This window comes from Homo sapiens, chromosome 6 (genome assembly GCF_000001405.40).
Source record: "Homo sapiens chromosome 6, GRCh38.p14 Primary Assembly".
NCBI classification, from domain to species: domain Eukaryota; kingdom Metazoa; phylum Chordata; class Mammalia; order Primates; family Hominidae; genus Homo; species Homo sapiens.
In genome coordinates, this window is record NC_000006.12 from 127,253,285 (window position 1) to 127,387,452 (window position 134,168).

The window sequence follows — 134,168 nt, forward strand, 5'->3', positions numbered from 1 at the left end:
ATGGCGGCACAGGCCTGTAGTCCCGGCTACTCTGGAGGCAAAGTCAGGAGAATCGCTTGAAACCGGGAGGCGGAGGTTGCCGTGAGCTGAGATTGTGCCACTGCACCCCAGCCTGGCAACAGAGCAAGACTCCGTCAAAAAAAAAAAAATTCCTAGATCCTTGGGCATGGGCCTCTGAAGTTAAATAGAGAAGAAAGTCATTACAGTTGTGAATTTTAAGGAGCTTCGTATTTAGAATACTATAGATATTAAAAATTGCAGGGTGATCATAACTAAAACAGACCAGGACAGAAACTAGAGAGTACCAATACTACTTAAAAGCTTTTTTTTTTTTTCCTTGTTAAGGATCTGATTCTGTTGAGCAAGATGAAATCTACCTATTACTGGCCAGCCATGGTGGCTCACGCCTGTAATCCCAGAACTTTGGGAGGCTGAGTGGGGTGGATCACCTGAGGTCAGGAGTTCAAGACCAGCCTGGCCAATATGGTAAAATCCCATCACTACTAAAAATACAAAAATTAGCCAGGTGTGGTGGCAGACGCCTGTAATCCCAGCTACTCAGGAGGCTGAGGCAGAAGAATCGCTTGAACCCAGGAGGTGGAGGCTGCTGTGAGCCGAGATCACACCATTGCACTCCAACCTGGGTGACAGAGCGAGACTCCATCTCAAAAAAAATAAAAACAACAACAACAAAAGAAAAATCTACCTATTACTTCAAGAAAACTGATAATATTCAGTCTGCAGTAATTTGGAATAAAGCTTGACTCATCCAAAAATTTGAGCATTTTAAAAAATAAGAAGATAGCAAAAGTTGCAGGTTACCCATATTTGTTATTTAATAATACATTATTCCCTTCCCTGGTACAGGGATGTGTGCAGTCCTATAATTGCATCAGGTCCAACATTTACTTGAGCCATGCATTTCAAAAAGATAATTTCCGAGGGGTGGGGGAAGGAAATATTGCCCTAGAATAGCAATAGCACAAGTTAAATCTGAAAATCTCTAGCATGAGCCAAGATTACAACATCAAAGGTGATTATTTCCTTAATTCTGTCACAATAGCTAATATTGTCTAAAGAATAATAATGACAAAGTTTAAGGGTGGATTACCATGACAATTCTGTTTATAAGCATTCCATATTATGCAAAATAAAGTTTATTTTTAGGTTTTCCTGACTGCAGAGAGACATTAGTTACTCCTAAAGAATCTTCCCCAAACTGGAATTAGCAGAATTAAAATTGAAACTTTCTATATTGAAGATGCATCCTAAACAATGTAATTACTAAGGTTTAAATCTTATTTATGAAATCTTATTTATGAAACTAAAATGTATAACCTATATTACTGAAAATGTCAAGAAATTAGATAATGGATTTTACTCAAAAAAAAAGAAGAAGAGAAAAAAAGAAAGAAAAGAAAAAGGCCGGGCACGGTGGCTCATGCCTGTAATCCCAGCACTTTGGGAGGCTGAGTCAGGTGGATCACCTGAGGCCAGGAGAGTGAGACTAGCCTGGCCAACATGGCAAAACACCGTCTCTAGTAAAAATACAAAAATTAGCCAGGTGTGGTGGTGGGCACCTGTAATCCCAGCTACACAGGAGGCTGAGGAAGGAGAACCACTTGAACTCGGGAGGCAGAGGTTGCAGTGAACCAAGATTATGCCATTGCACTCCAGCCTAGACAACACGGCAAGACTGTCTCAAAAAAAAAAAGATACAGATTTTAAATTTATATTTCTTGGGAAATTATATTTCAGTTTAGAAAATAATTTATTGGTCCATTCCAAGATGGCTGAATAGAAACAGCACTGGTCCGCAGCTCCCACCATGATCAACACAGAAGACGGGTGATTTCTGCATTTTTAACTAAGGTACCTGGTTCATCTCACTGGGACAGGTTGGACAGTGGGTGCAGCCCATGGAGGGTGAGCCGAAGCAAGGCAGGGCATCACCTTACCCGGCAAGTGCAAGGGGTTGGGGGATTTCCCTTTCCTAGCCAAGGGAAGCCGTGACAGACTGTATGTGGAAAAATGGACACTCCCACCCAAATACTGCACTTTTCCAACTGTCTTAGAAATGGCACACAAGGAGATTATATCCCATGCCTGGCTCAGCGGGTCCCACACCCACAGAGCCTTGTTCACTGCTAGCTCAGTGGTCTGAGATTGACCTGCAAGGCAGCAGCCTGGCAGGAGGAGGGGCGTCCGCCATTGCTGAGGCTTGAGTAGGTAAACAAAGTGGCCAGGGAAGCTCGAACTGGGCAGAACTCACCGCAGCTCAGCAAGGCCTGCTGCTTCTGTAGACTCCAACTCTGGGGGCAGGGCATAGCTGAACAAAAGGCAGCAAAAACTTCTGTAGACTTAAAAGTCCCTGTCTGACAGCTCTGAAGAGAGCAGTGGTTCTTCCAGCACAGTGTTTGAGCTCTGAGAATGGACACACTGCCTCCTCAAGTGGGTCCTTGACCTTTGTGTAGACTAACTGGGAGACATCTCCCAGTAGAGGCTGACTGACACCTCACACAGGCAGGTGCCCCTCTGGGACAGAGCTTCCAGAGGAAGGATCAGACAGCAATATTTGCTGTTCTGCAGCTTCCAGTGGTGATACCCAGGCAAACAGGGTCCGAAGTGGACCTCCAGCAAACTCCATGAGACCTGCAGCTGAGAGAACTGACTGTTAGAAGGAAAACTAACAGAAAGGAATAGCATCAACATCAACAAAAAGAACATCCACACCAAAACCCCATCTGTAGGTCACCATCATCAAAGACCAAAGGTAGATAAAACCACAAAGATGGGGAGAAACCAGAGCAGAAAAGCTGAAAATTCTAAAAACCAGAGCTCCTCTTCTCCTCCAAAAAAATCACAGCTCCTCGCCAGCAATGGAACAAAGCTGGACTGAGAATGACTTTGATGAATTGACACAAGTAGGCTTCAGAAGGTCAGTAATAACAAACTTCTCCAAGCTAAAGGAGGATGTTCGAACCCAAAGCAAGGAAGCTAAAAACGTTGAAAAAAGATAAGACAAATGGCTAACTAGAATAAACAGTATAGAGAAGACCTTAAATGACCTGATGGAGCTGAAAAGCATGGCACGAGAACTATGTGATGCATGCACAAGCTTCAATAGCCGATTCGATCACGTGGAAGAAAGGGTATCAGCGATTGAAGATCAAATGAATGAAATGAAGAGAGAAGAGAAGTTTAGAGAAATGAACAAAGCCTCCAAGAAATATGGGACTATGTGAAAAGACCAAATCTACGTCTGATTGGTGTACCTGAAAGTGACGGGGAGAATGGAACCAAGCTGGAAAACAATCATCAGGATATTATCCAGGAAAACTTCCCCAACCTAGCAAGACAGGCCAACATTCAAATTCAGGAAATACAGAGAACACCACAAAGACACTCCTCGAGAAGAGCACCCGAAGACACATAATTGTCAGATTCACCAAGGTTAGAAATAAAGGAAAAAATGTTAAGGGCAGCCAGAGAGAAAGGACGGGTTACCCGCAAAGGGAAGCCCATCAGACTAACAGCAGATCTCTCAGCAGAAATTCTACAAGCCAGAAGAGAGTGGGAGCCAATATTCAACATTCTTAAAGAAAAGAATTTTCAACCCAGAATTTCGTATCCAGCCAAACTAAGCTTCATAAGTGAAGGAGAAATAAAATCCTTTACAGACAAACAAATGCTGAGAGATTCTGTCACCACCAGGCCTGCCTTACAAGAGCTCCTGAAGGAAGCCCTAAACGTGGAAAGGAACAACTGGTACCAGCCACTGCAAAAAACATGCCAAATTGTAAAGACCATCGAGGCTAGGAAGAAACTGCATCAACTAACGGGCAAAATAATCAGCTAACATCATAATGACAGGATCAAATTCACACATAACAATATTAACCTTAAATGTAAAAGGGCTAAATGCCCCAATTAAAAGACACAGACAGGCAAGTTGGATAAAGAGTCAAGACTCATTGGTCTGCTGTATTCAGGAGACCCATCTCACATGCAAAGACACACACAGGCCCAAAATAAAGGGATGGAGGAAGATCTACCAAGCAAATGGAAAGCAAAAAAAAAAAGCAGGGGTTGCAATCCTACTCTCTGATAAAACAGACTCTAAACCAACAAAGATCAAAACAGACACAGAAGGCCATTACATAATGGTAAAGGGATCAATTCAACAAGAAGAGCTAACTATCTTAAATATATATGCATCCAATACAGGAGCACCCAGATTCATAAAGCAAGTCCTTAGAGACAGACAAAGAGACTTAGACTCCCAAACAATAATAATGGGAGACTTTAACACCCCACTGTCAATATTAGACAGATCAGCGAGACCCAGGACTTGAACTCAGCTCTGCACTAAGTGGACCTAATAGACATCTACAGAATTCTCCACCCCATATCAACAGAATACACCTTCTTCTCAGCACCACATTGCACTTATTCCAAAATTGACCAAATAGTTGGAAGTAAAGCACTCCTCAGCAAATGTAAAAGAACAGAAATCACAACAAACTGTCTCTCAGATCACAGTGCAATCAAATTAGAACTCAGGATGAAGAAACTCACTCAAAACTGCACAACTATATGGAAACTGAACAATCTGCTCCTGAATGACTACTGGGTAAATAATGAAATGAAGGCAGAAATAAAGATGTTCTTTGAAACCAATGAGAACAAAGACACAACATACCAGAATCTCTGGGCCACATTTAAAGCAGTGTGTAGAGGGAAATTTAAAGCAGTAAATGCTCACAAGAGAAAGCAGGAAAGATCTAAAATCGATACCCTAACATCACAATTAAAAGAACTAGAGAAGCAAGAGCAAACAAATTCAAAAGCTAGCAGAAGGTAAGAAATAACTAAGATCAGAGCACAACTGAAGGAGATAGAGACACAAAAAAACCCTTCAAAAAATCAATGAATCCAGGAGCTGGTTTTTTGGAAAGATCAACAAAATGGATAGACCGCTAGCAAGACTAATGAAGAAAAGAGAGAAGAATCAAATAGACACAATAAAAAATGATAAAGGGGATATCACCACCAATCCCACAAAAATACAAACTACCATCAGAGAATATTATAAACACCTCTACACAAATAAACCAGAAAATCTAGAAGAAATCGATAAATTCCTGGACACATACACCCTCCCAAGAGTAAACCAGGAAGATGTTGAATCTCTGAATAGACCAATAACAGGCTCTGAAATTGAGGAAATAATTAATAGCCTACCAACTAAAAAAAGATCAGGACCAGACGGATTCACAGCCGAATTCTACCAGAACTACAAAAAGGAGCTGGTGCCATTCCTTCTGAAACTATTCCAATCAATAGAAAAAGAGGGACTCCTCCCTAACTCATTTTATGAGGCCAGCATCATCCTGATACCAAAGCCTGGTGGAGACACAACAAAAGAGCACTTTAGACCAATAACCCTGATGAACATCGATGCAAAATCCCCAATAAAATACTGGCAAACCGAATCCAGCAGCACATCAAAAAGCTTATCCACCACGATCAAGTGGGCTTCATCCCTGGGATGCAAGGCTGGTTCAACATACCCAGATCAATAAATGTAATGCCATCACATAAACAGAACCAATGATAAAAACCAGATGATTATCTCAATAGATGCAGAAAAGGCCTTTGACAAAATTCAACAGCCCTTCATGCTAAAAACTCTCAATAAACTAGGTATTGATAGAACAGATCTCAAAATAATAGGAGCTATTTATGACAAACCCACAGCCAATATCATACAGAATGGGCAAAAACTGGAAGCATTCCCTTTGAAAACTGGCACAAGGCAGGGATGCCCTCTCTCACCAGTCCTATTCAACACAGTGTTGGAAGTTCTGGCCAGGGCAATCAGGAAGGAGAAAGAAATAAAGGGTATTCAATTAGGAAAAGAGGAAGTCAAATTGTCCCTGTCTGCAGATGGCATGATTGTATATTTAGAATACTCCATCGTCTCAGACCAAAATCTCCTTAAGCTGATAAGCAACTTCAGCAAAGTCTCAGGATACAAAATCAATGTGCAAAAATCACAAGCATTCCTATACATCAATAACAGACAGAAAGCCAAATCATGAGTGAACTTCCATTCACAATTGCTACAAAGAGAGTAAAATACCTAGGAATCCAACTTACAAGGGAAATGAAGGACCTCTTCAAGGAGAACTACAGATCACTGCTCAATGAAATAAAAGAGGACACAAACAAACGGAAGAACATTCCATGCTCATGGATAGGAAGAATCAATATCATGAAAATGGCCATACTGCCCAAGGTAATTTATAGATTCAATGCCATCTCCCTGAAGCTACCAATGACTTTCTTCACAGAATTGGAAAAAACTACTTTAAAATTCACATGGAACCAAAAAAGAGCTGGCATTGCCAAGACAATCCTAAGCAAAAAGAACAAAGCTGGAGGCATCACATACCTGACTTCAAACTATAGTACAAGGCTACAGTATATACAGTCGACAGAGATATAGACCATTGGAACAGAAAAGAGCCCTCAGAAATAACACCACACATCTACAACCATCTGATCTTTGACAAACCTGACAAAAACAAGAAATGGGGAAAAGATTCCCTATTTAATAAACGGTGTTGGGAAAACTGGCTAGACATATATAGAAAGCTAAAACTGGATTCCTTCCTTACACCTTATACAAAAAATTAATTCAAGATGGATTAAAGACTTAACTGTTAGGCCTAAAACCATAGAAACCGTAGAAGAAACCTAGGCAATACCATTCAGGACACAGGCATGGACAAGGACTTCATGACTAAAACACCAAAAGCAATGGCAACAAAAGCCAAAATAGACAAATGGGATCTAATTAAAGAGCTTCTGCACAGCAAAAGAAACTACCATCAGAGTGAACAGGCAACCTACAGAATGGGAGAAAATTTTTGCAATCTACTCATCTGACAAAGGGCTAATATCCAGAATCTATAAGGCACTTAAACAAATTTACAAGAAACAAATAAACAACCCCATCAAAAAGTGGGCAAAGGATATGAACAGACACTTCTCAAAAGAAGGGATTTATTCAGCCAACAGACACATGAAAAAATGCTCGTCATTGCTTGTCATCAGAGAAATGCATATCAAAACCACAATGAGATACCATCTCACACCAGTTAGAATGGTGATCATTAAAAATTTAGGAAACAATAGATGCTGGAGAAGATGTGGAGAAATAGGAATGCTTTTACACTGTCAGTGGGGTGTAAACTAGTTCAACCATTGTGGAAGAGAGTGTGGCGATTCCTCAAGGATCTAGAACTAGAAATACCATTTGACCCAGCGATCCCATTACTGGGTGTATACCCAAAGGATGATAAATCATGCTACTATAAAGACATGCACACGTATGTTCACTGCAGCACTGTTCACAATAGCAAAGACTTGGAACCAACCCAAATGTCCATCAATGATAGTCTGCATTAAGTAAATGTGGCACATATACACCATGGAATACTGTGCAGCCCTAAAAAAGGATGAGTTCATGTCCTTTGCAGGGCCATGGATGAAGCTGGAAACCATCATTCTGAGCAAACTAGCACAAGGACAGAAAACCAAACACCGCATGTTCTCACTCATAGGTGGGAATTGAACAATGAGAACACTTGGACACAGGGTAGGGAACATCACACACTGGGCCCTGTTGTAGGGTGGTGGTTGGGGGAGGGATAGCATTAGGAGAAATACCTAATGTAAATGACGAGTTAATGGGTGCAACAAACCAACATGGCACATGTATACCTATATAACAAACCTGCACGTTGTGCACATGCACCCTAGAACTTAAAGTATAAAAATATATATATATAGACTCTATAAAACAGAAAAAGAAAATAATTTATCAGTTTTTGCCAAAAGACAATAGAAGTTATGAAATTATAGGTATTTATTCTTATGCTTTCTAGTAGACTGAATGAGAGGCTCTGGCGGAACTAGCTCAGAATTTGAGACAGGTCAAATAATGTAATTGTAATAGCTAAGGTTTTTCAACCTTGGCCAAGTACTTTATCTTAAATTTCATTATCAAATCTCTGAATAGAGGTGATAATTTACCCGTTTTATGGCTACATATAAAAAAATTGACATTTGGATACAGTAAGTAGCATGCCCGAATTAGTTTATGGCGCTCCTGATCCTAGGACTCATCGTGTCTTTACTGAACCTTTACTGATGCATGTCCATATTCCCCTCAGCTGGTCTCTCTCTCTTCACCGTGGTTCTACTCTGGGCTACCTGTGAACACTGGTAACCTCAATGAGTTGCAGTTGTCTCATAGAACAATGATGAAAAGATATTCGTGGACCTGGATCATTATGGTGAAAAAAATGGTTTGTTAAGAGCTTAGAAAATAATAGGCAATCAATTATTCTAGTTCTTTCCATATTTCAGAATATATATCACCTTGAGCAATATAATAAATCATTTTTCAAACTTTTTGAACCACATATTTGATGCCCAGTCTCACAATGGCATTTCTATGTTCTGCTTTATATCTAATGGAGCTGGAAAAAGTTGTTTTTGAGAATCCTTTGACAGATGGTTTCTTGTTTAGTTTTGTCAATTGAAGGCAATCACATGGAAAAAGTAAGTGGAAAGGAGAAGGTGATTTCTTTCCTATTCGTTTCTGGTTCTGACATTGGAGTGGTAGGTGACTGCTTATGGCTGTGAGTTCCTGGACTTCTGCAGGCTCAGTGTGCATATGGGACCCTGACTTCCTATTATAGCAGTTCATAAAAAGTGCTCTAGCAGCCTCCAGGAGCTCCCAGAACACCCTTTGCTCCTCCAAACTTAGATGAGCCAGTGACTTTCTGCAGTTACTGATTTCAAGGTATCTTCATCTTTCTTTTTTGGTTCCTCCAGTTTTCTAACACTTTCACCACCATTTCACTACATTAGAGTCTCTGTCTGAAATACTTAAGGTGGTTTTTGTTTTCCAAAGAGAATCTTGCTTGACAAACTTCTGTGAAAATACTTCAAACTTTTAGGTTATAATTATATTAAACTGATACAGGAAAATGTGACATTGCAAAACATAGTTGCTGCCTTGATGACCTTAAGCAATTTCCTTTATGTGATGGAGTACATTGTTTAAGGGACTATTTTGTTAAAATAATAAGCTAGCTTAAAAAACCTCCACTGTTAAAATACAGCATTTATTCTTATCTTTTAATACTATGGTCAATGAAAGGTTATGTCATTTAATGAAACAAGCATGGACTTTGGAGACATCAGAGCTACTACTGTCAATATAAGACATCTAAAAATTAATAAATACATATTATATACATACAACCAGGTTAGGAAATAAATGCATCGTTGACTTTATAGTCAAACTATAAAGTTTAACTCAGTGACTCTTGGGGCTATTTTCTAGCCATACATTATCCTAATTCAGTTGTAATGTCTGTGGGCAACGCAGGAACATTAAGAACCATTAGAAGAGAAAGCATTGATAATCACAGTAGGTAAAAGAAAAACACAAGCTAAACTGGCTAGTGTACTATTATTTGCAAAGGAGTTCTACTAGAAAATAATATACTGTTTGATTACTGTAAGTAGAACATCAAATGATAGGACAGAAACCAACCTATGTATCAGCTCTGGAAACAAAGTTTTTAATTAAAATAAACAAAGTTTGCTTTCCAAAGCTTCCTCTTGGTTTGATTTCCATTCATCTGCTAGCTATAATGACTGGTACATTCCTGAATCTGGTTTGTTCTGTTTCCAGGCATATGAGAAAGTTGTGTCCACAGCTATCAGATGGTTGCCGGCATGTGAAAAGGGAAGAAATTTAACTTAGAGTTGGTAAGCAAAATAGCCCCAGACAAGCATTCTTATTTGGTCTCAGGACCCTTTGACAGTGCTAATTTATAGAAGACCCCAAAAAACTTTTATGAGCTAATCAATATTTACCAAATTAAAAGTTGAAATTGAGAATGGTTTACAATATATACTAATTCATTTAAAAATGACTCATTGTATTAACATACTTTATTAAAAAAAAAAACACTACATTTTCCAAAACAAAGCTAACTGAATGAAAGAAGAGTGCAGTTTTACTTTTTTTTTTTTTTTACATCGTTTTAATGACTGGTTTAATAGATATAGTCAAATTCTCATATCTGCTTCTATAATCAATCTATTGCTACATCACATACCATGTAGCTTCTGGAAAACTCCACTGTACATTTGAGAGTGCAAGTAAACAAAGCAACTAGAGTCTTAGTATTATTATAAGAACAATTTTCCCTCAGACACTCTGCAAGAGTCAAAGGACCCCTATGGGTCACTAGATAACACTTGGAACACCGCCGCCCTAAACTAGCCACGAGTGGTTTCAACGTACATTCTATTGTAACACATCATTTTCTCATGCATTTTCATGGATGTCTTCAGATATTAAGTAAACAAAAAAAAATGCTTTGATCCTTAAGTAAAACAAATAACATTGGACAATTTTTGAGTGTTGGAAGGATAAATGGAGAAGAGTAGGTGCCTGGAGATGTGTGGTATTCAGCAAAGTATTTTGTAAGTTGTGGGAAATAGACAATAAGCTATAAGCAAACAGGCAACTGGGTAATTCCTAGCAGTCAGCTGCAACTTCTTTACCTTTGATTCAATGAAGCAAAATGGAATCCCAGTGACAGTAACATTATTACAGAAATACATTGAAACTGTTAGGCTCTGATTTATTTAAGCAAATAATTTGAAGTTTTGGTACTTAAAATTACTGGAAACCAGTTACTCTTAATTACTGGAAACCAGCACTCTGACAATGTTGAGAGGTGCTGTCCTGTGTTATTCAAAGATATAAACTTCTATCTTTCTTTCAAGTGGCTGATGGAGGTAGGGTGTATAGTATTCCATGCATTCAATTCTGCTTTTCATATGCAACTACTGAAAAATGAGAAGTTCACTTTTATTCATATATATATACAAATGGGGATATATTCATATATATATATAAATGGAGATATATATATATTCATATATATATATAAATGGGGATATATATACACACTCACATACACAAATGTGGTTTTTGGGGTTTTTTTGAGACGGAGTCTTGCTCTGTTGCAGTGCAGGCTGGAGTGCAGTGACACGATCTCGGGCAACTTCCGCCTCCCAGGTTCAAGCGATTCTCCTGCCTCAGCCTCCCGAGTAGCTGGGATTACAGGCGCGTGCCACCATGCCCAGCTAATTTTTTTGTGTTTTTAGTAGAGACAGGGTTTCACTGTGTTAGCCACGGTGGTCTTGATCTACTGACCTCGTGATCCGCCCACTTCGGCCTCCTAAAGTCCTGGGATTACAGGCGTGAGCTACTGCCCGGCCATGTGTGTATTCATTCATTCATTCATTCATTTACTCATTCATGTAACACATATTTACAGAGAACCTCTTTAAGTGTGTCAGGCACTATTCCTGGCAGTTGAGATACAAAACAGAACACACATTCCTGGCCTCCTGTGTCTTGCGTCCTAATGTGATGAGAAATATGATGAAGATTAGTAAGTAAAATAAATTATCCATTACACTGTGATAAGTATTAAAAAGTAAAGGAGGAAATATGAAATATTGGGAATGGAAACATCATGACTTAAAATATGCTGACAAGTAGAGGGACTGACTGAAGAGTTGGACATCTGAGCACATATGGAGGGAGCATGATGGGGAAGAGTGTTCTAAGCAGAGGAAACCACAACTGCAAAGACTATGAGGTTGGCAGCTTGTGGAGAGCTTTCTGGGAATACAAAGCTGGGTAAACAGTCTGTGGGGTCAAAGAGGTAATGAGGGGAGGATTTTAAAGCCATCGTTAGGACTTTGGTTTTTACTTGTGTTGGGAAGCCACAGGAGACTTTGAGCAAAGGAGTGGTACGATCTCACTTCTTTTTAAGTAGATTTATTTAGGATTCTGTATTAAGGATAGAGTCAAAAGACTAGTTCCTGGTCTACCGTAACACTATAATCCAAACAAGAGATGATGCAGATTGTAGCGGAGGTGGTAAGTAGTTGGATATACTTTGAAGGAAGAGCCAACAGGTTATATGCCAAATGCATATAAGACATAAAAGAGAGGAGTTAAAGGTGGGTTTGAACAAGGAAAGATGCAACCATTTACTGAAATACAAAGACCTTGGGTATGAGTGAGAAGGGGTTGAACTAGCTGACATCTTACAGTCTGTGCCTGGATTCAAATCTCAGCTGTGTGTGTCTCTCTCTCTGTAAAATGGGAATAATAATAGTGCCTACCTCATAGTTTATTATGAGAATTAAGTGGGTATATATGAATAAAGCACTTAGAGCAACACCTGGCACATTGTTAGTTAATATTAGCATTACCTCTTCAAGCTGGAATCTTCGAGTACATATCAAATTTTAGCTATTCTCTGTTCATGGGCTGTGTAGGATAGAGGGACAAAACTGAGTGGCTAATAAGAAGATAAAGATAGAAAACTAAGCTTAAAGTTAAAGGATATACACTTCAATATTTCTACATGTATGGAACAGTATTGCATACACGCGCAAGCATCACTGAACTAGATGCACCCTTCAAGAGATTGGGTTACATATTGATATATATGAATGAGAACCCTGAAATAAACTGATTTCAGAGGAATAACAGAAAACATATACATTTCTATACCTATAAGGACACTGAAAACTTCCAATCCTGAATCAAACAGTTAATGAAATCCCAAAATGCAACACTAATGCAAATGAGAAGACGCTGTCATAGAATGTTGAAATACATACTCTTCTAAAGATAAAAGGTCTGCTCTTCCACCCTCTTCATTTTCCTACAAATTAGGAAAATTTAATCAGTTCTGAAAAAGGAAATGTACATGCTAAAATGGTGAATTACTGCTAGAGTTCTGATGTTTAAAACCACAGGCTTGCGATCAAAATAACCTCTTTAATTTTAGATTATCATGCAGATTAATTTCTTCAGTTTCTCAGGCACTATTCTGTTTTTTTTAAAAAAAGGGTGGGGTTTCAAAAGAAAACTAATACTCATTTTTTCCCCGATTAAATTGCTCAACCATTAAAAAGGAGAACAAATTGGAAAGTCCTACAGTACTCTCTCCCCTCCGTCCCCCCCCTCCCCATTTTTTTTCTTGAAAGGGAACAAGCAGTACTTTTGCTAAGGGATCTTTAAGCCGAAACTCAGCTAGGCGCCCCAGAGCTTCCTCAGGATAGCAAAGCTGGATTTTTGAGCAGCACCACCTGCTGGTCCTACACACGTTTTACTTCCTCCACCCCAAATCTCTTTCTGTTGGAACTGCACTCTTTCAGAGCCTCTGGGCCCTAATACAAAGCAAGCACACTCTAAAGAAGCCAGAAGAATGCAAGCAGCGAAGTCGCCGCTCCCCACAGGCAAGAGAGTACCGGCAGACAGCGGCGCGAGACAGGGGCAGAACGATGAGGCGCCGGAGTTAGCTCGCCGGTGCGGGTGCGGGTGCGCGGCGCGTCGCGGCCCCTCCTCCGCGACGCGCCGGGTGGTCACGTGACGGCCGCGCGCGTTCCCGGCAGCTGCGGGCTCCGAGGCCAGAGAGAAAAGACTGCGAGGTGGCCGCAGCTGTGGCCGGAGAGGTGGGAGTCGGAGCGAGGCCCTCTCGGGGGAGCAGGGTGAACGCCGGCCACTCTAGGATCCTCACTCGGGGAGAGGAGGCATAGCTCGCGGTGTCACCTCCAGCCGCAACGTACTCCGGGTCGGCCTTGCGCTCGGGGCCTGAGAGGGGCGGCGGCGGGGTCAGGGGCCGGTACGTAGATGGACGCCCTTGGGCTGGCGCGGCCCCGGCTGTCCGCGCAGAGGCGGGATGGGACAGTTCAGCCCTTTCCGCCACCCCCGCCTTGGCTGCTGGGGCAGGCAAGACGACCGTGACAGCCCCTGCGCTGCCCGAGGGCGCCGCAGCCCCTGCCCTGGGTGACGGCCGGAGCTGGTCTCGGTCCGGGTGCGAGGGGCGGAGCAGCGGCCATTACTGCGCAGCCTCTTCCGCCTGAGCCCGCTTCGCTGCCTCGGGTGGCAGGCGGGTCCCTCTCCTCCCCTCTGGGCCGTGGTTTTAGGCCTTTACCCGGGGACCTTCTGGCCTCGAGGTGTAGGGGCGGCGATGGTTTTTCGGCGGTAGCCTGCTCCATGTTTTCCCGTGTGGGGTCAGACAGTTTGGGCCTTGGGTCAGATCGAAGCCAGGGCGTACAGTCTGCATTTTTGCCTTTTCCCGGAGTGTCTCTGGCTGCTGCTTTCTCTTCTCTCGCTCTTCCTCCTTTTTTTTCTCCTGCTCAGTGTCTCGGTCTTGCCTAAAACGAAGAGAGCAATCCCTGCACCTTGTCCTAGTGAAGCCCAGCGCTGCATATTCTTAGTTGTTTTTGACGGCTGTTGAAGCATCGGAACAATTAAGAGATCTCAGAATATCCCTTGAGCCTCCAAACCCTCTGCATCTTAAAAGCTGAGGCTGTTGCTTTGTTCTGATTGTTGGGTGGGGAGTTCTCTTCCTACCCTCCATCCCGTCTGAAGGAGTGTGGGTCTTCCATTGTTGTCGCTATTTATTTTGCTAAGGCTTCTAAAGAATGTAAAATTGTTTTAAGAGTGGAGACGGAACCGTCCTCTCCACAGGTAAAACCTACAGGACTGTAAGTTTACACACACATCCTGGCAACTAGAATCTTTTCTCGTTAATCATATTGGTATATGTTTTAATTTATTTTCTCTAAGTGCCATTTTAGTGAGCACTTATTTCTCAAGTTTTGAACATTTTGTTTAATATTTTTGTAATATCGAAACAGTGTAGAACTGAGGAGAGAAGAAAGCCCAAAGATGATAGGGTACGCTTTGTTCTTTGTATGATTGGCATTTCAGGTAGTGGGCACATCCCCCCCACCTCGTGTGTGTACTTTTCAAATGGGATGTGAACGTATAATATTGGCATTCAATCCAGTATATAATTATAGAATTTGGAAGACTTAGGACATTTTAGTCAGTGAATCTATATTTAGACTTTTCAAAGACATGGCACGTAAGGACACGTGGAGAAAATGTCCCACACAGATAACAGGATTTGTGATTTTGGCTTTGCTGTTTTATGATTAGCAAATATTGTTTGTATAGAGTGTCTGGGTGCCCTAAAAACACATGAAAATAGGTCAACTAAATCTCGTTTTAAAGAGAAAACCGGAAGAGTGAACACCACTCTAAAAATAGATTTTGGATGTGTTTGTTTTGGTGCCTTGTATATCTTAAAGTGGAGGATGTTGTTCAGCCCAATCTTTCATTTAGAATTTATGTCTCAAATGAGCCAGTGTATCATGTGGGCAGACTGGAAATACATTTAAATATTTTTTTTCTTCGCTGGTTGTTCAGAACTTGGTAGAATTATAATTATCAGGAAAACTCTCTCCAAATAGCTGGTCTTTTAGACAAGAGAAGAAAAAAGAAATAACTTCTTTTAAAAGGAGATGTCAACTTACAAAGTGTTTTGTTTCAGTCTCCACCAACCTAACTTGTCAGAGGAAAGGAACAGACTTTTTTTTTTAAAGGATCCAAAACGATATTTTGAGTCAAAAGAAGAAAAGGATATTAAATCTTTTGTTTTCACAATATCGATCTTTTTAAAGAATATTATTTTATATGTTAACCATATACTACCAGGAAACATCTAACAGCACTGACAGTTGGGAATTCGAATGCGTATTTTTCTCCCGTGTTAGTAATAGAAGGTACTGAGCCTTTTCCATTCTCTTGGTTGCCTTGTGCCTGAGGAATCTGAATTTGTGAAACAACATCTTTGTGGATATAGAAACTAATTTATGTAACACTTGGCTACAACCACCTGTGCTTACTTACGGACTATCTTTAGTTTTCATGGCGTGTTACCTTTTGGGTTAATTCAAATCCAAAATGTTGTTAACGGACTGCTAATTAAAGCATTTAGAACTTAGAATTACAGAATTATAGAGTAGGATGAGATAACAAAAGACTGGGGGTTATGACTTGACCAAGGTCACACAGATAATTTGCCAAAGAGCTTTCTTATTTATGAAATGGTTGCTGGCTAAGAAACATCTGTGTGTGATATGATTAAAAGACAATATTCGTTCACTTTTACATCTCATGTTTTGAAATAAAATGCAAAGCTCACTTTTTTGTTGTTTTGAGAAAAATTAAAGGGTTTAATGGGCTAGTATAAAGATTGTGAAGGCAGTAAGTAGACTGCCACATAGTAACGTCTTAAAGGGAAATAATTCTTTAAAGTATCAGACCCCATTTAGTTGAAATGAGTTTTGTCTGAAGTTTCCAAGTATGACCTATGCTTTTTCTTAGCTAATTTTTAGCAGGAGATGATGAGGGCTAAAAATTGAGACATTAGGGCATTTAGTTACATCTCTCAATTTGTGACTGGTTTATAAAAAATACTAAGATGTGTCTGCTAACTCACACCTGATTTATCTACTCCTTTTATGTATATATAATTTTTTTTGAGTTGTGTACCAAAAGTTGGAACATTTCAAGTATTTTTTCTTTCTGTCACTGAGTGATTTCATGTAGAACATTTACTGTTTTGTGTATTTTGAATAAATGGCAAAAATCTTATTAAACATTAGCTGTTAATAATTAGAAAAATACAGTAAGTCTTCAAATATTTATAATTGATATTTGTCTTTGTTTTTATATGTATTTATATTGATGTTATATGCTCATCTTTTTCTTTGATTAAAGATAATCGCTTGCTTGAATCTATTACCTGAAAAAAACTCTTGACTTTGATCTTGTGACTGACTTGAAAAGTGGGAGTATGAGTATTTTGAGTTGTTACAAATTATAAATGGTACAATATTACTTCATTTTTAGTTGTATTTATTTTTCACTTATTTGAATGGGTCAAGATTTAAATTCATTGATAATCCCTAAACCCCTTTGTGTATTTTTAAGTTTTACCTGTCACTGTTTTTTTCCTCCAGAATTGTTAGGGGCAAAGTATCTAATTTGGTTTTAGACTTTTTCTTTTTTTTATGTTACCTTCTTCATACATCATCATATTAAGTTTGGTGTAAAATTTACAGGTCATTCATTCCAGTAGGAATTATGTATGTTTGAGTTATTTATGTTTGGCAAATTAATTCTGGCCTGTAGTTGAAATCATACTGTTCTGTTTTACATCCCCCTATTGGTTAAAATAAAAGCATCCCTTCTCCTCCAACTTTAAAAAAACTTTGGTTTCAAATAATGTGGGAGTTTTCTGAGGGCTTCTTCACATGATTGTTATAAGTATTACATGTATGCCCTATTTTGTGCCCAGTTGAAATTATAGTTGACCATTGAACAAAGGTTTGAACCGTGTAGTTCCACTTATACAATACTTTTTTTTTCTGCCCCTGCCACCCCTGAGAGAGCAAAACCAATGTTTCTTTCTCGTCCTCCTGAAAAAGATGAAGGCCTTTATGATGATCCATTTCTACTTAATGAATGTAAACATATTTTTCTTCCTTATGATTTTTTTTTTTTTTGAGATGGAGTCTTGCTCTGTCATTAGGCTGGAGTGCAGTGGTGCGATCTTGGCTCACTGCAACCTCCACCTCCCAGATTCAAGAGATTCTCCTGCCTCAGCCTCCCAATTAGCTGGGACTACAGGTGTGCGCCACCATGCCCAGCTAATTTTTGTATTTTTAGTAGAGACGGGGTTTCACCATGTTGGCCAGGATGGTATTGATCTCTTGACCTCATGATCTTCCTGCCTCAGCTTCCCAAAGTGCTAAGATTACAGGCGTGAGCCACCGCACCTGGCCTCCTTACGATTTTTTAAATAATGTTTTCTTTTTTTTAGTTTATTGCAAGAAAACAATATATAATACAACATACAAAACATATATTAATCCACTGTTTATGTTATCAGTAAAGCTTCCAGGCAATAGTAGACTATTAGTAGTTAAGTTTTTGGAAACTCAAAAGTTTACATGGAATTTTGACTGCGCAGGGTGTAGACATTCTTAACTCCTCACATTGTTCAAGGGTCAACTGTATAAATTCTGAGAGTTAATAGGTGATGGGTCAGTTTGGCAGAATTGGGGCTACCTAAACCCATTAACTTTGATTATAACAGAATATGCAGTTTTCTTTTTTAATGTGTCTTCGGCAAAAGTCTAGGTAAATTAACATTGAATTCATTGTCTCTATTAAACAATTCCTGTAGTGACTTGTCAGTTTTGTATTTAACAAGATTAATATGCAAGACATTCTAGACCAGCATTGCCCAGTAAAGTAGCCACTAGCCACATGGAGTTATTGAGCACTTGACATGTATCCAGTCTGAATTAAGTTGTGCTGTAAGTGTAAAATACACACTGGATTTCAAAGAAGTATGCATACGCTTACCCAAGAACATAAAATATTACATTAACAATTTATATTGAAACATACTGAAGCAGTAATGTAGAAACGTTGGATTAAATAAAATATATTATTGAAATTAATTTTACCTGTTTCTTTCTATTATTATTTTTGTAGAAATGGGGGTCTCACCATCTTGCCCAGGCTGGTCTATAACTCCTAGGCTCAAGCCATCCTCCTGTGTCACTACCCACAAAGTGCTAGGATTACAGATGTGAGGCACCATGCCCTGCCTCTTTTTATTATTAATGTGGCTAATAGAAAATTTGAAATTGCATACGTGGCTTGCATCATATTTCTATTAGATAATACGTGACCTTTTCTGTGAGAGACAATACATTGTAGAAAGACATTTTTAAAGGTAAATTTGAATTTGAATCGCATCTCCCAATATTGATGGCTTTGACTTTGGGTAAGTCATTTAACTTCCTGAGCTTAGGCTTCCTCATTTGTGAAATAGGTATAGTCATATTTCACAGGGTTGTTTTGAGGATTCAGTGACATATGGATTTGGTAGTGTTTCACTAACTAATATATGTGAATCACTTGGAGATCTGGTTCTGTAGGTCTAGGGTGGCACTTAGGATTTTCATTTGTGAAGAGCTCCCAGGTAGTGCTGATAGTACTAGTTGGGAATCCCAGTTTGTTTGTATAGCTAGGATCTAGAGCATTATGTTAGTTTTAATTCATTTTCCTTCCCCAGCATTTATCCAGTTAGTCTGCACTTTGAAAAAATTATTCATGAGGATATAGAAATTGAAAAAGTCACCAAAGCATGCAAGATTTACTAAAATTATATGAACTGTGGACTCTTAGGGCTGCTGTAGGATTCCTGTTTACATCTGTTAAGTTTTTTGTCTGCTTTTATCTGGAGTCACTTTTATTGGTTGCATAAGATGGCTAAATCTCAGCCAAGAAGAACCTGGTTGTGTTGTTCTACGCAAATGTATTTTTGAAAGATAATGCATAATGAGAGGTGAAATAAAAGAATGCTCAAAGACAATAAGAGGGCAGTACAATTGACCCTTGAGCAACATGGGGTTAAGGGTGCCAACCCCTTGCACAATTGAAAATCTGAGTATAAGTTTTGACTTCCCCAAAATTTAACTACTAATAGCCTACTGTAAAGTCAGTTAACACGTTGTTTGTTATATGCATTACATACTATATTCTTACAATAAGCTAAAGGAAAATAAATTCCTAAGGAAGAAAAAATACATTTACAGTACTGCATTTACCGATACTGTGTTTATGTTACCTGTTTATAAGGTGTCTGTCTGAAATGATGGGTAACTGCAGCTGCAGACCCATCTAGGGTGTGTACCAGGTAATTTAACTTCTTGTAATGGCATGACTTCTTGGCTTCTTGGGAGCACTTCTAGCATCACTAGTGGCACTTCACATGGGTCCCATGGTGTTATTCAAGGTTTATGGTATTGTACTAAACATGATGAAAAATACACAAGAACAAGAGATTACATTTTACTCCAATACATGCAGAGATGATTAGTGTCCACAGCATTTTAAGTGGAAATTCATAATAGCAACAGGAAATTATTACAGTATGTACTACAATTAATTTTATACAGCTATGATTCATACTGCATCTTTACATTTGTTTAAATTTCTTGTACCACCTCAAGTGGCACCATATGTGTCTGTGTTTACTAAGTTTTGATACACTTTAACTTCTTATAATTTCTCTATATTTTATAATACTAAATGATAAAATAGACTATATATGTTTTATGCATTCATAATATACCTAATTTTTTCTTTTCCTTTTTTTGATGTTTCAAGACTACATGATTCATCTGCAAGTTTTTTCAAATTGTCACAAATCTCCAAAAAAATTTCCAACATATTTATTGAAAAAACTGTATGTATATAAGTCAACTTGTTCATTTCCAACCTGTGTTGTTGAAAGGTCAGCTGTATGAGGTTATCGTCAAAGATCTTTAAAGAAAGAAATGACATCATCAATATTTTGAAAATTAGAGAAAGCCATTTCTAAAGGAATCCTAGAAATGACTTCAGGCCAGAATTAGAAAAAAAAAAATTGAAGAAATAGGCTAAATAAATATGTCTTTGGCTGTGTTCTTTTGAAAATGGCATTAATGTATAGAAAGATACTCGAATGTGAGTTATGGTCACTGATACATTCTTTTGTTTACTGCTGAACATAACTGGACTAGAGGAGTGTAATGAGGGCAAGGATGTTCTTTCTGTTGAAGGAGAAAGTTTATATTGATGGAAAGTCATTATTCATAGATACTTTGCTGTTATTTCAGTACTATTAAGTAAATAGTTCTCTGCTCCTGGGTTTGTGTGTGTGTGTGTTTTCTTTATAAGGGGCTTTTTCAAATAATTTTGCTATTGATAAGTTACTTGAATTTAATCATTAGTCTTCAAATAAGGAAAGCAGAATGAGAGAATGCATCTCCTTGAATTAACCAGATTTTTTTTTAGTACCTTTGTTCTAGTGGATATGTAGCAAAGCTTTTACTTTAATATTTGTGGCTATAGCTTTATTTCAGCTATGTGAAATAGTTTTATAGGAAAGATCACAGCTTATTTGGGTGTTCAAATATGGGTTCTTTAGAGGATTTTTTTGTACTTATTTTGAAGCTGCTTTGTTTCAGTTAACTTAGATTCCTTTAAGAATCAACTTTTGTTTCAGAGATAAAATATTTATGGATAAGACCTAAGTAAAGTAAGTGAATAGAGAGGAATAAATTAGATTGGTTACAGATAATGTGTAAATGCATTCAGGAGATAAGGAGAATTAGAAACAAGGACATTTTTTGTGTATTTCTTAGGAATAAAATGGTACCTTCTACACATCTCAATTATTAAAGTACAAATAGTGATTGAACGAAATTTTTAGAAGAAATGTTTTAATTGAATCTTCACACTAGAGGTTTTACCATTCAATCAATTAGGTTCTGAGAAGGATGGATTGGTACATCTTAAAAGACTTGTAAGATAGCGAAGGATAGGCAGTGCTAATGACCAACAGCAACACTCAGCAGGACTTTGTGGACCAAAAAACTTCAAGTTAGAATTGTGGGTAAAGGCTGGGCATGGTGGCCCTCACCTGTAATCCCAACACTTTGGGAGCCTGTGGTAGGAGCATCACATGAGGCCAGGAGTTTGAGGTTTAAGTTACCTGCAGTCATACCACTGGACTCCTGCCTGGTTAACAGACGCTGTCTCTTAAAACAAAACAAAACAAAAGAATTGTGGGTAAAGTAAGAGCAAATTGACTTTTGAGTGATGGTCCGAAAACCTTTGTGATGGGTAAAGGGTAGAATGTCTGTATAATTTTTCTGAACTGGAACACTTGTTGGGAGACCAAGGGCAAACTGGATAGATGCTGGGCTGACCTATGTGGTCATCCTAGTGAAGAATCATAAGCTTTATTGGGGAAAGAGCTTTGTGAAGCTGTTTTGGCTGTTCAGAAACCCATCTTGGTTTATGCTTAGATTTTTATCTCCATTTTGGAGAATTCATTGACAATGAACAATAGCTGGGTAAATGATTTGCTTGCCAAAAGATACAAAGATGGGTTGAATTTTATATTTGTAAATGTAGGAACTCCTTTAGATTTTAAGTTATATAAAGCAAGGATTAGAACTTAGATATTTTTATGTATCTTACAGATTCCAGCTTGAGTTCACAATTAGAACTCAAGTGTTGTGTTATTTGAATAAATCTAATCCTTTGATATTCTGTTCCTCACAATAGTTACTTTTAGGAGTTGATTTTTCATTCATCCAAAAAATATCAGTTCAACAAAAATTGATTGACAATTTACTAGCTATTTAAAGATATAAAAATCTCCCTATCTTCAGGGGATTCATGATTTCACAGAAGAGTCAGACTTCACAAATGAATTGAAATTAGTGCATGTGATAAATTCCGTAATAGAAAAACATACAAAACATAGAGGAGAGAACAGTTAACTTTCTGGAGGTAGTCAGAGAAAATGGTAGAGATAACCATTTCTGTGTAATATATTAAAGAACAAATAGGCATTCATAAGCTGTAAAAGGGAATAGATCGTACCAGGCAGGAGGAAATACAGAGCTACAAAGGGAGGTTTGCAGGACTATGAGTAATTTTATACAACTAGATTATTAATCTATGGGTGGTTGTTGAAGATAAAAAAGACTAGAGACTAATTATTTACAGTTTAGATCTTTAAAACCTTTTAATGTTGTCCTAAGGAGCTTTGTCTTTATTGTGTAGGCTGAGGACCCAATATTGTGCTTCACATATGGAAGAAACCTGGTCCATTTTGCCTTTTAAATATATCAGTCAGTCCTAGCTACTTGGGAGGCTGAGATGGGAGGATCGCTTGAGCCAAGCAGTTTGAGGTTTTAGTGAGCTATGATCATGCCACAGCATTCTAGCCTGGGAAACAGACTGTAGAGTGAGTGTATGTGTGTGTGTGTGAGAGAGTGAGAGAGAGAGAATCTCACTCAAAGGCTTAATAAATGAGGGTGATACTGACACAAGATAATCAGGCTGAACAATAGTCCAGGTGAGAGTTATGTAGGTTTAAACTAGGGCACTAGCAATGGGTAGAGAGTACAGGATAGATTCCAAAGGGATTAGGAATAAAAGTTGACAGAATTTATGGTGTGGTTGGTTGGGGTGGGGGAGCAGGGGGCTGTGTGGTGAGAGAAAGGACTTTCTCTTTTTCTCCATGAACACAAAGTAGTTAAGACATGAAACCTGAGATGTCATATTGTAAGAATTATGCAGAAATGGGGGTTTGTAAAATGTGTGTATATGAGATAAAGATATGAGGGGGCCAAGGGTTCTGTTAAGAAGTAAAAAAGATTGGGTTCCAGAATGGGCAGGAAAGGAAATGAGATCAGGAACTGGATAAAGGAAAGGAGATGGTCAAGAGATGGTAGGTCCCCATGAAATTGAAGAGCAGGTGTGGGAATGAGTAGGCTGGAAGAACCAGAGCTTGTGATCTGAGAGTCGGATTAAGATTTCAGAGAGGCAGCAGTTTAGGTGACAACTAGCTTTAAATGTGATTATAATATTTGGTTGCTGGAGAGTAGATTAATTTCTTCAAATTTAGGATTTAAGGAACTGAAAATTGAGGATGGTGTTTCTCAGATTGTATTTGAAGGACTAAAGCATGAGTACCACCTGGGGTGAGATTCCTAGGTTTAAACCTATGTCTACTGGCCTAGAATTTCTAAGGAAAGGGGCTGAGAATATGTATTTCTAACAAGCAATTTCAGTGATTCTGATGAATAGAAGTTGGGACAAGTTTAAGAACCTGTGCAATAGGTGTTGGATGGTTCATTTTCAAGGCTATTTAAATAGGCTGATAGTCATGTCAGGAGTTAGGATGAAGAGGATGATCAGTAGTGAAAAGATGACATTAATCCCTTACAGGTGGTGAGAGAGCAGTTTTAGGGGATTATGGGGTATGTTAAAGTCAGTGTGATAGAGACTTGAAAGAAAAAGTAATGATGTTGGAGCAGTAAATTGTCTCCTCCTGTCCTATATATAGGGAGTGTATGAAAATGTGCAGTTTTCTGTTTGGCGTAGGCTGCAGCAAGGAAATGAACATAGCCTTCTTTGATGCCATTGAAGTTGTAGGCTCCTTGAAGTTGGTGAAAGGGTTGAGAGGAAAGTCAAAATAGTGGAGTCCATTTCATCTAAAGTCAGAGTAAAACAAAAAGGTTACTTAGAAACCTTGTTTAGTCAGTATATTAGGCAGTGTTCTCTAGGGGGACAGAACTAATAGAATATATATATGAGTTTATTAAGTATTAGCTTACACGATCACAAAGTCCCACAACAGGCTGTCTGCAAGGAGCAAGGAGAGCTAGTCCGAGTCCCAAAACTGAAGAACTTGGAGTCTGATGTTCGAGGGCAGGAAGCATCCAGTACAGGAGAAAGATGTAGGCTGGGAGGCTAGGCCCATCTTTCTTTTTCACATTTTTCTGCCCGCTTTATATTCACTGGCAGCTGATTAGATTGTGCCCACCAGATTAAGGGTGAGTCTGCCTTGCCCAGCCCACTGACTCAAATGTTAATCTCTTGGCAACACCCTCACAGACACACCCAGGATCAATACTTTGTATCCTTCACTCCAATCAAGTTGACACTCGGTATTAACCATCACAGTCAGTTACTTTTGAAAGTTCTCTGATTTTAAAACAAATTGTTTGTTCTGTTAAACATTTGGTAGGATAAGTCAGCTTGTATTTAGGGGCCACATAATGGCATTAAGAATATGTTTCTTTAAACACTAGAATCTTAAGATACCGTAGGGAGATAGATGCCCATAGTATGAGAGCCACATGGAAATAAAAGAAGATTGAAGTCTCCTCTATCTTGTGTTTACTGTGAGATCTATCATTTCTTTAGTTATCATGTGTTCTTGATTATTCTGTGTAATATGATGTGCGTCCTGTAGTGGACATGGTGAGGTGGAGATGGAAATACTAAATGAGAAGAAAGAAGATTAATGACTGAGATGGTACAGGTTTTTAAGAGTACAATTCCATGTAGTTAATTTCATTTACAATGTTATGCAACTATCACCATTATAGATTTTCCACAACTTTTTTTTAGCATTACAAACAGAAACTCTGTACCCATTAGGCAATAACTCTCCACTTTCCTTCCTTCACTCTCTGGTAACTTCTGATACCTTCTGCTTCTATGAATTTGCCTATTCTTGATATTTCATGTAAGTGGAATCATACTTTTCTGTATGTGGCTTATTAGTATGTTTTCAAGGTTCATCTATATTGTAGCACATATTTCTTTTTATTACTGAATAATGTACTGTTGTATTTATAGACCACATTTTGTTTATCCATTCATCTGTTGGTAGATACTTGAATTGTGTCCACCTTTTGCCTAATATTTCCGCAGTGAATATTGGCATACAAGTGTCTGAGAACCTCTTCAATTCTATTGCTATATCCCTGGGAGTGGCATTGCTGTGTTAGCTTTTTGAGGAAGCAACAAATTATTATTCACAGCAGCTACACCCTTTTACCTTCCTACCAGCAGTTTTCAAAGGTCCTATTTTTCTACATCCTCACCAACACTTATTATTTTTCCCTTTAAAAAAGTTGTAGCCTCCTTATAGATGTATCATTGTGATTTTGATTTACATTTCCCTAATTACTAATAATGTTAAGGATCTTTTTGTGTGTTTATTGGCCATTTGTGTATCTTCTTTAAGTTCTTTACTCATTTTTTGCTCACTTTTTAATTGGTTTGTCTTTGTTGTTGAGCTGCAGTTCTTTACATATTCTGGATATTAAACCTTTATCAGATACATGATTTGCCAAGATACTCTCCCATTCTGCAGTTTGTCTTTTTATTTTCTTAACAGTGTCTTTTGATGCACAAAAATTTTAAACTTATATAAAGCCCAATTTATTTCCTATGTTTCTCATGCTTTTGATGTCATATCTAGGAATCCATTGCAAATCTAAGGCCATGAAGATTTGCTCCTGTGTTTTCTATTAAGAGTTTTATGGTTTTATTTCTTATATTTAGGTTATTGATTCATTCTGAGTTAACTTTTATATATAGTATACGGTAGAGGTCCAGCTTAATTATTTTGCATGTGGAAATCCAGTTGTCCCAACAACATTAGTTAGAGGTGCCTGTTTTCCCCCATTGAGTAGACTTGACACCCTTTTGGAAAATCAGTTGGCTATTGATGTATGAGTTTATTTCTGGACTCTCAATTCTATATCATTGGTGTATTTATCTGTCCTATGCCAGCACCAAACTGTCTTGTTACCTTAGCTTTGTAGTAAGTTTTGACATTGGATTTTTCAAGATTGTTTGGGTTACTTAGGGTCCTTTGCAATTCCATATGAATTTGAGGATTGCTTTTCCATTTCTGCAAAAAAGGTTGTTGGAATTGTGATAGGAATTATGTTGAATCTGTAGATCACTTTGGGTAGTATTGTCATTTTAATATGTTAAGTCTTCCAATCCATACATCACTTGTCTATTTACTTAGCTCTTCTTTAATTTCTTTCAGTAATGCTTTATAGTTTTCTGTGTACAAGTCCTTCACCTCCTGGGTTAAGTTGATTCCTGGCTATTTTATTCCCTTAGTTACTTTATGAATGAACTGTTTTCTTGATTTCTTTTTTGGATTGTTGTCTCCTGGTGTATCAGAACACAACTGATTTTTTTGTGTGTCAAACTTGTAACCTGCAACTTTGCTGAATTTGTTTATTAGCTTTCTTGGGGATTCTATGAGATCTTCTATCTAGAGAGAATAGACATAGTTTTACTTCCTCCTTACCCGTCTGTATGCCTTTATCTCTTTTCCCTAATTTGCTCTGCTAGAACTTACAGTCATGTTGAATAGCAGTGGTAAAAGCATGCATCTTGTCTTTAATTTTTCCCACTTTTAAGATAAAGTTTTCCACTGAATTTTTTGAAAGGATTATACATAATTAACTGATTCTCTTGATCTTAATTACTCTTTTTTTCTTTTGCAGCACAAAGAATGAACCAGCAGTGGAAGAGAAAATACTGTAAGCTGGCTGACTGCTGGTGAAGAAAATGCTTTATTTTTGTGGCAGGCATCTGTGGGATCTGTAATAGAAATGTAAGTGTAGCATCATGGTTTTTTTCAGTGCTGCAGTAAATTAAATGGATTGGTTTAACGTGTGGTAAATTGAGTATCTGTCATATGTAGTTTTAATTATATTAAATGAGCATTTTCTTTTGACTTATAGGTGCTTTATTAACAATTTATTTACATTAAGTTATCGTTAATGTAGATTTCCAAGTCTCCTCAAAAGGAAAAGTCTCTATAAGAAAAACTGAAGACACAGGAGTTTGCTCAAAGAATGCTGAAATAGATCTCCAGGTCCTCTGGGTTCTACCTTCTTTTTACATAATAATTTTCTTAAATAACTAAGCTAGGCAAGTAGTACTAGCTTTTGTAAATAAGACAGACTACTAGGTTATAAAAACTCTAGTTACTAAAAACTTGTTTCACTAAATTAAAGGAATTTCTACATAATTGATTTTTTTAATGTAATAATACATCACTGCATTTTATTCATATCACTTCACTCTGATCCCCAGTTTTACTAGTTGTGCTTTCATCATTTATCTTTGCATGATATGCTTTAAAGTGTTACACACTACCTTGGATTTGTCCATATTTAACTTCACCGTATTGATGAAACATTTTTCACTATGAATATATTTCTGTTTTCTAAATTCATATAAGCCCTATGCAACTTGATGTCATTCATGAAAAATGTAGTGAATATTTTATTGACTTTTAATTACAGTGTTTTTCTTATTAGAGCAAGAGTGACCTTGGTAGATGCTATTTCACATTTTCCCAGTTTGACATAAAACTCTTGCTTTCTACTCTTCCAGTATGATACTGGTTACATGTAATGATATGTATTAACAATAATTAATTTATTATTAAAAGTATGACCATATTATTTTTATTCAGTATTGAAAATTTGATAATTGAAAAATGATACTAATAAGCATTTGTCTTTAAAAATATATATTTTATTTAATCCTGTCCATTTATCTATCTGTATACATTTTTTAAAATCTTAATAGGTCAGATAGTCTAGGTGCTGGTCATCAAGGAACTTACTGTGATCCAGTAAATGAGACATGTATGTAATTAACAAACAGTGGAATAGATGCCATATTAAGGTAACAATCAGATGCTATTGAAACTGAACAGAGGAAGAGATTAATTTCATCTGAAGGGTTCAGAATGAACAGAATAAGTTTCACCTTGCCTTCAAAGAATGAGTAGAATTTTAACAGTCAAAGAAAATTAGGAAATATTTTTCAAGCCAAGGGAATGAGGAGGGAAACAGCTGCCTAATCATCAACACATTTTAGAGGAGTCAGGGAACAGTAATATGTGGGAAGGCAGGGTAGGAGAAAGAGACTTCAAAATAAGTGCAGGGAGTGAACATTTATTTAGTACTTACTATATTACCAGATTTTACATTTATTTAACATACAATCAATCTTAATTGATTTTGATACTTAGGGACAGAGTATATTGATCAGTCTTGGAGGAGTTAGGGGACAGTACTTACTAGATGTTGAGGGGTTAGCTTTGTAAACAAGTAGCAGTACCCCATATTGAGCCAGGAGGAATAATGATAAGACAGTAAAGGTAAAGATAGATTTTCAGGATTTATTTTTGACTTACCTAATTTCTCAGTGATACAGGTGTTAGTATATCGATAAACTAGGAGGGAGAAGTTTTATGATAGTCTCTGGGGAATAGGGAAAGAAAGATGTCTTGGCCGAGTAAAAGTTTACTGGGATTGATGGTGTTTAGGAAATCAAAATAGCTATTAAGTGTGTGGGGTTCACAACTTTTGCACCACACAAAAGTGAATTGTATGGTGAAATTTTTGTCACTTAGAGTAACTTGCTTGATTATTCTTTTTTGCGAATGTCTCCCTTGTTGGCTTTTGTGGTGGTGGTCTATCTTTATTTCCTGTTCTTCTCTGACCATTCCTTACACCCCTTCCTGGCTATTTTACCTCACAGATATTGGAGTAATTCAAGATTCTGTGGTTGGCCCTTTTGACTGCTCTCTCTACAGGTTTAATTTGGGCATTTACTCATTTTCATGGCTCCAAGGACCATGTATGTGTTGGTGAGTCACCAGACTTTTTTCAGCTCAGATTTATTCTTGGAGTATCAAACTAGTAAATTCAGCTGTCATCTACCTATCTCCACCTGGAGACCTTAATAAAGTCATTATGTCTGAGACAGAACTCTCCTCAAATTCTGAATTTTGGTGAATGTGTCACCATCCATCAGTAATCAAATGCTTTCATTTCTTTTTCCTTAGCATTCTTCTATTCTATTGTTGGAAACTTACATCAGCAACCTCCCTCTAATTATCTTATACTTGCATTACTACCTGGATATTCTAGTTTCCCTTTCGCCATACCTCCTCCTGCATTACCAAACTTTCCTCCAACCTGCTGTTCAAATGGTCTGGAAGCTACTAAACTGGCTGTTATTTCCTGACGTAAAACCTTTCAGTGAACTCCTCTTGTCTCATTAGTGGTTCATATGTGGACCAGCTTCATAGAAATCCTTAAGCCCCTTGAAATTATATGTAGGATTGTTCCCTTTTTGTGTGTCTGTAATTGGATTCTAAATTCAGACTTTAAAAATCTGATTTTTAATATTTGGAGTTTTTATTGCAAGCTAAAAATTTCTTGAATACTACACATACTAAAGATCTTTTTTGCTTATAATAATTTTGCCTTTCATTTGACTAGTTGTCCAAGAAGTTTCAAGGAAATCTGAGTTCTTGGAGATTTCCACTAACTCTGCCCATACCCCTCTATATTTTGTCTTCTTGAGAAGAAGACTTAGTATTAATAGACTCTTATTAGTCTGGCAGAAATATTTCACATGGTTTATCTATTGGAAGAAGGGGATTTATACTTAAAAGTTGGAATATCACATGAAGAATTCAGTAAAAACGTCTTTGAAAGTAAATGATGTATTATACTTATTAATAGAATTGGACTAACGTCACTCCAAATTTCTGTGTATTAAATTCTTAGTTTAGTAAACTGGAAATAAATTCCCTTTTTCAAAATTAGAATTTTCTGAGACATTTATGAGATAGGGAATACCTCTTTTGATTAGCATTAATACTTGCTCTACACAAAGGGAGGGGAAAAGCTTTCTTATTTACATATTGGTATGATCATCTGCATACATTTAGTCTCCCACCTATTTTAAGATCATTGGAACTGCAAAACAGAGACTGTGTAGGGTAGATTAAAATGGTTTTTTAAAAAGCCTTGAAGTATGTCTTATAGGTAGACTAGCAGTTTGGGGTTACTTTGTGTCTATCTTGTTACACATTTTATCTCTATCTTACTTATTGCATGTGCCTCATTCAGAATTAAATAAGAAATATCACTAAGTTTTTCTGCCCATTTGTTAGTTGGTGATAGACTAACAGTATACTTGATGGGCTAAACAGAATCAGAATTTATAAATTGCTATGGCAAATTGATAGTTAAGAGTGCTTCAGATGAAATAATGACCATTTAGCTGTCTGGTGTCCATTGTTTGCAGATTAACTTTGTCCAACTTCACTTCATTCTGATGATGGAACCAAAATACCTGCACAAACAGGATTGTTTTGCCTTTCCAATTATGTTATTATAATTCATGCCTTCTCCTGGGATGATTGTAATTGCTTTCTTAGTTTTGAAATTATGTGTTTTGGTTTATTCATAAATGCAAGAGTAAGAGTCATGCAAAATATTAATCATATTAAGTAGGGTGGAGGATAATGTTTTTAGGTTGGAAACTTTTTTTTCTGTAGATAAACGAGCTGTATGTGATGGAAAACTGACTTCTTGGGCCCATTTTACTTAAAGCAAATACAATAGGTTTGGAATTATGTATTTAAAAGCATGGCATTGGTCCACGTGACATGTTGGGTGTCTTGTTTTCATTTTACCAGACTCTGTTTTTATTTATGTTTTCAGTTTATGATCCTGTCCTTTGTTCATAAGGTACTTAGATGGTTTAAGATGTAGACTTCTTATATGAAGATGTTGCTGTTGTTTTTCCAAAGTAATGGTGGTCATCAGCCCATTTTTCTATTTAGTCTCATGAATAGAATCATGAGTAGAATCTTTCTTAAATTATTACTTGTAAATGGATCACTTTCTTGTTTTCTTTTTCTTAATTGGAGCTTTAAATAAATATGGAACTTGGAACAAAAAGATTTTCAGGAATTTTATGGAAACTAACTTTTTTGACCTAAATCGAAAGGGATGAAAGTTTCTGAAAACCTAACAAAATGTGTGCACAGCCAATTCTTTTAGGGGAGGAAATAGGCAGGGAATGTGTAATTGGCTATTTTAAAAACATATGCCTTCTTTTGTAACTTATTGTTGTTTCAAGTTACAAGATCTTTGAAGGCAAGTGTTTATCTCAAAATATTTGAAAGCTTTTATAGTGCTTAACATACTAAGACGTCCTATTAGGGTTTACTTAGAACAAGCTTATCCAACTTGTGGGCCACATGTGGCCCAGGATGGCTTTGAAAGCGGCCTAACACAAATTCATAAGCTTTCTTAAAACATTATGTGATTTTTTTTTTTAGCTTATCAGCTATCATTAGTGTTAATGCATTTTATGTGTGGCCCAAGACAATTCTTTTTCTTCCAGTGTGGCCCAGGGAAACCAAAAGATTAGACACCCCTGACTTAGAACTTTCCATAGGTTAGGAGAAAGTTGTACTTTCTTGATGTCTATAACCTAGAATTTCTGGTAAAGGAATTGATTGGAAATGTTATTAAAAGTTGAAAATAATTTGGAAATTAAACATTTTAGTGATCAGTTCTTCCATTGAGACTGTGTTGGTTCCTTTACTAGATATGTGCCATCTTTTTAAAAACTTACTGTGTTGCTTCCTTTACTAGAAAATTGCCATCTTTTTGAGCCTTGTCTATTGAGGAACCAAGAACACAGAAAAGGCAGTAAAAAGAAAAAAAAGGATTGTTTGAAGATTGAATGTGCTGTGATGATAGCCTAGGATTATTGTTTTTCAATTTTTGATGAGCGTAAGCATTCTTGTTGACTATATCTTTTGTAACTACTGACCCATTTAGAATGGCAGAATTAGCTGGCAGAGAGATTGTCATTCATTTTAAGCTTTCAATCTCTGACATCTTCATCTTTATTTCTCAGTCTTTTTTACTTATCAGTGGTTTACTCCATTATTTTCTCCCCTTTTAAAATGTCTTTTTTTTTTTTTTTTTACCATGGGGAAAAAAATTAGATGTTTCCTTGGCAGGGCACAATAACACAATAAGGCTTTCATGACTTAACTTTTGATTACCTTTACACCTTCATCTCCTGCTCTTCCATTGCTTGTATGACTATTTGACTCAGTGTCTTGCATGTGCTTCTGCCTGGAATCTGCTCCACTGCCCAGCCCCTCTGAATGAACACTAAACTTTCTAACCTATGTCCATCCTCTCATCTCTCTCTTACTGTTATTTTAGTAAGTATGTTAACACATTTTGATTACGCAGGAATCAGGCCATATTGTAATTATCTGCATGTATGTTTCCTTATTTAACAGAGTAGTTGTGTGTCTTATTTATCTTTAGACCCATCAGTACTTAGTATTGTATCTGGAACATGGCAGGTGTTTAGTAAATGTTTATCTGAATCAATAAGGCAGAAATTATAAATTTTATGTCAGTGTTTAAGCTAGATACATCCAATTTGACAAATCTTTTTTCTTCTTCCTCTTCAGGGGATCTTCAATATTCATGTTATTTTCTCCTTTGGTCTTATATGATTGTTACCTTTATGAAGCTTTAGTGATTACAAAGCACTTTTTTTGTCCATTTTTACCTGAGCTTTGTAAACTCTGATTTGCAGGTAAGGAAATTTAGACTAATGGTTTAACTGAGTGCCTAAGAGCACATAATTAATAAAGGACTCTAAAACTCAGATTTTTAGATTTCTTGTCTAGCATTCATTTCACTGTATAATAGCTGCCATGATTCAAGGTATCCTTTTCCCCTCACTGGATGCAGCTTTTCATTATATAGTTCTTCAGTGTGTTTCTCCAGGGCTGATCTGTTAAGTGCACTGATGGAATTTTTATACATTCCCAAGGTATGTACAAGTAGATGCTTACAAAAAATTTTCATCGGTTGGAGAGTTTTTCCTCTACTTTCATCTTCATATCCCCATTGTCTAGTATGTGGCTTGCATATAATGCACATCATAGGTGGTTAGTGTTTTCATAATTGTTAAATTAAGATATTGCAAGAATTAAAACATGACTTTAATATTATATGTATTTTTTCTTAGGATGGCTGGCTGTGGTGAAATTGATCATTCAATAAACATGCTTCCTACAAACAGGAAAGCGAACGAGTCCTGTTCTAATACTGCACCTTCTTTAACCGTCCCTGAATGTGCCATTTGTCTGCAAACATGTGTTCATCCAGTCAGTCTGCCCTGTAAGCACGTTTTCTGCTATCTATGTGTAAAAGGAGCTTCATGGCTTGGAAAGCGGTGTGCTCTTTGTCGACAAGAAATTCCCGAGGATTTCCTTGACAAGCCAACCTTGTTGTCACCAGAAGAACTCAAGGCAGCAAGTAGAGGAAATGGTGAATATGCATGGTATTATGAAGGAAGAAATGGGTGGTGGCAGTACGATGAGCGCACTAGTAGAGAGCTGGAAGATGCTTTTTCCAAAGGTAAAAAGAACACTGAAATGTTAATTGCTGGCTTTCTGTATGTCGCTGATCTTGAAAACATGGTTCAATATAGGAGAAATGAACATGGACGTCGCAGGAAGATTAAGCGAGATATAATAGATATACCAAAGAAGGGAGTAGCTGGACTTAGGCTAGACTGTGATGCTAATACCGTAAACCTAGCAAGAGAGAGCTCTGCTGACGGAGCGGACAGTGTATCAGCACAGAGTGGAGCTTCTGTTCAGCCCCTAGTGTCTTCTGTAAGGCCCCTAACATCAGTAGATGGTCAGTTAACAAGCCCTGCAACACCATCCCCTGATGCAAGCACTTCTCTGGAAGACTCTTTTGCTCATTTACAACTCAGTGGAGACAACACAGCTGAAAGGAGTCATAGGGGAGAAGGAGAAGAAGATCATGAATCACCATCTTCAGGCAGGGTACCAGCACCAGACACCTCCATTGAAGAAACTGAATCAGATGCCAGTAGTGATAGTGAGGATGTATCTGCAGTTGTTGCACAGCACTCCTTGACCCAACAGAGACTTTTGGTTTCTAATGCAAACCAGACAGTACCCGATCGATCAGATCGATCGGGAACTGATCGATCAGTAGCAGGGGGTGGAACAGTGAGTGTCAGTGTCAGATCTAGAAGGCCTGATGGACAGTGCACAGTAACTGAAGTTTAAATAAAAATGTCTTCAGCTCCATGCTCAAGGTTGAAAGGGTTACCTGTAAATTTCTGCCCACATAACATTATACTCATCCCTAGTAGTGCATTTTGGGAGTTGGGGTGGGAAGGGGTATGGGAAGGATAGACTCATAATTAAAATGTCTAACATGTCTCTGTTGAGAAATTTATTTAATGTAAGGAACTTGGGTGTTAATAGTTGAGAGCTGTTTAGTAATAACCCAGTTTTCTTGAGGTCTGTTTACTTTATACTTTTTAAAAACTTCTGTAGTTCTTTTGGCCAGTGTGTTTGTATTATCTGTGCATTAATGGTCCTCATCTGACTCCTGCATTGTGTCTTATTTTTCTGCATGGATTGGCATAAGACCATTACTAAAATTTGGCACCTGTGAGATGTTTGATATTATGAACAGGAAACATAATTTAATGTATGAATAGATGTGAATTTGGGATTTCAAAATAGATGAATAACAACTATTTTATAGTAAAGTTATTGAAATGGAAATGAAAACAGCCAGTAACTTATGTTTCAGAATGTTTGTAACACACTTCATGGTGTTCCCATAGGCTTTGCTGTCTAGTCTTATAGTTTGAGGTTTTTTTGGTCTGCATTTTTCTTTTTGATTACAAAATTTATAATTTAATAAATACTAGAGTTTATCAAAAACAGTTTGTCTCTTGTTTGAGGGTGGAAAGGGTGTGGAAACATTTTGACATTTGTGACCAAAGGTCACTTAAAAAGTGGTGGTTTTAATTGGTTGTTTTCAGCTTAATCACCTGCTCAGAAAAGTTTGATTTTTTTCTTAGAGATTATTTAAACAGAATCTATAGGCAGTGTGTATATAATAAACATGTATGGAAATAAAACTAAAGCCTGTGAGACTTAAAATTCCTCAAATAGCATATACCGTTAATATTTTATATTTTCCTTACCATATTCATTAGTAGTCTAACACTCTGGATTAAATGGCAGACTTAACGGTGTTAGCAGACATGAATTCACTTTACACAAAATGTTGTAGACCACAAAATCCACTTTTATTTGGTAGTTTTTACATCTATGGCCAAATAGTATTGGGTTGACACAGTAATCTAGAGTTTACCTCTGAAAAAAAGTAATGTGAGTCTGTCTAACCATATTTTCCTAACTCAACAGTAGGATCATGATGGTAAGGCAAATGCAAGTTATTTTTACCATGATTCTCAAATGTGAATTGAATGTTACAGTAGCAAATACTTTTGACCTCTTGTGATGAGTCAGAACTAGAACTTAATTCTTTGACTTTCACATTTTTTAAAAAGTGTATTGCTGGGATCATAAACATTTTATGTTGTGCATTTTTATTACATTTACTTTTGAAAGATAGTTGTTAGAAGGTTAGTTGTTTTTCAGGAAAAAAAAGAAATCTGATGTAAAAATGCAAATTTATGTTGCAGGATGCTTCATGAGTCCCTTCAAGTGGTTTAAAACTACATCAACAGTAGTTGTTTATTACTAGTTGGAAATTCCAGGGCACACAAATGAATGTCCAATTGTAGAATCAGTTGACTTTCCATGTCATGGCTACCACTGTTTAGTAGGTAATTTACAATAGAAAACTAATTATTGAAAAGAACAAAGTTCCAAATTTGTAGTGGGTAGTGAGGTACATCTTTTTTTAAATGAAGGGCCATTTCCCATGAATTTTACTCCAGCTGTTTGGAGCAGAAGAAAATGATTGATCATACCCTTTCTTGTTTTCTTGTTCCCTGATACCTCCCCACTTTTGTTCTTTAGCAGCAACACTCAGTTATTTTGGTAAATTATTTCCAGGTAAAACAGAACAAAAATTGTATGAAAAGTAACGCCAGGAATAGGTTTTGTATAGAAGCTCTCCTTTTAAACACTGCTCTTTGGTTATAAGCTAAGAATTATTATTGGAATTGACAGCAATAATTTTTAAGCCAAAAGTGTATATTTTAGCTAAATGTTCCAGATTACGCAGTAAATACCCAAGTGAGTAATTGGCAAGAAATGAGGTAAATGAGTTCAGATATTCAAATGATTAAAAGTAAGTCTGCATATTAATAGTAGCCTTCAAAGTAATTCTGATGTTCATATTTAATATCATTTAACATTTATACATATTAGTCACTGGAGCTTTACTTGGAGTACATCCACACGAAAAACCAATTATTTATTAAATTTTCCTTTCTTAGCAATAGCCTCTAAATTTGCAGGCCCACCCCAAACTGTTCCTAAAAGATCTCTTTCGTTCTGTAATGCTTCCTCCAAATATAGCTCTCTGCCTGAACAAACAGATTTTTTCAAAGCTCTAATTACTTCCGGTGGCCCTTGGATGAATTGCTTTAGCCATTCTTGTGCCTCTTCTAGAGATTTAGTTTCATCTGAAGACTGCAAGACCTCTTCAACCATTCCTATGTTTAGAGCATTTTTTGAATCCAGTTTAAGGGCCCCACTCAACACTTTGAGAGCTTGTCTACTTCCGATTATTTCAACTAGCCGGGTGGTGCCACCCCAGCTTGGTATTATGCCCATCTCTTTGTGGACGAATCTGATCTTACTCTCTGGAGTCATTAACCTGTAAAAGAAAAAAGAAAAGCTTAATTGTAACTCTCTCTGTATGCTCTAATCATAAAGTACTATCCATTCATGATCTGATGTGAATTCTCCATAGATCTTTATAGGTAGGTATATTAAAAACAATGTTTGAAAAATATGGCTGTTTCATCTAGAATTTAATTTACTAATAGTATTTAAAACTTCCCTTTGAAAACAGTATCATTTTTTGTTGTGCTTGTTTACCCTTTGCAAACAAGAACCTTCTAAAAGCCCAAAGTTGATCTTTCTTAAGTGAGTGGTGACCTAATGAGAGGATGTGGATCAAGTGAAAGTATGGGAGTAGGAAATGTTAGGTGCATACTAAGAAAAACAAACCGAAAAGCATAGTAAGTTAAGGTTCTCAAAAGTCCTTAGTGGGGAAAAATGCTTTTTAAATACAGCATCTATTCAGCAAGTATTTACAAAGAACTACCAGTGCCAGGTGGTGGTTTAGGTGCTGAGACTACAGGAATGACCAAAACAAAACCCTTGTGCTCAGGAGCTGTTTTCAGTTTGGAGAGAAAGGCATTAAACCATATAAAGTCAGTGGCAATGAGTGCTTTATAGCAAAAAGAGAAAAAGAAAATGAGGCAGGAGACAAATGAATTGAGGATATGTGTGCTGGGGGTGTGCTATTTTCGATGAAGAAGGACACTGAATATTTGAGCAGCCACCTGAGGAAATGAGCAATGCAAAAATCTGGGAAAAGATGTTCCAGGAAGAAGGAATTGCAAGTGCAAAAGTCTTGAAGTAGAGAACTGCTTAGTATCTCTGGGGACGAGTACAGTGTAACTGGAACATGGGGGATAAAATGAGAAGCATACTTAACAGGCCTTAGTAAGGAGTTCGGATTTTATTTTTTAAGTGTAAAGTTATTTAGAGGAGGTCAACCAAAGCATTAACATCTGACATTTTACAAGGGCTGCTCTAGTTGCCATGTGCATGAAGAGCTTATTTAGCATTTCAAAGCTCTTATACCTTTTTTTTTTTTTTTTTTTAAGGAACTGGCAATACAGCTATTGCAGAGCTAGGATTTAAACCCAGGCAGGTTGGCTTCAGTTATCTTCATGGTACACATAATAGCTAGACGAGGTGGAAGCAGGGATACCAGTAAGAAAGTTATTGATAGTGGCTTGGATTAGACTGATAGCAGTGAGTTTCCCTAACGGGTTCATTTTCCCCAGTCATGGGATTTTTATGAATAGGATGATTAATAAGAAAGTATAACAATAAAGGGGAGTTAACATTTGCCAGTTCAACAGACTGAGTAAAGCTACACGATTTAGCTTTACTAAATAAACGCCCATGCGTTTTATTTTGACTGCATGCTTCAAGAAGCTTTCACTTTCAAATTACTCATTACAAAAAAGAAGACCTTAAGTTGGGTTGGCTTTCCAACGTGTTAAATACTCAAATGCAGGTGATTTGGTTCTATTAGCACTAAGAACAAAAAACTCAGTCTTTGACCCGAGAGAATTCTGACAAATGCCAACTTATTAACTCACTGGGAAACTTTCTCTTCACAGCTGTGAATTTCTACAAAGGAAAATATGCCTCCATTATGAACAATTGCTTCTAGAGGCAAATAGCTATGAAAAATAATAGTTTTCAAGAAATAATTTTAAAATTGGGAGGAAAAAAGAACAAGTCTTATAAAAATCTGAATTTATCACAATATTGTAAGAGGAGTACTGCCTTGTTAAAACAATATCAAAAGGAATAGAAATTACAGAAATAATGTCTAATATTCTTAGAAATAGGAATATTGTCAATATTGAACCCAATCCTATAAAGCTTTTTACATAATACACTAAATATGTAACTGTTCTGAATTGAATCCTAGAATTGGTTCAGAGCTGTGCCTATAATGGAGTAAAGGACTATGCCAGGAATAGATTCATTTAGAATCAGCTGAACATAAAAACTGGTTAAAGTCCTAGATGTTGGAATAATGTAGATGAGCTTATGACAACAAAAGTTATTACCTATGTAAGCACATTCATATTTGGAATTATTTGCTTCTAAAGAAAAATCATCATCTCTATGGTGATTTTTTTCCATTTGCCTTATTTTATAAGGTAAAGTGTGTCTTTTGGAATCATATTTTACAACTCCAACAAATCTTGAGGTTATCTTTGTAAAAATACCTTTTGTGATCAAAATCTAACATCCATTCTTTGCAAATTGTATACCTCGGGTGTGCTTATGTACTGATATACATTAAATATATATTAAATAAATATGACCAAAAAATTCATTGGTGATAAAAGAACACAAGTAGTTTCCTCTAATAAACAGAGCATTCAGATGGTAACCTTTACAGGACTCTTTTAACCTAAAAATGAAAGTTTAAATATAAAATTTAAAATGCTGAAAAACCTAATTTAAGAAGGACATTATTATATTAACAACAAGATATATCCCAAAATAGTTTCCTGATAGACCCTACAGGATTATACACTAATTCTTTCTAGAGTTTAGATGCAGTTACCTAGTAATATAATTATTGCAAGGGATAATCTACGTAGAGTAATGGAAGACTTAGCTCTTATAATTTTGAAGACTAATGACAGACTCAATTTATAAAACCATATTAAACTTGCTTATTTTGACAAGTAAAAGAATGATAAGTGTCTTCTAACTGTTTAATAGCATAATCATTGGCAATGTTTAAAATTTCCTCTGACATCCTGGGGCAAAGGAGATGAGATTAATCAAATGTGGATATATTTCTTGTTACTACTGTCTGGATGAAACAATGTTATAAGAAAGACTACTCATAACTGGGGAAAGAGTTACACCTTTGACAGGTGATACAAAGTCAAGTGTTGATGATACCAGGAAGGACTGTTCAGTGAGTTACTACTTCTTGATGAGTTAACTCTTAAGTTTCAGGTCTTGAACAAATGTATTCAAGAACATTCTAAAAAGAAATTACCAAATTTTACTAAAATAGGAAGTTTTTAGTGGAAAAGTTGCAAAAAAACAGCCTTTTTGTAATGTTGATTATTAAAGCAAGGTACTTCTAGTAAATTCTGTGATGAAGGATGGAAATATAAATAATTGAATTGGAAGAGTGTACAGCTTTGATGTGAAGTGCATACACTCAGAAGCCAGACTGCTGGGCTTGAAATCCTAGGATGGCCACTAGACTGGCTACATATCCACACATTGTAAAATACAGCAAAGGCAAAAGAAACATGGTACAAAGAGGAGAGGAAGATTCATCTCTAGATCTTAGGAAGTTACTTAACATCTCTGTGTCTCTTGATAGATACTTTGAACATATGTACTCCACAATTCTTTTATAGATAGAGTGTGTCTGTATGTTTTAAAAAATTGTGTGAAATTGCCTCAAACACATCTACAAGAGAATACAGTATTACCTACTTTTATTTGGAAATATAAAAGTTGTATATATTTTGTAGTCTGATACATAATAAACTCTGTATACTAGCTTTTAATACTATTAAGTTGGTGGTATTGATAGGTCCGTAAAAATAACAGTAGTGTTTCTGCTAGTGAAGTAGTATAAAGTTGTCCCCTGGACTAAAATCCCATAATCTCTAAAATATTCAGAGTAAAAGAGCTATACTCAACACTGTATAACCAGCAAATACTCTTCTTCTTCGATGTTGGTTTTATAAATGGAGAGCACAAGAAATATTCAATTTTTATATTGCCAAATAAAGTTAGAAATAATACTGTATTCTAATACAGATATGGTTGAAGCAGAAGATTGCAAGCTGATCTTTTTTAAAAAACAGGTAAGACAGTTATCCCTCTAAGATTTCTTAGAACTGTCCAATACAAGTAACAAGATAAATATCTTGAAATTTTAAAGAAAACCATTGATGTTACAAAATTAACATGATGTTATACATTTAAAGTTTGGAATCACTGATTTAAATATAAATAAGCTTTAGTGTAGGGCCAGAAACGGCTAGTCCTTTTACACTGATTGCATAAAGGGCCAAAGACAACAAAGTAAACTTGCTCGCATGGGGAAATATAGCATAGAAAATTATAGAATTCGCAACAGCATCTCTGACCACAAACAATACTTTAAAATTATGCCTCGAACATAAACTTACTTGTTCACACGTATATTTTCCTGGCACTTTCTCCCTTTTGTTTTCTACCATCTATAACATCACAAAACAATGGAAAAGAGAAAGAACCCAAAAATTCTCCCTATAATCTCACCTTTCTGATTTCCAAGTCTCAGATGATTGGCTTCATGAGTTTCCATTCATTATATGCAAACAGACTGCTTGAGTAAGAAGGTATATAGTCGAATGTGTGAAAACTTTTATTTGTTGTGTGGTTGTGAGGGGGGGAGCAGATATAAAAATGTTTTGTGATACTGAAGTCTGATTTTAACATTTAGTAATCCTGGCATGATCAGAGGTAAATTTTCTTGATGTCACAGCTCTAAAGTAAGAACTTCCAAGTAATGTGATAACTACAAAACAAAGCATCATGGGCAGTGTGACTACTTCCTGAGGTGGACATCTCCTATTCAGAGTAAAGTTACTTCCAAATCAAAAATGGGATTTGTTATTTTTGAATTGGGGTGGGGGCGGGATTGTGTGTGTGCATGCATTTATTTGTGTGTGCAAGTGTGTGTAATATTGTACTTTATGAAGCCAGTATTTTTTTTTTTTTTGAGACAGAGTCTCACTCTGTTGCCCAGGCTGGAGTGTAGTGGTACAATCTTGGCTCACTGCAACCTCTGCCTCCTGGGTTCAAGTGATTCTCCTGCCTCAGCCTCCCAAGTAGCTGGGATTACAGGTGCCCGCCACCAAGCCCAGCTAATTTTTGTATTTTTAGTATAGACGAGGTTTCACCATGTTGGCCAGGCTGGTCTTGAACTCCTTACATCAGGTGATCCACCCACTTCGGCCTCCCAAAGTGCAAAAGGCTACCTTGTAAGTTCCCTTGGGATAAGAACGTTTACAGCTCCCTTTCTTTATAATATACTTTGAACTAATGGCTAGCAGCTGGAAATGCTAATACCTTGGCTGAGGGTTATTTATATTGATGAAAACAGCATTAGAGGTTGAAAACAGATAGGCAGGCTCTAAATTGGATAGTTGAGAATTTTATTTCACTAGGGAGGAATAAAAATGTGCTTTTCATTTGGTGTATAAACAGCTCAATATCCCAAAGGAGAAATGGGAAAAGAAAATGCAGAGAATTCATACACATATAAATCAACCAACATATGAAAATTTATGCATCACCAAAAATCTCTAAAAAGGCAAATTTAATTTTTGATTATCAAAATTATAAAAGATATCTTAAAAGATTATACTCATTGTAAGAAAGGATGCTCTCAAATAGACACTTATTTTCTGCTGGTGGTAATATAAATTAGTAGAATCTTTCCTAGAAGATAACGTGGCTATTACCAAAAGCCTTGAACACTGCATATCCTTTCATTAAGTATTTGTGCTACTTACATGATTTTTTCAGGAAATAATCTGAAATGTGGATAAAGCCTTTTGCATAAGGTAATTATCACAGCATTAATCATTTTAGAGAAAAATTGGAAACAACAGACCTAACTGCAAGTGGAAATCTAGTACACGATCAGGTGTTACCTCAAATCACTGGAACACAGAAGGCAGAAGGCTTTCTAAAACAAATAGTGTTGGGACAAATTGCCATTTGGAAAAAAGATGAAATAAGATCCATTACTCACAGCATACATGAAAATAAGCTCAAAATGGATTAGATATATAAATGTAAAACACAAAACCATTCAAGTACTAGAAGAAACACGCATGAACTTTTCTATAACCTTGATATATGGAAAGGCTTTTAAACTACCACTTGAAATCCAGATGCAACTTTTAAAAAGATTGATAGATATGACTACTTTTGTGTGTGTGTGTCTGTTTTTTTTTAGACAGGGTCTTATTACTCCATTGCCCAGGCTGGAGTGCAGTGGCACGATCTTGGCTCATTGCAACCTCCGCCTCCCAGGTTCAAGTGACTCTCCTGCCTCAGCCTCCAGAGTAGCTGCAACTACACGTGCGCCATCACACCCGGCTAAATTTTTATACATTTTTAGTAGAGACAGGGTTTCACCATACTGGCCAGGCTGGTCTCAAACTCCTGATCTTGTGATCCGCCTGCCTCGGCCTCCCACAGTGGACCATGTTTTTTTAAAAAGGCTTGTGTGGCAAAAAAGAATAAAAACAAAAAACAAGCAAAGTCAAAAAACAAGCTGAGCAAATATATGCAAAACACTTCACAGATAATGACATTATCCCTAATACTTGAAGAACTTTAAAAAATTGAAGGAAAAAAACAAATATCCTGTTGAGAAATAAGCAAAATATGAATAAATAATTCACCAAAAAAAATTTTTTAATGGTCCTTAAGACATATGAAACTATAATCAACTTCACTTTAATATAAATGGGCTGTGCGCAGTGGCTCATGCCTGCAATCCCAGCACTTTGGGAGGCTGTGGATCACTTGAGCTCACAAGTTTGAGACCAGCCTGGGCAACATGACAAAACCCCGTCTCTACAAAAAATACACAAATTAGCCAAGTGTGGTGGTGCACTCCTGTAGTCCCAGTTACTCCGGAGGCTGAGGTGGGAGGATGACTTGAGTCCTAGAGGCGGAAGTTGCAGTGAGCAGTGATCGTACCACTATACACCCCAGCCTGGGTGAGACAGAGCAAGACCTTGCCTCAAAAAGAAAAAAAAAGAGAAAAAAAAGAAATGCATATTAAAACTATGCTGAAATATTGTTCCTTACCCATGAAATTGGCAAATTCCAAAGCTTAATAGTAGGCTCTGTTGACAAGGCTAAGTGAAACAGACTAGAGGGAATGCAAGACTTGTCTATCTCTTATGGAAGAAAATTAGGCAATAATTAATAAATATTCATTAACTCATTAATATTTATTTAACTTTTGATTTAGCAATCCTATTTCTAGTGTTTATCCTTAAGATATGCCATTAGTATTACTAAAAAGTATAGATAAAGTTATTCACTACAACATTCTAACATATTCAAGACATAAAATAAGGCTGGAAACAAGGGAAAAAATTTAAACTGAATGCAAAAACTAAATCAAGGTATTTTCAAATGAAATCACATTGAGGGATAAGAAAAGGAAAAATCAGGCAGACAGCTAAGGCTAGTCCTTGGAGAAATAGCCTGAAAAATCACAGCTACAGGCACAAACAGAACAACCTGGGGAAAAACTAAACTGCAACTACACTAATAAGAAAGCAAGGCCCAACAGAGAAGCCTTTTTTCCTTTGTGTGATTAGCGGGCTTCCAGGAAAAAGGTTCCTCCCCTTTTCAGGCATATACATGGTAGGCTCTGTGGGAACCTGCAAAGGAATGGGGGTGGGCTTACCTGAAACAGACCTGCAGTTAAACAAACAAGAGAAGCTTCACTTTGTGCTTACCCAAGACATACCCACAGCTGCAGAGATAAGGAGAGTTACACAAATAGCTACAGAGATGAGGGGAGTTTCTTATAAAAGCTTTTGGATTCAACTGTAAAAACAGCAACCCACTCAGGCCCCCTCTCCACTACAAAGAGCTTTCTTCTTTCACTTATTAAACTTTGACTCCAACCTCCCCCTTGCGTCCATGCTCCTTAGTTTTCTTGATTGTGAGACAAGGAGCTCGGATAACACCTCAGACAACGAGACCATTCACCCCAGACCATTTCAACATCAAAGAAGGAGAAACAACAAAAACAACAGTGAACTAATGTAAGTAACTTTTGGACACAGTACAATACTTTATTTACCCTTAGTCTGGGTGAAAAAAATATATGATACACAAAGATAAAACACAATAGCAAAATGTTAAAAATTGTTGGACCTGAATGAATGGCACAGGGAAATTATTTGTATTACTGTCACGCCTTTCCTGCAAGTTTGTAATTATTTCAAAATTAAAAATTAAAAAATACAATTCCAGTTTCTCTCTCACACCAAATTCAATAGTAAAATATTAAATATTAGACATATAAAAATGTGTACATGCTTTTTTTTGCCAAAAGTTGATGCTAAAAGCCAAGCAGTCTGAGTTTGTCATTTTCTATTTTCTAAGGTAGTTTTGAGAGATTTTTCTCTATTTTCCCATGTTTTTAGAATAACTGGAATTAGAAAGTAGAATCAAGGAATGAGTGTTTTAAGTACTTCCTGAAGCACATTCTGGAATCTTGATCTTGAAACCAAGCTAACCATCCATACTACAGGTATAATTATGTTTAAAATAATGTCTATATCAGAGAATCCTTTATAAATAAGGTATACAGTCATGCACTGAATAACAACATTTTAGTCAGCAATGGACTGTATGACAATGATCCCATAAGATTATAATGGGGCTGAAAAATTTCTATAGCCTGGTGACATCATCGCCATTGTAATGTCATAGAACAATGCTTTACTCACATTTTTGTGGTGATGCTGTTAAAAACAAACTTACTGCACTGCTACCTGTACAGAAGTATAGCACATACAATTATGTATGTTACATAATACTTGATAATAATAAATGACCATGTTAATGGTTCGGGTATTTACTGTACTATATTTTTTTTTTTTTTGAGAAAGGGTCTCACTCTGTCCCGCAGGCTGGAGTGCAGTGGTGCCATAATGGCTCAATGCAGCCTTGACCTCCTGGCCTCAAGCGATCCTCCTGCCTCATCCTCCCTCAGGAATGGGACTACAGGCGTGTGCCACCATGCCTGGCTATTTTTTTTATTTTTTGTGTCTCACTATGTTGCCCAGGCTGGTCTCCAACTCCTGAGCTCAAGCAATCCTCCTGCCTTGGCCTTCCAAAATGCTGGGATTGCAGGCATAAGCCACCACAGCTGACCTATACTTTTTATGTTATTTTAGAGTGTTATTTTACTTTTATATGTAGAAAATTAAATGTAAAATAGCCTCAGGCAGGTCCTTCAGGAGGAATTCCAGAAGACAGCATTATTATCATAGGAGATCACAGCTCCATGCATGTTACTGCCCCTGAAGATGTTCCAGTGGGGTAAGATGTGGAGGGGTAGGACAATGATATATGTGGAGGGGTAGGACAATGATATGGATGATCCTGACTCTATGTAGGCCTAGGCTAATGTGTGTGTTTGTCTTAGCTTTTAATAAAAAAAAAAAAAAACTTTTAAAAAAGATGAATAAAATAAAAATAGAAAAAGCTTATAGAATAAGGATATAAAAAAAGAAAATACTTTCGTTCAGCTGTAAAATGTGTTTGTGTTTTACATGAAGTGCTATTACAAAAGAATAAAAAAGTTTTTTAAAATTAAAAAGCTTATATAGTACAAAAGTTACAGTTAATACTGTCTTCTGGAATTTCTTCTGAAGGACCTGCCTGAGGCTGTTTACATTTAATTTTTTATGTGTAAAAGTAAAAGGAGTACATTCTAAGTGTACAGTAATGTCCTAGGCCTTCACATTCACTTGCCACTCACTCACTCACTTACCCAGAGAGACTTTCAGTCCTGCAAGCTCGATTCACCATAAATACCCTATATGAGCATTCAATTTTTTATCTTTTATACAGTATTTTTACTGTACCTTTTCATTTAGATACACAAATACTTACCATTGTGTTACAACTGCCTATAGTATTCAATACAGTAACAGGCTTTACAGGTTTGTAGCCTAGGAGCAATAAGCTATACCATATAGCCGAGGTATGTAGTAAGCTGCACCCTAGATGGTATCATTAGGTTTGTTTAGCTACATACTATGATGTCTGCACAACAACAAAATCACGTAATGACACATTTGTCATAATGTGTTCCTATCATTAAGCAATACATGACTGTATGTGGGTACTATTACTGTTTTCTAAAAAGCATCTAAGCAAGCATTTAAAAAAATAAAAATACAGTTTACAAAATTAACTTAGAGTAACAAAGTTAGCACTTTTCACTGGCAATCAAACAGAAATATAAAAGTTAGCAACAAATCTGACAATTAAATTCCCTATGCCAAGCCCATACGTGGTAGGTAGATTGGCCCCGAAGAGATGACCTAATCTCTGGCAACTGTGCATGTGTTACCATACATGGCAAAAGAGACTGCAGATGTAACTAAAGTTAAATCCTTAAAATAGGAAAATTATCCTGGATTAACTGAGTGGACCCAATCTAATCATGAGAACACTTAAAAGCAGAGAAATGTTTCCAGCTGTAGTCAGAGAAATGCAGCATAAGGATAAATAAGAGAGATTCAAAGTATGAGAGGAACTTGACTCACCACTGCTGGAGGAGCCACATGGAAAGCATGAGAAAGAATTCAGAAAGCATCTAGGAGCAAAGACTCATCCCCCATCTGGCAGCAAGGAAACAGGGACTTCAGTCCTTCAAGTGCATGTAACCAAATTCTACCAGTTGGAACCTGGGTGAGCCTGGGAATGAATCCTCCCCTAGAGTCTTCAGAGCCCACTGCAACTGACACTTAGATTTTGGTCTCATGAGACAAGGTTTAGAAAAACCAGCTGAGCCCAGCTAGACTTCAGACCTATACATCTGTGAGATAATAACGTGTTGTTTTAAGCCACAGAATTTGTGGTAGTTTGTTATAGCAGCAATAGAAAACTACATGTATTAGCATTTTCTTAATTTATATTTCATTCTAAATATCTTTAATTTGTCAAGGTGGATTAAAAAATGAGAGGCTATATTACCACATTTCTAGCTTTTCATTTCCTCACATTAATTTTGTCACTAAAATGGAAACATAATGCTTGACTAGATTCTGACCATTGAAAAATACCAATTTTTAATTCATGTTAGTCTTTTACTTTTAAAAATGTTTTTTAAAAGCCATTTTCTCTTGGAATATTTTACATGAAAAGTATGACTCAAGTGAGGGTCTATCTATGCAAAGTAGAACTGAGTGTTTCCGACATACGTATACATTACATCTATTACCAGCTGGTGCTCACAGGGTTTTGCGGGAAGGGGACAGTGTTAGAATGCTACATGAGTTCATTTCTTTTATATATTCATATTAAGTGTATCTCCATCTGCTGAAGTACTTCCATTGGCATGGATGAAAATGTCAGTTGAGTGAATTCCAGGCAATTCTCCAAGGTAAGAAAGTTAAACAAGCGAAAAGGGCCAACACATATAAAGAAGGAACTTATCTTTTTAGCAAACGCTATGAAAGCTTTCGGTGTTTTTTTAGAACAAGCAGACATTCTTAGGAAATAATTAAAATAATCTGTCATAGAAAGTAACTGATGAGGTACTGATAAAATTAAGTGGAAAAAATCAGCTAGAGGAACTTGTACTGATTTATCACTTCCTGGAAACTGGGGCTAGTAATGTAGTTCATTCAGTATGCAATCCTCTCTATTAGCCTCTAACATTTAAGAACTATAGTTGCTTTTGGTATGCGGGTTTTAAAAGGGCTGAGTAGCCTAGGACAGTGCTTGTCAAATTTCTCTGGTCAAGGATCAATTTCTTCTTCATTTTTAAAGAAACTTTCTAATCGATTGCAGACCAATAATTTTGTAAAATATAACAAAAACATATTACTAGAAAAATGAAACAAAAAACCAAGACACAAGGTTTGTGAATGGCTGTGCCTAGCACATGTGGGTGCTGAAATATGTTTAATAAACAGACACCACTTTCAGAAAAGCTGGTTCAAAAATGGATAGGTTTTCATCAGAAGCTTCTCAACAAAAGCACCTGGTATATCCAGATACTGAGAGTAGGCAGTACCCTCAGACATCTTGTAACAAATAAAATTAAATATTTAATGAAGCTCTAGGATGCATTACATTTTCTTCAATTAGAGAATGACAGCTAGGCAATTTAGCAGTATTAAAGGATTAAATAATCTCTGATTATTTTTCCTGCTATTGTGCTTTTTTGTCCTAAACCCTAACTACACTTAAACATAGATGAGAAATCAATATGAAGAATAGTACAAAAGTCTAATAAAGGTGAACACCGGAATCTATGTTAGAGGGTTTTCACTTGTTCCAAATAACATCTAAAAAGTCTTAATTTTCATTTCCTTTTACACAGAGGATTTTTCAGTGTAATAATGCACACTTGCATGTAGCTTAAGATTCTTTTTTTTTTTCTTTTTGAGACAGAGTCTCGCTCTTGTTGCCCAGGTTGGAGTGCAGTGCCGCCATCTCAGCTCACTGCAACCTCTGCCTCCCGGGTTCAAGTGATTCTCCTGCCTCAGTCTCCTGAGTAGCTGGAATTACAGGCGCCTGCCACCATGCCCGGCTAATTTTTGTATTTTTAGTAGAGACGGGTTTTCACCAAGTTGGCCAGGCTGGTCTCGAACTCCTGACCTCAGGTGATCCACCCACCTCGATCTCCCAAAGTGCTGGAATTACAGGCCTGACCCACTGTGCCCAGCCTTAAAATTCTTTTAATTATATACTTAGATGTACGTTTTATATTTATATATGTATTGAAATTATATATTTCATAACTACCTGTATTCAGTGTAAAGTGAGGAATGCATTTAATACTTTCACACATACAGCATTTCCTGTTTAGTCTCATATCAAGCATAAAGCCAATGACTGCTTCCTCTTCGCAGAATAAAATGTAATAATAGCAGCATTCTAATGCAATCTGCACTGATGACAGCAGAGGGCACTGTCATATAAAATAACTTTTTTTTATTGTGCATAAGAATTTTGTGCATTATTGAACACTAGTTTTCAAGAGGCTAGGATTTCTGTAAACGGTCTTATATACCAAAAAAACTAGAAAATCTCTATTTGTGTGAGCATGAAGTGACATATTTTAACTGATGAATTGAAACCTGAGTCATAAATTATAAAAAGAAAAATTAATATAAAATTTACTGTTTTTCATAAGTTAGCATACTGAAACTTTTCTCATTCTATTTCTACTACTATATGATGCCATTTATATGAAGTCAAAAAAATAAAAAATATATTTATTATAGAATATTTAGCTTATAAAACTATAAAGGAAAGCAAGAAAGTAATTACCATAAAATTCAGGGTAAAAGCCAAGTTGTGAATACAACAGGAAAGTTCTTGAAGGAAATTCAAAGTGCTAATCCAGTGAACACATGAATAATAAGGAAGCGAAACAGTCTTATTGCCGATGTGAAGAAAGTTTTAGTGGTCTGGATAGAAGACCAAACCAGCCACAGCATTTCCTTAAGCCAAAGGCTAATCCAGAACAAGGCTCTAACTCTCTTCAACACTACAAAGGCTGAGAGTGGTAAGGAAGCTGCAGAAGAAAAATCTGACGCCAGCAGAGGTTGGTTTATGAGGTTTAAGGAAAGAAGTCATCTCCATAATATAAAGGTGCAAACTGAAGCAGTAAGGGGTAACACAGAAGCTGCAGCAAGTGATCCTGAAGATCTAGCTAGGGTTATTGATGAAGGTGGCTACACTAGCTAACAGATTTTTACTGTAATATTAATGATCATTTGGCAGTATTCCCTGTGAGCCAGTGGTGACAGTGGCCATGGGGCGACACTCCTCCACCTTTGGAAAGGGGAGAAAAGACTGGAAAGGTCTATGTCTTGTGGTCTGAGTTACAGCTCAGACAAGTCAGAACACCAGCTAGACTTCTAAAGTTTTTGACTCTAGTGTCAGGCTCCCAGACAGCACCTCTGGACTTTTCCAGAGTCTAGTGGAAATCACCACCCTGCAGGGAAGAACACAGGCCTGGATGGCTTTGCCACTTGCTGATTGTAGAGTCCTAGTCCCTCAAGTGAACATAGGCAGTATCCAGGGGGTGGTTATGGAAGGCCTTGGGCAAGACCCAGTGCTGTGTTAGCTTCAGATGTGACCCAGCACAGTCCTAGTGGCGGTGGCCATAGGGTTACTTAGTTCACTTCACCCTCAGCTCCACGGGGCTCAGCAGAGAGAGAGAGAGATGTCATTTGTTTGGGAGAAAGTGAGGGAAGAGAACAAGAGTCTCTGCCTGGTAATCCAGAGAATTCTTCCGGATCTTCTCCAAGACCATCAAGGCAGTATCTCCAGAAGTCTGCAAGAACCAGAGCATTACGGGGCTTCGGGTGCCCTCTAAAGCAGATACAGCTTAGATCACAACACCTACGTCCTTCTGAATATCTAGAAAGCCTTTCCAAGAAGGACCACTACGAACAAGCTCAGACTGTGAAGATTATAATAAATACCTAATTCTTCAATGCCCAGATACCAAAGAACATCTACAAGTACCAAGGCCGCCTAGGAAAACATGTACCCACCAAATGAACTAAACAAGGCACCACAGACCAATACTGGAAAAAGAGATACGTGACTTTTCAGACAGAGAATTCAAAGTAGCTGTTTTGACAAAACTCAAAGAAATTCAAGATAACACAGAGGAGGAATTCAGAATCCTATCAGATAAATTTAAGAACAAGATTGAAATAAAAAGAACCAAGCAGAAATTCTAGAGCTGAAAAATGCAACTGGCATACTATTGAAGAATGCATCAGAACTTTTTATGGCATAACTTTTTATGGCAGAAATGATCTAGCAGAAGAAAGAATTAGTGAGCTTGAAGACAGGCTATTTGAAAATATAGTCAGAGAAGACAAAAGAAAAAAGATAAAAAAGCATCCCTACAGGATATAGAAAATAGTCTCAAAAGGGCAAATCTAAGAGTTATTGGCCTTAAAGAAGAGGTAGAGCAAGAGACAGGGTTAGAAAGTTTATTCAAAGGAATAATAACAAAGAGCTTCCAACACCTAGAGATAGATATCAATATCCAAGTACAAGAAGGTTATAGAGCAGCAAAGCAGATTGAACCCAAACAAAAGTACCTCAAAGCATTTAATAAACTTCCAAAGGTCAAGGATAAAAACATGGTCTGTAATAAAGAAAGGATCCTAAAAGCAGCAAGAGAAAAGAAACAACACACAATTAAGCTCCAATATGTCTGGGAGAAGACTTTTCAGTGAAAACCTTACAGGCCAGGAGAGAATGGTACGACATACTGCAAGTGCTGAGGGAAAAATCCTTTCATGCTAGAATAGTATATTCTGCAAAAATACCTTCAAACATGAAAGAGAAATAAAGACTTCCAGACAAACAAAAGCTGAGGGATTTCATCAACACCAGACCTGTCCTACAAGAAATATTAAAGGGAGCACTCTAATCAGAAAGAAAACGATGTCAATGAGCCATAAGAAATCATCTGAAGGTAAAAAACTCACTGATAATAGTAAGCATACAGAAAAACACAGAATATTAAAACACTGTAACTGTGTCTTATCTTAAGTAGAAAGACCAAATGATGAACCAATCAAAAATAATAACTACAACTTTTCATGACATAGACAGTATACAACAAAAAATTAAAAAGCCAGAGGATAAAGTTAAGGCATAAAGTTTTTATTATTTTCTTTTTGCATGTTTGCTTGTTTATCCAAACAATGTTCAGTTGTTATCAGCTTAAAATAATGGGTGATAAGATAGTATTTGCAAGCCTAATAAGATGCAGTATTTGCAAGCCAAAAAACATAAAAGATACACAAAACAATTAAAAGCAAGAAGCTAAATCAAATCACTGAGAACATCATCATCACAAAAAGGAAGAAGAAAAGAAAGAGAAGACCACAAAACAACCCAAAAAACAAATAAAATGGCAGGAGTAAGTCCTTACCTACCAATAATAATATTGAATGTACATGGACTAAACTCTCCAATCAAAAGACACAGACTGGTTGATAGATTAAAAAAAAAAAAAAAAGACCAAATGATCTGTTGTGTACCAGAAACACATTTCACCTATAAAGACACACGAAGACTGAAAATAAAGAAATGGAAAAAGATATTCCATGACAATGAAAACAAAAAGAAAACATGAGTATCTATATTTATTTCAGACAAAATAGATTTCAAGACAAAAATTGTTAAGAAGAGATGAAGAAAGTCACTATATAATGATAAATGGGTCAATTAAGCAAGAGGATATGACAATTTTTATGCCACCCATCACTGGAGCACCCAGATATATACAGGAAACATTATTAGAGCTAAAGTGAGAGATAGGCCCCAATACAATAATAGCTAGAGACTTCAACACCCCACGTTCAGCATTTGATACGGTTTGGATTTGGGTCCTCACCCAAATCTCATGTAGAATTGTAATCCCTAATGTTGTAGGAGGAGGTGATTGGATCATGGGGGCAGCCTTCCCCCTTGGTGTTCTTGTGATAGTGAATGAGTTCTCATGAGATTTTGTTTAAAAGTGTGTAGTACCCTTCCCCTTTTCTCTCTTTCTCCTGCTCCAGCCATGTAGGACGTGCCTGCTTCCCCTTCATCTTCTGCCATGAGTGTACATTTCCTGAGGATTCCCCAGCCATGCTTCCTGTACAGCCTGTGGGACTATGAGCCAATTAAACCTCTCTTCTTTATAAATTACCCAGTCTCAGGTAGTTCTTTATAGCAATGCAAGAATGGACTAATACAGCACTGGACAGATCTTAGAGACAAAAAATCAACAAAGAAACATCAGACTTAATCTGCACTATAGAAACAAATGTACCTAATAGATATTCATGCAATATTTCCTCCAAGAGCTGGAGAATACACATTCTTTTCCTCAGCACATGGATCATTCTTAAAAGTAGACCATATGTTTGGTCAAAAGACAAATCTTAAAATATTCAAAAAATTAAAATAATAAACATCTTCTGTGATCACAATGGAAACTACAAATCAATAACAAGAGGAATTTTGGAAACTACACAAATACATGGAAATTAGACAATATGCTCCTGAATGGCCAATGGGTCAATTAAAAAATTAAGAAGGAAACTGAAAATTCTCTTAGAACAAATGATAATGAAGTACAACATACCAAAACCTATGGGATACAGCAAAAGCAGTACTAACAGGGAGTTTATAGCTATAAGTGCCTACATCAAAAAACAAGAAAAATTTCAAATAACCTAATAATGCATCTTAAAGAACTAGAAAAGCAAGAGCAAGCCAAACTCAAAATTAGTAGAAGAAATACTAAAGATCAGAGCAGAAATAAATGAAATCTAAATTAAAAAAATATTGACTGGGCATGGTGGCTCACGCCTGTAATCCCAACACTTTGGGAGACCAAGGCGGGCAGATCACGAGGTCAGGAGTTTGAGACCAGCCTGACCAACATGGTGAAAGCCCATCTCTACTAAAAATACAAAAATTAGCTGGGCATGGTGGCATGCACCTGTAATCCCAGCTACTCAGGAGGCTGAGGCAGGAGAATCACTTGAACCTAGGAGGTGGAGGAGGTTGCAGTGAGCTGAGATTACACCACTGCACTCCAGCCTACTGCACTCCAGCCTGGGTGACAGAGTGATACTCTGTCTCAGAAAAAAAAAAAAAAGACAGAAAGAAAATAATACAAAAGAGCAATGAAACAAAAAGTTGTTTTTTTTGAAAAGTTAAACAAAATTGAAAAATCTCTAGCCAGACTAACAAAGAAAAAAAAAAAGAGAAATTCCAAATAAATAAAACCAGACATGAAAAAGGAGACATTATAACTGATACTGCAGAAATTCAAGGATTATTAGTGGCTACAATGAGCAACTACATGTCAATAAATTGGGAAATCTAGAAGAAATGGACAAATTCCTAGACACATAAAACCTACCAAGATTGAGTAGGAAGAAATTCAAAACCTGAACAGACCAATAACTAGTAAGGAGATTGAAGATGTAATAAAAAGTCTCCCAGTAAAGAAAAGCCCAGGATGCAATGGCTTCATTGCTAAATTCTGCCAAACATTTAAAGAAGAACTAATGGCAATCCTACTCAAACTATTCCGATATTCTGAAAAATAGAGGAGGGGATACTTCCGAACTCATTCTGTGAGGCAAGTATTACCCTGATACCAAACCAGATAAAGACACATCAAAAAAAGAAAACTATAGGCCAATATCTCCAATGAATATTGGTGCAAAAATCATCAACAAAATACTAGCAAACTGAATTCAACAATATATTAAAAAGATCATTCAACATGACCAAGTGAAATTTATCTCTGGGATGCAAGGATGGTTCAACATACACAAATCAGTCAATGTGAAACATCATACCAACAGAATGAAGGACAAAAGCTATATAATAATTTGGACTCATGCTGAAAAAGCATTTGATAAAATTCAATATCCCTTCATGATAAAAAACTACCAAGAAACTAGGTATAGAAGGAACATACATCAACATAATAAAGGCCATATACATATATGACAGACCTTCAGTTAGTATCATACTGAATGGGGAAAAGGTAAAAGCCTTCTCTCTAAGATCTACAACACAACAAGGATGCCTACGTTCACAACTGTTATTCAACATAGTACTGGAAGTCCTAGCTAGAGTAATCAGACAAGAAAAAGATATAAAGGACATCCAAATTGGAAAGGAAGAAATCAAATTATCCTTGTTTGTAGATTATACAATCTATGTCTGGAAAAAGCCTAAAGTTGCAAAATAAAAAATCAACATACAAAAATCAGTAGCTTTTCTATATGTAAACAGTGAACAATTTGAAAAAGAAATCAAAACAGTAATCCCATTTACAATAGCCACACATAAAATTAAATACCTAGGAATTAACCAAGGAAGTGAAACATGTCTATAATGAAAACTATAAAACACCAATGAAAGAAATTGAAGTGGACATTAAAAATGAAAAGATATCCCATGTTCGTGGATTGGAAGAATCAACATTGTTAAAATGTCCATTCTACCCAAAGCAATCTAGATATTCAGTGTAATTCCCATCAAAATACCAATGACATTCTTCACATAAATCGAAAAAAAGATCCTAAAATTTATATGGAACCACAAAAAACACAGAATAGCCAAAACTATGCTCAGCACAAAGAACAGCCCTGGAGGAATCACATTACCTGACTTCAAATTATACCACAGAGCTACAAAAACCAAAATAGCATAAAAACAGACAACCAGTGAAACAGAATAGAGAACCCAGAAACAAATCTACACATATACAGGCAACTCATTTTCAACAAAGGTACCAAGAACATACACTGGAGAAAACACAGTCTCTTCAATAAATGATGCTGGGAAAACTGGATATTTATATGCAGAAGAATGAAATTAGACCCCTATCTATCACCACAGACAAAAATCAAATCAAAATAAAGAAAAAGAAAAAACCCAGAAAACAAACAACAAAACACACACACACACACACACACACACACACACACACACACACACACACACACACACAGGAAAAAATAGATTAAAGACAAATTTAAGACCTCAAACTCTGGAACCACTACCAGAAAACACTGGCGAAAATCTTAGGGTCACTGTACTTGGCAAAAATTTCTTGAGCAATATTCCACAAGCCCTTTCTCACACTGCTATTAAGAACTACTTGATACTGGGTAATTTATGAAGAAAAGAGGTTTAATTGACTCATAGTTCCACAGATTGTATGGGAAGCATGGCTGGGGAGGCCTCCAGAAATTTACAATCATGGCAGAAGGCGAAGCGGAAGCAGGCATATCTTCACATGACAGAGCAGGAGAGAAAGAGCGAAAGGAGAAGTGCTACACACTTTTAAACCACCAGTTCTTGTGAGAACTTACGCACTTATCATGAGAAGAGCAAGGGGGAAGTCTGCCCCCATGATTCAATCACCTCCCACCAGACCCTTCCTCCAAAATTGAGGATTACAATTCAACATGAGATTTGGGTGGTGACACAGAGCCAAACCATATCAACAACTGAATTCATGGAGATAGAGAGTAAAAAGATAATTACCAGAGTCTGGGAAAGGTAGTGTGGAGTTGGCAGGGGGATGGGGATAGTTAATGGGTACAAAAAAATAGAAAGAATGAATAAGGTCTATTGTACAGAACAGGGTGACTATAGTTAATAATATAATAATAACCTAATTATACATTTAAAAACAACTAAAAGAGTATAATTGGATTTTTTGTAACACAAAGGGTAAATGCTTGAGGGGATGGAAACCCCATTTTCCATAATGTGATTATTACATATTGCATGCCTGTAGCAAAACATCTCATGTACCCCATAAATATATACATCTACTATGTACTCATGAAAGTTAAAAATTAAAAAAAAAAAGTTGTTTTCAATCCTCATGGTTGGCTTTCAACCCTCAGGAAGATTTAAGGAGTTCAAGACTTCAATGGAGGAAGTAACTGCAGATGTGATGGAAGTAGCAAGACAATTGGAATTAGAAGTAGAACCTGAAGATGTAACCAAATTGCTACAATCTCATGATAAAACCTGACTAGATGAGGAATGGCTTCTTATGGATGAACAAAATATGTGGTTTCTTAAGATGGAATTTAATTTTGGTGAAGATGCTGTGAACACTGTTGAAATGACAACAAAGGATTTAGAATATTACATAAATTTATATTTGATAAATCAACGGCAGAAAGAAGTTCTACTATGGGTAAAATGCTATCAAACAGCACTGCATGCTACACAGAAATCTTTTGTGAAACAGTCAATCGGTTAACAAACTTTTGTTGTCTTAGTTTAAGAAGTTGTCACATCCACCTCAATCATCAGGAAGCACCACTCTGATCAGTTAGCTGCCATCAAAATTGAGGCAAGATTCCCCACCAGATTACATCTCGGTGAAGGCTCAGATGATTGGTAGCATTTCTCAGCAATAAATTACCTTTTAATTAAGATAGATGCATTGTTTTTTCAAACATAATGCTATTACATACTTAACAGACTATAGTACAGTGTACACATAACTTATATACGCACTGGGAAACCAAACAGTTCGTGTGACTCACTTTATTGTGATATTAACTTTAGAGGGGTGGTCTGGAGGAAACCAAACCTGTGATATCTATGAATTATGCCTGTACCAAGATGGCAGATTTAAACCCAATTATATCCATGCAACACTGACTATGTATATGGAACAAACACTCCAATTAAAAGGCAGAAATTGTCATTCTGAATAAAAAAGCAAAACCGTAGTATATGTTGTCTACTAGAATCTACTTTGAACAAGGCAGCCAAGTTAAAAATGAAAGGACAGAAAAAGATACACCACAGAAATGTTAACCATAAGAAAACTGGGGGCCAGGCGTGGTGGCTCACGCCTGTAATCCCAGCACTTTGGGAGGCAGAGGCAGGCCCTGGATCACGAGGTCAGGAGTTCGAGACCAACCTGGCCAACATGGTGAAACCCCATCTCTACTAAAAGTACAAAAATTAACCAGGCGTGGTGGCAGGCGCCTGTAATCGCAGCTACTAGGAGGCTGAGGCAGGAGAATTGCTTGAACCTGGGAGGTGGAGGTTGCAGTGAGCTGAGATCGTGCCATTGCACTCCAGCCTGGGTGACAGAGGCTCTGTCTCAAAAAAAAAAAAAAAAAAAAAAAAAAAAAGAAAAGAAAAAAGAAAGAAAGAAAGAAAGAAAACTGGGATGGCTATATTTATATCAGAAAAAAAACAGATCTTGACTGAATCCTGGACCAGAAAAAAAAAAAAACATTAGTATGATAAATGAAAAAAACTGAATGAGGTCTGTAGATTAATTACAAGTATTGTATCAATGTTAATTTCCCAGTTGTATAATTGCACTGTGGCTCTATAGGATACTAACATTTGGGGAAACTGATTGAAAGGTATATGGGAGTTATATGTATGATTTCGTCAAGTTTTTCATAAGTGTATAGTTAGTGCAAATGAGAAGTTGAAAACATTTTAAAAATTCAAATTTCTGCTCTTCCAAAGATACTACTGATAAAAAAAAAACTCACAGGCTGGGAGAAAGTATTCTTTCTCCTAAGGCTGTGAATAATAGTATTTAGTATTAAAGTAGAGATAGACATAGACACACGAGCATACTTCACCTCTGCTACTATAATTATTGCTATCCCAAGGAATTTTATACAGAATATATAAAAAACTCCTACAGTTTAATAATAATAAGACAAATCAATTTCTTTAAAGAGTCAAAGGATTTGAAACAACAAAGAAAAAGAAGATATGGCCAATAAACACAAGGTCCTCAACACCAGTCACTGTGGAAATTCAAATCTGAAATCACAATGAGCTCTCACAATGGTTCCCACCCGTCAAATGGCTAAATCTAAACAGCTTGACAGTACCACATGTTGGTATTCATGTGGTGCAGCTGGAACTTTCTTCCATTGCTCATGAGAATAAAAATTATACAACCCACCTAGAAAATTTAAGAAACCAATATATTTGCTGCTTAAGTTAAACATACACTTACCATATCACCCCAGCAATTCCACTCTTAGATTTTCACCCAAAAGATATGACAACATATGCCCACACAAATACTTATACATGAATGTTCACAACAGCTTTATTTATAATAGGCCAAAACAAGAAATAGCTCATGTGCCCATTAATGTATAACACTTACTGTGCTATATAGGCATAGAAAGCAATACTACTAAGCAATAAGATGAACAAACCACTGGAAAATGCAAAAACACAGATAAATCTCAGAAACAAACTTGAATATCCATGCAATAAAATACTTTTCAACATTAAAAAGGAACAAAGTATTGACACATGGTACAACATGGATGACTCTCAAAATAATTACACTGAATTAAAGAAGGCAGACATTAAAAAGTACATACTCTATATATTTATGTAAAAATGTATTTATGTAAAATTCTTTTTTAAAAATCTACTTTAAAGTGAGAAAGTGATCAGTGTTTACCTTGAAATAGAGATATGAACTGACTGGGAAGAGGCATATGAAAACATATAGATAGGGGTGATAAAAATGTTCTCAATCTTGATTGTGGAGGTGGTTACATGGGTGTATATATTCATCAAAATCCATTTACAGCATACAATTAAAATGGATTCATTTTATTGTATATAATTTGTAGCTCAACAAATTTATTTATTTATTTATTTATTTGAGACAGAGTCTCACTCTGTTGCCCAGGCTGGAGTGCAATGGTGTGATCTTGGCTCACTGTAACCTCCACCTCCCAGGTTCAAGCAATCCTTCCACCTCAGACTCCCAAGTTGTAGGACTACAGGCATGTGCCACCACACCTGGCTAATTTTTGTATTTTGAGTAGAGATAGGGTTTCACCATGTTGGCCAGGCTGGTCTCAAACTCCTGACCTCAGGTGATCTGCCTATTTCAGCCCCCCAAAATGCTGGGATAACAGGCATGAGCCACCACGCCAGGCTTAAAAGTTTTTAAATGTACAACATGATGTTTTGAAATATGTAGAGCACTACATGCCAGCGCAGAATCACTTTCTCTTCAGTGTCTGAAACTGAGACAAAAAGTTTACTAGAAGTCTTCTCTTAATGTATATCCAGTATTTTTCTTAGCTAGGGTCAAGTGTATAATGAATTTTTAAAAAAATGGCAAGGCCAGGGTTAGCCCAGAGACTGAAAAACATCCCAAATGAAAAGACAATGAGTTTCAAAGTATGCCACAATGTTATCATATTGGCACTGGTAAGAGACAGTTGTATAAGATAATCTTAAAACTCTAAGCCACAATATTATGTGAATATTGATGTAAACTTTAGGTTAAACATTATGCTAAAACCTATATTTTCACTATCTTATTTAAATCTATTTATAAATATTTAAGGGAGATACTTCCATTTTATAGATAAAGAAACTGAGATGAAGAGAGGTAAAATACTTGCTCAAAGTCAAGTAGATAAAAGTGTCAAACTGGGATTCAGCCTAGGTCTACTAGACGTCAGTGCTCAGGCTCTTTACTGTTTTGCCATTTTACCTCTGATTGTGCTATATTTACTACCTTTTGCATTATAAAGAGGCTCCAGTATGTGAACCTGTACAGATAACTCACAGAGCATTGTATTGGTCTCCTTATAGCTAGCTGTGTTAGTAGGCCTTGGGAATGGTACTGAGAAAGCAGTTTAAACCATGTCTAAAGCATTAGATTTTATAAAATGTCATTTCTATATAATATAGCTATCAAATACTGAGAATAATTATTGGGAGTGAAGAGCTATTGGTCCCAAAGAACTTTCTCTATTTTTAGTCCCTAATCTTCCTGAAAGTCCCACAAAGTTGCTATAAATCACAGCAAAAAGAAGACAAAGGGATCTCAGAAAATCTCTTTTTATTGGTGAGAAGACAGCTACAGCAGTCTCTCTTTCTGCATTCTATTTTTCTTTTTTAATGTTGCTTACCTTTGTTTGTATAATTCTTTTGGATTTTTAAGTTTCATATATTTCCTTAGCTTTCCTTCCAGGAGTTTTGCTAATATGGATTTGCTCTATTCAAAATCTCAAAACCATGTGTTTTGTTAATTTTTTGAAAATGCATAGTAATGAAGTGATCATGAAATTTTATTAGATTAAAATTATCTACTTTAATGACTGACAAAAAGAAAACATTCAGAAAAGAAAATAGGTTTATCCTATTTAAGAATATATAAAATATTGATATTAAGGCAAAAATGAATTTGAGCAAGTTAATTATATTTGTGCAAGAAATTAATGAAATTTTCATCCTACCTGAAATCACATGCTGTAGTAAATTCTGCTCCTCCACCCAATGCCCAACCTTGAACCAGCGCAACACTTATTAAAGGAAGTCTGTATATTGAAGAAAAAACTGATGTTACTATTTTTAATTTCAATATTCATTTACAAATGTTATTTTTTAAAAAATCTTAAAATGCAGTGGAAACAAAATTATTGCACTGTCTTCATAAAAACAAACACACATCAAAGGATAGCAGAAGCTTGAACCTTTACATCATGAGAAGAAAAACAGTGTAATACTAAACATACAATAGTTCACAATAAATGCCACATAAGTTCATTAAAATACCTCCCTGAATCATTATATATTTTTAAGCTATAGCCATATTGTAACTTACTCCCAAATAAATGGATGCTTTTGTCTAATTTACAGCTCCTGGAACTTCTCAGCAGCTGGCTCTTCAGAATAATTCCATGTGATATTATCTTTGTCCATTTTTGTTGGTATCAGGTTAAAAGTTGGAAAATCAAGGCTATTTCCAAAGGTTGGAAATGTGTTACAGAAGATAGGGCTCCAAAACTGTGTTATGAAGTTTCCTTCAAAAATCTACTCATTGTTGCCTGAAATAATCCACAGACTAATCCTATATAAAGGCATGATTTTGCAGTAAAAATAAATCTTTTACCTTTCCTGTTTGCAAAGACCCACTTTGCAGGGGTGTGTGAATACAAGGTAAATCTAAAATGTTTTCCAAGATGGAATTTTTGTAGGTTCTGACCTACAATGCAAAGGTGCAGGTCTAAAGTAATTGAAAATTTCCTAATATACACTGCTCCCATGTAGAAAGGATTATTTAAAAAAATAATAACTTCAGATTTATCTATGAAAAAGTCAAATGCAATAGGAAAAGGAGGTGAATAGGGTTTAAACAATGAAGATACTATTTTAGAATAGTAATGTTATGATTCTATTACTCTCTCTAGACTCTCAGATACAATAGGTACCAAAAATACAGTAATGTCCAATTAATAACCTTGCTTAAATAAGAATTTCCTTACTTTTCATAATTTTAAATTTGTCTACATTCGGAATGTGAAAGTAGAAAGCTAATCAACCAAAACATGTCAGTTTGTAACCTCAAACATACCTTGATAGGCCAAGAAGAATTTTTCCTCTTTGCTTCTTTACCTAGGTGCAAAGTCAATTCATATTCCTCAGAAAGCTGTAAAAACTTTCCAATCCATAGTTCTTTTTCTCATCTCCTCTGGATACAGACCACTTCACCACACATTCTACTAATTTGGAATATTAGGTAAACTTTATGTGTCATGTCTTGATCAGTGTCTTTATTATTCTGCTCTAATACCAGTATTTAACTTTCCCAGTATCTATTCCTAAATACAGCTAGTTATATAAGCTCTTTAGGGGATATGTCTTAAATTTTTCTTATCTTTCATTTCTCTTATTTTTAAAATACATATGTATATACTTCATTAACATGTAATTAAATGATTATCCTCTACGGCACAAAAAAATAGTACATCATTAGAATAGATGTAATTTGAAAATTAGCTATTATTTCTTAACTAGTACAAATAATGGAATAGCAAAAAGCTATTTTTGGTCTTTTAGAAATCATATTTTAAAAAGAAGGCTGCATTACCTCATAAATCTTGTTAAGGTGTTTTGCATGAACATGCATACGGCCATTCCATCCTTTAAATAAAAATAAGCAGAAACACAAAGGTATAATGCAAATATATTACATTAAATTTTTTAAATTAAGGTTTTAGAAAGTAATGAAGCCAAAAATATGTCTTTTTTAAACAATGACATTTCCATTTAAAACTCTTTGATGTTGTCTGAAATGCAAATAATGCTGTATTTGACTGTTGATATCCTAGGGCTCCTTGAGCTCAGCTTTGCATGAGGTATTAGCAAAGATGTAGGGATAAGAGACAGATCACATACCCTAGATCACTATGGAGTTCTACTCAGGGTAATGACAGGGGAAAGGCATAAGATATACCCATCTGTTATCCTTAAGATGATAAACATATAAGAGAAGAAGGGAAAGAAGGGAAAAGTTATGTTAAGCTTTGATTTTTAAAAAAATATTTCTAAGGCTTTATCTTGGTATTGCCACAACTTATAATTTTCACAAACAAATTTCCTAAGAGTAGTCCAAACTCATTGCCTTGTCTTTTTTTTAGCTCACATACTTTCTTCAATCCAGTGTAATCTGGCCCTCTGCCTTATCCCAAAATCTCTCCTCAAAAGCTTTTAATAATCTCCTACTTGTCAAATTAAATGACTTTTCCTTATTCACCTTTTCTCTCTCCATAACACGTAGTATCTTTCTTTAATCAGTTTCTTCATTCTCATATTTGCTCTCACTTTCTAGCAACATTTACACACCTGGTTCTCTTATTTCTTTGTTTGTTCTTTTCCAGTCTTCTTCCTTGGCTCTTCTTATCCAGCTAATCCCCTAAATCCATGCAGTTTCAAAATTCTAATCCATGATTTTCTCTGTTCTTTATTTATAATTTCTTTTTTTTGGAAGTCTCATCTACTTCCATATAAAGTGCTAAAATCTACTAGACATTTTCACATTCTGATAGCACCTCAAACTCAGCACGGCAAAACCAACTGAAAGTAAAAGAACTGACTTTGAATCCTAGTGCTGCCACTTAATAACAACATGAAATTGAGCAAGTCATGACTACGTAATTCAGTTTCCTCATTCATAAGAAATGAGAAATTAAAAAAAATTGCACTATTTGACTTAAAGGATGTTTAGAAAGATGAAAATATACCTAGAAACTCTATAAAAGATTGCATAAGTGTTCTGTGTTAGTGGAAAAAGTTAGTGTAAGAGTTCTGAGCTAGCGGTCAATAAGGCTCAGATTTTTGGTACTATGTTTGACTTTCCCGTTTCACAATTCTCCCACACTCAGTTAGTTACCAAGTACTTCCCCTCGGATCTACCTTAGAAATATTTCAAATATCAATCCCTTCTTTTATATTTTTGCTGCTGCTGCATTAGTTCATACCTGTGTTACTCAAGCCTTGATTAGTACAGTAAGATGGCTTTGCTTTCTCCCACCCAAGGACTAATCAGACCCAACACTGATTAACTTCTGAGATCGGCAAGATTGGGTGCATTCAGGGTGGTATGGCTGGAGACAACAGCTTTGCTTCCTAACTGATTTCTGTATTTAATTTCTTTTTCCTCTTAAATATAATCTTCCATCCTGCTACCTGATAAACCTTCCTGTAGGATGATGATGTCTTATAGAATAAAACCTAAATTTCTTGGCAAGGCCACTTGATCCCAAACTATCTTATCAACTTTATTGATTACCATACCCCTCCTCCAAGCATCCTAATTTCACCACACAAACTATTTGCCATCCCTCTAACACCTTACACTTATTGTGGCTCCTGTGTCTTTGCTTTTATCATTCCTACTAGTTGTAATAGGCTGTCCTTCTCTCTACCTATTTCAAGGAATGCCCAGATCATATAATATTTTTCCATCAAGATTTTCTAAATCTCACAATAACAATTTTCTCTTTTGTGTTTCAACAGTATTTTTATTTTTATGCCTTAATTATAGTACTTATAAATTGTGTTGTATGAATATGTGTTTAGATGCATTATCAGACACATCATCTCTACAAGATGGGGACTAGAGAACCTAAGAAGTTCTCAATAATTTTGCCAGAGATACAGAAATACAACTATCAAAGTACAGGTATTATACAAAGTGCTTGAACAAACTCAGAAGAGTGTCAAAGAAGAAATTATTCATTTCAATTGGGATGGGGGTAGTTAGACAGGCTTTAGAGAGGAGAAGGGAAGGTGGCATTTGCTAGGTCTAGACAGTAAGTCCCTTGATGGTGACAGTATGCCTTCCCCCTCCTCAGACGCTAGTAAAATGTTTTGCACATAGTGTTTGTTGAACTTAAAAAAATTAGATGAATTTTAGATGGAGAACTATGTTGATTTATAAAACAAATGCAGTCAAGAAAAAGTAAAAGCCAATGTGGAAGGAATTTCCTAATCCAAAGCTGTTATCAGGAAGATCAGTGTATCTCACGAAGTGATGAGAAAATTAACACAGGCACGAGGAGCTAAAAAGCTTTCAAAGTAAACTGGTTTATTCTCTGCTAAAAACCTTTCCAATAAAATCTGTTCTATTACCTATATCAAGTAATTTTAATATGCATATTTGCTCTTGCTACATTTAGATTACATAAAATTCCAATGAAGTATCTAGAATTGGTAGAAATAAAGGTGAAGCAAATTATTAGCCTGTGTACTATTATAATTTTCATTCAAAAGACAAAAGGCACGCTAAAAATGTCTATTAGAAGCAGTATGAAGTAAACGGTTAGGAGCACAGTTTCTAAAGCCAATCTGCCTACATTTGAATCTGGGCTCTAGCACTTTCTAATTAGTTTGACTTTGCCCAAGCTGCTTAACCTCTCTGTCCTACAGTCTCTTATCTGCAAATTGTGCTAACAGTAGTATATATTTTATTAAGGGAGCTAGTAATGATTAAGTTATGGCACAAAATAAGGTTAGAACAGTGTCTGACATACAGTAAGAGAATAAAAGTTATCTATCATTATTATTAATATTACTAACAATACTGGCAATAGATAATGAGTATGTTTTGGTTTTAAGTGTATCATAAAACAGAAGTTTAAGCAGTAATGGCCAACATGCCCTAGAGATGAGAAAGATTTCATTAAATTTGTCCTCCAAAGTTATTAAGCCCACAATGGTTAAATGCTCTGTCCTCTCACTGGGTTGAAGAAAGCAAATAAGCCAGTAAGAGATATCTGTGATAGAGTAAGCTGTGGGTGAGGAACCAGTAAAAAGCTAGACCTGCTCTAATGTATAAAAGCTGGAAGCTGAGAAGTACTAAAACAAGGTTTTCAAAGTTGCTGCAGACAGTGATATTTTCATGCTATCTGGATGATACCTGAGATCCAACCCTACTCCTCTAGCTCCTTCTCATAAAACAAGGATAAGAAGAACAATGCTCAACCAAAATGCCAAAAGGAATGATTAACATCATATGTACTCTAAGCCATGTTTAGAGTGGAAAAATGCCCAGCCTGTAGAAGTATCTTATTTAGAAACAAAAATAAGCCCTTTCTTAAGTGCTTGTTGTATGGATTTATTAATTTCCTCAAAATACATGGAAGAGCTTAGAGAAAATTAAAATAGTTTTTTTTTTGCTAGAGTATTGCTCTGTCTCCCAGGCTGAAGTGCAGTGGCGTGATCTTGGCTCACTGCAACCTCCACCTCCTGGGTTCAAGTGATTCTCCTGCCTCAGCCTTCTGAGTAGCTGGGATTACTGGCACCTGCCACCATGGCCAAGTAATTTTTGTATTTTTAGTAGAAACGGGTTTCACCATGTTGGCCAGGTTGGTCTCGAACTCCTGACCTCAGGTGATCTGCCCACCTCGGCCTCCCAAAGTGCTGGGATTACAGGTGTGAGCTACCGTGCTTGGCCGCTTGTCTGTAAATTAATCAGGGTATGGTACAATAGTAGTAGCAAACACAAGGAAGTCAGACAAGAACTTTGAGGTCACCATAGAAACATAAGCAACAGAGATCGAAGGAACAATAGATTGGGAGAAAAGTAACAAGGAAAGTTAAGGGACAAAGGAGGATATAGTCTTCAAGGTAGATTAAGAACAGAAAGGTTTCTAAATGCCAGACTTTTCCTTGAGGCATTATACTGATCCATTGAAGACTAAGCAGGTTTTTATTTCTCCATATTCTGAAGCTTATAACTGCACTTTGATTACTTATTCCCTCTGAAAAGAAACTTCTTATAGCCTACAGGACATCTGTGGCATCAAATCCAAGTCTTAATATTTAAATATATTTTTTTCTATTTTATTCCTTTGTCTTTCCAATACATAACTTTTCAGCAGGGTTAATGTTTGTGTTATCCTAGTGGATCTCCTGGCCTCTACCATCTGAACCAAGAATTAACTGCCTAATAGGGACAGTTGGAGCTCTTTTCCTGCACAATAACCAAAGCATACCAAGACGCGATCAACTTCTTATGGGATCAGTTACACTTAAAAGAAAAAAAAAGTGGAATAATAGATAAGAAATATAATAAAATATTGATAGGGTTGATGCTCTTATGGGTACATGAGGGTTTCACTGTATTAGTCTCTGCTTTTACCTGTATTTTGTAGTTTACATTAATAAAAAGCTTTTTAAAACTGAAAAAATACAGTAGTAAAAACATCAAAATAATTATATTTTTATGATAAAAAAGCCACTTAATCACTTCCAAGCATTTTATCACTATTAGAAGGGAATATAATCTAATTGCTAAAATTGTCATATATTTCAGTTATCTCATCATCCTCAGAAAGCAAATTCAGCAAGTAAGTAGATGCTAGTGATGCATCTGTAACAACAAAGAGTAAGTATTTGGATAAAGAAGAGCCTCACTAACAGACAAACTGTTTATAACTTAAAGCCATGATAAGTTTCAGAATGTTTCAGCCATGAGGGGTAGATGCATTTATATGTTGCAGCTGTAACTCATATATAATACATGTATAAGCCTCAAAAGTCCTGAGGCCATTTTAAGTTTCAGCTTTACACAGATTTATAGTTCCTTCTCAAGTATATAGGAATATAGTTTATAGGAAACATGGAAATATCGGGAACTTTACATAAACTATTTCTAGTTCTTGTTAATTTTAAAATCATAATGTGATAAACACATTCCATACTTTATATGTATTGTTACAATTCTTAAAATTATCCATATTCAAAGTGCTTACTTTTATGCTATATATTTCTTATACTATGACTTCAGAGATTTCATTAAAGGATAATAAAGAATTCATCTACCCTATAAAATGCTTTTTCAAATAGCTGGACGTCGGGCCAGGTGCAGTGGCTCACGCCTGTAATCCTAGCACTTTGGGAGGCTGAGGCAGGTAGATCACCTGAGGTCAGGAGTTCGAGACCAGCCTGGCCAAAACAGTGAAACCCCATCTCTACTAAAAATACAAAAACTAGCCAGGTGTGGTGGCGGGTGTCTGTAATCCCAGCTACTTGGGAGGCTGAGGCAGGAAAATTGCTTGAACCCAGGAGGTGGAGGTCACAGTGAGCCAAGATCACACCACTGTACTCCAGCCTGGGCAACAGAACCAGACTCCATCTCAAAATAAACAAACAAAAAAGTAGCTAGGCCTGGTGGTTCATGCCTGTAATCCTGGCACTTTGGGAAGCCGAGGAGGGCAGATCATTTGAGGTCAGGAGTTTGAGACCAGCCTGACCAACATGGTGAAACCCTGTCTCTACTAAAAATACAAAAATTAGCTGGGCATGGTGGCCCACGCCTGTAATCCCAGCTACTTAGGAGGCTGAAGCAGGAGAATCACTTGAACCCAGGAGGCGGAGGTTGCAGTGAGTCGAGATCGCTGCCACTGCACTCCAGCCTGGGTGACAGAGCAAGACTCTGTCTCAATAAAATAAAACGAGATCAATGTTTTAAATAAAATAAGATTCTGAGTTCTAGGCATACTCATTGTAAAGCAGATTCACCATTCCACATTTCCTTGATAAGACTGACAGATGTATACAGCAACAAGTGACGAACACTTGCAGTAATACTACTCCTCAGCTGTTAACCAAGATTTACTTCAGGCACTGAAAAGAGCAGATTACTTGGAGAATGTAGGTACTAGAAAGAATGAACTTTACTAAGTGATTCCTTATTTGAAGCTGGAATAAAAACTCTCTCCATGTTTTCCTGCATGACTTATGCCAGACCAATGATGTATATATACTATATATATATGTGTGTATATATATATATACAATGATGTATATATAAAACAATAAGCATGTTTCCACTTCCATCTCTAAATATATAGAAAAAGAATCGTGGTCACATGATCTAAAGAGACAGAAACAACCTTCTAACTAAAAGAAAATTAGAAAGTAAAATAACCACTCACTTTTTAGAGATGTTTTCCTAACCAGCTTATATCAAACCCACAACAGTCTATTATATCATTCTGTCTTTAACAGTGTCTTTCATGAACTAAGGTGAACAGTGATACAACCATTTGAGAGATGAAAAATACATATATATAGGTTGAGCTATGAAAATATGAAATCTAAACGCTCCAAAATCTAAAACTTTTTGAGTGCTGACATGATACTGTAAGTGGAAAATTCCACACCTGATCTCATGTACACAAACTTTGTTTTGCGTACAAAATTAATGAAAATACTGTATAAAATTACCTCCAGGCTGTGTGTTTAAGGTGTATATGAAATATAAGTGAATTTTTTGTTTAGAGTTGGGTTCCATTCCCAGGATATCTCATTATATATATATATGTAAATATTCCAAAATCTGAAAAAATGTAAAATCTGAAATACTTCTAGTTCCAAGCATTTTGGATAAGGGATACTCAACCCGTATAATCAAATGACTTGCAGGTGACATAGCTAATTATTAGATCTTGGAGGGAAAAATCCGTCTTTTCAAATTTCCAGCTTAGTGCTATAACCGTTCAGATACATCACAAATTTAAGTCTAGTGGGGTGCTACAAATTATGCATCATCTCATTAATGATAATGTTTACTAATCTCAAGATCTTTGAAATAAAAATAATAGCTACCTTTTTCAGATACGGTGCTAGTAGGCACTTTATATATATTATCTTGAATCCTCACAATAGCTCAGCGAAATATCCACTATACTCCTCATTTATAGACTAGGAAAATAAGATTTAGAAAGATTAAGTGACTTGCCCAATCACTTAGCCAGAAAGTATTGAAACCAGCTTTCAAATCCAAGTTTATCAAAGCCAGTGTTCTGATTAACCAAAAGATTCTTCCTCACATGTGCAAATAATAATCATATACTACATACAGTGGCATGAGACTTATGGAATATCATGAAAACTTTACTTTTTTCCCTTTCTAATTTCATTTCCTTCCTTTCTTTTCTTTTCTTTGTTTTTCCTAGAAGATGTGGTAGAGGGGGAAGGAGCACTGAATTCATGAAAACAAGTTCCTTGGAGGATTGATAAAGGAAGATGATAGTATTTCTACTCTGTCAGGGTAATTCAAAAGCATATTTTTAAATTTGTTACTACTTCTTGAACTTTACTATGTGCCAGAACTAGGTGATTTATATACATAGCTCATGTAAAACTTATCATGAGATGCTAAAGAGCTTCCACTTAAAGGAATTCAAATTCTTGCTGATTTTTAATGATGACCACTTTTGTTCATTGCTAATCTTCCTGTCCTTCATTTTCTTCAGCCCTTCCCACTACTGCACCCTAATCTTTAAAAAGCAAAACAAATAAACAATAACAAAAGTACTGACTTCATATGACTGCTAAAGGAAAAGTGATGATATTGAATTTGATCTATCATCTTAATATTACTAATTTATATTACCTATTTAAAATGTTACAGTAGCTCCCTCTAGTTTACAAAGCACTTTAGAATACATTAGCTAACTCAATCCTCAAAAACGCCTGTGAGATAGATTTTATATATCCCATGGAGCTGAGGCTAAGAGGAAATTGAGCAACTTTCTCATTTAGTTGAGTGGCAGGCCTATGTCTAAACCCAAGACTTCTCACTCTGCATTAAGAGCTTTTCTTTATCCTATTTTAGTCACAGGTAGGCTCGACTAACCCAGGAATGTGCTATATCAATGTACTTGAAAAACAGAAACACCTAACACCTAGATCTTAGTTTCTATCACCATCCTCTACCATTTTCCATAACCAGGACTCCTTGAAGAAATCACCGATTATATAATTGGAGCAGGGAAAATACAAGATTAACTTGGAGTATCTAATAATACTAGAAAGTAAGGGAGTACTCAAAAAACAAAAGGATAGGGGAGTGACAAAAGAAGACAGGACTTTGGGTCTTTGGTCTTTGGGCTTCCAATGGCCAAAGCTGGAACAATTTGAGCAACAAAATGAATAATGCATATAAAATAAATATCCATGAGTGCATATTGATATAAATAACTGAATAAATAAGTATGTGAGTAAATGGGGAAGAAGACCCAAATCCCCCTTACATAAGAATAATGGACTTATATGTCCCCCTTCCAGGAGATGGAATTTATTTTCCCTTCCCCCTTGAGTGTAGACTAAACTTAGTAACTTGCTTCCAAGGAGTGGAGTACGGAAAGTAAATTTAAAATAGAGTAACCAGGCAAACACTATCTTCGCCAGGTGACCAAGGTTAACATCATTAGTGATAAGTCACCTTGACAGCATATTCCCTTGATGTGATGTGATGAAAATAGAAGCTTACCTCTGGTCTTTCTCTCAGAATCCCATAACCCCAGCCTAATATGAGAAAAACACCAGACAAATTCCATTTGAAGGATATTCTACAGAATATCTAACCAGCACTCTTCAAAACTGCCAAGGTCATGAAAAACAAGGTAAGTCTGAGAAACTATCATAGGTAAGAGGAATCTGAAACAATGACAGCTAAAGGTACTGTGGTGTCCCGGATTTGATCTTGAAGCAGAAAAGGGATACCAGTAGAAAAAGTACTGAAATATGAATGAAGTGTGGAGTTTCTTTTTTCTTTTTAACACTTTGTTGAATTATGACTAACAGGTAAAAAGCTGTACATATTCAATGTATACAACTTGATGAGTTTGTAGATAAGTATACACCCATTAAACCATCACCACTCTCAAGGCCCTGACATATACACTACCTCCCAAAGTTTCCTCCCACCCCTTTTATTATTATTATTATTAACTTTGTGTGTATGTGTAACAAGAACACTCAAGACCAATCCCTGCCCATCCCCACCACCAAGCCCCTGATAATCACCATTCCAGTCCTGGCTTCTCTGAGTTTCACTATTTTTTTGAGACAGGGTCTCACTCTGTCACCCAGGCTGGAGTGCAGTGACACCAACATGGCTCAATGAAGCCTTAAGCTCCTGGACTCAAGCAACCTTCCCGCCTCAGCCTCCCAAGTAGCTGGGACTACAGGCATGTGCCAGCACACCCGGCTAATTTTTTTAATTTTTTGGTAGAGACAAGGACTGGCTATGTTGTCCAGGCTAGTGTTGAACTCCTGGCCTCAAGCAATCCTCCCATCTCAGCCTACCAAAGCACTCATATTATAGGTGTGAGCCACCATGCTAAAATAGGTTTCACTATTTTAGATTCCATATATAAATGAAATCATACAGTAGAGTTTCATTAATAGTAAAGTAACAATGTGGGTTGATATGGTTTGACTCTGTGTCCCCCAACCAAATCTCATGTCAAATTGTAATTCCCAGTGTTGAAGGATGAAGGAGGGGCCTGGTGGAAGGTGACTGGATCATCGGGGTGGATTTCCCCCTTGCTGTTCTTGTGATAGTGAATGAGTTCTCATGAGACCTTGTTGTTTGAAAGTGTGTGGTACTTCTCCCCGCCCTCTGGCTCCACCATGGTAAGATGTGCTTGCTTCACCTTTGCCTTCCACCATAATCCTAAGTTTCCTGAGGCCTCCCAGCCATGCTTCCTGTATAGCGTGCAGAACTGTAAGTCAATGAAATGTCTTTTCTTCATAAACTACCCAGTCTCAGGTAGATCTTTAGAGCAGTGTGAGAACAGACTATCACATCGGTTCATTAGTAGCAATAAATCTATGTACCATAGGAATATAAGATGTTAATAAAAGGGGAAACTGGATGCAGGGTGTACAGGAACTCTGTATTCCATCTGCAACTTTCCTGTAAATTTAAAATTATTCTAAAATTAAAAATATTTTTTAAAAAAGAAATCAATACACTTAAAAATAAACAGACAAAGTGGGGCATTTGAGGGGGCTGGAGTAACATTAACAGCAAGAGAGAGAGAGAATCCCACCCTCCAAAATATCTAACACAACTGAGAGTGTTCTGCTAAACTAGAAATAACAGTAATTTCAAAGCTTTTAACAAGAGCCGTTCGCAGATATACTACTAGTAAAACCTCAGAATCATTTGCTTGTTATATTGTTCCTCCTATAATCCTACCAAAAACAAAACAAACCAAAAAATCCCCATAATCCTTTGAAAGTTATTAAAGTCATCATAACCATTAGTAAAATATAAATGTATCTGCCATACATGTCTAATAAACATGTAGAATCAAATGCATAATTCATATAACACTTGCCTCTGGAGTTCCTAGTGATTTCACAGCATTCAGATCAGATCCTGAAGAGAAAGTATTTTTTGCCCCACGGACAATGAGGCCTTTCCCCTCTGTCCAATTTTCCAATTCAATTACTTTTTCCAGAAGTTGTAGCATCATAACACCTGCCAGAGATGGAAGTGGGAAATCACAAATATATGAAGGTGACTGGAAAAACAGAAATAATTTATAAATCACAAGTGTCAAGCATACTCTTAGGTCCTATATTTTATAAATATTTACTGAGTGTCTATCAAATGCCTACTGCACTGGCACTATGGAGTATACAGAAGAGGTACACATGGCAGGCCCTGCATTGTAAATGTAAATTTATTATGTGTCTATCTCTCCATTTATCTTAAGAAATCACATAAATATATGATTATGTAGAAGAATAAGAATATACTATGCTGTCCTAAGAATAAGAAAACGATATGGTAATAAGAAAAAATTATTTCTTAGGGTAAAGATAAGACATAGACCTGACTTCTCAGCAATACATGTCTCAGTCAATAAAGCTTTATGGGTATAACATGACTATGAGATCTTATGATATATTGGACATATGGTATACAGAACAAAACACAATTCCTATACTACTGACATCAGAATTAGTATAATAGGATGTTAATTGAGGAAATGAGTAATAAATACCATCTTGTTCCATGGTTAACAAACTGTCCTCTGAGGGGCTTGAGGCATACGATGGAAGTTCTTCACAGGCCTACCAACCATTGATTCTATGATTTATAGATTGTTACCTTGATATTACTCCAAAATTCTATTGGAGCTTCTTTATAATAGACAAATTTAACACAGAAACAGCTGGGACTGGCATTTTAAGATCTAATCAATAACTTTTAGATATGCTTATCTTTGGTGATCTTCTAAGTTCACAAAGTTCATGGTTTTCAACATGACTAGTTTTAATTTCCTCTGCCTAGGCAATGCTTTAGAAGCCAATGTATAAAGATCATAACAGCGGGTTAAAACTGGCAAAAAATTTGTACCACAAGGTTCCAAAAGATGGCCCCATTAAATTATGTACACTTCTTTGGAATATAAATCCCACAATGTCAAGAACTATTATTTTCTTTGCCATTTTCTGAAGTAGCCAGGAGTGAGGTGGCTCCACAGTAAATGTTATGTTAATGATACTAACTCACAAATGACTAATGCAGCTATCCTTTCTTATGGCTAATTATGACCTACAGTCATGCACCAACAATGTATCACATATACCATGGTGGTCCCAAGATTAAAATAGAGCTAAAAAATTCCTATCACCTAGTAACCATCATAGCCATTGTAATGTAGTACAATGAATTATTCACATGTTTGTATTACAGTTGCCTATAGTATTCAGGAAGTAACACACTGAATAGGTTTGTAGCCTAGGAGCAGCAAGCTGTATCATATGGTATAGGTGTGTAATAGGTTATACTATCTAGGTGTAAGTACACCCTACAATGTTCACACAATGACAGAGTCACCTAACATATTTCTTAGAATGCATCCCCATCACAAAGCAACAAATGACTGCACTTAAAACTGTAACCCTTTCCAAGGATGTCCTAGATCCTTTAGAAATATCGTTCTTTTGCTTTCAAGTGATATATAGTCTAGTAAGGGAAAGAAGAAACCCATATTTTTAGTATAAGAATAAATCTGTATAGGTTAATATGGGCCTTTAATCACTCATAATATTTAAGGTTCTAAAAAACAGGCCGGGTGCAGTGGCTCACGCCTGTAATCCCAGCACTTTGGGAGGCCAAGGCGGGCAGATCACGAGGTCAGGAGATCGAGACCATCCTGGCCAACACGGTGAAACCCCTTCTCTACTAAAAATATAAAAAAACTAGCCGGGCGTGGTGGCAGGCGCCTGTAGTCCCAGCTAGTCCGGAGGCTGAGGCAGGAGAATGGCGTAAACCCGGGAGGCAGAGCTTGCAGTGAGCTGAGATCGCGCCACTGCACTCCAGCCTAGGCGACAGAGTGAGACTCCATCTCAAAAAAAGTAAAATAAATAAAATAAAAATAAATAAATAAAAAAAACAATGTTGGCCTTTGTTTTAAAACCTTTCCTATGGTGCTGATTTTTTTTTAAACCTTTCCTATGATGCTGAAATGCTGGCCATGAGAATAAGAAAAATCCATACCAGTAGTTACTGTTAAACTAATCTTTTCAAGTTTGCAAAGTAAACCTCAAAAGATGGAAGAGACCTTAAAGAGTATCTAACTGAATGATTTTTAAACAAGGGCCTTGAGTGCTCATTCATCCTCTCCCAATCCAACTCCACCAAATACCATTACCCAAATCAAAGCATTAGTTTTATATATTATGCATCAAAATAATATGTTTCTAATTGAATAAAAAATTATTTGTAACTTTTCAGAAATAAATCATCACTATTGATCCAATTTAACCTTCTAGAGAAATTTTACCTTTCAATTTCTATTTTTCCTGGACTAATATTAAATTGGTTTTTATTCCCTAAACCAACTGAACATATAGAACTACAAAGTCTAATAAGGTAGTCACTAGTCACCTGTGTGTACTGAGCACTTGATACGTGGCTAGTCCAAATTAAGATGTGTCATAAGTATAAAATAAATACCAGATTTCAGAGACTTAGTATGAAAATAAAAAGAAAAATACCTCATAATTGTTTATATTAGTGACATATTGAAAAAAATATTTTGGATATACTGAGTTATAAGTGAATTGTTAAACTTAATTTTACCTTTTTTAAATTTTTTTAAACTATGGTTACTAGAATATTTAAAATTGCACATGTGGCTCACCTTTGTTTCTTACATTATGTTTTCATTGGTCAGCACTGGTATAGAGAAATCTCTCTGAATTCTGGTAAGTGGAGAGAAAAGTCATCTTGGGTTTAAAGACTCACCACTGGTAATTTACAAAGGGTTTACAGACTATTGAATTATGTCTATAGTACAACTGTATATAAAGTAGATACATGAAAATTTTGTGAGATTTTCTGAGCCTCAAATTTCAAATGCTACTAAAGATTATAATCATGAAGTGCATAACTGAAAAGGAGAGATTACTAAAATCAACTTGAAAATAGGAGTGGTGAGTATTCAACAAGGCTACTCATTAGCTCCTGCATAACACAGTGGTAGCGTAGTTCAAATTTGAGCTTCAGCAAAAATTACAAAGTACCACATGTCCTGCATCTTCAGTTCTCTTAAATATAAAATTCTTATATGCTAAGAGTGTTGACTAGAAAATAGAAGGCATTCACCAGTATCTAAGAGTTAGGGAAGATTCCACAGCTGGACAAGTGCCGTGTTTCTTCTGTAACCATGGAATTAAAAGGTTAAAAACTAACAATGATTTTATTTCAATTCACAGAAAAAAATTAAGCTAAATAATTCTTTTCATTAACAGGCTTTTCTCTTTAGTTTCAGGAACTCTTTGAAACCTCTTTCTCCTTGTTTCCTAGTAGCATTAGCTGAAAACAAATGAAGTTATTAAACAGTTAATGAATTTCGGTGGAAAATATAATCAAGATTAATTTAGATTTCCTTTTTATCAATATCTGTATTAATGAGTTTTCTGAAAACATTCAAATATCCATAATCATTAAAAGTTACTTAAAGTGTTTCTAGTTCATATTACAGAGTTGTTGTTTTTGTTATTTTTCTCATGTTCTACCAAGAGTACAAGGACTTTAAAACATTCTGTCACCACAGCAAGGATAAAAAAACTTGTGATAACAGTTTAGATTTAGTGTCATTCTTTAGGAATAAAAAGATCCCTAATACCTGAAAAGGCATTCATTCTACTTGGATTGTTCAGAGTAAGAATGCCAATGCCATTGTCTTCCTTCTGAAGGTCAATGGATCCACCAGGAAACTGCTGAAGTGTTTTTTTCACTTCTTCCTCATAAAATCCATGGGATGTACTATAAAGTGACAATCCTGTTTGATGTAGCAATTTTGTCCTTCCAGACAGAGAGGCTGTCTTCAAAAGACTTTTCGCCATTTCTGGAAAACAGAAATAAGTATGCGGTAGTATAGATGAATAGGCACTCACTTTTCTAATATTATGTGTTAATAGGCTGTAGTAATGGACCCTTCTGTTGAGTTGGGAATACTTCCCCATTTCTTTTTTTTTTTTTTTTGAGACAATTTCACCCTGTTGCCCAGGCTGGAGTACAGTGAAGCTCTCAGCTCACTGAAACCTCTGCCTCCCAGCTTCAAACGATTCTCCTATCTCAGCTTCCCAATTACCTGAGACTACAGGCACCCATGACCACGCCTGGCTAATTTTTATATTTTTAGTAGAGGCAGGGTTTCACCATGTTAACCAGGCTGGTCTCGAACTCCTGACCTCAAATGATCCACCCACCTCAGCCTCCCAAAGTGCTGGGATTATAGGCGTGAGCTGTCCCATCTGGCCACTTCCCCATTTCTAAAAGCACTCTTTCAGGAAATGATCAGTATGGAATTCCTTTCATTTTTCCCTCCTTCTCAAACCAAATAATTCACAAAGCATATCATTTCAGTATATATCACTAAGAGACAATGGCATAATTACAGTATATTTACTGTGCTCCAATACAATAGGAAAGCTTAGAAAAAATGCTGCTCTGTATTTTGCACCATCTCCTGCCTCTAGGTAGTCTTTTGCATCACATGCTTCTTCATTCTCCAACTCTTAACTTTTTTAAAATCTAAGAATAAATATAGTCCAAGTGTCCCCTTGGAAACAGCCTCTATGCAGAAATGCTGCAAGAGCAATCCCACTCTCTAACAGAAGTTTTATTCTTAGCATTATTCTTACCTTCTGCAAAGCTTTCAGGCAAAAAGCTGGAAAGGGTCCTAAGAAAAATGGGGAGGGAAATAGGAATGTGTGTGTGGTTTTTCTGTTCCCCAAGGTTCTGTCACTTTTCTCCTCTTAATTTTTACCTCCTGAGTAATCTCATCTCTGCCCATAAGCTTTTCTTGCCCTATGTAAACATCCTTGTTGATATAAGATTATATGCAAAAAAGTATATAAAATATAAGTTACAGTTCAATGAATTTTCACAAGGTGAATACATTCTAGTAAATGGAACCCAAATCAAGAAACAGAACATAACCTGAAGCTCACAAGATCCTCTGTGTCACCTTTCAGTCAAAACCCTTCAAGTAAAAGTAACTTCTTGACTTCTAATACACGAGATTACTTTTGAACTTTATATAAATACTATATATTGTGTGTCTGGTTTCAATTTTATTAGCATCCATTAGTGTTATGTGTAATCAGAGTCTAAATAGTCCATTATTCTCATGGCTGTATTCTATTTGTGAACCCAAAATATCTGAGACAGGTCTCAACCAATTCAGAATATTTATTTTGCCAAGGTTAGGAATGCACTCAAGACACAGACTCAGGAGGTTCTGACCACATGTGCCCAAGGTGGTCGGGGTATGACTTGACTTTTACACATTTTGGGGAGACATGGGACATCAATCAATATGTGTAAGATGTTCACTGGTCTGACTGAGGTAAGGCAGGACAACTCTAAACTTCTGTGGGGGAGGGTGGTGGGGAGGCAGGAGGTGGATGTAGGGGAGTTCTTCCGGGTCACAGGTAGATAATAGACAAAAGGTTGCATTCTTTTGAGTACCTCATCAGCCTTCTACTGAATACACAATTTAGTCTGGCTCAGTGAATCTGCATTTTTACATAAACAATAGGGCAGAGGAAGTAATCAGATGTGCATTTGTCTGAAGTTAGCAGAGGGATGACTTGCTTTTTGGGGGCAGGGGAGGGGTGTTTGAGACAGTCTCTCCTTTGTTGCCCAGGCTGTAATGCAGTGGGCACTATCTCCACTCACTGAAACCTCAGCCTCCCAGGTTGAAGTGATTCTCGTGCCTAAGCCTCCCGAGTAGCTGGGACTATAGGTATATGCCAACATGCCAAGCTAATTTTTCTATTTTTAGTAAAGACAGAGTTTCGCCATTTTGGACAGGCTGATCTCAAGTTCCTGGCCTCAAGTGATCCACCCACCTTGGCTTCCCAAAGTGCTGGGATTACAGGTGTGAGCCACCACGCCCAGCCCAGAGGGATGGCTTTCTGTCCAGCACCTATGAACATAAGCTATCGGTTTAAATGTCAGAGTGAAATTCAACAGAAGTTAGTTTTAGGGTAAAGATCTTAAGGATCACAAGGAATTTCCTTATGGACAAACTGGGAAGGAGGTATGTAGCTCTTTTATCTTTTCAGCCATCTTATTTAGGAATAATATAGGAGTTAGGTTTACCTGATGTAGTTCCCAGCTTGACTTTTCCCTTGGCTTAGTGATTTTGGGGTCCTGAGATCTATTTTCCTTTCACATATTATATAAATATACCACAATTTATCTATTCTAATCTTAATAGACATTTGGATTATTTCTAGCTTTTGGCATGACTATAGAGTAGTTATGAACATTTTAGCATGTGTCTTTTGATCAATACATACCCATGTCTGATGGGTATGTATCTAGGAATGAAATTGTTGGGTTGGTGTGCTGCGGCCCAGTCTACACTGATGATTAAACATTTATTTTGCAAGTTGGTTCTTTAAACTATCAGTAGCTTGAAATTGACCATGGTGGGACTACATGACATATCAATCATACTCTCTTTCTCTTACACACACACACACACACACACACACACACACACACACACACACACACAGTTTACCAGTATACCACCAGTTATAATGTATGCATTTGCTCAACCTTAGAATATACTGTCAGTTTTTTAAAATAGCTGTACAAATGTATATTCCCACAGGCAGTGAAAGCTCCAGTTGCTCCACAAGTATCACTTCTTCTTTGTTTTTTCTATTTTAGGCATTCTAGTGGATGGTATCTTACTGTGGTTTCATTTTGTGTTTCTATAATGTCTAACGAAGATAAACCCCATTTTCTTATGCTTATTGGTCATTTGCATATCATCTTTTGTGAAGTTCCTGTGCAAGCTTTTTGCCCATTATTTCTATTTATTTGCCTTTTTATTAATTTGTTAGAGATCTTTTATTCTTCTGCTCACAACTTTCCTAAAACCTACAAGACATGAATCTCACATTTCTATCTCTAATTCAGACCTTATGCCTGTACTCCTTAGTATTGCCTAACAGAAATGCAATCCCTTACCCCTCATTTCTAGATTTATCATAGGCTTCTCAAAATCATTATTTAATCCTGAACTCATACTTCACGTAAAACCCATTACTCCTTCTTTCCCTGAACTATTCATTGTATCATCAACCCTGTAATCTATGCCAGAAAACCTCTAAATCAACCCAGTCTCCTTCTCCACCACTATTTGGAGGTCCGTATGCAATGGCCCTCCAAAATGGTTACTTCCTTCTGATCTTTCCCTCTCCTATTACTAATACAGTTCAAACTTCATTACATATAATCTGAATTAATACAACAGTCACCAGTTAGTAGCATACTGTTCTTTAGAGTAATGTGGATATGATTATAATCCAATCAGGACATTTCAAATTTAAGGTTTCTCAGTAGCTGTCTACCAAAAGGATCAAGTCCAAAGCTTTTTTTAAATTCTTACCTAAATCCTGAATCTCTTCTCGTCTGATATCTCTACACAATCAATACAGAACACCAAATAACCAGAGTCCCACAAATTTACCATGCTATTTTATATTATTGCTTCTCCCCTATATTGTTCTTTCCTCCCTCATTAACCTGGTAAATCCCCAATCATTTTTAAAAACTGAATTTCTATATTTCCACCTAAAAGTGATTCCCCAAGTAAAGATAATCACTCCCTTTATTTATCCCAGCTCAGTATACTGCAATAATGTTCCATTTTAACACATTCCTCAAATCATTTCAATTTTTCATTTGTTTTTCTCAGTTGGAAGGATGCTTCCTGAGAGTATTCTGAGGTACATACTTTGTGTCACTAGTGGCTACAGTACTTAATACATAAAAGGTACTTACTTAATAGTTAATGAGGGAGAATGTAGGCAAGTAAAAAAAATAACTCATCACGCAGCCAAAAGGAATGCCACAAACTTGTTTTATAGCTTTAAAAATATATCTAATATGTGAGTTATAAAATGGTATCAGAAACTGACAGAGAACATATAAAGGTTACAATACAATATCTGGTTTCCACTTTAAGTCACATGGCCTTCAAGTGACATTTTTACCAAAGTGTTTCCAATGAATACTTACCTGAACACACAGTGGGATGTAATCCCCTCAAACACATATATTTCAAAAACTTGAGAACAGTATTTCAAAACTTTACCAACTAAGGTGGCTTATAACTACAATATTGAAGATACCAAGACCTTTCTTAAATCTCCTCAAGGAGACTGAAGTGTAACTCAGATAAATTGTGACCTAATGCATTATATTTTAGAGTGTGACAAAAAAAGTAGCGGGGTGCTTGTCATCTTAAAAAATGGTATCTAAGAATAAAAACTTGATGTTATTTTTCCAAGAAAAAAAAGATGTTCTAACTTGCCATCATAAATCTTTGATAGGACCTGCTTTTAACTGTCATAACTTTATTCTTTCCCTTAATTTCAAATCTGTTATCGTCTTTCTTTGTATCCTCCCTCCCTCCCACCAAAAAAGTCACCAGTTGCCAGCAGCTATGGTTACCGAATAAAGAATAATGAAAGCACTGGGTGACCTACTTAATGAATTGTGATTAATAAGGTTTGGGTCAATGTGATATACAAAACTAATAAGCAACTAATAAGGAAAGTGGTCAAATGTTACAAGTTGCAAAATATCTAAATATTTAGTATTTTCAATACTTTAATGTCTTCATCTATTGGCAATTCCATACTCCTTTTCCAAAACTCATACAGTATAACTTATGAGACATCCTTCCATCCCATCACCTGTTCTGTCAAATTAGAAAATGATACGGTATTAACTGATTCTATGGTATTAACAGATTTTAAGGTATCTAAGGCCTCCTGAAGAACTAGAAAGCTAGAGGGAACAATGATCAAACATGATTTTGCAACATTCTAGGATATTTTCAGTTAATTCAAGGTACCCTGCAAGATTTTTAAAATAAACTTCAAAATAAAAGAATCTAATTAGAACATGGAAATGTTTAGTGACACAATAAAGGCAGAATGAAAGTTTATATCACAGATGTTCTCACCACCTAATTTAGTGCAATAATAGGTACTTTACCAGTACTACATAAAATTACCGGGCATGTAGAAGAATGAGAGGATACTGTGAAACTAAATAAAATTTTTAAATGCCAAAAATTACTGCCATATACTTAAATAATAGATTATTTAATTTTAAACAAATGATTCACTTGAAATAATGTTCCTGCAAATATTATTTTCATTCACTGAATATTATTCCCCATATTTAACTTATCTCTTTCCCTTATATAGCTCCATTACCCAAAACTGCAGTCTGGTTCAAAGACCTATTTCCCTGCTTTCCCAAAGGGAAGTAAAAGTTCTGTCTATGGAAAGGAAGTATTTCTGAAATTATTACCATTAGTTATCTACCATTATTGGAAAATGAGCTATCCTGGTCAAATAAACTCTCTCTTTAACTGGAAAGCAAAACTTTCCTGGGCAAGGACAAATTCTGTGGTTGAGAGTTTTCTTGCTCTAAGGCACACAGAACTGTATTTTTAAATATTTTACCCTGAAGGAGAAATAAAGTGATAAGCATAGAAAATTCAAGTCTACGGAAAATGGAAGCGGGGAAAAGTTTTACAAATAAAATGTTACCAATTACAAAGTGTGAAGTGGTTATGAAAAAAACACCAAGGATTTTAGACACTTTCTAAGTTATCACTCAAATGTAAATATCAAGTTGCCTCAAAATCTCTTAGCTAGTGGAAGCAACTTAAACTAAAAATTTCAGACTTTATTGAGAAATGCCAAGCAATGGGGCTTGAAACAAATTGGTTAACCACACTGAGGACTAAGCTCTGATTTTTTAATCTTGCCCAAATTCCCACCTAAGGGGTCTGGGGAGTCATGCCCTACAAACCATAAATTCTCATCAGATGGGTTTTATTTAACCCTGTATATTGTGACTTACTTTTCAATCTGACTCTGGCATAACATTCTAAGACAAGAAGAAAATATTTAATTCCTAAATACATTTCCTTGCCATACCCTGAAATTGCCCTGCGAAGTTTCTTGTGGGAAAAATCCACATTCTACAGAGCCTCCCCTTCCCGCTTTGTTTTCCTTCCTTTCTTTCCAGATCCAGGAGATAATCAACTAAGAGCCAAGCACCCTTCTAGGTCTGATAAGAAACATTTTACAACCTGCTCTCTCTGAAGTCTGCTGAGAGATTCCTCTGCACAAAAAAACTTGGTCTCCACAATCCTTTATCTTTAACCTGAACATTCCTTTCTATGGATCCCAGGTCTTTAGACAAACTCAACCAAATGTCAACCAGAAAGTTTAAATTTACCTATACCCTGGAAGCACCCCCGCTTTAAGTTGTCCCTCCTTTCTGAACCAAACCAATGTATTTCTTAAATGTATTTGATTGATGTTTCATGCCTTCCTAAAATATGTAAAACCAAGTTGTACCCCAGCCACCTTGGGCACATGTTCTCAGGACCTGAGGGCTGTGTCACAGGCCATGGTCACTCATATTTGGCTCAGAATAAATCTCTTAAAATATTTTACAGAGTTTGACTGTTCGCATCAACAACACCTATATTCTCATGACAGGATGTATTTATGTTTGTAATCTCCATTCATAATCATAACCCTCCCATACTCAACCATTATTCTTTCTGTTTCACCTCCCCTTTCACTACCCTTAGACCGAAGTTCAGTGGTCAAAGTCTATGAGAAAAATAGGAAATATACCAAAATATATCATTCAAAATGAATTCTGAAGCTTTCTTTACTTTTTTAAAGGCAAATTTTTAAAAACATAGTAACTGGATTAGCAATTAAGACAAATATTTTCAAACAGGATGGTATTCTTCACTGGATTATTTAAAGTAGGTAAGTAGATATTTAGCTGCATTCTCAGAAATAAAAACAGTTATTAGTTTCTTGGCATATGGACCATTAAATTTACATTTATATGTAGACTTTTCTGGCCAAGAAATGGGATCCAAGTGTATAGACATATATGCATATGTTAAGAGCATTTGGTAAGAGGTAGTTCTGTAGCAATTCAATGGCTATTTACTGAATTCCTATTAGTGATCACCCCATTGTTAGCGATTTCAGAGAGAAAGCATCTTTAAAAGTTTTCAGTTTTGTCAGAGAAACAAAATATGCACACATAAAGCAAAAATAACTCAAATATCTAATTGAAAATAGAGCAAAGTATCTCCTTTTATTGAGCTCTACTAGAGAGTTCCATTAAATTTAATGTATAATCTTAACTTCATAAAAGGATATCTTTTTTTTTTCCACCAGTAAACCTTTATCATGTAGTCTAAGGATTTTCTTTAGGTATAAATGAATCCAATAACATTAAATCAGTGCATGGAATTATGATGCTTTATTGCCCTTCTTTCTAATTTTTAAAATTCTAAGCAGAAGCACAACCAAAATCAAGCAACATACCAGCTCTGCTAGGGAGTAAAGTAAATATCAAATGTATATACTCACATACATATATATAAAACCAGAATTATCCTACATATGTGTAACCAGAATTTTTATGGTTATGAAACAGTGCAATACTAGTGTTTCACAGCTATATATTACTTCTATAACAAATGACTTTTGTTCACTGAGTTGAAATTTATGTTACATTGCATTTGGCCAGAAAGAAAAGAAACACAGATGTGATGAATGAAGAAAAATACCAGTTGAGTCACCTAACCAGTACTGAAAAAGTTAAGTTTCAAAATACGGGTATGTTCTATTTCTTAACCTAGATAATGCATCCACAGTTATTTCTTTTGTTGTTGTTCTTTAAATTCATCTTATACATTTTACTCTCTAGGTATGTGTGCTACATTTACTTCTCAGGAAACTTTTTCTTTTTAAATAGAAGAGTATCATTCCAAATATTGACAGATGTCCTGTTCAGGAATTCCTTCCAATCTCCTAAACTGCCAGTTGCAAAACTAGTTTCTTCAGACCTCTACTTTACATATTGCATCAGTAGCCACTAACAATAATTACAGCCTATAGATATCTGAAATTTCTTTGTTGACAAGTCTGGCAGCTAAGCAAAGGTCCTTATTAAAGGTAATGATATTTCTTAAAAAATCATGCACAACCAGAAAACATAACAGAAAGGTACATACGAGATAAGCTGTAGCATTTTAGGGGTGATCAGGACAGGGACTGCATCTTACAGCTCTTAACGCAGAATTTTACATTAAATTTTTGTGGAACTAAATGACACATAATGTGGTTATTACTATATAGGTATTATGGTACCTAGTCATCATTTTCTAAACTAAAGATAATATCTATATTTACAAAATAAGAAAAAAAGAACTATTTCAGGCCAGGTACGGTGGCTTATGCCTGTAATCCCAGCACTCTAGGAGACCAAAGTGGGCAGATCGCCTGAGGTCAGGAGTTTGAGACCAGCCTGGCCAACATGGCGAAACCCCATCTCTACTAAAAATACAAAAATCAGCCAGGTGTAGTGGCACACACCTCTAATCCTAGTTACTCAGGAGGCTGAGGCAGGAGAATAACTTGAACCCAGGAAACGGAAATTGCAGTGAGCCAAGATCACACCACTGCACTCCAGCCATGGTGACAGAGCGAGAGACTCTGTCTCAAAAAAAAAAAAAAAGAAAGAAAGAAAAAGAAAAAAGAACTATTTCACTGTTGGGGTTTTTAAAAAATGCAAACCCAGGGGGTGTGGCTACAAGTGAGGGTATCATAGTCAGCCAAATAAATAAATAATCTTTCACTGGCCTCTGGTCAGCTTGCCAAAGAGCCACACCTTCTCCATCACTCCTAGCTGAGGAATCTCTGCTCCTCTTCAGAAAGGGAAGGCAAGAGCTCCTTGTCTGGTTTTATTCATATTTACAAAATGGGTTTATATGCAACATAATCTCTATTGGATCACTAATAAAAATATTGACACTTTTTAAGAAATGAGGTTAATAGACAATACAAAGTCATTCTACATATCTACATATAATACATATCGTATAAGGGTCTAGTTAGTAGTATTCTTCCTACTTTAACTATTTGAACAGATTTTCTCACAAGACTGTTAGGTGTGAGTTAAGGATAACCTGATGCATTTTCTATAACTTTCTCAGAATGAGAGGCAATTTACCCAGTAGGTATTGAGATAAGACTTGACTCACTGTGTCCTTCCCTTCTTCATTCTATTTACTGAGGATGAAGGGAACTTGCTTTCTCCCTCTCTCCCTTTCTCCCTCCTCTCTCCTCTCTGCAACCTAGGGCTGCCTTCAATTTGGGAAGTGTCCCATTCTAAGAAGGCCAAATAGCCTAGAGCTCAGGGTTCCTTAGGAATGCTTCTAGTCTAGGGAAAATAAGCTGTCAAGGTCATGTACCAGTTCAGCTAATAAACCTGGGAGGCCTACATATTCAGAGCCAAACATAGCATGCCTAGGGTCTTGCTTTTGCCTAGAATATGCCGTTAATCAGGTATGAAGATACAACCCAATGAAGCAGATACATGTGGGGCAGAGGCCCCAATTTCCACCTTGATAACTTTAGAATAAAAGTGCTAAAGAAACTTGGTAAGGACTTAGATAGTTGCTTTAAAAGTTTTTTTTTTTTTTGCCTGTCTGCCATAATCCTCTGTTTAGAGGAAGAAACAAGGAGTTAATCTAGAAAATAAGGAGGAGGGACTTATAAAAGCATTAGCATTTTGTGGGAAAGTAGAATCAGTAAACAACATATCTTCTGCTCTCATTGTAAAGGGTCTGTCTGCTCTGTCTTGATACATTACCCCTCTCTCCAACATCAACACTACAGCAATTAGTATGAACGCCATCAGATCTATATCCTTTTATCCTCAAATCTTTAAAACATTAAATATTTAAGTAATAGTAGTATTTTGCCTCATTAGACATCTTTGATCCATCACTGAAATGCCAATTTTTCCAAGAAAATCTTGTAATACTTCATGTATCCTTTCTCTATTAATTCCATATTTTCTATCTTCTCTCATTCTATTCCCTCCCACTACTGTCTCTCCTTTTCTCTCCTCCTCTTATATTCCTTGTCTGTGCCAGAAAAACCTGAGAACACTGCTTAAGCCTGCTAGATTCACTGACCCCAAGTTTAGAAATCCAATTCTAAAAATTTTATAATAGCCTATTATGTACACTTTCGTCCCAGTTCTAAATTCAGAGACTATCTTAGACAAAAGCTCAGTGATGAGATGACAAGGTGTTAGTCATTATTAACCTACTATAGTATCTAATAGTATAAAGTGAACAAAGCTTAAGATTCAGGTTCTGTAGAAGTATGTAGTTAAACGATTGGTTTTTTTTGGATTTCTTCCAGAATCACAGGAAGATGAAAAGGTTCTGAAGCATTTACAATTTTATAAGCTTTCTTCGGGGTAAAACTTATGTTTAAAACTTGCCATGCAGGATGTCTTGCAGCCCCACCACAAAGAAGATTCAGTGGAGCTGAACAAGCTCACTACCAAGCCACTGAAAAGAGGAAAGAAAGTCCATCTGAGATCAAAGGTCGCACTTCCCATTTTTTTCAAGTTCTGCAAAGGTGATCTGTTTCCCTTTAGTGCACAGGAAATAAGTGAGATGTTCTCTAAAAGCCTTTACCTGTTTCACCTTATACTGTAATCACTAAATCCAGAAGACTAACGCAAACTCATACTTAAAAAGAAAACAATTAGCCTAGAGCACGTAATAGAAATCAGAAGCATTTGATTTCAGACTGTCTGTATATCGCCTGTTTGTAAAAGTTCTGATTCGGTTGTAGGCTGTCATAACATAAACTACCTTTCAAGGTTCATTACATGCCACCCACAACTCTCTCCCTCACACAGCCAAAATGCACAACTTTCAGTTCCTGAAATCCTTTTGATTTTTTCGCCATCTCAAGCTTTCGCATATGCGATCTACCTGTTACATTTTTGTCTTCCTCAGAGTAACTTCAAATCATCTCCTCTAACATAGGACTACATAAAGTCCCCTTATTGTCTGCTCTCAGAACATCTGTATCTCTCATCACCACTCTCACTCACTCTTTGCTGTAATTAGTTTTTTAACCAGTTCTTCCCATTAGTCTTAGCTGCAAGAGGGCATTTGCAGTGCCTAAAGATAATATTCTTAAGACTAAACAGGGGCTTAAGAATCTGGCCACAAATCAACTCTCCAACTACCCTGTTTATAATCCTCACAACTCACCCTGTTTCAATGCCATGCTTCTTCACAGGCTGGCTTCCCTTCCTGGAATGTTAATCATTGCAGGAATCCCAGCTGATTATACAGTCGCCTTTCAGGCCAGAACCCAATAAAAAATCAAGAAAGGATCGCCCGTTCTATTACTGCGCTGCTCCCTCCCCTCGTAGATTTCACAAATATACTTCTCACCACAAGCTTGTCTGTTCCAAGAGAATGCTAGCTCTTCTAAAGAAGGAGCCCTTTGTTTTCCTTGCCCTTGTCCAGTTCCTCTGCATACCTCTAGCACCTAGAGCAACAACTGCTATACAGGAGCCCAGATGTGGAACAGAGCAAAGAACTGAGTGTTGATTTAATGTTGCCTGAAGTCCTTAACAGCACCTTCAACCTAAACTTAACTGTGTTTTTAATCCCCTACACGTGTAATCCCTGTATGTGTGCGCAGCGTTAAAAGGATTATTGTAGCTCAAAAATTCTCCAATGAAAGAACCTCTACCAGAAAGGAGTTGCTCATCTTTCGTTCTTGAAAAGTTGGCTGCACGATACAAGTAAGAAAAGTTTTAGTTAGGCAAGACAACTTATACATAAAAGACAATTATAGGGAACATTACCTAACTTAGCACAGGGCCTCGAATGTATTCCGAAATTAAATCAGCATGTAGAAAGCAAGCCTCCTCATGCTTTTTAAAGTGTAATCTCGCGACCTCGCGGCGCGCTCTGGGAAGACCGATTCATCTCTTCCCCTCGCCCTCTTTCCCCGGCCGGCGCACAGCCGGCCCGTGGCGCTCGGCACCGCGTCTCCACGTCCAGCGCGGGGCAGGCCTGCGCGGCGCTTGCAAGGGACAAGCCGCGGAGCCGGGGAGGCTCGCCGTCTGGGACACGTTTGGAGAAGCGAGCGGTACAGTCCATTCCACGGCGACATTTTAGGATTCTCCCACTGACAACACTAAACTGAAGCGCTAAGACCAACCCTTACGACCACTTACCGTCGCAGGCCACGGTGGTGACTTCCTTTTCCGCTCCCCTACACACGCTTTTCCGTTTTGCGTGCCTTTGTTTCCGCTCCCCCCGGGACCATCGTGCGCCCCTGTCCTCCGTTCTTGTAGGTCCTCTCCTCTTCTCCGCGTCTTCTCTTTTACTATCCCACGCTCTCCTTTCCTTTCTCCGGGAACTTTATCCCGTTCCCCTGCCGGTTCCCGTGACCCCGGAAATCCCGCTCCTGCCGCGAGGCGCCCTCCGCTTCGCGCTCCCTCGTGTCACGAGGGAGCCAGGGTGGGCGGTCTCCTATTGTACTTGGCTTTTGAATTTTCGCTTTTGCAGCACAAAGGTAGGGCTGGGAAAGGAGGCTGCCGAACCGTGCTTGTTTTCGCTCAGATAAACGTGAGAAAAAGTGGAGGTGAGGAAGCCAGTGTAGGCAAATAGCGAGAGGGGAGAAGACAGAAAGGTACCGAAGGTCGACCTTTTTTAGGTATCTTATCCAAGTTATTGAGGGGAATGGGTATTTAGCCAGTTTTTTGTTTGTTTGTTTTTATCCGAATATCCAGTGTGTGTCTTGAATGTGTGAATGTGACGTGTTTATAAAGCTCAGTAAGCTTAAAATTCCGTGCCAATACATTTTGTATGCCGCAGACAGGAAGTGCTTTGGAAGACCCTTGAAAGGGGAGGTGATTTTACACCAATATTGAGATCATTTTGTCAGAGTCGTGGGACTAAAGGTAGACCTTAGGTAGTCGATGTCAAAGATAAGCGCAGCTGGACGTTAAAGCGGTGAAAACATTCAGTTAACTACTGACAGGAAAGAGCTGAGCTCTATTTCGATTCGTGCAGAGATCATCTGGGCATTTTTAAAGGGACGTTTTAAAAGGAGAAAGGGGATATGCGGGCGCTCAGTAGAGAAAGTGAACCTACAGAGTTGTTAGTGTAAATGTGATTAGGCCAGCTGTGTGTTTGTGTGTGCGCGCGTTTTAACAGTTACCGCAGGATTCTATCCTCCTACGGAGGATTTTATCCTTCTCGATTACATTTCAAAGGAATGACTCTCTGGTCCTTGAGAGAGAACTTCTGAGTGGCAAGAAATAAGTCTTTACAATTGCAAGCCCTTTAGTAAACGTTCTAAGAAAGGGATGTCAGAGACCTATCATCAGTTGTGTGCTGGTTACATCACGTAGTTAAGCTTTCTGAGGCAGTCGCCCTGGGCACAGGGCCTTATGCTGCTAAAGCTTGCTAGAGTTTGGTCAAGTCTCTGAACGCAGGGGTTTAGATGGGATGGTCATGTTCCTGGAGTTCTGCAGTGGTCATAGGTATGATTTGAATAAGTACAGGGAATATTCTAGTCGGAGGAACAGAATGTGCCAACGCGCCGAACAGGGAGGATAGTTTTACGATACGGAGATGTGTATGATAGGGAATAAGTGGGAGCCCAGTTTGGACTAATTGGAAGAAGTCATTATTAGAAGTACTGTATTTAATTCTAGTTTGTTATAAAATGAGACTCCAAGATCACTGAGCCATTTCACTGAGACTCCAAGATCACCCCAATGCTAGGCTAATCTCCATGGCGCCTAGATCTATGCCCACTCCATTCCCCATGTTGGTCCCCATAGTTTCAGGCACCAGGCTCCAACACCAGGTTGGGCCCTACAGCCCCAGTCTCCAGGTTGGCACCAGTGGATATAGGCTTTAGGTCCACTGACTGCTGGTCCCTACAGCCCCAGGTTCCAGTGAACCCAGGTTCCAGGCCTGCTCCAACAAACCCAAGGTCCAGGTCTACCCCAGTAGACCCTGGCACCAGAACTACCCCAGAGGGCCTAGCCTACAGGCTACCACCCACAAACCCAGCCTCCATGATGGCCTCTGAAGAATCAGGCTTTAGGTCTTCCCCAGCACCAGACTAGACTGCTAGACTGATGTTCCACTTTTGTCCCCATGGACCCAGGCACCAGGCCCATCTGAGAGGTTTCTTCAGTTTTATTTTTCAGTAATAACTTTCATTCTTCTTTCTCAGTGATAACTGTAGTACTCAGTGGGCTTTCTATTTCTGGCTCCCATTTTCCATCTTTCTTTTTAACACTTTGGGAAAATATCCAAGTTAAACTCTATATAGTGGGGTAGGTGGACAATGAAAGATAAGTAAATACATAATATGTATAATCAACGGAGTGAAAAGACAGCCTGCAGAATGGGAGAAAATATTTGCAAACTATATATCTGACAAAGGGTTAATATCCAGAGTATATGAAGAAGTCAACTCAATAGCCAAAAAAAAAAAAAAAAAAATCCAATTTAAAAATGAGCAAAAGGCCTGAATGGACATTTCTCAAAAGAAAACATGATGATGACTAACAAATATATGAAAAAATGCTCAGCCAGGCACAGTGACTCACACCTGTAATCCCACACCTTGGGAGGCCAAGCAGGTGGATTGCTTGAGCCCAGAAGTTCAAGACCAGCCATGGGCAACATGGCAGAACCCTGTCTCTACAAAAAATCACAATTGGCTGGGCAATGTGGCATACACCTATAGTCCTAGCTACTCAGGAGCCTGAGGTGGGAGGATCACTGGAGCCCAGGAGCTTGAGGCTGCAGTGAGCCATGATCACACCACTGCATTCCAGCCAGGGTGACAGAGCAAGACTCTCAAAAACAAATACATACATTTTTAAAAAATTAAAAATAAATAAAAATAATCATAGGGGAAATGCAAATCAAAACCACAATGAGATATCACCTCATACCTGTTAGAATGGCTATTATCAAAAAGACAAAAAATAACATGCCCATGCATATGTGGAGAGAAATACTTATACACTGTTGGTAAGAATGTAAATTACTGGCCAGATGCAGTGGCTCACGCCTGTAATCCCAGCACTTTGGGAGGCTGAGGTGGGCGGATCCCGAGGTCAGGAGGTCAAGACCATCCTGGCCCACATGCTGAAACCCCTTATCTACTAAAAATACAAAAAAATTAGCCAGGCATGGCAGCACATGCCTGTAGTCCCAGCTAAACCTGGGAGGCAGAGGCTGCAGTGAGCCGAGATCACACCACTGCACTCCAGCCTGGGTGACACAGCGAGACTCCGTCTCAAAAAAATAATAAATAAACAAAAGAATTTGAATTACTCTAGCCATTATAGAAAACAGTATAGAGGTTCCTCAAAAAATTAAAAACAAAACTGCCATATGATCCCACAATCCCACGCCTGGGTATATATCTGAAGGAAGTAAAATCAGTATGTTGCAGAGATATCTGCACTCTCATGTTTATTGCAGCACTGTTCATAAGAGCCGAGATATGGAATCAACCTAAGTGTCCATCAGTGGATGAGCGGATAAAGAAAATGTGGTATATACATACAATGGAATACTATTCAGCCATTAAAAGGAATGAAATCCTGTCATTTGTGGCAACATAGATGGACCTGGAGAACATTAAGTGAAATAAGCCAGGCACAGAAAGACAAATATCACATGATCTCATGCAGGTGTAGAATCCAAAGAAGTTGATCTCATAGAAGTGGGAAATAAAATGGTGGTTATCAGAGGCTGAGAAGAGATTAATCAGTGGGTACAAAGTTACAGTTAGGAGGAATAAATTCTGGCGGTCTATTGCACAGTAGGATGACTGTGGTTAACAACATTGTTTCAAAATGGCTAGAAAAGATTTTGGTTGTTCTCACTACAAAGAAATGGTAAATACATGAGGTGATGGTTTTGCTAAATAACATTAAAATATCACCATATCCCATAAATAAGTAAAATTGTTATGTGTCAAAAATGAAACAAAAATATATAATGTTGGGGGGTATTAAGTGCTATGATGACAAGTAAAGCAAGTTTGGCATAATTTTGGGAGTTGGCATATTAGGTTAAGGTAAAGCCAGTTACTTTTGTTATGTTTATGAATTCCTAGGCCTCTTGACAAACACTGAGGTTCTCAAACATTGGCAAACACAAGTCACATTAGGTAAACATACAAATTCTTGGCCTTAGTTCCATATATTTTATTCTGAACAAATAGCCCTTAAGTCAAAATTGAGAAACAATGATTAGTAATAAGTTTTTACACTTCAAGTATTTCCTCATTCTGAACAAAGGATGTCGACATGTATTTACACACTTGAATGTTTCAACACTACCGTGTGATGTGATTTTACTTTTTTTTTTTTATATATTTCAGCTTTGAGTATCATGTATTCTATTTTCAATCTGTTGTTTGTGGCCTAGACTCAATGCAATAAGTTTTTAAGGGGTTTTCTCTCTGAAGCACAAAATACCTTTTTACTCTAAAAAGCGGGGATGGGAAGAAGATAAACCAGACTCAGATATTATGATTTTCTTCACTTGTCCCTGGTATGAGTTTTATGAAAACATTTGTAACCCAATCACAGCTATCTTTCCCCTGAAACAACACGTGCTTTAGACTGAATTGGTTATAGTTCTAGGTATGAGAAAGAAATATCAAAATGTTATACCACAATGTATATCATTTATTGTTGCATTATATTCTATCATGATAATTTTTATTAATGTAAGCTTATTGAGTTCAAATGCCTTGTTAGCCTTATTTTTCCTCCTTCCCATCCTTTCTTTTTTTCCTCCTCGGTTCTTTCCTCTCTTTATTTCTTTTGAGAATGTAGTTAAATTTTTTTCTTAAAAAATGCCATAGAAAAAAATACTAGAATGAATATCTCATGCTGTTAATAGTTATCAGTAGTAACTTGGGGGAATGTAGTGTTTGTTTTGTTAGTTAAATATACTTGGTTTTCAGATTTCTCAAAATGAATGAGAACACTTAATAACATGGTAAAATGTTGAAACTATAGTATTACTTTCAAAAAGGCTATCTAGAATGGAAGAAGGGTGATGTCAGAAAGATGGCAGTATAGCACTTCCCAGTACTTGTCCCTTCACAGAAACATCTATTTGAACCACTATCCTTTTTTTTTTTTGAGACAGAGTCTTGCTCTTGTTGCCCAGGCTGGAGTGCAATGGCGCAATCTTGGCTCACTGCAACCTCCGCCTCCTGGGTTCAAGCAACTCTGCCTCAGCCTCTTGAGTAGCTGGAATCACAGGCACACGCTACCACGCCGGCCAATTTTTGTACTTTTAGTAGAAACGGGGTTTTGTCATGTTGGCCAAGCTTGTCTTGAACTCCTGGCCTCAGGTGATCCACGTGCCTCAGCCTCCCAAAGTGCTGGGATTACAAGCGTGAGCCACCACGCCCGGCCTGAACCACTATCCTTTTATGAAGACACCTTCACATGAACTGAGGAATCCAGATGAGAAATTATAGCACCTAGATGTAGCAGAGAATTAAGAAAAGACACATTGAAGATAGTAGGAAAGAGTCAATCCTTTCCCAAGCCTGGGTAGCACAGAGCTGAGACTTATGGTCCGTGTGAGGAAAGGAGAGTGAGGTAAGTGCCAGCTTTGCTGCAGACTCCAGCACCAGGCCTGCCACAGTGAAACTTGGCACCAGGCTGACTACCATGGCCCTAGACTCTAGGCTGATACCCATGCACTGAGACTACAAGATCACCCCAATGCTAGGCTAATCTCCATGGCGCCTAGATCTATGCCCACTCCATTCCCCATGTTAGTCCCCATAGTTTCAGGCACCAGGCTCCAACACCAGGTTGGGCCCTACAGCCCCAGTCTCCAGGTTGGCACCAGTGGATATAGGCTTTAGGTCCACTGACTGCTGGTCCCTACAGCCCCAGGTTCCAGTGAACCCAGGTTCCAGGCCTGCTCCAACAAACCCAAGGTCCAGGTCTACCCCAGTAGACCCTGGCACCAGAACTACCCCAGAGGGCCTAGCCTACAAGCTACCACCCACAAACCCAGCCTCCATGATGGCCTCTGAAGAATCAGGCTTTAGGTCTTCCCCAGCACCAGACTAGACTGCTAGACTGATGTTCCACTTTTGTCCCCATGGACCCAGGCACCAGGCCCATCTCAGTACTAGGCAGGCCCCTGTCCTGTGAACACAGGCTCCAAGCCAGACCCTGTGGACCTAGATGCCTAGCACACCCACCTACCTATCTGGTCACCAGCCCTGTCTATCTGAGGGCACCAGCAGCAAGGCCACCCATAAAGCCCACAGATGACCTACCCAAAGTCTTGATAGGGTGATGTGAGCAGCATTCCCTGCTGAATCCAGTCTATAAAGACTGGAATGAGTGCCCGCATTTCAATAATGCAAGGAAGAGGAATAATCAGGGAAACATGATACTACCAAAGGACCAAACACCAGTAAACAACCCTAAAGAAATGAAGATCTATGAATATCCTGAAAAAGAATTTGAAATAATTCTTAGAAAAGCTCAGTGACTGCCGGGCGTGGTGGCTCACATCTGTAATCCCAGCACTTTGGGAGGCCGAGGCAGGTGTATCACAAGGTCAGGAGATCAACACCAGCCTGGCTAACACAGTGAAACCCTGTTTCTACTAAAAATACAAACAACAACAACAAAAAATTAGCCAGGCATGGTGGCACATGCCTGTAGTCCCAGCTACCTGGGAGGCTGAGGCAGGAGAATCACTTGAACCTGGAAGGCAGAGGTTGCAGTGAGCTGAGATTGCACCACTGCACTCCAGCCTGGGCAACAGAGTGAGATTCTCAGAAAAAAAAGAAAAAAAGAAGAAAAGAAAAGCTCAGTGACCTACAAGAGAGCTCAAATAGGCAGCTAAATAATATTAGGAAAACAGTAAACAGACAAAATTAGAAATTTGACAAAGAGATAGAAACCATAAAAAGAACTAGGAAAATTCCGAAGCTAAAAAACACAATGACTGAACTGAAAAATTCCACAGAGAGCTCCAACAACAAAATCAAGCAGAAGAAAGTATCCGTTAACCTAAAAATAGGTCATTTAAAATTGCCCAGTAAGAGGAGAAAAAAGAAAAGAAAAAGAATAAAAAAGAGTAAAGAATATCTGTAAGACTTAAGGGTCACCATCAAGTGAACTAATTAATGCACTATGGAAGCTCCAGAAGGGGCAGAGAAAGGGAAAGGGGCAGAAAAACATAATGACAGAAAGCTTTCCAAATCTGAAGAGGGAACTAAACATCCAGACCCATGAAAGCCAAAAAATCCTAAATAGATTAAATACAAAGAGATCTTCACCAAGACACACTGAAATTAAATTTTCTAAAGTCAAAGACAAAGAAATGCAAAAGCTGCAAGAGAAGAGCAACTTCTATAAGGCTATTAACAGATTTCTCAGCAGAGACCTCGCAGGCCAAGAGAGAATGGCCTGCAAGGTGCTGAAAGAAATAAACTGCCAATGAGGACTACTATACCTGGCAAGGCTGTCCTTCAGAAATGAAGGACAAATAGGGAGTTTCCCAGACATAACAAAAGGTATTCTTACCCATAGACCTGCCTTACATGAAATGCTAAAGGGTGTTCTTCAGGTTGAAAGGGCCCTAAAAAACAATATGAAAACACAGGAAAGTATAAAACTCAGTGTAAAAGTAAGAACATAGTTAAATTCAGAATACTCTAATTCTATAACAGTGATGCATAAGTCACTTTTAACTCTAGTGTAAAATTAAAAGAAAAGTAATTATAATAATTTGTTCATGGAAACACAATATATAAAAGTTGTAAATTGTGACACCAATAGCATAAGATGTAGGAGAAGTTAAAGTGTATACTTTTGTATGCAGAAAAAGTTAAATTGTTCGAGCTTAAAATAGACTTATAACTATGATCTTTCGTGTAAGTCTCATGATAACTCCAAAGTAAAAAACTGTAATAGATACACAAAATATGAAGAAAAAGAAAAGCAGTCTACCATATAAAAAAAATAAATAAATTATATAGGAAGGGCCAGGTGCGGTGGCTCAACGCCTGTAATCTCAGCACTTTGGGAGGCCGAGGCGGGTGGATCACCTGAGATCAGGAGTTCGAGACCAACCTGGCCCACATGGTGAAACCCCACCTTTACTAAAACTACAAAAATTAGCCAGGCATGGTGTCATGTGCTTGTAATCCTAGCTATTCAGGAGGCTGAGTCAGGAGAACTGCTTGAACCCAGGAGGTAGGGATTGCAGTGAGCCAAGATCCCACCACTGCACTCCAGCCTGGGCGAAAGAGTGAGACTCCATCCCCCTCCCCACCCCCCAAAAAAAATCACATAGGAAGACATCAAGAGAGGAAGAATGGAATAAATAAATTACAAAACAGTCAAAAAGAAAATAGTAATTCCTTACCTATCAATAATTACTTTAAATGTAAATTAAGTTCTCCAATCAAAAATAGAGTGGTTGAATGGATGCAAAAACAAATAAAATTCAACTATATACTCAGTCTTTAAGAGTCTCATTTTAGCTTTAAGGACACACAGAGTCTGAAAATAAAGAGATGAAAAAAACATTCTGTGTAATCAGTAACCAAAAGACAACAGGGATGCTAAACTTATGTCAGACTGTGTGTGTGTGTGTGTGTGTGTGTGTGTGTGTGTGTGTGTGTATATATATATATATATATATATATATTTTTTTTTTTTTTTTTTTTTTTTTTGAGATGGAGTCTCCCTCTGTCGCCCAGGCTGGAGTGCAGTGGCGCAGTCTCGGTTCACTGCAAGCTCCGCCTCCCGGGTTCACACCATTCTCCTGCCTCAGCCTCCCGAGTAGCTGGGACTACAGGCGCCTGCCACCACGCCAGGCTAATTTTTTGTATTTTTAGTAGAGACGGGTTTTCATCGTGTTAACCAGGATGGTCTCGATCTCCTGACCTCGTGATCCGCCCGCCTCGGCCTCCCAAAGTGCTGGGATTACAGGCATGAGCCACTGTGCCGGCCTTTTTTTTTTTTGAGACAGTTTCACTCTTCCGTCCAGGCTGGAGTGAAGTGGTGTGATCTTGGTTCACTGCAACCTCCGCCTCCCAAATTCAAGTGATTCTCCTGCCTAAGCCTTCCAAGTTAGCTGGGATTACAGTTGTCTGCCACCACACCTGGCTAATTTTTGTATTTTTAGTAGATACGGGGTTTCGCCATGTTGGCCAGGCTGGTCTCAAACTCCTGACCTCAGGTGATCCACCCACCTCGGCCTCCCAAAGTGCTGGGATTACAGGCGTGAGCCCCGGTGCCCAGCCATGTCAAGTAACTTTTTCAAACACAGTGATATAAAACTAGAAATCAGTAATGAGGCAAATTGGAAAATTTGCAAATATATGAAACTTAAACAAGACACTACTGATGGGTTACAAAAGAAATTTTACAGTAGAAAAAATAATATTGAGACAAAGTAAAATGAAAAAAAAATTTATGGGATACAACAAACATAGTTCTAAGAGGGGAGTTTATAGAGACAAATGAATGCCTATATTAAGAAAAGAGGAAGATCTCGAACAACCTATCTTGACACCACGGGGAACTAGAAAAAGAAGAAGCTAAGCCTAAAGTTACAGAAAAAAGGAAATAATAAAGATCAGAGCAGAAATAAAGGAAATGGAGATGATAAAAATAACAGAAAAAAATCTAAGAAACAATTGGTTTTTTGAAAAGATAAACAAAAATTGACAAACCTTTAGCTAAACTATGAAAAAAATGAGAGAAGACTCAGAATTATAAATGAAAGAAAGCATTATAACGGACATAGAAATATAAAGGATCCTAAGAGACTATTATAAACAATTATACAACAATATATTGGGTAACCTAGAAGAAATAGATAAATTTCTAGAAATACACAATCTACCAAGATTAAATCATGAAGAAAGAGAACATTTGAACAGAACAATAATGAAGGTTAAATTTATAATCAAAAAGCTACCAACAGAAAAATCCGGGACAAAATGGCTTCAGTGATTCTACCAAACACTTAAAGAAGAATTAATGCTAATTGCTCTTACTCTGTCAGAAAATTAAAGAGAAGACAAGACTTCCAAACTCATTTTATGAGGCCAGCATTACTTTGATAAAAAAGCCAGGGAAGGAAAAAAAGTATAAGCCAATATACCTGATACTGTCTCAACAAATTAGGTATGGAAGGTGTCTTGGTTTGTTTTCTCTTGCTTATAACAGAAACTGAAACTGGGTAATTTATGAAGAAAAGAAATTTATTTCTCACAGTTATGGAGGCTGAGAAGTCCAAGGTCAGGGTGGTCTATCTGGTGAGTGCCTTCTTGCTGATAGGAACTCTGTAGAGTCATTAACCAACATAGAACATCGCATGGTGAGGAGCTGAAGATGCTAGCTCAGATCTCTCTTCCTTTTTTTATGAAGCCACCAGTCTTACTCCCATGAAAATCCGTTAACCCATTAATTGATAAATGAATTAGTCTATTCATGAGGGCTCTGCCCCACCACTCAGTACTGCCACAGTGAGGTTAAATTTCACCATGAGGGCCTGGGCGGGGTGGCTCACGCCTGTAATCCCAGCACTTTGGGAGGCTGAGGCAGGTGGATCACGAAGTCAGGAGATCGAGACCATCCTGGCTAGCACGGTGAAACCCCGTCTCTACTAAAAATACAAAAAATTAGCCAGGCATGGTGGCAGGTGCCTGTAGTCCCAGCTACTTGGGAGGCTGAGCCAGAAAAATGGTGTGAACCTGGGAGATGGAGTTTACAGTGAGCCGAGATCACGCCACTGCACTCCAGCCTGGGTGACAGAGCGAGACTCCATCTCAAAATAAAATAAAATAAAATTTCACCATGAGTTTTGGAGGGAAAAAATATTCAAACCATAGCAGAAGGAGTGTATTTCAACATAATGAAGACCACATGTGACAAGTTCACAGCTAATATGTCGTATTAAACAGTGAAAAACTGATAGTTTTTCTTCTAAGTTCAGGAACAAGATAAGGATGTCCACTCTTGCCCCTTCTATTCAATATAATACAGGAAGTCCTAGCCACAGCAATTATGGGGGGAAAAAAGACAAGCAGATTGGAAAAGAAGTAGAGAAATTGTCTGTTTGCAGATAACATAATCTTGTATATAGAAAACCCTAACAACTCCACCAAATAACTCTTAGAACTAACACACAGATTCAATTAAGTTACAGAATAAAAATCAACATGCAAAAATCAGTTCTTTTTTTTTTTTTTTTTTTTTTTTGAGACGGGGTCTCACTCTGTTGCCAGGCTGGAGTGCAGCAGTGCGATCTCAGCTCACTGCAACCTCCCTCCTGGGTTCAAGCAATTCTCCTGCCTCAGCCTCCTGAGTAGCTGGGACTACAGGTGTGTGCCACCATGCCTGGCTAATTTTTTGTATTTTTTAGTAGAGACAGGGTTTCACTATGTTAGCCAGGATGGTCTCGATCTCCTGATCTTGTGATCCACCCACCTTGGCCTCCCAAAGTGCTGGGATCTTAGGCGTGAGCCACTGCACCTGGCCAATCAGTTGCATTTTTATTCACTAACAATGAGCTATCAATAAAAAGAAATTAACAACACAATCCCATTTGCAATAGCATCAGAAAGAATCAAATACTTAGGAATAAGTTTAACCAAGGAAATGAAATATCTGTACACTGAAAATGATAAAACATTGATGGATGCTGTTGAACAAGACACATGTAAATGGAAACATATTTCACTTTCATGGATTGGAGATATTAATATTGTTAAAATGTTCATACTACTCAGAGTAATCAGGAGATTCAATACAATTCATATCAAAATTCCAATGGCATTTTTTCACAGAAATAGGAAAAACAATCCTAAAATTTGTATGGAACCACGAAAGCCTCAAATAGCCAAAGCAATCATAGGCAAAAAGGAATAAAGCAAGAGGCATCACACTACTTTATTTCAAAATGTACTAAAAAGCTAACATAATCAAAACAGCATGGCGCTGATATAAAAATGCACATGTAAACCAGTACAACAGAATTGAGAGCCCAGAAATGAATCTACACATTTTTGGTCAATTGATCTTTGACAAAGATACCAAGAAGACACAATGGGAAAAGGGCACTCTCTTTAATAAATGGTGTTGGGACAACTAGATAATCACATACAGAAAATAAAATTGGACCCTTATCTCATACCATAACCAAAAATCAAATTAAAATGGATTAAATACTTAAATGTAAGACATGAAACTGTAAAACTAAGAGAAAAAAAAACAGAAAAAGAAAAAAGGCTTCTTGATATGGGTCTGGGTTGTGGTTTTTAAAAAATATAACCCCAAAGGACAGGCAACAAAAGCAAAAGTAGACAAATGGGACTGCATCAAAATAAAAAGCATCTATCTGCACAACAAAGGCTCAATAGAGTGAATAGACCAGCTATGGAATGGGAGACAATATTTGCAAACCATACTTCTTATAAGGAGTAAATATTCTAGTTTATAAGGAAATCGAGCCCCTGACTGCCACCACCGCTGCCGCCCAGAGACTGCTGAGCCCTTGTTGGTCTGCCATCACCACCCACTCCAGAAACAGAACATCCAGTCATGGATAAAAATGAGCTGGTTCAGAAGGCCGAACTGGCCCAGTAGGCTGAGAGATATGATGACATCGCAGCCTGCATGAAATCTGTAACTGAGCAAGGAGCTGAAATTATCCAATGAGGAGAGGAAACTTCTCTCAGTTGCTTCTAAAAATGTAGGCGCCTATAGGTCATTTTGGAGTGTTGTCTCAAGTATTGAACAAAAGACGGAAGGTGCTGAGAAAAAACAGCAGATGGCTCGAGAATACAGAGAGAAAATTCAGACAGAGCTAAGAGATATCTGCAATGATGTACTGTCTCTTTTGGAAAAGTTCTTGATCCCCAGTGCTTCACAAGCAGAGAGCAAAGTCTTCTATTTGAAAATGAAAGGAGATTACTACCGTTACTTGGCTGAGGTCGTTGCTGGTGATGACAAGAAAGGGATTGTGGATCAGTCACAACAAGCATACCAAGAAGCTTTTGAAATCAGCAAAAAGGAAATGCAACCAACACATGCTATCAGACTGGATTTACTCCTCTGAACTCCCCAGGGAAAGCCTGCCCTTGGCCAGGACCAGTGGCTCACGCCTGTAATCCCAGCACTTTGGGAGGCCGAGGCAGGTGGATCACGAAGTCAGGAGTTTGAGACCATCCTGGCCAACCTGGTGAAACCCCGTCTCTACTAAAAATACAAAAATTAGTGGGGCGTGTTGGTGGGCACCTGTAATCCCAGCTACTTGGGAGGCTGAGGCAGGAGAATTGTTTGAACCCGGGAGGTGGAGGATGCAGTGAGCCAAGATCATGCCATTGCACTCCAGCCTGGGTGACAGGGCAAGACTCCATCTGAAAGGACGGAAGGAAGGGAGGGAGGGAGGGAGGCAAGCCTGTTCTCTTGCAAAGACAGCTTTTGATGAAGCCATTGCTGAACTTGATATATTAAGTGAAGAGTCATACAAAGACAACACGCTAATAATGCAGTTACTGACAGACAACTTGACATTGTGGACATCGGATACCCAAGGAGACAAAGCTGAAGCAGGAGAAGGAGGTGAAAATTAACCCGCCTTCCAACTTTTATCTGCCTCATTTTAAAATTTACATAGTAGACCATTTGTCATCTATGCTGTCCCACAGATAGTTTTTTGTTTACAATTTATGAGAGGTTTATGTTACTTCTATTTGAATTTCTATATTTCCCATGTGGTTTTTATGTTTAATATTAGGGGAGTAGAGCCAGTTAACATTTAGGGAGTTACCTGTTTTCATCTCGAGGTGGACACTATGGGGATGTGGAATTTTTATACAAGTTATAAATGTTTGGCATAGTACTTTTAGTACATTGTGGCTTCACAGGGGCCAGTGTTAAAACTGCTTCCATGTCTAAGCAGAGAAAACTGCGTACATATTGGTTTGTCCTAGTGGGGAATAAAAGAGATCATTGGTTCCAGTTACAGGTGTAGTAATTGTGGGTACGTTAAGGTTTGGAGCACTTACAAGGCTGTGGTAGAAACAGATATCCCATGGATACCACGTGTTAAACCATGTATAGCTGTGGAATACTCAATCTCAATGTGCACACCTTTGACTACGGCTGCAGAAGTGTTCCTTTAGACAAAGTTGTGACCCATTTTACTCTGAATAAGGGCAGAAACGGTTCACATTTCATTATTTGTAAAGTTACCTGCTGTTAGCTTTCATCATTTTTATTACACTCATTTTATTTGTATTTAAATGTTTTAGGCAACCTAAGAACAAATGTAAAAGTAAAGATGCAGGAAAAACGAATTGCTTGGTGTTCATTACTACATGTATATCAAGCACAGCAGTAAAACAACAACAACAAAAAAAAAACATGTATTTAACTTTTTTTAGGTTTTTTTGCTTTTGTGGTTTTTCTTGATACTTGCCTAACATGCGTGTGCTGTAAAAATAGTTAACAGGGAAATAACTTGAGATGATGGCTAGCTTTGTTTAATGTCTTATGAAATTTTCAAGAACAGTCCAAGCACAATTGTTAAGAACATGTGTATTAAATTCATGTCAGTGGAATAAAAGTTTTATGAATGCACTTTTCAACTACTTTCTCTACAGCTTTTCATGTAAATTAGTCTTTTGGTTCTGAAACTTCTCTAAAGGAAATTGTATATTTTTTGAAATTTATTCCTTATTCCTTCTTGGCAGCTAATGGGCTTTTGTCAAGTTTAAACACGAAGTTTATCATAATAACAAAAATTCTACTAATATAACTACTGTTTCCAACCATGTCCCATTATCCCGTCTCCTCCTTCCCACCCTGAAAAAAATGAGTTCCTGTTTTTACTGGGAGAGGGGGAGATTGATTGGGAAAAAAAAGTAATATGTTCCGTTTAAATTTTGGTATATGGCATTTTCTAACTTAGGAAGGCACAATGTTCTTGGCCCATCATGACATGGGGTAGCATTATCTATAAGTTTTGTGCTTCCAATCACTTTTTGGTTTTTAAGAATTTCTTCATACTCTTAGAGCCTGCCTTCGATTTTGTTCCTTTATTCTTTCTATTTGTCAGGTGGCACAAGATTACCTTCCTTTTTTAGCCTTCTGTCTTGTCACCAACCATTCCTACTTGGTGGCCATGTACTTGGAAAAAGGCCGCATGATCTTTCTGGCTCCACTCAATGTCTAAGACACCCTGCTTCCTTTGCTTGCATCCCACAAACTATTTCCCTCATCCTATTTACTGCAACAAATCTCTCCTTGGTTGATTAGATTGTGTTTATCTCCCTTTAAAACCTTGTGTATCCTGAATGGCCTGTCATTGTCTGTCTTTCAAATCCTTTCTCTTTCTCTTCCTCTATTCTCTAAATAATGATGGGACTAAGTTATACCCAAAGACACTTTACAAAATATTTCCTCAGTACTTTGCAGAAAACACCAAACAAAAATGCCATTTTAAAAGAGGCGTATTTTTTCTACACCTCTTTAGAATGTAAGCTTCTTTTCTCCACCTTTTTAGAATGTAAGCTTCTCAAGAGCAGGGACAATGTTTTCTGTATGTTCTATTGTGCCTTGTACAGTGTAAATGCTCAATAAATATTGATGACGGGAGGCATTGAGTCTTGATGATATGGGTGAGAAACTGAAATCCACCCCCCAAAAAAATTCTAGTATATAAGGAAATCAAATAATAGCAAGATAGCAAGTAATCTGATTTTAAAATGAGCTAAGGTCTTGAAAAGACTTTTCTCTAAAGAAAACATACAAATGGCTGACATGTATATGAAAAAATGCTCAACATTGCTAATCATCAGTGAAATGAAAATCAAAACCACAAGAATCTATCACCCCACACCTGTTAGAATGGCTATCATCAAAAACACAAAAAATAACAAGTGTTGGCAAAGATGTGGAGAAAATGAAACTCTTATACACTGTTGGTGGGAATGTAAATTAGAACAGCCATATGAAAAACAATATATGGAAGTTCATGAAAAAATTAAAAATAGAATCATCATATGATCCAGCCCTTTTTTTTTTTTTTTTTTCTGAGATGGAGTTTTGCTCTTGTTGCCCAGGCTGGAACACAATGGCACGATCTCAGCTCACTGCAGCCTCCACCTTCCCAGGTTCAAGCAATTCTCCTGCCTCAGCCTCCCGAGTAGCTGAGATTACATGCATGCACCACCACGCCTGGCTAATTTTGTATTTCTAGTAGAGATGGGGTTTCTCCATGTTGAGGCTGGTATCGAACTCCTGACCTCAGGTGATCCGCCTGCCTCAGCCTCCCAAACTGCTGGGATTACAGGTGTGAGCCACTGCGCCCCACCTGATCCAGCATTTTTACTTCTGAGTTTTAAAAAACCTATAGTATATACACAAAAGGAAATAAAATGTATTTTCTTTTTTTTTTTTTTTGACGGAGTCTCGCTCTTATCGTGCAGGCTGGAGTGCAGTGGCATGATCTCGGCTCACTGCAACCTCCGCCTCCCAGATTCAAGCGATTCTCTTGCCTCAGCTTCCCGAGTAGCTGGGACTACAGTTGCCCACCATCACGCCCAGCTAATTTTTGTACTTTTAGTAGAGACGGGGTTTCCCCATGTTGTTCAGGCTGATCTCGAGCTCCTGACCTCTGGTGATCCACCCGCCTCGGCCTCCCAAAGTGCTGGGATTACAGGCGTGAGCCACCGGACCCGGCCTTATTTTCTTTATTCAAAGGAAATAGAATCAGTATGTCAAAGAGATATCTGCACCTTCATGTGCATTGTAGCATCATTCACAATAACTAAGATATGGAATCAACCTAAATGTCCATTCAGGGATGAATGGATAAAGAAGATGTGGTATATATGTACAATAGAATAGTATTTAGGCTTAAATAATAAGAAAATCCTGTTATTTTCAACAACATGAGGGAACTTGGCAACATTATGCTAACTGAAATAATCCTGGCAGAGAAAGACAATACTGTATGATATTACTTATATGCAGAATCCAAAAAAGTTCAACTCATAGAAGCAGAGAGTAAAATAGTAGTTACCAGGGGCTACGGTGGGGATGAGGTGGAAGAAAATGTAGAGATGTTGGTCTAAAGGTACAATATTTCAATTAGGATGAATAAGTTATGGAGATCTATTGTACAGCATGGTGACCATAGTTAATAATGTATACTTGAAAATTGCTAAGAGAGTATATTTTAAATGCTGTCACCACTAAAAAAGTGATAAATATATGCAGTGCTAAATATGTTGATTACTTTGGTTTAAACATTTCACAGTGTATACATATATTAAAACATCACATTGTACACCATAAATACATACAATTTTTGTCATTATAGCTTAAGAAGCCAGAAGGAAAAAAAGACTGTCTTTGAAATGAATGAAAACAAAAACCCAACACAACAAAAAAAATATGGGATATGGCTAAAACAATGGTTAAAGGAGGAATTTATAGCTGTAAATATCTATTAAAAAAAGAAAAAAATCTCCAATCAATAATAAGACCTCCAATTTAAAGACACTGAAAACAAAACAGTCAACTAAATCTAAAGCAAGCAGAAGGAAGGAAATAAACAAGATTAGGATGTGATATGGGTTTGGGTCCATGTCCCCACCCAAATCTCATCTTAAATTGTAATCCCCACATGTCAAGAGAGGGACCTGGTGGGAGGTGATTGGATCATGGAGGTGGTTTCTCCCATGCTGTTCTTGTGATAGTTAGGGAGTTCTCACAAGATCTGATGGTTTTAAAAGTGGGAGTTTTTTCTGCACTCACCAGGTCTCTCCTGCCACCTTGTGAAGAAGGCATCTGCTTCCCCTTCACCTTTCTCCATGATCGTAAGCTTCCTAAGGCCTCCAAAGCCATGCAGAACTGTGAGTCAATTAAACTTCTTTTTGTTTATAAATTACTCAGTCTCAGGTAAATATCTTTATAGCAGTGTGAAAATTGACTACTACAGAGAATTGGTACTAGGAGTGCGGTAATGCTATAAAGATAACCTGAAAATGTTGAAGTGACTTTAGAACTGGGTAACAGGTAGAGGTTGGAATAGTTTGGAGGGCTCAGAAGAAGACAGAAAGACATGGGAAAGTTTGGAACTTCTTAGAGACTTATTAAATGGTTTTGACCAAAGTGCTGACAGTGATATAGACAATGAAGTCCAGGCTGATGTGGTTTTGTTACTGGAAAGGGGTCCTGATCCAGACCCCAAGAGAGGGTTCTTGGATCTCATGCAAGAAAGAATTCAGGGTTATTCCACAGTGCAAAGTAAAAGCACATTTATTAAGAAAGTAAAGCAGTGAAAGGACAGCTACTCCACAGACAGAGTAGGATGTTCCTGAAAGTAAGAAGAGGAATGCATCCACCCTAGGTACAATGCTTGTATATTTATAGGATAAAAATAGTGCTTGGGGAGATGTGCTCTGCTACAAGGGTTTGTGATAAAGGATTAATTTTCTTAATTACTATATTTTGCAAGAATCAATATTGTTATCTTTATAGCAAAATTGGGAATGTCCTTATTCTCCAGATATCAGGATATCTGGACACTCCCAAGTCTGGGTCTGTTTCAGTAAACATCATAAATGTGTTCCCTTAGCCATAAACATCTAGAAGCTAGGAATGTCTAATTTTCTGGAAATGTAGCCCAGCAAGTCTCAGCCTCATTTTCCCAGCCCTCACTCAAAATGGAGTCACTTTGCTCAAAAGCCTCTGACAGTTTTAGATGGAGATGAGGAACCTTTTGGGAAATGGAGCAAAGGTTACTTATGCTGTGCTTTAGCAAAGATACAGGCAGCATTTTGCCTCTGCCCTACAGATCTGTGGAACTTTGAACTTGAGAGAGATGATTTAGGGTATCTGGTGGAAGAAATTTCTAAGCAGCAAAGCATTTAAGAGGTGGCCTGGCTGATTCTGAAAGCATTCAGCTATATGCACTCACAAACACGTGGTTCAAACTTGGAACTTAGGCTGGGCGCAGTGGCTCATGCCTGTAATCCCAGCACTTTGGGAGGCCAAGGCAGGTGGATCACGAGGTCAGGAGATCGAGACCATCCTGGCTAACATGGTGAAACCTGTCTCTACTAAAATTAGCCAGGTGTGGTGGTGGGCGCCTGTAGTCCCAGCTACTCAGGAAGCTGAGGCAGGAGAACGGTGCGAACCTGGGAGGCGGAGCTTGCCGTGAGCCGAGATTGCGCCACTGCACTCCAGCCTGGGCGACAGAGCCAGACTCTGTCTCAAAAAAAAAAGAAAAAAAAAAAGTTGGAACTTATGTTTAAAAGGGAAGCAGAGGTCTCTGTTCTGCAGGATGGGGTTTATTAAAGTTGTTAACAATAAGGCCTACTTTAAGAGATACCAAGTGAAATTTAGAAGACGATGAGAGGGTAAAAATGATTATTATTCTCAGCAATGCTTGGTGATACAGGATAAAAATAAATACAACACACCCAAATACAGGATGATAGTTCATGTAACAAAAAGACGTATCATTTGTCAGATTGCTTATGTCCGTATAGAGGGGGATATGATAGTCTGCGCAGCATATGCGCACAAACTGCCAAAATATGGTGTGAATGTTGGCCTGACAAATTATGCTGCAGCATATTGTACTGGCCTGCTGCTAGCCCGCAGGCTTCTCAATAGGTTTGAAGTGGACAAGATCTATGAAAGCCAAGTGGAGAAGACTGGTGATGAATACAATGTGGAAAGCATTGATGGTCAGCCAGGTGCCTTTACCTACTATTTGGATGCAAGCCTTGCCAGAACTACCACTGGCAATCAAGTTTTTGGTGCCCTGAAGGGAACTGTGGATGAAGGCTTGTCTATCCCTCACAGTACCAAACGATTCCCTGGTTATGATTCTGAAAGCAAAGAATTTAATGCAGAAGTACACCAGAAGTACATCATGGGCCAGAAAGTTGCAGATTACATGCACTACTTAATGGAAGGAGATGAAGATCCTAACAAGAAACAGTTCTTTCAGTACGTAAAGAACAGCATAACTCCAGACATGATGGAAATATATAAGAAAACTCATGCTGCTATATGAGAAAATCCAGTCTACAAAAAGAAGTCCAAGAAAGAAGTTAAAAAGAAGAGGTAGAACTTTCCCAAAATATCCCTTGCTCAGAAGAAAGATTGGGTAGCTCAAAAGAGGGCAGACTTCCTCAGAGCTCAGGAGCAGACTGCTGAGAGCTAAACCACTTTTCTGTGAGGGTTTTTCAGATAAAGAGAATAAACTTATGGACAGAAAAAAGGGAAGCAGAGCATAAAAGTTTGGAAAACTTGCAGCCTAACTATATGGTAGAAAAGAAAAACCCATTTTCTGGGAGGAATTTAAGCAAGCTGCAGAAATTTGTATAAGTAATGAGGAGCTGAATGTTAATAGCCAAGACAATGGGGAAATGTCTCCAGGGCATGTCAGAGATCTTCACAGCAAACCCTTACATCACAGGCCCAAAGGCCTAGGAAGGAAATATGGTTTCCTGGGCTAGGCCCAGGGTCCTGCTCCTCTGCAGCCTGAGGATCTGGCACACTGTATGTCAGCCACTCCAACTCCAGCTGTGGCTAAAAGGGGTCAAGGTACAGTTCGGGGCCATTGCTTCAGAGGATGCTATCCCCAAGCTTTGGTGGCTTCCATGTGGTGTTGGGCCTGCAGGTGCACAGAAGACAAGAGCTGAGGTTTGGGAGCCTCCACCTAGATTTCAGAGGATGTATGGAAACATCTGGATGTCCAGGCAGAAGTCTGCTGCAGGGTCAGAACCCTTATGGAGAATCTCTGCTAGAGCAGCGTGGAAGGGAAATGTGGGGTTGGAGCTCCCACACAGAGTCCCCACTGGGACACTGCCTAGTGGAGCTGTGAGAAGAGGGCCACTGTCTTCCAGGCTACAGAAAGGTAGATCCACTGACAGCTTGCACCATGCACCTGGAAAAGCTGCAGGCACTCAACACCAGCCTGTGAAAACAGCCACAGGGGCTGTAGCCTCAGAGTCACAGGGGCAGAGCTACCCAGGGCTGTGGGAGATCACCCCTTGTATCAGCATGCTTGGGATGTGAGAGATGGAGTCAAAAGAAATCATTTTGGAGCTTTAAGATTTAATGACTGCCCTGACAGGTTTTGGACTTGCATGGGGCCTGTGGCCCTATTGTTTTAGCCAATTTCTCCCATTTGGAAAAGGAAAATTTACCCAATGCCTGTACCCCCATTGTATCTTGGAAGTAACTAACTTGCTTTTGATTTTACAGGCTGATAGGTGGAAGGGACTTGACTTGTCTCAGATGAGACTTTGGACTTGGACTTTTGGTTTAATACCATAATTAGTTAAGACTTTGGGGGACTGTTGGGAAGGCATGATTGTGATTTGAAATATGAGAATGACATGAGATTTGGGAGGGTCTGGGGGCAGAATGATATGGTTTGGCTCTGTGTCCCCACCCAAATGTCATCTCAAATTATAATCCCCATGTGTTGAGGGAGATACCTGATAGGAGGTGATTGGATCATGGGGGACAGTTTCCCCCATACTTTTATTGTGATGGTGACAGGGTCCTCATGAGAGCTGATGGTTTCAAAGTGCCAGTTTTCTTTGCACTAATTTGAACTTACTTCAGTTGTCTAAAAGACACCCTAATTGTGAATCCTCTGGGATGCTCACTGTTGTCCCCATGTCCACTAAGAGTCTCTACAGGGGGTTTTAGTCAGCCTAAGTTTAGCAAATGCCTAGTTGCTTTTCCCTTTTTAAATTCACACTTTCTATAGATAGCAAGGTGTTACAAAAATGGATTACAAACTACAAATGGCAGTTGGATGTTGAGCCTAAATTCCACAGAGAGTGAGTTATATGAGGGGGACTAACAAATAGTGACTGTAGAAAGGAGGAAGGGAAGGGTAAACTGCATTGCCCAAGGGGAGACTTCAGAGGCCCTGACTTGCTGGAGAACCTACCCAGAAGTGGAGTCACCAAAAAATATTCAGGTGGCCACTTGCCTATCACTGTAGGTGCTGTTCATCAGGCCAGGAGTCTGGGAAATCTCAATTTATTTGACCAAGAAGGGCTTGAGCAAGGCAGTTATAGGACAGCACATAGGAAGGGGCTTGCAGCTGACTATTAAGAAAATAATACTTTCAACTTTAGGGCAGAAAATGGCAAGACCAATAGTCCCCTAGGGTAAGGGGCTATAACCCACAATCCTAGAAGGAATGTCAATGCCGAAAACCCCAGAGCATCTGTTGGGGTGACCAAAAATACCTATGCTGAAAACCTGGAGTGTCCGAAGTTCAGCCAATGAGTGTTCTCTCACCAAATCCCAAAAACCTTGGGGCACCCCAGGGGTGGCCAAGAGTGAACCCCAGACCAAGCTGGGATCACAGAACAACTTGACTCTGGTGTTCTAGAGTCCACACAATGGGGGATCTCTCACAACCAAGTATCCTGCCTTGAACAATTGCCCAAATACAGTTAACAGAAAGTCAAAAGCAAACATGACTGCAAACAAACAACTGCAATCAAAACATACATTTTTAGGACTGAAAATAAAACAAATGGTGGAGGAATAAAATGAAGTCAGAGGAAAAGAAAAAACAAAAACAAAAAATGGGAAAAGTGGTGACAAGGATATGCTTCAGAGCATCTAAACCGTGGGTAACTTTTAACTGACCACTTAGCCAAAGGCTTTCATTTCCTAGCTTACCTAATATTATGGTTGGGGAGGAGAAGAGAGGAGACATTCACCCGTTGCACCAACTAATCTCCCACGCAGGACTTGGGTATAGGTCTCTCCAGGTTCCCCCAGCTTGAGTGGGCTCAGCTGCCATATTGTGAGAGGGACAGCACAGGGACCTGTAATCCACTGACCTGCTTGGTTGGAGCAGTGGGTCCCACACAAGGCAGCAGCACCATGGCCACTTGATCCTCCACTTTGCTCTGCTGCCTGCCGGGGAAAGATGATGGCTCTTAAAAGAGTCTTTGGTTAGTGTTATAGCTCTGTAGTGTTAGAAGCTATTTATTGTTACAGCCTCGGTGTTACAGCTCTTGCAGCCTCGAGATCAGACATTTTTGCTGTCTCTCTCCTTGTGGTATTGCAGATTGCCATGTTTCCCTCTCACCAACTACTGTCTCTTGTTATTTCAGTCTCTCTGACTGCCATCTTTCATTGTCTGTCTCCAGTCGCTGCCTCTCTGTCTGTACTGTCTCACCATCCAGGTCTCACTGTCTCCACCAATCGATCACTGCCATTTCCACCAATCACTGCCGTCTCCACTGTCTTCCTCCCTTCGCTGGTCACCAGATGATGCAAGACAGGCAAGCCCCAAAATTCAGTCTTAGCCCGGGAGGGTTCTTGGCTTAGCCCAGGAAATAATTCAAGGGTGAGTCAGTGGTATTAAACAGCAACTTTTATTAAAGTGGCAGCATACAGCAGCAGCAGAAGTACTGCTCCTTGCAGAGCAGGGCTACTCCATACTCCCAGAATAACAGCTCAGAGGCAGTTTTGCAGTCATATTTATACCCACTGTTAATTATATTAAAATTAAGGGGTGGTTTATGCAGAAATTTATACCATGAGAGAGGTAACTTCTGGGTTGTCAGGTCATTGCTATGGAAAGGAATGTTAACTTGTTGCCATGGCAATGGTAAACTGACATGGCACATTAGTGGGCATGTCTTATGGGGAGGTGCTTCTGCCCCAGACCTGTTTTAGCTAGTACTCAATTTGGTCCAATGTCTGAGCCCTGTGTTGAGTCCTGCCTCCTAGCTCATTTTTAAGGTTCATTTAAGCCATAGCATGTATCAGTACTTCATTCCTTCTAATTGGCAAATAATATCCCATTTGTGGCTAAATCATATTTTATTTATCCATTTATCAACTGATAGGTATTTGCACTGTTCCACTTTTTAGCTGTTACAAATAAAGTGCTCCTATCAGCATTTGTGGATAAGTTTTTGTGTGGACATAAGCTTTCATATCTTTTGGGTACAAACCTAAGAGTGGAATTGCTGAGTCATATGGTAACTCTATATTTAACCTTTTGAGGGACTACCAAACAGTTTTGCAAAGTGGCTGTACCATTTTACATTTCCACCAACAGTGTTTCAATTTGTCCACAACTTCTCCAACACTTGATATTTCAGTCTTTTGTACTATAGCCATGTTAGGGAGTGCGAAGAGGTATCTCATTGTGGTTTTCATTTGTGTTTTCTTTATAGTTAATTGATTTTGGCATCTTTTAATGTATTTATTGGCCATTCGTATATCTTATTTGGAGACATGTTTACTTACATCTTTTGCCTATCTTTTAAATTATGTAATTTATATTTTAATTATTGACTTGTGAAGGTTCTTTTTATATTCTAGATACGAATCTCTTCTCAGATATATGACTGGTAAATATTTTTTTCACATTACATGGTTGTCTTTTTACTTTCTTGCTGGTGTCTTTTGGAACACAAATATTTTACATTATGATTAAGTCCAATTTATCTGTTTTTCTTTTGTTGCTTGAGCTTTTAGTGTCACATCTAAGAAACTGTTACCTACTACAAGGTCATGAAGATTTATTGTTATATTTTCTTCTAACAGTTTTATACCTTTAGCTCTTACATTTAGGACTTCGATTCATTTTGAGTACATGTTTGTATGTGGTATGATGTAGGGGCCTACATTCACTCTTTTGCATGTAGATATCTCACCATCCCAGAACCACTTTAAAAAATTTTTTATTTTTAATAGACACATAATGATAGTACCTATTTATGTGGTAAAATGTGATGTTTTGATACCTGTATACATTGTACAGTGATCAAATAAAGGTAATTAGCATACTCATCACCTCAAATATTTATCATTTATTTTTGGTAGGAACATGCAAAATCCTCTCTTCTTGCTCTTTTGAGATATACAATACTTTTTTGTTGATTATAGTCACCCTACTGTGCTATAGGACACTGGAACTTTTTCCTCCTTTCTAATTGTAACTTAGTACTTGTTGACCATCCTCTCCCCTTTCCCCCTTACCTCTACTCTCCCCAGTTTCTGGTGACCATTGTTCTGTTCACTACTTCTATGAGATTAACATATTTAGATTATGCATATGAGTAAGAACATGTGGTATTTGTCTTTCTGTGCCTGGCTTATTTCACTGAACATAATGTCTCCAAGTTTATCCATGTTGTAACAAATGACAAGATTTCCTTCCTTTTTATGGCTGAATAGTATTCCATTACATTATACCACATTTTCTTTATCCATTCACCCATTGTTGGACACTTAGACTGATTCCATATCTTGGCTATTGTGAATAGCCAATTAATGCAATAAACATGAGAGTTCAGATGTCTCTTCGACATACTGATTTCATTTCCTTCAGATATATAGCCAATAGTGGGATTGTTGGATCATATGATAGTTCTATTTTTAATTTTTCAGGAAGCTCCATACTGTTTCCCATAATGGCTATACTAATTTACATTCCCACCAACAGTGTATTAAGGGTTCTCTTTTCTCCACGTAATTTCTAACACTTGTTATCTGTTGTCTTTTTTATAACAGCCATTCTAACTGGAGTGAGGGGATGTCTCATTGTTTTTATTTGCATTTCTATGGTCATTAGTGACCAGGGTCATTATCCCGGATGATAAGTGATAGGTAGCATTTTTTAATATGTCTGTTGGCCATTTGTATGTCTTCTTTTGGAAAATGCCTGTTAAGGTCTTTCGGCCATTTTTTGAATGAGGTTTATTTTTTGCTTGTTGATTTAAGGTCATTATATATTCTGAATAGTAATGCCTTGTCAATGTATAGTATCAAATATTTTCTCCCATCCTGTAGGTTGCCTCTTCACTCTGCTGATTGTTTTCTTTGCTGTGCAGAAGCTTTTTAGTTTGGCGTATCTCATTTGTCTATGTTTGGTTTTGTTGCCTGTGTTTTGAGGTCTTATCAAAAAAATCCTTGCCTAGTCCAATGTCATGAAGCATTTTCTCTATGTTTTCTTCTGTAGTTTCATAGTCTTGGGTCTTATATTTAAGTTTTTAATTCATTTTGAGTTGATTTTTGTATGGTGAAAGATAGGGGTACAGTATTCTTCTGCATATGGATATCCAGTTTCCTCAGCACCATTTATTAAAGAGATTGTCCTTTTCCCAGTGTGTGTTCTTGGCACCTTTGTCCAAAATCAGTGGGCTGTAGATGTGTGGATTTATTTCTGGGCTCTGTATTCTGTTCCACTGTTTTTTTAATGCCTGTTTTTCTGCCAATACATGCTGTTTTGGTTACCATAGGCTTGTAATATATTTTGAAGTTAGGCAGTATCATGCCTCCAGCTTTGTTGTTGTGGGGCTTTTTTTGCTCAAGATTAGTTTGGTTATTCAGAGTTTTTTGTCATTCTATATGAATTTCAGGATTTCTTTTCTATTTCTGTGAAGGATATCATTGGAAATTTCACAGAGATTACAGCGAATCTCTACATACTTTGGTATAATATGGACATTTTAACAATATGAATTCTTCCAATCTATGAACATGGCTATCTTTCTATTTATTTGTGTTCTCTTCAATTTCTTTCATCAGTATTCTATAGTTTTTACCTCTCTGGTTAACTTTATTCCTAGGTATCTTATAGATTTTTGTAGCTATTATAAATGGAGTTGTTTTATTTCTTTTTCAGATTGTTCACTATTAAGGTATAAAAATGCTATTGATTTTTGCATATTTACTTTGTACCCTGCAACTTTAGTGAATTCTCTTATTAGTTCTAACAGTTTTTGGTAGAGTCTTTTGGTTTATCTCTACATAAGATCATATTGTCTGCAAACAGACAATTTGACTTCCTCCCTTCCAATTTGGAAGACTTTTTTCTTTTGTGTAATGTCTATGGCTATGACTTCCAATATTATGTTGAATAGAAGTGATGAAAGTGTGCATTCTTGTCTTTCTCCAGATCTTAGAGAAAAAGCTTTTATCTTTTCTCTATTCAGTAGGATGTTAGCTATGGGTTTTTCATATATGGCCTTTATTGCATTGAGCTATGAAACTTCTATACACATAATTTGTTGAGAGGTTATGTTTATCTTGAAGGATGTTGAAGTTTGTTTCTTTAGTCTCTATTTATTTCTGCTCCAATCTTTATTATTATCTTTTTCTTCTGCTTTTTTAGGTTTTAGCTTTTCTTGTTCCATCTGTGCAATGTTAGGTCATTTATTTGAGATCATTCTTCATTTTTGATGTAGGTGTTTATTGCTGTAAAGTTCTATCTTAGAACTGCTTTCGCTGTACCCCATAGATTTTGGTATGTGTGTTGTTTCTATTTTTGTTTGTCTCATAAAATTTTTTAATTTCACTTTTAATTTCTTCATTGACTCATTGGTTATTCAGAGACACATTGTTTGATATCCATGTATTTGTAAAGTTTCCACAGTTCTTCCTATTATTGATTTCTAGTTGTATACTATTTTTACTAGAAAAGATACTCTGTATGATCTATAGCTTCCTAAATTTGTTAAGACATGTTTTGTGGCCTAACATATGACCTACCCTGGAGAATGTTCCATGTAAAGTTGAGAATAATGTATATGCCATGACTTTGGGGGTTAGGATTTCAGCATATAAATCATGGGGAACATAAACATCAAGTCAATTGCAGTAGTATTTCCTTATAATCCTTTTTAGTTCTGTAATGTTGCTAGCAATATTATCTCTTTTATTCCTGCTGTGGTCTGAATGCTTGTGTCTTTCCAAAATTTGTATGTTGAAAACCTGATCACTAACGTAATAGTGTTAGGATGTAAGGCCTTAGGGAGATGATTAGATCATGAGGTCAGGATGGGTTTAGTGCACTTATAAGAAAGGTTCCAGAGAGCTGGTTTCCCATTTTCAGCATATAAGGGCACAGCAAGAAAGTACTATCCATGAACCAGAAAATAGGTCCTCACCAAACACTAAATCTGCCTGTCTTGATATTAGGTTTCCTTGTCTCCAAAACTGTGAGGAATACATTTCTGTTGTTTTTAAGATATGCAGTCTATGGTAGTTTTTTAGAGCAACCCAAACAAACTAAGACAATTCTGAATTTTGATAACTTGAGTTTTCTCTCTTTTTCTTTTGGTCAGTTTAGATAAAGTTTTGTCAATTTTGTTGATCTTTTCAAAAAGCTACATTTGGGTTTCATTAATTTTCATTAATTGTCTATTTAATTAATTTCTGATTCAATCTTTTTTTCTTCTGCTTGCTTTAAATTTACTTTTTAATATCTGAAGGTGATTATGAATTTCAAATCTTTCTTAATTTTCAAATATAGATGTTTATAGGCATAAATTTGCCTCCAAACACTGCTTTACCTGCTCTTCATAGATTTTGATATTTTGTGTTTTCATTTTTATTCATTTCAAAGTGTTTTTGAATTTGCCTCATGGTTTTTTTGACCAATTGATTATTTTGAAGTGTGTGGTTTAATGTCTACTATTTATGCATCCCTCAAATTTCTTGTTATTTATTTTCTCATTCTGTTATTGATTTCTTTATTCCAATGTGACCAGATAATAAACTTTGTATGATTTCAATTATTTTAAGTGTGTTGAGGCTTTTATTGTTGCCTACCATATAGTCTATCTTGGAGAATGTTTCATTTTCATTTGAGAATAATGTGTCTCATCTAGGTATAGAGTGTTCTATGGGTATCTATTAGGTATAATGGGTTTATAATGTTGTTCAAGTCTTCTGTTTCCTTGTTGATCATCCTCATAGTTGTTTCTCCATTGTTTGAAAGTGGACCATGAAGTCTCTGAATATTGTTGTTGAATATGTATTTCTTTATGTCTGTTTCTCCCTTCAATTTTGTTAACTTTTCTTCATGTATATTGAGACTGTTTTTAGGTGAATATGTGGTTATAAATGTTATATCTTCCTAAGGATATCTTTTTATTATTAAAGATGTCCCTCTTTCTTTCTTGTAGCATTTTTTTAAAGTTCTATATGTCTAATATTAATACAGACATTTCAGCAACCTTATGGTTGCTATTTGCATGATATATTGTTTCCATCCTTTTACTTTCAATCTATTTGTATCTATAAATCTAAGGTGTGTCAACTCTAGACAGCATATAGTTGGTTCTTGCTTTTTCATCCAGTTTGATAATATCTACCATTTTATTGAGGATTTTTTTTTTTTTTTTTTTTTTTAAGATGGAGTCTTGCTTTGTCGCCCAGGTTGGAGTGCAGTGGTGCAATCTCAGCTCACTGCAACCTCTGCCTTCGGGTTCAAGCAATTCTCCTGCCTCAGCCTCCTGAGTAGCCGGAACTACAGGCACATGCCACCACACCTGGCTAATTTTTGTATTTTTAGTAGAGATGGGGTTTCACCATGTTGGCCAGGATGGTCTCTGTCTCCTGGCTTTGTGATCCACCCACCTTGGCCTCCCAAAGTGCTGGGATTACAGGCATCAGCCACCATGCCCAGCCTTATTGAGTTATTTAATTTACTTACATTTAGTGTTATTATTGGTAAAACAGATTTAATTCTTCCACTTTTTGTTTTCTATGTCTCATGTCTTTTAGTTCCTTTGTTGTTTGCTTTTGTATTAATAAATATTGTCTAGTGTTATACTTTTTATTTCTTTAACAATTTTTTTAAGTTTTTTGTTTTTTCGTGGTTGCTCTAAGACTTGTCACATGCATCTTAACTTATCAGAACCTACTACAGAGTTTTACTGACAAGTCCAGTAAGATATGGAAATTTACCCCTGCATAGTTTTTCTTTTTCTGCCTTTTGCTGCAGTTATCATTACATATATTGCATTTAAGCATGTTACAAATGCAGCAATACATTGTTATAAGTATTAATTTATATAATTGTATGTCTTTTAAAGAATCAGAGAGCAGAAGAGAGCAAATGCTTATAGTTTTTGTCGTATTAACCATCTTATTTAGCATTTCTTCTCTTTGTTTATCTTGTAGATTTGGGTTATCATCTGGTATCACATCCTTACTCCAATACTGCTTTGCTCACACCCATATTCTTTGTAATATTATTAGTTTATATGTGTTATAGGCCTAACAATGAAATTATAAGCATACTGTTTTATTCATTTGTTTTGTAGATCAATTAAGAGAAGAATTAATATGCATTTATACTATCTTTACTACTACATAATTACCTTTAACCATGCTCTTTTTCTCTATTTTGCTTCCTTTTTTTTTCCTTTTTTTTTTTTTTTTTTTTTTAGATGGAGTCTTGCTCTGTCACCCAGGCTGAAGTCAGTGGCATGATCTTGGCTCACTGCAACCTTTGCCTCCCGGGTTCAAGCGATTATGCTGCCTCAGCCTCCCAAGTAGCTGGGACTACCGGCACATGCCGTCATGCCCGGCTAAATTTTGTATTTTTAGTAGAGACAGGGTTTCACCATATTGGCCAGGCTGGTCTCGAACTACCGACCTCGTGATCTGCCCGCCTCAGTCTCCCAAGTGCTGAGATTACAGGCATGAGCTACTGTGCCTGGCCTCTATTTTGCTTCTTATAAAATATGGTTTGAGGCCACTTGCTTTCATCCTGAGGAAGTTCCCTTAGTGAACCCCCTTTGCAAAAATTATATCAGCGGCAAAATTAGACAGTGAAAAAGACCTGATCTAGCCCACCCGTCCTCTTGCCTTTGCTTTCAAGCTGCCTCAATCATTCCTGGGCTTCGTCTGAGCTAACTTAGTCTGAACTAACTTTGGAAGGTTGTTTGTTTGTGTTGTTTTGTTTTTGAGACCATGCCCAGTTAATTTTTGTATTTTCAGTAGAGACGGGGTTTCACCATCTTGGCCAGGGTGGTCTTGAACTCCTGACCTCATGATCCACCCGCCTCGGCCTCCCAAAGTGCTAGGATTACAGCTGTGAGCCATCGTGCCTGGCCAGAAGATTGTTTAAATAACAGACCTTCCCCCAAAATCATCTGCTTTTATAAAGTTAATGGAAGGCCATCAGGCTAGGGGGCAGAGAGGAGACTGATTCTGCTAAGGTGTAGACATAGATTGCCAACTATTCCTGCAGATAATACTACTATTGCCGATTGGCCTTTTGAGATATCTTTTCAGTTTTTTTTTCACGTCTAACACTACCTGGACCCTCCAACCCTGCTCCTGTGGCCCCACCCAGAATTTATTCAGTACAAGAGGACAGCTTTGACCCCCTTTGATTTCATCTCCACCCCAACCAATCAGCACCAAGCCTAGCGACCTCCACCCCTTCACCCAAACTGCCTATGCAAAACCCCTAATTTAGAAGCTTTAGGGAGAATTATTGCAGTACTAACTCCATCTTCTGTGTGGTGTGGCTGGCCTGATGTCTAATTAAACTCTTTCTTTACTGCAATGCCATGGTCTGTCTTTGTGCAGGAGGCAGGAGGAACCCTTTGGGCAGTTACATTAGTATTTCTTATAAGATAGGATCACTAACAATTCTGTCAGTTTTTGTTTGTCTGGGATTGTCCTTGTTTCATCTTCGTTGTGCCGCTTTTAAGATGTTCTTTTTGGGCCAGGCGCAGTGGCTCACGCCTGTAATCCCAGCACTTTGGGAGGATGAGGTGGGTGGATCACAAGGTCAGGAGTTCAAGACCAGCCTGTCCAACATAGTGAAACCCCGTCTCTACTAAAAATACAAAAAATTAGCTGGGCGTGGTGGTGGGCACCTGTAATCCCAGCTACTTGGGAGGCTGAGGCAGGAGAATCCCTTGAACCCGGGAGGTGGAGGTTGGAGTGAGCCGAGATTGCGCCATTGCACTCCAGCCCAGGCGACAGCACAAGACTCCATCTCAAAAAATAAATAAATAAATAAATAAATAAAAATAAGTTCTTTTTGTCTTTGACTTTCAACCCTTTAACTATGATGTTTCTATGTATAGCGCTCTGCTTTTCCTACTTGGAGCTTGTTAACCCTCTTGGATATATATATATTGTTTTTCCTCAAATTTGGGAAATTTTTAGTTATTATTTCTTTGAATAGTTTTTTTCTACTCTTCTGGTAATCCTATTATATGTATGTTGGTGAGTTTCTTAGTGTCACACATTCCTCTGGGACTCTTTTTATTTTTCTTTATTCTTTTTTTCTTTCTGCTTTTTGGGTATTATTCTCTATTAGCCTGTCTTCATGCTTCAGGTTTGCTCATTTCTTCTTCTGCCAGTTCAAATCTGTAGTTGAGCCCTATAGTAATTTTTAAATTTTGATTCCAGTCAGTACTTTCAACCTTTCAACTTCAGGATTTCTATTTGGTCTTTTTTTTTTTTTTCTTGAGATGGAGTTTTGCTCTTGTTGCCCAGGCTGGAGTACAATGGTGTGATCTCGGCTCACTGCAAACTCCGCCTCCCAGGTTCAAGCAATTCTTCTGCCCCAGCCTCCCAAGCAGCTGGGATTACAGGCATGCGCCACCATGCCGGGCTAATTTTATATTTTTAGTAGAGACTGAGTTACTCTGTGTTGGTCTGGCTGGTCTCGAACTCTTGACCTCAGGTGATCTGCCCACCTGGGCCTCTGAAAGTGCTGAGATTACAGGCATGAGCCACTGTGTCTGGCCTGGTCCTTTTTTTTTTTTTTTTTTTTTTAGATAATTTATTTTTAATATATTCTCTCTTTAATGAGATATTACCATCATACATTTCTTTTCTTTTTTTTTTTTTTTGAAATGGAGTCTTGCTCTGTCGCACAGGCTGGAGTGCAGTGGCACAATCTCGGCTCACTGCAAGCTCTGCCTCCTAGGTTCATGCCATTCTCCTGCCTCAGCCCAAGTAACTGGGACTACAGGCACTCGCCACCATGCCTGACTAATTTTTTTTTGTATTTTTAGTAGAGACAGGGTTTCGCCGTGTTAGCCAGGATGGTCTCGATCTCCTGACCTCATGATCCGACTGCCTCAGCCTCCCAAAGTCCTGGGATTACAGGCGTGAGCCACCAGGCCCGGCCCTGTGTGTGTGTGTCACACATTTTTGTTGCTTTTCATGTCTCTTTTTTTTCTTTCTGAAAACTAGACACTTAAATAATATATTGTAGCAATTGTGGATATAATTGTCCCTCATTTCATGGTGCTTGTTATTATTTGCCTGTTTTTTCATTTAGCTTCTGATGGCACTATTTTACTGGGAAGCCTTTGATGTTGCTCCTTAGAGGGCACAACCTTGGGCATGGGAACATTCAGCTGAGATGAGAGCAGCTTTAGCAGTGCTCTCTTTGACTCTTTCCTTCATCACACCCAGCTGTTAGCCTTCTTTAATTCCTGGCTGATTGCCTTTTTAAATTTAAGATGCCCTTGGGCTAATTTTTGTATTTTTAGTAGAGACAGGGTTTCACCATGTTGGCCAGGCTGGTCTCGAACTCCTGATCTCAGGTGATCTGCCTAACTCGGCCTCCCAAAGTGCTGGGATTACAGGCCTGAGCCACAGTGCCCGACCTCCTTTACTTTCTTAATAAACTTGTTTTCACTTTACTTTATGGACTCACCTTGAATTCTTTCTTGCGTGATATCCAAGAACCCTCTCTTGGGGTCTGGATCAGGAAGGCTTTCCTGTAGCAAAGGCAGTGTCACAAAACAAGCTACTGCAATGGGCAAATGGAGCCTAATCCCATGGTGAAGCTCTGGAACGCCATGGAACACATGTGTAAAAGGCTGATTCTATTGAGGGCATGATGACAGCTGTGTTGTGACCCCATACAAGTGAGTCACTGGTTCAGGTCTGTTCCTGGAGACCATCAATTTGTGGGTACTTCTGGCTTGCCATGTTCTCCAGCCAAGTCTGAGGGCAGCTCTCTGATGCAAATGCAGTAACTAGCTGTCAGAAAACCTGCTGGCTTGCACGGAAGGTATGGTTCTGGACAGTGTGTCAACAGTGCCTGCTACACTGGGGAATTTTTCAAACAAACCAGCCCATGTCCTCCTCTTCCCCTCACTCACTAATGACCCTGAGTCCTGATCACCATTATGTACAGCAGAACAAAGAAGAGGTGTCAGTAGACATATTTTCTTCATAAAGATGCCCCAATGATGAATAGCCTATGTTTATTGGTTATGACCGTAGAAATGAAATGGAAAAGCTTCCACTGGGCCTGAAAGAGGCCACAGTGGGACTGGGAGACTGGAGAGGAGAGAAAAATCCTTTCTAAGCATTCTTGGAGGAATATGGTCATGGGTCAATAAGAAATGAATTGAAAGATTGTTGGAATAGAGGTAAAAATGGCAGAAATTCTTCTAGTCCAATCAGCACTTTTTGTCTTGTGACATAAAGTAACATTAGGCATTCTAAGAAAAAGAAGTGAAGATTGTGAGTATGAGAATTAAGATTTATGAAGTGATTTTGTAAGTTGGTGTAAGGTTAAACAGTCTAGAGATTCAAAGGTGCTGGAATGGAGGGAAGCACTCCAATGTACAAGCATGGAATTAGGCCAAATAGGTAGAAGAAGCCACAAAGGGCCTAATATAAGAATAAGAATATAGAAGGGATAAGAGATCATCTGATGACAATGATAATGGCCATGAATGTGGGAGGAAAAAGAGCAGGTAGAAAGCACTAGACAGAGGTAAAGCCTTGAGATTTAATCTTCAAAGTGGAGCAATTCAGAGAAGACAGATGATTGAAGTGAAGTAGAGATAAAAGGTTTTGGAAATACAGAGATTGAGAAATTATGAGGTCAGGCTTTCCAATTATTAATTAATTTATTTATTTTTGAGACAGAATCTCGCTCTGTGGACCAGGCTGGAGTGCAGTAGCACGATCTCGGCTCACTGCAACCTCTGCCTCCCAGGTTCAAATGATTCTCCTGCCTCAGCTTCCTGAGTAGCTGAGATTACAGGTGCCTGCCACCATGCCCAGCTAATTTTCGTATTTTTAGTAGAGATGGGGTTTTGCCATGTTGGCCAGGCTAGTCTCGAACTCCTGACCTCAGGTGATCCACCCGCCTTGGCCTCCCAAAGTGCTGGGATTACAGGCGTGAGCCACCGTGCCTGGCCTCCAATTATTTATTTATATATATAATGGCAGATGATGGAAGAAAAAAATTTCGACTTTAGTCTAAATTAAATTATAAAAGGAGATGATGTGGAATGTTTGTAACTGGGAGATGTTGCATTAAAGACTGGGAAAGGGGCCGGGTGCAATGTCTCATGCATGTAATCCCAGCACTTTGGGTGGCCGAAGTGGGTGAATCACAAGGTCAAGAGATTGAAACCATCCTGGCCAACATGGTGAAACCCCGTTTCTACTAAAAACACAAAACTTAGGCTGGGCGCGGTGGCTTACGCCTGTAATTCCAGCACTTTGGGAGGCCGAGGGAGGAGGATCACGAGGTCAGGAGATCGAGACCATCCTGGCTAACACAGTGAAACCCCGTCTCTATTAAAACTACAAAAAAGTAGCCGGGCATGGTGGCAGGCGCCTGTAGTCCCAGCTACTCCGGAGGCTGAGGCAGGAGAATGGCGTGAACCTGGGAGGCGGAGCTTGCAGTGAGCCAAGATCGTGCCACTGCACTCTAGCCTGGGCGACAGAGCGAGACTCCATCTCAAAAAAAAAAAAAAAAAAAAAAAAAGAAAAGAAAGAAAAAATTAGCTGGGCATGGTGGTGCGCACCTGTAGGCCCAGCTACTCGGGAGACTGAGGCAGGAGATCACTTGAATCCTAAATTGCGCCACTGCACTCCAGCCTGGCAACAGAGCGAGACTTCGTCTAAAAAAAAAGATTTGGAAAGGATGCCATATTTTTCAGAGTTATGTGTCGGGTCAAAAGTATTTTGATATTCAATAGAGATATCAGTCTTTTTTTTTTTTTTTTTTTTTTTTTTTTTTTGAGGTGGAGATTCACTCTGTCACCCAGGCTGGAGTGCAGTGGTGCGATCTTGGCTCACGGCAACCTCCGCCTTCTGGGTTCAAGCGATTCTCCTGCCTCACCCTCCCGAGTAGCTGGGACTACAGGCACGTGCCAACATGCCTGGCTAAGTTTTGTATTTTTAGTAGAGATGAGGTTTCACCATATTGTCAGGCTGGTCTTGAACTCCTAACCTCATGATCCGCCCGCCTCGCTCTCTCAAAGTGCTGGGATTACAGGTGTGAGCCACCCCACCTGGCCTTTTTTTAAAATTTTTTTTATTTTTTTGAGACGGAGTCTCCAGTTGGAGTGCAGTGTCATGATCTCGGCTCACTGCAACCTCCGCCTCCTGGGTTCAAGCAATTCTCCTGCCTCATTCTTCTGAGTAGATGGGACTACAGGTGTGTGCCACTACACCCAGGTAATTTTTATATTTTTAGTAGAGACGGGGTTTCACCATATTGGCCAGGATGGTCTTGATCTCTTGACCTCGTGATCTGCCCACCTCCACTTCCCAAAGTGCTGGGATTACAGGCGTGAGCCACCGCACCTGGCCCATCCGTTTTATTTAGTGTTATTCACAGCTTTAGTCTTTCTGACTCACAGAGAAGAACTTAACTAAGTAAGTCCTTTTGTTTCAACCATTATTCTAAAATTTGCTTATCTGAATGATAACTATTAAAATCTTATAGTAAGCTCCTATTCATAAAGTTAAACTGGCACTTGATGAATTCATCGGAGTTGACTGCACAACTCATTCTATTTCCATGAATTATTTGTTCCACTATGGAAACAGTAGTTTTAATATCCAGTCTAAGGAGATGTGTTAGGAAGGAAGTAATCTTTTATAATTGTAGCTCTCAGCAACTTAATTATTCAGAATTACCAGTTAAACAATCAATTAATGTGCCGGGTGCAGTGGCTCACGCTTGTAATTCCAGCACTTTGGGAGGCCAAGGCGGGCGGATCACGAGGTCAGGAGATCGAAAAAAAAAAAAAAAAAATTATCCGGGCATGGTAGCGGGTGCCTGTAGTCCCAGTTACTCTGGCGGCTGAGGCAGGAGAATGGTATGAACCCAGGAGGCGGAGCTTGCAGTGAGCCGAGGTCGCGCCACTGTACTCCAGCCTGGGGGACAGAGCAAGGATTAATGAAGTATAGCCTGCATTTTAACAACTATTTTAGGAAGTTCTGCATCTTAGAAAACCATATTCTAGGCAGACTGAGAAATATAATAAAAGTATTTATTGAGCACCTACTATGTATCCAAGTAGTTAACACGTATTAACTCTAATTGGTGGCAGTACAAAGTGGGCATTTGGTTTTCTGTGCAAATGTGACTTGAAGCCTTACCCCCCAACCCCAGCCAACTTGACATCCCTATGTCTGTGCTATATGGAAATCCCCCACTCCACACCCCACCCCACCCCCTCCCCCACACCCAACCCCTCCCCCCATCCGCCCACCCCTCCCACCCACTACCTCCCTACCCCCTCACTACCCCACCTCACCTCCCCCCCGTCAAAACGGACCTATCAGCTCTCTGTAAAACAGACCAATCGGCTCTCTGTAAAATGGACCAATCAGCAGGATGTGGGTGGGACCAGATAAGAGAATAAAAGCAGGCTGCGCGAGTCAGCAGTGGGAACTGGCTAGGGTCCCCTTCTACGCTGTGGAAGGTTTGTTCTTTCGCTCTTTGCAATAAAGCTTGCTGCTTCTCACTCTTTGGGTCCACACTACCTTTATGAGCTGTAACACTCACGACGAAGGTCTGCAGCTTCACTCCTGAAGTCAGCGAGACCACGAACCCACCGGGAGGAACGAACAACTCCAGACGTGCGGCCTTAAGAGCTGTAACACTCACAGTGAAGGTCTGCAGCTTCACTCCTGAAGCCAGCGAGACCACGAACCCACCAGAAGGAAGAAACTCTGAACACATCTGAACATCAGAAGGAAAAAATTCTGGACACGCCGTATTTAAGAATTGTAACACTCACCGAGAGGGTCCGTGGCTTCATTCTTGAAGTCAGTGAGACCAAGAACCCACCACTTCTGGACACATAGCTACAGTGGTTCAATTTATACCATGAAGGATGAGGTCATTGAAAGGCTATAAAAAACAAACTATTTAATGCTATATTTTGTTAAGTTGCCTTTTTTTAAAAAGCATCTACTACATATTTATCATGGTATCACTCAACCAGATAGACATGAACAAATTTAGATTAAAGACAGATTCAAAGTAATGTAACTACTGGCTTTGCTTTAACTTCCAAAGCAACCCTTTTTACCTTTAAGCCTTTCACAGGATGATTATGAAAATCAATGGAAAAATGTATGTAAAAGCTCCTTGTGAGCCGGAAGCTTCTTTCCAGGTGCTATGAATACTCAATCACTGAGAGGTAAGAGGAGTCATGACCATACACACTGTCCATCAGAAGTGGCGCCTCTTCTCCTTCAGGATTCAGTGTGGTTTAAACTATTTAACCTCTGTCTACCTCAATCTAATGACTGCAGCGTATCTCTGGATTGCCTGGGCATTGAATTACTTCTAGAAAGAGGAAGAAAGATGTGTGACACGTTTGTGGTTGGGTAGTGGTAGTGGTGTACACAGTGTGGAAAAGGGAGAAGAGCAATAAGGCTTTATTTTTGCCTGGACAACATGGTGAAACCTCATCTCTATTAAAAATACAAAAATTAGCTGGGTGTGGTGGTGTGTGCCTGTAATCCCAGCTACTTGGGAGGCTGAAGCAGGAGAATCACTTGAACCTGGGAGGTGGAGATTTCAGTGAGCCGAGATCACACCACTGCACTTCAGCCTGAGCAACAGAGCGAGATTCCATCTCAAAAAAAAAAAAAGTAAAATGCAACAATCCCTAGACAACAGTACTAGGGAGGCTGAGGCAGGAGAATCGCTTGAACCTGGGAGGCGGAGGTTGCAGTGAGCCGAGATCACGCCATTGTGCTCCAGCCTGGGCGACAAAAGCGAAACTCTGTCTCAAAAATAAATAAATAAATAAATAAATAAATACCTTATTTTTAAATGATAGCATATATTCCTCCCCTGACCCACTAGGTAGCAGGATGTCCCCTCCTCTAAACTCATGTAGCATTTTTTCCATCCTTCTTTTCAGGTGCATACAGTATTCTAATGGCTATTTCTCCTATTAAATCTGGGAATGTTGAGAGCCCAATAAATATTTGTCACATAAATGAAAAGGCTGTTCCAAAATTCAACAGTTTCGGGACTAACCAACTGACACCCAGAGCCAAAGTGAATAGTGGGATATAATGGCCATTTAATAATTTCAAAAGCTCTCATTAAACATTTTGTCATTGTTGTTGCTTTTTCAGGCACCTTGTTAGATACAAAGCAACCAACAGGATTTACAATGTACAGTCCTTGCTTTTAAGGAATTACGAATTTAGTAAGGCAAGTAGATTTATAATAACACAATTATACCAAGGTAGGAAACCATGGAAGACTTAAAATTAGGGGAATCATGTGAACTGAGTCTTGAAAGATTAGCAGTATTTTTCTAGGCAAAAGAGTGAAGGGAAAGGCATTTCATATAGGGAACAGCCTGTGCAAATATACGGAAGTATGCAACAGCATGGTTCATTCAGAGAACTGAAAGTATAGCTGACTAGTTGAAGTAAGGGGAAACACACAAACACCTCAAATGCCTACTAAGCTGCCTGCCTGTCTCCATTTTTCTTGACTATAATTATTGGGGATTTTCGAGTGTGGTGGATTAAATTATTGACTGCATTCTTTCCCTCTCCCTGTATCTGCTGCTTTGCCCTTTGCCACTCTAAAACAAAGTGTCTATCCCAGCAGCTTTACTTTGGTCAATGGGATGTGAGTAGATTTAAGGCATATCATACACTTGAAATGTATTTGAGGAGGAGGGCTTGCCCTCTTGTACCTCTGCTCTTCTTATGCAGAAAGCTTCCCTTGGTAGCTGCTGTTTCTTTTGCTGAGACCCCAGAGTGAACACAATGGAGGCCAGGCATTATGGCTTTTGCCTGTAATCCCAGCACTTTGGAAGGCCGAGGCGGGCGGATCACTTGAGGTCAGGAGTGAGACCAGCCTGGCCAACATGGTGAAACCGTCTCTACTAAACAAATATTAGCTGGCGTGGTGACGCTTTGCAGGGAGGCTGAGGCAGGAGACTCACTCGAACCCGGAAAGGTGAGGAGCAGTGAGCGAAGATGGCGCCACTGCACTCCAGCCTGGGTGACAGAGCGAGACTCTGTCTCAAAAAAAAAAAAAAAAAAAAATTAAATCTAACCAAAGACCCAGAAAAGAGAATTGAGGGACTAGAGGAGCTAGTGATGGAAAATATTATGGAACTATTTAAAAACAAATCCACAGATCCAAGAAGGAAAATACATTAAAAATATATTACAAATAAATCCATACATAGACAAAGAATTGTGAAACTATTTGATATTAAAGTCAAAACACAAACTCTTAAAATTAGTTGAAAAGGAAGGACAGAAACCTATATATGATCACAAAAGCTTAAATTAGACTAACATAAAACACTGAGGTGGTGTATTAGTCTATTATTGCATTGCTATAGAGGCATACCTGGGACTGGGTAATTTATAAAGAAAAGAAGTTGAATTGGCTCACACTTCAGCAGGCTGTAGGAGGACGGCACCAACATCTACTTGGCTTCTGGTGAGGGCCTCAGGAAGTTTACAATCATGGTGGAAGGCAAAGGAGGAAGCTGGCATGTTACTTGGTGAGAGAGGTAGCAAGAGGGCAGGAGGAGGTCCAATACTCTTAAATAACCAGATCTCTTGTGAACTAACTGAACAAGAGCTTACTTATCACCAAGGAGATGGAGCTAAGCCATTCATGAGGAATCCACCCCCATGATCCAGTTACCAGGCCCTGTCTCTATCATTGGGGATTATGTTTCAACATGAGATTTGGAGGGGACAAACGGCCAAACTCTATCAAGTGTTTTCAAAGTCAATACACAGGAGGCCTCAAACTCTCAGATGCCATTTCCAGAATCCCTTTGCCTCACCAGTATATATTTGGTTTTAGAGTCTTGAGAGCTGAATAAGGGCCAAGTTTGAACTGGAAAGCAACTGTACATACCTTCTGCTTTTTCAGCACAACAGCAGTACATAAATTGATGGTTTTTTACAGTGACCAGTCTCAAGGGAACAGATACATCATGCTAAAAGCATCCCTAGCTCTGTAATCAGTACATGGAAACCCCTGCATGACCCTTCTGTATTTCTTAGCCAGTAAATTTCACCAGTCAGTGATTTCAAGGAGGGTCAAGCTTGCCTTTGTTATCCCTATGGAGAGAAGAATGGTTTACAGACTCGTTCTTTCCACTCCAAACTACAGAGCAATATCAACAACAATAGAACTATAGCAGACTTCTCAACAATGAAAGCTAGAAAATGGTGGAATAATATCTTCAAATTATTGAGAGAAAATAACCCTCATCTTAGAATCACATGCTCAGCAAAACCTTTTAAGGATGAGAGAAAAAAATATTTACGAATAAAAAAGTTTGCTTCCAATAGTGCAGCATAAAGCAGCATTTAAAGACATCCTTTAGAAGAAGTAAAATGATCTCAGGTAGTCTGAGATAGGAAAAGACTGCTGAACAAATAAAACAGATTTTATTATGTTATGTAAAAATTATGGAAATCAATGTTACCTTTTCAAAAGGCAAAGAAAAGAAGAAAGTATACAGAAAGTTACCATCCAGTAACCTTTGAAGAGAGGCACTAAAGAAAATCTACTTTAGTGTGTCTCTCTTCAAAAAAAATTATATGAAAATGTTCGGAAACACTTGATTCCAGGAAAGGAAAGCCTCAATTTCAGGGATGGGGAATAGGCATTTTAAAGGAGCTTCAACAAGCTTAGTTAGATTGGAACATGGATTGCAGAGCATAGCAGAAATGGGTCCAGAGAGACATGAAGGGGACTTATGAGCTGTGCTGAGCAGTGTGGATTTCATGTTTTTATTATCTATCTATCGATCTATCTATCTATCTATCTATCTATCTATCTATCTATCTATCTATCTATTTATTTTGGAGGCAGAGTCTCACTCTGTCACCTGGGCTGGAGTGCAGTGGCGCAACCTAGGCTCACTGCAACTTCCACCTCCTGGGTTCAAGCAATTCTCCTGCCTCAGCCTCCAGAGTAGCTGGGACTACAGGCGCCCACCGCCATGCCCGGCTAATTTTTTGTATTTTAGTAGACACGGGGTTTCACCGTGTTGCCCAGGCTGGTCTCGAACTGAGCTCAGGCAATCTGCCTGCCTCGGCCTCCCAAAGTGCTAGGATTAAAGACATGAACCACTGCACCTGTCCTGATTTCATGTTTCTTATGTGCCATCACTGTTTCTAATGTTCCCTTCTATGATTATGCTTACACTAAATTCTGATCATTTACCTACGACCCTTCCTATTATAGTCTGACGCCCTCACTAGGGGTATCTAATTTCCCTTTGTATTATCAAATACTGAGCAGTTTCTGGAACATAGTAGTTGCTAAAAGCATACTCATTAAATGACCATATTGTTAATGTCATGCCCCTTTACCTCCTCAGGTGGATTTATGTACTTGCATGTTTGTGCTCTCATATAGCTTGTACATACCTCTAATGTTACATGTACTTGTTAAGAAGTTTGTCTCTTTTAGATTATTAACCCTTAGAGATTAGGGTTAACCTTTTTTTTCTCCAATTCCTGTTACACAACACTTCATAGATATTAATTTAGCAAATGAACATAAGTATGCACACACTAGTAAATGAAACCAAACTCCAGAACAGGCTGAGGTATGTGATAGGCACTCTCAAAGTGGAGAATCAGTAGTGTGCTGCAGTTTCCTGATGCCAGCTCATGAGAGCCAATTAATAACTTCTCGGGAGTTTTGTGAGCTGGTTGACATCACATTGGCAACTGGAAATTGGCCATGATAGAAACAATATATACAAAAATGTATTGCTGCAATATATGTTGCTATCATACAACCAGGTTTTTTGTTTTTGTTTTTATTTTTTATTTTTGCTTTTCCTTCCCAGAAAGCCAGTTGTAAAACATTTACAAGCACCCTGTGATCAGAACCTTGTCCTTAGGTCAGATGTTTACACATGTTATATCTTAGAAGGAAGAAAAAATTTGTGAACAGCCAAGGCTGGATTCAGCTGCTCCACAGCTGTTTTAATATTTACCAGATAACAAGCAGATCATTCACCAGACAACAACCTTCCTCTTCTTCCAACCAAGTTCAGGATGTGAGGTTACAGATTGTAATGCCTTGCAAACTGCATTAGCTACACCGGATACCTACAAACAGATGCCTGATTTTCCACTAACTGAGAGGTTCAGATGAGAGCGTTCTCCCCTCTTTCTTACACAGTAAAAATAACCAAAAAGAATTGTTTTTTGGGTCAGCTGTTTGTAGTTTCTTGCAAGTTATTTAATTTATTATATTTTTGTTAGTCTGCACTTCATTTCATTTTTTATGTTTAAAAGTCAGTATCTGAGTAAAGTCATGATCTTACACTCATAATATGGGTTCAGAATGAATTGTCCTTCAAAACAAAGGAATTAACTGAGCCTCAAGATTCAGTAGAAGAAAATTATAAGGCAATATAAATGGAAGCCCTAAAATAGATAAAAAGAAAAGAGTATTAGTAGTTATACTGTAGCATTACAAAGTGAGCTTAGCCGATTTTGCCAAATGTACCATGGTATATATGACAAGGTGTCTATGTCTACTTCATTGTTTCATTCAACAATATTGGTACATCTACTAAGTTCAAGGCCTAGGTGCATAGGATTCATGGAGCTTACTGTCTAGTGGGGATCTGACAGGGAAACAGATGCTCTGATGCAATGGTACATAATCACTGGTTCAAACTTGCACCAAGAAACAGAGAAGACTAATCCTGTCATGCAACCTCCAAGGAAGGTACCTTTCTTTAACTTCAAGTCATCTCAATTGTAAGAGCATTCATTAAATTCTTTTGGTTTGGGGCAGTGGAAAGCAATTCTGACTAGTCTAGATAAAACCCAAGAATTTGTTGGAAGACTATGGACACATCTCACAAAGTCAGAAGAAAAAATCAGAATTTAAGAAGGAACAAAAAAAAAAAAAAAAAAAGGAAGGAACAAGGCAGAACCAGAAACCCAAAAGCAAGACACTGAGCATTTTTGTCTGGATTCTCCTTGTCACTTAAGGAACTCAGTTCAGCTAACTCCGAGGCTCCATATCCCCTCTTCTGATTGACCAGTTTGGCTCTGGAATTCATCATTGGATCAAATGACTATGGTGATATCAATAAGGACCTTTCCTACAGACATGGCTCTTAGATACCCTTACTTCCCAGTGTTGGGATTGGCTCTCAGGAAAAGGGTACTTGTGAGTCTGGTGACAAAGATTC

At 37.8% G+C, this 134,168-nt stretch overlaps 2 protein-coding genes, 1 long non-coding RNA gene and 3 pseudogenes across 31 annotated transcripts, besides 8 other annotated features; 4 read left to right on the plus strand and 2 right to left on the minus strand.

Annotated features, from left to right (window-relative positions):
- Positions 1–13,397: 13,397 nt before the first annotated feature.
- On the plus strand, positions 13,398–35,278 carry RNF146 (ring finger protein 146). 18 transcript variants are annotated; one of them, XM_047419389.1, is made up of 6 exons: positions 13,580–13,641; positions 26,947–27,056; positions 27,232–29,111; positions 31,924–32,064; positions 32,766–32,893; positions 33,332–35,278. In XM_047419389.1, the coding sequence occupies exon 6, from the start codon at positions 33,333–33,335 to the stop codon at positions 34,407–34,409; it is 1,077 nt and encodes a 358-aa protein (XP_047275345.1). In that variant the 5' UTR covers positions 13,580–13,641; positions 26,947–27,056; positions 27,232–29,111; positions 31,924–32,064; positions 32,766–32,893; position 33,332; the 3' UTR covers positions 34,410–35,278. The 18 variants fall into 18 exon arrangements, with proteins under 18 accessions (NP_001229780.1, XP_047275345.1, XP_047275344.1 ...); XM_047419388.1 differs by having other exon boundaries at positions 27,232–27,320; positions 29,003–32,064; XM_011536161.4 differs by lacking the exon at positions 31,924–32,064 and having other exon boundaries at positions 27,232–27,320; positions 29,003–29,111.
- Positions 13,539–13,638: a silencer, noted in NCBI's record as "silent region_17526". NCBI's record gives its function as "represses an Ori minimal core promoter by ATAC-STARR-seq in GM12878 lymphoblastoid cells {active_cell/tissue: GM12878}" and the evidence as "EXISTENCE:reporter gene assay evidence [ECO:0000049][PMID:35858748]".
- Positions 13,739–14,008: a silencer, noted in NCBI's record as "silent region_17527". NCBI's record gives its function as "represses an Ori minimal core promoter by ATAC-STARR-seq in GM12878 lymphoblastoid cells {active_cell/tissue: GM12878}" and the evidence as "EXISTENCE:reporter gene assay evidence [ECO:0000049][PMID:35858748]".
- Positions 14,209–14,268: an enhancer, noted in NCBI's record as "active region_25039". NCBI's record gives its function as "activates an Ori minimal core promoter by ATAC-STARR-seq in GM12878 lymphoblastoid cells {active_cell/tissue: GM12878}" and the evidence as "EXISTENCE:reporter gene assay evidence [ECO:0000049][PMID:35858748]".
- A 149-nt stretch (positions 35,279–35,427) lies between the features above and the next one.
- ECHDC1 (ethylmalonyl-CoA decarboxylase 1) lies at positions 35,428–90,325 on the minus strand. Of its 11 annotated transcripts, none has more exons than XM_005267047.4 (7): positions 90,052–90,325; positions 78,546–78,583; positions 77,525–77,746; positions 73,718–73,860; positions 63,166–63,218; positions 61,532–61,612; positions 35,428–36,993 (listed from the first exon to the last, which is right to left on the minus strand). In XM_005267047.4, exons 3-7 carry the CDS (start codon positions 77,742–77,744, stop codon positions 36,585–36,587), a joined length of 906 nt encoding a protein of 301 aa, XP_005267104.1. In that variant the 5' UTR covers positions 77,745–77,746; positions 78,546–78,583; positions 90,052–90,325; the 3' UTR covers positions 35,428–36,584. The 11 variants fall into 11 exon arrangements, with proteins under 11 accessions (XP_005267104.1, XP_047275027.1, NP_001002030.1 ...); XM_047419071.1 differs by lacking the exon at positions 90,052–90,325 and adding an exon at positions 89,072–89,123; NM_001002030.2 differs by lacking the exon at positions 78,546–78,583.
- Positions 37,513–37,572: a silencer, noted in NCBI's record as "silent region_17528". NCBI's record gives its function as "represses an Ori minimal core promoter by ATAC-STARR-seq in GM12878 lymphoblastoid cells {active_cell/tissue: GM12878}" and the evidence as "EXISTENCE:reporter gene assay evidence [ECO:0000049][PMID:35858748]".
- Positions 63,701–88,375, plus strand: LOC105377994 (uncharacterized). 2 transcript variants are annotated; one of them, XR_001744334.2, is made up of 4 exons: positions 63,701–70,635; positions 71,878–71,992; positions 85,516–85,585; positions 88,203–88,375. It is a non-coding gene; the product is annotated as an uncharacterized LOC105377994 (long non-coding RNA). The 2 variants fall into 2 exon arrangements; XR_001744333.2 differs by having other exon boundaries at positions 63,701–71,992; positions 85,516–85,604.
- Positions 64,599–64,689, minus strand: RNA5SP217 (RNA, 5S ribosomal pseudogene 217; annotated as a pseudogene).
- Positions 79,129–79,679: an enhancer, noted in NCBI's record as "NANOG-H3K27ac hESC enhancer chr6:127653558-127654108 (GRCh37/hg19 assembly coordinates)". NCBI's record gives its function as "activates a minimal SCP1, AML or CMV promoter by ChIP-STARR-seq in primed H9 embryonic stem cells {active_cell/tissue: H9 hESC(primed)}" and the evidence as "EXISTENCE:reporter gene assay evidence [ECO:0000049][PMID:30033119]".
- Positions 79,680–80,229: an enhancer, noted in NCBI's record as "H3K27ac hESC enhancer chr6:127654109-127654658 (GRCh37/hg19 assembly coordinates)". NCBI's record gives its function as "activates a minimal SCP1, AML or CMV promoter by ChIP-STARR-seq in primed H9 embryonic stem cells {active_cell/tissue: H9 hESC(primed)}" and the evidence as "EXISTENCE:reporter gene assay evidence [ECO:0000049][PMID:30033119]".
- Positions 89,610–90,483: an enhancer, noted in NCBI's record as "H3K27ac hESC enhancer chr6:127664039-127664912 (GRCh37/hg19 assembly coordinates)". NCBI's record gives its function as "activates a minimal SCP1, AML or CMV promoter by ChIP-STARR-seq in primed H9 embryonic stem cells {active_cell/tissue: H9 hESC(primed)}" and the evidence as "EXISTENCE:reporter gene assay evidence [ECO:0000049][PMID:30033119]".
- Positions 91,358–92,231: an enhancer, noted in NCBI's record as "H3K27ac-H3K4me1 hESC enhancer chr6:127665787-127666660 (GRCh37/hg19 assembly coordinates)". NCBI's record gives its function as "activates a minimal SCP1, AML or CMV promoter by ChIP-STARR-seq in naive H9 embryonic stem cells {active_cell/tissue: H9 hESC(naive)}" and the evidence as "EXISTENCE:reporter gene assay evidence [ECO:0000049][PMID:30033119]".
- Positions 102,451–105,571, plus strand: YWHAZP4 (tyrosine 3-monooxygenase/tryptophan 5-monooxygenase activation protein zeta pseudogene 4; annotated as a pseudogene).
- Positions 109,202–110,173, plus strand: RPL5P18 (ribosomal protein L5 pseudogene 18; annotated as a pseudogene).

Excerpts from the sequence above, each read along its gene's own strand:
- ECHDC1 (NM_001139510.2), bottom strand. Across the intron at positions 73,861-77,524 it reads TAGAATGAATGCCTTTTCAG|GTGTTATGATGCTACAACTT; the intron begins GTATTAGGGATC and ends CATCTCTGGCAG. Across the intron at positions 61,613-63,165 it reads ACCTTAACAAGATTTATGAG|ACTTCCTTTAATAAGTGTTG; the intron begins GTAATGCAGCCT and ends TTCAATATACAG.